This window comes from Pelobates fuscus, chromosome 4, assembly GCF_036172605.1.
Source record: "Pelobates fuscus isolate aPelFus1 chromosome 4, aPelFus1.pri, whole genome shotgun sequence".
Lineage (NCBI taxonomy): Eukaryota > Metazoa > Chordata > Amphibia > Anura > Pelobatidae > Pelobates > Pelobates fuscus.
The window spans coordinates 36,462,171-36,606,349 of record NC_086320.1 but is presented as its reverse complement, the minus strand read 5'-3'; the positions used below and the strand labels follow the sequence as shown (position 1 = coordinate 36,606,349).

Sequence of the window (144,179 nt, the reverse complement as noted above, 5' to 3'; positions counted from 1 at the left end):
AATAGTGAATTATTTTAAAGTGAAATATGACTTTGCAAAATTTAGGCCATTTTCGGGAACAAAATCCAATTCACAGTTAAGTTATTGTTTCCTATATTTGGCTTATTTTTGTGAATTTAGTTTTCAATACACTGTAATTCCCCATTTATGAAATATACCACAGAGAGGACTGTTTAACGCGTTTGGGGAGAATTGTTCAGCCGCTATCCTGAGTTTCACTCGTCTGTCAGTAATATTATGAATGATATTTAGTAGAAAAGATATAACATCTAGATTGTAAGTTTCTGTGGAAATTGAGCCCTAAACCCCTCCTATATTTGTTTACCAAATTTTGTGTTCTTTGTTAAATTTATTGTGCCCATATCTTTTTACTTGTACCATTTGTACCCATGGGCAGCACTGCAAAATGGGTTCACACTGCAAAATAAAGTATAAAACTGTTTGAGGACCAACATATAAGGAAAGCTCAGCTATGGATTTATTTTCCCAGCAAGTGAAGAGTTTGCATGATGCCAGGAAAATAACTGGCATAACTGGTCTATTGTCATGTAGTCTACATATGTCCACTATTTACCAGTAGAGACATAGTGAATGGCCTTCCATGCAGTCGGTTGAGGGATCCATAAGTGTGTGGAGACCTGATATGTTGTCCCTAACCCCTTCCTCCAACCTATGTGGGAAGTGGTGAAGGTTAATAAAATAGTGTTGGGCTAGGGGACCCGAAGACTTTTAGCCTCATAATAGTGAGACCGAGGGAGGTTCGACCACTTCCTTACCCCACAAAATATGGCCGAAACATTTTCTCTGTATAAAAACATCCACTAAATCCTACCTTAATAACCTTGCATCTACTACATTAAACATAACCAGAGTCCAATTTAAAGGAAACTATAGTGTCAGGAGCACAAACTAGTACCCCTTGTCACTATAGGGCAGGAATCACTGTTCAGGTTCCCGGTCCCCTTTTTCGTGGAGATTAAAGTTTTTAATCTCACCTATTCTCCCACACCGCGTCGGTCTCGCCAAGCCTGGCTCTGCCTGGTCCCACCTCCATTGCTCAGATCATCATTACTACATTTAAATGAAGCATTTAAATTAAATTAAATCTTTCAGCACATTTTTGCCCGAAATATGTGATTTTCTTGTCAGCTGACCACATTCCAAGTTTAGTGAAGAAAATCTGATGGTATTCCTTATATTCTCAAAACACACATTGTAAAATGTTTTAGTGCTATTCAGCAAAGTGCAAATTGTTGGGATTTTAAAGCGAATTTGAAATTTTAGCCCCAAATCATAGCTTATTTGTACAATTGTTCCAATTAATTCTGAATGCAAATAATATTAATTTCCTCTTTTCAAAACTTAATCAAACATGGAATTTTTATATAAATATTCATTTTATCTGTGGTGACACACTGTTGGCAAGCATGACAATTTATTAAGTGTTCTTGCAACCACTTAATGTTATCTCACACATATATTATTCTTATTATTATTATTATAGCCAAATTTACCACCCTAACTCCTCCCACAGTTTTTACACTACATAGACAGAAATATACCGAAACGTGCAGATTGTTCCCGATTGGTGTACTATTACTTTGTGGAACGTTTCGCCGAATGGTTCACGGAATATCGTCGTTTCTGTGGCGAAATTGGTCCTGTAGGAATGAATGGCAAAATGTTCAAAACTAGAGTGGGAGCTGGCAAAAGCTGAAAAATCAGGACATGATTTTCCCCTCACAACTCCCTCATTTTCAAGCCCTCCTACACAAATCTTATATCAAAACGTTCAGCTGTCCCTGCTGCCACTAAAAAATGTCCACGGCTAAGCCATAGTCCTGATAGTTTTCACAATATGAGCATTTGTTTGCAACTCACGCTGTCGATTGACATTCATTGAAACTCATTGAAAGCTCAAACTTAAAGGGCAATTTCTAAACTGCGACTGTGCCTTCATTTTTAATACTTCAGAGACATACTGCATCAAAATATAGGTCTGGGTCTTGTGATTCTCACAATATAAAGTTCTTCGCTGTAGGGTTTATAGTTTTTAAAATACGACCATTTGAAGATGGCAACCACCAATGAAGTGAGCAATTTGAAGCAGTTTGTTTTTAACCGCTCTTCTCTGCCCTATTTGAAATCTATTAGTTCCTGTTGGTAGTTGGTGGAATGTTCGAGGGATTTGAAACCCTGTGTAAGAAGGCTGCAATATGAAGATGCTGTTATATATGTTTTAATAGAGTGAGTACTTCGTTATACAGGAATTATTGACTGATTTGTACAAAACATCACAATGGCAGCTGGGATAGCTGAACATTTTGATATAAATTGGTACATTTATATCCCTACATGGCAAGACCACTTACTATTATCTCACATATATATTATTATTCTGATTGAGCAATTTGGAGCAGTTTGTTTTTAACCGCTCTTCTCTGCTCTATTTGAAATCTATTAGTTCCTGTTGGCAGTTGGTGGAATGTTCGAGGGATTTGAAACCCTGTGTAAGAAGGCTGCAATATGAAGATGCTGTTATATATGTATTAATAAAGTGAGTAATTCGTTATACAGGAATTATTGACTGATTTGTACAAAACATCACACTGGCAGCAGGGATAGCTGAACATTTTGATATAAATTGGTACATTTATATTCCTCCATGGCAAGACCACTTACTATTATCTCACATATATATTATTATTCTGATTGAGCAATTTGGAGCAGTTTGTTTTTAACCGCTCTTCTCTGCCCTATTTGAAATCTATTAGTTCCTGTTGGCAGTTGGTGGAATGTTCGAGGGATTTGAAAGATTTGAAAGTTCTTCTCTGCCCTATTTGAAATCTATTAGTTCCTGTTGGCAGTTGGTGGAATGTTCAAAGGATTTGAAAGATTTGAAAGCTCTTCTCTGCCCTTGCTGTAGAGTGAGTGAACCACACTCCAACCTTTCCACAGTTACTCCAGTCACTCCAACCACACAACAGTTCCTCAAGCCACTCCACCCAGTTACTCCGCCCACTCCAGTCGTAGACTACTGGTGGAGGCAAGAACACTTCACACAATTTCCCCAGAAATTGTATCTTTTCTAGTTTGTAATATTTTGCTAGGAGATATAGGAAATGTTTCATTAAACGTTATGCTCACCTTCTAAGGGGATTTAATTAAACATCGCTTTAAACCATCAAACGGGTGAACACATGTCTGACTGTTAATAAACGCAAAGCAACATTTGGCAACAGACAAAATATTTGGAAGAATTATGGACAATTCCAATCATAATCTCTCAATCCCCTTAGACGTGAAATGAAATGTGTTTTTGTACAGTGTGTATTAATATAAAATGCTCGTGGCTGAGATTATTACATGACTGTGGCCTGTGATAAATATTGGGACAGTGGCGTACGTACCGCGGTCGCAGGGGTCGCAGCTGCGACCGGGCCCGGCACTCCAGGGGGCCCGGCCGCCCTGCGGCCCCCCGCGACCGGGTAGCAGCTGCCATGCTTTGCGGCCCCGGCCCATGCGGCAAACCGCCGGGGCCGCATGTCAAGGGGTCCATCGGGTGGCCCATGCTGTCAGGGCCACCCGATGGACATGGATTTTAAGGGGGCCCGGTCTGCGCTGAGCGCTTTAAGTGCTCAACCGGGCCCCCTGTGATGAGATCATCACACACTGGGAGGAAGTGACCGCACGTCACTCCTCCCAGCATACTGAGAGCCCGCGCGGGAGGAGACAGAAAGGAGGAGGGAGTCAGAGTGAGAACTCTGACTCCCATCAGGCTGAGCCACCACTGACCCCCACACATGGTAGGAAACATTTTGTGTATTTGTGTCTCTGTGTTTGTGTCTCTGTATGTGTGTATGTTTGTGTCTCTGTATGTGTGTATGTATGTCTGTGTCTGTGTTTCTGTATGTGTGTATGTATGTCTGTCTCTGTATGTGTGTATGTCTGTGTCTGTATCTGTGTGTATGTGTGTGTGTATCTGTATGTATGTCTGTGTCTCTGTGTTTGTGTCTCTGTATGTGTGTATGTTTGTGTCTCTGTATGTGTGTATGTGTGTATGTATGTATGTGTCTGTGTGTATGTATGTCTGTGTCTGTGTGTATGTATGTCTGTGTCTGTGTCTCTGTATGTGTGTATGTATGTCTGTGTCTGTGTTTCTGTATGTGTGTATGTATGTCTGTCTCTGTATGTGTGTATGTCTGTGTCTGTATCTGTGTGTATGTGTGTGTGTATCTGTATGTATGTCTGTGTCTCTGTGTGTGTGTATCCATATGTATGTCTGTGTCTCTGTGTGTGTGTGTGTGTGTCTGTGTCTCTGTGTGTATGTATGTCTGTGTCTGTGTCTTTGTCTCTGTGTGTGTGTGTGTATCTGTATGTATGTCTGTGTATGTATGTGTCAGGATCGGGACAGGGATCCAACACGCAGAGTACAAAGAGAGGAAAGGTACGTATACCGGGCCTTAGAATGGCCGGACTAACGTACCGAGAGTAATAGAGAATAGTCAGAGACAAGCCGAGGTCGAGGGAACGAGAAGACAGATAAGCGAGAGACAAGCCGGGTCAAGGGATAACAGAGAAGCAGGGTAGTACAACGAGCCGAGTCAAAACCAATAGAGCAAACAAGAATACCAGAGCGCTGAGTGACTAGACAAGCTAGAACCACGACAGGGCAATGAGCTGAAGTGAGAAGTAAGCTTAAATACCCTGGCTCTGGATGGTAATCACGCCTCTGACAAGTACCGATTGGATATCGGACACTTGAGTGACAGGTCGCTCGTGATAGCGTCATGACGTCACGTATTGAGCGTCCTGCTAGAAAAGGACGTGGATTCCTCGCGGCCGGTGTTTAAGTGACTGGATGAACCGCGAGGAACGGAGGAAACAGCTCGCCTGGACGGATAAACCACCAAGTCTCTACCTCCCTTAGAGGTAGAGGCCTCAGGTACCCTGACAGTACCCCCCCTCTCAGATACGCCCACCGGGCGGAATGAACCGGGGCGAGATGGGAAGCGGAGGTGAAATGCTCTGCGAAGGCGAGAAGCATGAACGTCCTCCTGAGGTACCCAACTCCTCTCCTCAGGACCATATCCCCTCCAGTTGACCAGATATTGCAATTTTCCCCTTGAAATTCTGGAGTCAATGATGGAGCTGACCTCGTACTCCTCCCGACCCTCCACCTGAACAGGACGAGGTGAGGAGACCTTAGAGGAGAATTTGTTGCAAATAAGAGGTTTCAACAAGGAGACATGAAAGGAGTTAGGAATGCGTAAGGCAGGTGGCAGAGCAAGGCGATACGCAACCGGATTGATACGAGTGAGAACCCTGTAAGGGCCTATGTAGCGAGGAGCAAATTTCATAGATGGAACTTTTAGGCGAATATTCTTGGTACTCAACCATACCCTATCCCCAGGAACAAAAACAGGAGCCGCTCTTCTATGCTTGTCAGCGTGTTTCTTGAACAGCGAGGAACTATGTAATAGAATTTGCCGAGTCTGATCCCATAATTTCTTCAGGTTGGCGACATGATCATCAACCGACGGTATCCCCTGAGAAGAGGAAACCGAAGGAAAAATCGAAGGATGAAAGCCATAGTTCATGAAGAAAGGGCTAGAGCGAGTTGAATCGCAAACAAGGTTATTGTGTGCGAACTCTGCCCAAGGAATCAGACCGACCCAATCGTCCTGGTGTTCGGAAACAAAGCAACGTAGATACTGTTCGATCTTTTGATTAGTACGTTCAGCAGCTCCGTTAGACTGAGGGTGATAGGCAGAGGAGAAGTTCAATTTGATGCCCATTTGAGAACAAAAGGATCTCCAGAAACGTGAGACAAATTGAGAACCTCTATCAGAAACAATCTCTGAAGGAATCCCATGTAGGCGAAAAACCTCTCTCGCAAAAATCTCCGCCAATTCAGGAGAAGTCGGAAGTTTAGGTAATGGCACGAAATGGGCCATCTTAGTAAATCTATCCACCACCGTGAGAATAACAGTCTGTCTCTTGGAAGCAGGCAAATCAACGATAAAGTCTATGGACAAACAGGACCAAGGTTTCACAGGAATGTCCAAGGGGTGTAACAGGCCACATGGAGATGCATGAGGTAGTTTAGTCGTGGCACAAGTCTCACAAGCTGCGACGAACTCCTCAATATCTTTTCGAAGTGAAGGCCACCAGAAATCCTTGGATATCAGAGAGTATGTCTTGCGAATACCAGGATGACCAGCTAATTTACTTTCGTGAAAGCATTGTAAGAGCTCCAGTTGAAATTCAGGAGGAACAAAGTTTCTTCCCTCAGGAGTGTTTCCAGGAGCTAGATGTTGTGACTTCAAGATCTGGTCAAGTAGCGGAGAATGAATTTTGAGACTGGTATTAGCAATAATATTGCATTTGGGTACAATGGAGGACAACAGTGGTTCAACTGAGGCAGAGGGCTCATATTGGCGAGATAGCGCATCGGCTTTAGAATTCTTTGACCCAGGTCTGTAAGTCAGAACGTAATTGAAATGGGTAAGAAACAATGACCAACGAGCCTGCCTGGAGGACAGACGCTTGGCCTCTCCGATATAAGACAAGTTTTTGTGGTCTGTCAGAATGGTAACAGGATGTAAAGTACCTTCCAATAAATGTCTCCACTCTTTCAAAGCCTTGATAACCGCTAGTAATTCTCTGTCACCAATGTCATACCTGCTCTCAGTACCGGTCAATTTTTTAGAGAAAAATCCACATGGATGTAATGGTTTATCAACACCCAACCTTTGAGATAGGACAGCACCTAAACCAGTCTCTGATGCGTCTACCTCAAGTAGAAAAGGCAGAGAAGTGTCGGGGTGAACTAAAATTGGAGCGGAAGCGAAAAGCTCCTTGAGAGTTTTGAACGCCAGAAGAGCTTCAGTAGTCCAATTCTTAGTATCAGCCCCCTGTTTGGTCATGTTAGTGATAGGTGCGATAATGGAAGAATAGCCCTTAATAAAGCGCCTATAATAATTAGAAAAACCAATAAATCTCTGTACGGCTTTAAGACCTTTGGGTAAAGGCCACTCTAGAATGGATTGGAGCTTATCCGGATCCATCTTAAATCCCTCCCCCGAGATCACATAGCCGAGAAAGGTTACCTGGGTTTGATCAAAGCTACATTTCTCCAACTTGCAGTACAAGCCATGCTGGAGAAGCTTGTGCAAAACCCTCCTGACTTGCTTGTGATGAATCTCAATATCACTAGAATGAATGAGTATATCATCTAGGTATACAATGACGCAATCTTGCTGAAATTCCCTAAGAACCTCATTTATCAGATCCTGGAATACAGCTGGTGCATTGCATAACCCAAAAGGCATAACAGTATATTCATAGTGACCATATCGAGTATTGAATGCCGTCATCCACTCATGTCCCTGCTGGATTCTCACCAAGTTATATGCCCCTCTGAGGTCTAACTTGGTGAAAATTGTAGAGCCCTTCAAACGATCGAAGAGTTCGGTAATCAAGGGGATTGGGTAGGCATTTTTAATGGTTATCTTATTTAGGCCTCGATAATCAATACAAGGTCTCAAAGAACCATCCTTCTTTTTAACAAAAAAAAATCCAGCCCCGGCAGGGGAGGAGGACCTTCTAATGAATCCCTTGTCTAAATTTTCGTGAATATACTCCTCTAGAACTGAGTTCTCTTTCGTAGATAACGGGTATACATGACCTCTGGGCGGCATGGTACCAGGGAGTAGGTTAATTTTGCAATCAAAGGACCTGTGTGGGGGTAAGGTATCGGCTTTCTTTTTGTCAAATACAGCCTTTAAATCTAGATACTGAGACGGAATTTGTGTCTCTGTAGGATTATCAGAGTTAGCCGCTGTATTGGTTAAGCCGAGAGGTGAGACTTTCCGCAAGCATTTCTCTTGACAATTCTGTCCCCACGAAACTATCTCCCCTGATTCCCAATTAATAATAGGGTTATGTCTCCTCAACCAGGAGTACCCCAGCACTATGGGAATAGACGGAGAAGAAATGAGCAGTAAGGATATGTCTTCTCTATGTAGGATGCCAACAGTTAAGTTAATCGGTATGGTCTCATGGAAAATAACAGGCTCAAGTAACGGTCTACCATCGATGGCCTCAACGGCCAGTGGTGTCTCCTTTAACTGGGATGGAATAGCATGCTTGGCAGCAAAACCCTGATCTATAAAGCTCTCAGCAGCTCCAGAATCGATTAGTGCCATAGTCTTAACTACTCCCTTCTCCCACTTTAAAGAAACGGGTAACAGAAGCCTGAGCTCTTTGTAGTTGTGAATAGAGGACAAAGTAGAAACACCCAAGGCCTGTCCTCTAGAGGAACTTAGGTGCGAGCGTTTCCCGAACGATTGGGACAGTTTAGGCGTAAATGACCCCTGACTCCACAATACATACATAAGCCCTCCCTTCTCCTGTACTGTCTCTCACTCTCTGTGAGATGAGTACTGCCTATCTGCATAGGTTCAGGAATACGTAAGTCCTCGAACTCAGAAATTTGAAAAGTAGGCGCTAGTTTAAAGGAGGGTCTACGGGTCCTATCTCGAGTGTTCAGCCTCTCTCTTAAGCGTTCATCAATACGAGATATAAAAGAAATTAAATCCTCCAAATTTTCAGGGAGTTCTCTAGTAGCGACCTCGTCAAGGATTACATCTGATAACCCATTCAGAAACACATCTATATAAGCCTGTTCGTTCCACTTAACTTCTGCCGCCAAGGACCTGAACTCTAGTGCATAATCCACAAGTGTTCGATTGTCTTGTCTAAGGCGCAACAGTAATCTAGCTGCATTGACCTTCCTACCAGGGGGGTCAAAAGTTCTTCTAAACGCAGCTACAAAGGCATTATAATTATAGACTAGTGGGTTATCATTCTCCCATAAAGGATTGGCCCATCTCAAAGCTTTTTCAATGAGTAGAGTGATAATAAATCCAACCTTCGCTCTATCAGTAGGGTAAGAGCGGGGTTGTAATTCGAAATGGATGCTAATCTGGTTTAGAAAGCCACGACACTTTTCCGGTGACCCGCCATAACGTACTGGTGGGGTAATACGGGAAGAAGCACCTACAGTGGCTACCTCTAGACCTGAGACTGCAGGAGAAATAGAAGGAGTACGTGTCTCCTCAGGTGGATTACTAGCACGAGACAAAAGTGCCTGTAGTGCTAAAGCCATCTGATCCATCCTATGCTCCATGGCGTCAAACCTGGGATCCGAAGAACCAAGCTGACTGTTTGTACCTGCAGGATCCATTGGCCCTGTCGTAATGTCAGGATCGGGACAGGGATCCAACACGCAGAGTACAAAGAGAGGAAAGGTACGTATACCGGGCCTTAGAATGGCCGGACTAACGTACCGAGAGTAATAGAGAATAGTCAGAGACAAGCCGAGGTCGAGGGAACGAGAAGACAGATAAGCGAGAGACAAGCCGGGTCAAGGGATAACAGAGAAGCAGGGTAGTACAACGAGCCGAGTCAAAACCAATAGAGCAAACAAGAATACCAGAGCGCTGAGTGACTAGACAAGCTAGAACCACGACAGGGCAATGAGCTGAAGTGAGAAGTAAGCTTAAATACCCTGGCTCTGGATGGTAATCACGCCTCTGACAAGTACCGATTGGATATCGGACACTTGAGTGACAGGTCGCTCGTGATAGCGTCATGACGTCACGTATTGAGCGTCCTGCTAGAAAAGGACGTGGATTCCTCGCGGCCGGTGTTTAAGTGACTGGATGAACCGCGAGGAACGGAGGAAACAGCTCGCCTGGACGGATAAACCACCAAGTCTCTACCTCCCTTAGAGGTAGAGGCCTCAGGTACCCTGACAGTATGTTTGTGTCTGTCTCTGTATGTGTGTATGATTGTGTGTGTCTGTATGTGTGTATCTGTATGTCTGTGTATGTATGTGTGTGTGTCTTTGTATGTGTGTATGTATGTGTGTGTCTGTGTCTCTGTATGTATGTGTCTGTGTGTGTCTCTGTATGTATGTGTTTGTGTGTGTCTCTGTATGTATGTGTCTGCGTGTGTGTCTCTGTATGTATGTGTCTGCGTGTGTGTCTCTGTATGTATGTGTCTGCGTGTGTGTCTCTGTATGTATGTGTCTGTCGGGGGTGTGTGTATGTGTTTGTGTCTGTATGTATGTGTCGGGGGGGAGGGGCCCACAGTCAGGGGGGAGAGGTTCACGGTAGGGGGGGCCCACGGATCAGTTTCGCACCGGGGCCCCATGGAGTGTGTGTACGCCACTGTATTGGGAAGCTTATTTTTTTTAGTTACACTAACGTCCTTTTGACACCCAGATTAATTCTCAGTAATAGCAGTTATTAAAGTGTAACAGTACTTCAAAATTGGACTCCAATAAAATACACCCATTGAACTGATTATATTTACATACAGGGAATCGACAGCTGAACCTTAAATATTTCCAGAGAGAGAATAGATTTAATGTTATTTGATAGTAAAAAGTCATCACATCCAAGCCATCATATCTCTTTGAAGCTTCAAAGAGACAAAACCAAGGAACAGAAACAATCATGTATAATGCGTTTTTTGATTCCATTCTTCTATCAGGAGATGTGAGAGGGGGTTAAAGGAATATAGCTTCATGCGTTTTGTCATGGGCACAATCATCATGGATGTGGCACAGACCTGTCCAGTATTATTATTTTTTTTTTAAATTGTATTCTCTTTTTATTGAGTTGCAATATGGTGAACAATTTACAGTATTCAAAAGGCACATCTGCAGTGAACATATAGATCCTTAACATCTATGTCAAGATGCATATAGTATAATATAAAAAGACTATGGAGGCTGAGAACCCCTGTTAGACTGGGGGTATTTGTCGAGTGCAAGGCCATACTAGAATATGACAAAGAATATTGACCATTAATACTTATTACCTCAACACCACCATCAATAATTTAGATGGGTAATTAAATAAAACCATTAAATTCTTTAAAGGAACACTCCAAGCTTGTTGTGGTTATGGTGCCAGGAATGCTCTGGTGCCCTACCATTGTAAGGAGTCATACTATATTTGAATGGTTTGACTTTTTAGCTAGGGTCTGCATTAGAAGAACCTCCGTTCCCTGCAATGTAGTGTTTAGCTCATTGGCTGAGAGTGATCTGGTGACGTGTCAGCTAATGAGCTAATTCTCTGTAGTGGAGTTGGGGAGCAGCACCGCCATACCCCAGGTGAAGTAAGAAGTCAAACTATTTTACAGTTCGATTCCTGGTAGCGAGCTGTCCCTCATATTTAAACAGACCCAGTATCACAGATTAAGATATTCATTTTGTGTTCCAGTTACACATGTTAAACTGTACATTTAATGTGTTGTTAACAGTAATAATTCAGTTGTAAAAGGTTTAAAATTCTTTACAGCATATAAGGATTTCAGATTGTAAACCAGATTGTGAATGTGTCAATCAGCAGATGTCTGTTTCTCTGGGTTCATAATGAAAGATGTCTCACCTGACAGCTACCGACAGATGGAGAATAATGCCATTCTCTCTTTCGTAATCAATTCTCATTATATTGCCCGTCAGCCATACCTTGGACTTTTTATTACATTAAGAATTTTAATTGATATTAAAGCCATATAAAGTGAATAGACAAAAATAAAAATTGTTACACTGCCTGGTATATGTATCCCTTCGACTTTGGACGTTCCCAGATTCTGCATTCTTAAAGTTTGGGATTTAAACTCCTCTTTATTGGGTTTTTGTCTTTTGTTTTACGCAAAATACCTAATACTTTGCAGAGGCTGTTTTCTTACTGTGACACAGAAGCCAGTTAAAAAACAAAAAACAAAAAAAAAACATAAAAAATATATATATATATATATATTTTTATTTATTTTTTATTTAATTTTTTTTACCTACTTAGCATTTCTAGATCCTACCGTTTTAGACCATTCTTCTTGGCAAAATTGCTTGTGCTCTGTCACGTTGGAGAGGATCAGTGATGAGCAGCAACTATTTTCAAGTCTTTCCGCAAATTCTATATCGGAGGTCTGAGCTTTGACCGGGCATTTCTAAGACGTTTAATTTCTTGGTTTACAGTCAATCCACTGAACCTCTTAAATTCATCGAGTAAAACTAGCAAGTGGTTTCACAAATGTTTTTCATATCTCTTGCATGTCAAAGGGGATTTTTTAAGCAAATTCTTCTTTCATAGAAACATAGAATGTGACGGCAGATAAGAATCATTCGGACCGTCTAGTCTGTCCAATTTTCTACATACGGTACTTTCATCAGTCCCTGGCTTTATCTTTATCTTATATCTATGATAGCCTCATGCCTATCCCACACATGCTTAAACTCATTTACTGTGTTAACTTCTACCACTTCAGCTGGAAGGCTATTCCATGCATCCACTACCCTCTCAGTAAAGTAATACTTCCTGGTATTTTAAAACCTCTGCCCCTCTAATTTAAGACTATGTCCTTGTCACGCCACTCCTTAGCTGATTTGCCCTCGTGCAGTACTCATACTCACCACTGTTTCTGTTTCTGGCACTGTTCCTCATTTCTTTTCATTTAGCACTTCACCTGGTCCTTGTTTAGCACCTATTTAGTTTGGGTTCTCCCCTCACTCCTGGCCAGATCATTGTTTCTTGTCTCCTGTTTCCTGGTTTCCCGTGATTCTGGCTCCTGCCTCCTGGCTCCTTGATCCTGCATACTGTTCTTTGTTCCTGTGTTCTCCTGGTCTTCATCCTGTGTCCTCCTGGTCCTTCGTTGCTGTGCCCTCCGATCCTGTGTCCTGGTTCCGTGATCTCTGCTTTATTTCCAGTGATCCTGACCCTGCAGCCTGGTTCATTTATTTTGCCTCTGGTCTTGCTTCCTGGTATATCTGCCTTGTGATCTTTGGATCTGTGTCCTACCTATTACTAGTGGTGCCTGCACAATCCTGCCTTCGTACCAAAGGACTATTTAAGTATTCCCTGCCAACACTATTTATGCTTATCCTATATCGTTCTATACATTTTGTTCTGTGACTTTGTATATATTTATTATGTTGTTTTGTTATCTTTTTGTACTTTGATTCTCTTTAATATATATTTCTTTATTTGCACTATTCATTGTGTCTTTTGCATTTATTCTTTGCTAAATTGGTTCCTACATTTAACCCCTTAAGGACACATGACATGTGACATGTCATGATTCCCTTTTATTCCAGAAGTTTGGTCCTTAAGGGGTTAAAGGGATAGTGCTGTCTCTGGGCAGCACCCCTTCATGCCCATGATAGTCCTCTTGTTGTGGTAGTTTTTCTTCTTTTAAATATACTTTGCTTATTTCAGCCCAGGTTAGTGGCGTGTCCAGGTTATAATTGTCTTTTGGATGGTTTTCTCATTTTAGCTGCCAATCTCTCCCACTCCTTTTTGCTAAGCAAGGGAAAAATACTTAAAGCAAAGTAATCCATACTTTGCCTCATGTATTTTGGAAAAAAAATACAAGACAAAAGAAGACCGGAATGAAAAGCAGGATGAAATAAAATAGGATAGTGGTATGGCGCTAAACACAAAAGTAGTGCAGTTATATCACCCGTGAATCAATCACCAAAAGAAATCACAATAATACATCTAAATACAAGAATAGCAAAGAGAGTGAAAGCACACACAAAGTGAAACAATATATAATAGATATTGCCCCATCCTTGCTATGGGTAATTTGAATGTACACCTGGAATTATTTAGAGATCCAGCAATATCGGCTCTGTTTGATAGCAGTGGGTTGGCAGTATTTCAATTGACCATCAATATGTGGAAGTGAGCAGTATTCCTATCCGTAAGTGTATTCTGAATTTTCCTCAATATTCCAATGTGGGTTATGAGGTGAGACACTAGAAAAGGAACAGATTGGCGACTCAAGTTGACCAAGTTACCAGTAGACCTCCCAGGTGAGGTCAACGGCTTAACCCTCAAATACTAAAAGAAAAATCTTGCAAACTCTCTAGTCAAAACTAGGAGATGCTACCTGAGGATCAGGTACAGTAGTAACAAACCTATGGATCACTGCACAAATAAGCTAGTGAAAAATTCAATAAAATGATTAACATACCAAAAAAGTATAGAAGGAAAAAACACACATAATTATATACAAATACTGTCTACATTCCCTATAGAGCAAAAAATCTAATATGAGGGAAGGTATATACATACTAACAGGCTTTATAAAGTAAAATGCCCATAACTCCCGTCCAACATTTAATATAAAGTTACAAAAAAAGGGGGTAAACACATAATAAAGGGGGATACAAATGCCTCTATACATATAGCCAAATTATGATCCTATAGTAGCAATAGCAATAGATGGCTTAATAAAAAAAATCAAAAAAAGATAATAAAAAAAAGGGTATCAAAGTATTAACAGGGAGGGAATCCTGCAATCTTATAACTTGCCTAAAGTATGTGCTATACAGTGCTCAGCACCTAGGAAAAGGTATACAGAATTCCTCTCTCCCTTATAAGCTTACTAGACAGGAAAGGTAAAGTATACAAAACAACAGAGAGTGTTCAGTGCGTTATGTGTTAGAAATGTGCCCAGTGTTCAAAGAAATGTGTATGACAAACGCCGAACCCGCGTTTCGGTACAAATAACATGAGGCGAGACACAGAAAAATATCCTATAACGGATTTATAACATGTCAATAGCAAATGGCCATTGGACTGATTCCCAAAAAACTCCAATTATTTAAATGTGCATAGGAATGTGGGATAGTGTGCAGGTACCTTTTTTGTTTGTTTGTTTTTATTCTACATATTGGTTTACTATAGTCATTGCTGCCGCCCAGGAGTAGCGGGAGTTTGAACTCAGGTTTTAATTTTGTATGTTTGTATTTGTTTTTGTATTACACAGCCATGTCACAGTGCTGCCACCCACCACTAGTGTTCCCTATTTAGGATTACTAAGTGTGTAGTGGTTCAGAAATTACCCCTCTCTGTCTAGACATTTGACCTTTTAAGCTGAAAGTAGCAAGGTGAATTGTTAGTGTAGGACTCACCTAAGAAGTTTTGCCTTGATGTGTCAGGAGAGCTTACACTTCAAAGACCATTGGAGTGGTACAAAACAAAACTACAGTTATTTAAATGTGAGAGTGATTTGGGATAGTGCGCAGGTAACTTTTTTCTTCGTTTATTTATTGTATGTATTGGCGCTGATTGGTACTATAGTCATTGCTGCCGCCCAGGAGTAGTGGGAGTTTGAGCGCAGGGCTTTGTTTGTATTCAGATAAAGAAACTGAATTGATGACAGATACTTCACTGTTAGAGATTAAACAGCTATCACATGTTAATAAACTGATTTCAAATTTTGTTCATTTATTAACCTTACCATCTTGTATCTCACTCCCTCTTGCAAGAAAAAACTAAACCATTTAACCCTTGTGTGTCTCTAAAGCTCTTAGACGCAAAACTTTCATCTCAGGTCCGCCTTGTGATCTGCTAATCAGTCTTCACAGACACCAGATGGTATCACAGAAAGCCACATGCCGTTAATCTGGCATGTTCATTCACAACATAACACTGTATTACGTTCAGTTGAATCAGAGTAATGAGAGACGCCTGGAAGTCTTATATACAGATAAAACCTGAATCAAATTTACTTTTATATTTCCAGAAAATAATACTTTGCTTTGATTCTTCTAATGCGTATAAAGTTGCAGTGGGTGTTTTGTAAATCTCGGTTTAGGAATGTAGGGTAGCTACAGATAGATTCTTTAAAAAAAATCAGTGAATTGTTTAAATCGGAACTATTACGTGCACAATTCAATAACTAACTAAAGGTTTACCTGAGAAGATGCTTTTTTTTTAATTTTTTTTTTTTTTTATTCTCTATTTTTGTTGTGCGTAAGCTTATAACATTCGCTTGTGAGGTACCCCAAAGGCAATCCTCCAGCGCATTAAAACCGTGGAACATACACACAGAGGTACATGGTAGAACAAGCACATTTGTGGGCTATAAACAGTATGGTTTTACGTTGCTTAGGTATTGTCATGATACGACATAAAATTGTTATAAGGTTAACCATCAGATTTGACAACGTGTTAATGTTTGAACAGGCTTAGACACTTTGGGAATAAGTTTAAAGTTAAACTGGCTTAAACTTGCGTTTCGTTCGGGTTCGTTATAATAAACAATGTAAAAAAGTGTTGATCCACGCCAATGCGTATCATGTCGCTTAACAAGAAAATATTTAGTCTGGCTAAGACATTCTATATGGTCTGACATTAACTTAGTCGATTATAATGATACAAAATAAAGTAACACGCTAAACTGTGATTATTGGTTCGGAAGGATAGCCGCTTATGTTCGATGTGGGCGCATAAACTAATGGTTGCACTGGTATGCCCATCTCCGCTAGGATACATTTGCAGCAGCAGGGAGGGTGTCAGTTAAATAGGCTGGTATGCCCTCAGAGGTGCACCGCCCGGGGAAGGAGCTTGCATGCTCCCTATGTTATACTACATGCTAGGCAAATTGTGAGTTTAACGTTCATATATATGAGCAGACTTATCTAGTTCACCGATTATAGAGCATGTTAGGCAGATTAACAGTGGTTGAGGTTCATGAGAGTTCGTTTGGGGCATTGGAGGCTGAGTGACAGTGGTTACTATGCACAGGGCCGGATTAACATAGGGGCTGATGGAGCTGCAGCTCCAGGCCCAGGCCCAGGCCCAGGCCCATGGAATAGGCCCATTAAAAAAAAAAAAAAAAAAACTTTTTTTTACACACTACTCTTAGGTTTGCCACCTGACTGGTATTTTAAGGCACAGCCGGTATTTGAGGCTGCCTGGCCGTGACGGTATTGCAGTAATACCGCCAATACAAATGCTGATATTTTTCACAGTATAAACGGAGATTATTCTGCAATACCAGCACCGGGCCAGTAGGGGTCACTGTGTATGGAGAGATGCAGGGATAGGAAGTTACAACATATCCCTCCCTGCCTCTCTCTACTCACTGATCCACGGGGGAGTAGCTACACAGCACAGAGGATCCAGACAGCAGCTCCCAGCCTGCAGACAGACTACAGCTCAGGTATGTGAAGGATGGGGGGAAAGGCAGCAGGGAGACCTGGGGACACTGAGACACTAGGGGACACATGGGGGCACTGGTAGACATGCTGTGAGACATAGTGGATGCTGTGAGACATAGGGAGACACATTGGGAAACAGAAACGCTAGGGACACAGTGTCCACATGTCTCCCAGCCAGTGTCCCTATGGCTCCCAGTGTCCCTATGGCTCCCAGTGTCTCCTAGTCTCCCAGTGTCTGTGTCCCCATGTCTCTCAGTGTCCCCATGTCGATGTCCACAAGTGCTCCCATGTCTCCCAGTGTCCCCACATATCTGTGTACCCATGCCTCCCAGCCAGTCCCTAGTGTCTGTGTCCCCATGTCTCTAAGTGTCCCCATGTCTCAGTGTCCCCAAATGTCTGTATTCCCATGTCCCCCAGTGTCCACATGTCTCCCAGCCAGCGTCTGTGTCCCCATGTCTCCTAGTGTCCCTATGTCTCTCAACCAGTGTCCCTAGTGTCTCAGTGTCCCCATGTCTCTCAGTGTATGTGTCCCCATGTCTCTGTGTCCCTAGTGTCCCAATGTCTTCCAGTGTCCCCATGTCTATGTCCAGAAGTGCTCCCATGTCTCCCAGTGTCCCCACGTGTCTGTGTCCCCATGTCTCCCAGTGTCCCCTGGTCTCCCAGTGTCTGTGTTCCCATGTCTCTCAGTGTCCCTAGTGTCTTAGTTTCATCAAATGTCTGTGTCCCCAGGTCTCCCAGTGTCTGTGACCCCATTTCTCCCAGTGTCCCCAAATGTCTCAGTGTCCCCATGTCTTAGTTTCACCAAATGTCTGTGTCCCCATGTCTCCCAGTGTCTGTGTCCCTAGTGTCTGTGACCCCATTTCTCCCAGTGTCCCCAAATGTCTGTGTCCCCATGTCTCCCAGTGTCCCCATGTGTATATCCACAAGTGCCCCCATGTCTCCCAGTGTCCCCATGTGTCTCAGTGTCCCCATGTCTTTCAGTGTCCCCTAGTATCCTAGTGACACGGGACACACTGAGACATGGAGACACTGAGAGAAATGGGGACACAGAGAATGGGAGACTAGGGGACTAGGGGACTGGGCGATATGACGACACGGACACTGATACCAGGCTGGCCTTCCAATAGGGACCCTGATACCAGGCTGGCCTTCCAATTCTTTGGACAGACATGCCCCCTTTTTGGGCATGTTGCCCTTTTGGCAGTTCTGGTCATGTGATTTGGGTCAGTGGCCCACCCTTTTACCCCGCCCATTGACTTCCTGCTTCACTAGACACTGCTAGTTACGGGGTATGGATTTACTTGAAAGATGAAAGCATAAATTAGGCAGGTTTCAACTTTGGGGGCTTCCCGCCCGGGAAGGCAGTCGTGGAGCCGGGCTTGATCCGTGGGTGGGTAAGCAGGGGCTTTTCAGAGGGTCCGACGCTTGTCTGTAGGTTCGGGCTCTGTGGCCCATGGTGTATGCTGCTTGTGGTCCTGTGGGCAAAGCTGCTTGCAGGTAGATGCAGATGCAATTCTCGGCTTCAGTCGCGTCTCCGCCATTTTGGCACCCAAGCGTGGGGTGCGCATTGCCAGGCGGGCTCGGAGGGTCAGAATTAGGCGGTGGTTCCCTCCAGTGAGGACCGGGATAACCCCCCCCAGTCCATGGGGGGGGGGGAGTAGGGACCCGTGAGACACATCACTGGGTTGTCGTCCACAACGCTCTCCACCCGCATTGGCTGCAGACCCCGAAGCCTCACATCTCCCCCTGGGGCTGCAAAGCTCCCGATCTCGGGGGCTACAGTGTTACCAGCAACCACCCGGACATGAAAGGTGGCCTCTTGGCTTTGAGTCAGGCTTTAAGCTTGGGATTTTCTCCCAAATTAGGCCGATTCCTGCAGGAGCCTCTCCAGCCCGCGAACCGGTCAGCATGGCGGTCGGGCGCCACCCCCAAGAAGATGCTTTTTTAAAGTTCAAATTAGGTTTTTATTCTTTCATATCTATTCCTGTTTGTCCTCTCACAGGCAGGAAGTACAATTTTATTAAGTTATACAACGTAATAATTTTCAAATCTCTGCCATTTGTGTTGGTCTGTTTACATTGTACAGCGCTGCGGAATAGGTTGGTGCTTTATAAATGTCAGTAATAAATAAGTCTAACCACAGCAGTGCGGTACATGCGGTGTATGCAGTCTCATATGGAATTTCTCTGTAGAGGCCCGAGCATCCCAGATGATGCCATGATGTCACCCTGTCACCCATGATGTCACACCTGCATACAGAAGGGCAGTCGGTGCAGGTGTGTTTGTAACTTACCTCAGCTGCTCATCTCACCTCAGTAACTCTTCAATAAAATGTACTGGGGCAAGGAAACTCTCACATCCCAGGAAGTGTCACTGCTCTTTAAACTTCACTGATCTTTTTGAATAAAACATAGAATATTACATATACTTGTGATAACCTTTGTTTCATGTGTGCTTCATTTTCTTAGAATTTATATTGAAAATGTAGCAGTTGACATCACACTTCAGTTCAGTAAAGGCACAGCCGGAGCACACAATGTGTTGGAAAAGGCACAACAGACATATCGCTGCCTATAATTATAGCATTGAGCACGCCTCTGGCAGCCAAAATGTTAACCAGCAGAACTCAGAAACAACATGACTCACGGCAGAGTATTGTGTGTTTGTTCGTGTTGTAGAACTATCAATCTGAATGTCTCTGGAGATGCTGTTTAGAGTATGGCAGCTAGGCAGCCTTAGAGCTCACACAGCTCCACGTGGAATTTCACAGCAGATGGTGACAACTCCTTCTTTACAAAACGCTTCGTCCAAAATTCTTCGGTTGGTTTTGGATGTTTGTACAGTGATGCAGAATACACATTATAAGAAAATGTAGGAAGCTCGGGTTCTATGTCATGCAGGTCATGTTTGAGGTTAACGCAGTGAGGGAGTTTAATCATGCGTGGGATAGGCATAAGGCTATCCTAGACTTAAGATAACGCCAGGGACTAATGAAGGTATTTAGAAAATTGGGCAGACTAGATGGGCCGAATGGTTCTTATCTGCCGTCACATTCTATGTCTCTATGTTTTCTGTAGAATTCCACGCAGCCTAATATTACCGTAATGATGTGGATGCTTGTTCCATCTTGTAAAGGCCATAGATTACAGTTATGATCTCAGTTAGTCTGGGAATAAAGAAGGTCAATCTCATGGAAATACATAAACCATATAGAGAGAACACAGATACATAGCAGAAACAAACAGACAGCCAGACAGGCTGATACAGGAAATGTGCTGTGGACGTTTCTTTCCTATTCCCAGCAACATGAATGTTCTACATGTTATGTTGCAAATGGACAAACCGAAGGTAGATGAGTCACTGAATCCTAAACTATTAGATGGTACTGCAATAGTACTTAACCCGTGAGCTGAGACCCAAACTTGGAACCCCATGCTATTTTAGTGTCTACAGTTATTTTGCAGAATATAAAGTATATGTTGTCGGCTATTGCCATGTGCATGATTTAGGTCCCTATAAAAAAAGGTCCCTAGAAAAAATAAAAAACATTGAAAAACCCTGCTACAGCCAAGCATCACCCCTTGAGAAGAACCTCAACCCCATCTCAAGATAACTACAGTTGTTTATTTGAAGGTAGTCAGGAGTGAACATTGGTGTTTGATGACGTTTGATGTCTGAGGTAGCATTTAGAATCGTAAGACTGGCATAGAGTGGTATAGTGCATTAGATTAATTATTACTGTTCTAGGGCATGACAATGTACTTAAGTGGCATTTATCCATCTCATTCTCCCAACTAGAGGAGGCAAATCAAGACAATGCAGGAAACAGGCAACTCAAAAAGGGAACTGCAGTCACCTTATACCCAACTACATTATTACCGCTTACAATTTTACATCTATCTATATTAGATCAATAACCGTTCGTTAGTATTGTATATCTTTGAAAGTACAAATACAATATCTGAATTCACACTCTCCACATCTGATTACTTCAACCACAACAGTTCTATGCCCATACAGCTCTGTGGAGTTGACTCAAACCCACCCACCCCACCTTGCCCTAAAAACCAATGGGACTTTCTAAACAGGCAACTGGTTTGGTGCAAATCGACTACCTTTCACAACACAAACAAAACATATGCATAAAAATATCAAAATTACCTTTGGTAAAATAACTAGCTAAACATACAAAAAACTGGATTTTTTTACTCTTTTTAAAAAAATTTTTTATTGATTAGACATGTGCAATTCGTTTCGGTCCGAATAGGAATTCGGATGAATTTCTGAAAATTCGGACATTCGGGTACTTCCGAATGTCCGAATTGCCAAAGTCCCAAATTGCCGAGGTCCCGAAGTTCCGAAATTACCGAATTTCCGAAGTGTCGAAATGCCGAAATGCCGAAGTGCCGAAGTTCCGAAGTGCTGAAGTGACGAAGTTCCGAAGTTGCCGAAGTTCCGAAGTGTCAAAGTGCCGAAGTTCCGAAGTACAGTATTGCCTAAGTACTAATATACTTACCCAGTGAAAGAAGAAGAATGTTACATTGCATACAATTTTAAATAAAAAGTATACAAACATAGCCAGGATTCAGCTGTAAGCATTTGCAACACTTACAACAATCAAGTAACATACATTCATATAAAATGTAAGTTACTTGGCCAGTCAATGTAATGACAGGAATGAATAAGTAGATAACTCCCTAATTCCCACAGTATTAGGGAGTTATCTACTAAAGAGCTGAAAGACCTAAATTGGTCTTTCAGCCAAATTTACTGATACTAAGTAAAGATTACTTAGTATTAGTAAATTATGCCCCTACTCGCTATACCGCGAGTAGGGGCATGTCTATTAAACAGTGAGCAGACTGTGGCTGCTCACTGTAAAAAAATAAAAAATAAGGTCCCCCCTCCCGAGCCTCCTTTTGCGCATAAAACTAAGGGGGGGACCTATTGCCCCCGGCCCCCACCCCTGAGCGGCGGGTGGGGGCCCTAATGTAAAATAATGGGGGGGGGACCTATTGTCCTCCCCACGGCCCCCACCCCTGAGCGTTGGGTGGGGGCCCTAAATCAGAATAAGGGGGGGGACCTAATGTCCTCTCCCCTGGCCCCCACCCCTGAGCGGTGGGTGGGGCCCTAATGTAAAATAATGGGGGGGGACCTATTGTCCTCTCCCTGGGCCCCCACCCCTGCGCGGTGGGTGGGGGCCCTAAATCAGTATAAGGGGTGGGACCTAATGTCCTCTCCCCTGGCCCCCACCCCTGAGCAGTGGGTGGGGGCCCTAAATTATAATAAGGGGGGACCTAATGTCCTCCCCCCTGGCCCCCACCCCTGAACGGTGGGTGGGGGCCCTACATACTAATAAGGGGGAGGACCTAATGTCCTCCCCCTGGCCCCCACCCCTGAGTGGCGAGTGGGGGCCCTAAATTGTAATAAGGGGGGACCTAGTGTCCTCCCCCTGGCCCCTACAGCTCAGCGGCGGGTGGGGGCCCTAAATACTAATAAAGGGGAGGACCTAAGGTCCTTCCCCCTGGCCCCCACCCTTCAGTGGCGGGTGGGGGCCCTAAAAAAAATGTTCCCCCCCAGGTGACTAAGGGTCCCCAAACCCATAGTCACCCCCTCCCCCCAATACAACTTATCCCCCTACCTACCCCCCTCACGCTAAAAACTAATGAGGGGGGGACCTTTAACTAAGTACCTGTAAAAAAAATTTAAAAAAACTTACCATTCGATGTTTTCTTTCTTATAAAATCTTCTTTTTTCAGCCCCAAAAAAGGACAAATAAAAAACCATAATAACCGACGCAACTATAAAAAAAAAAATAAAAAAACGAGCGCAAAAAATAATAATCCATCTTTACCCAATGAGGACTCCGCGCAGACTGAGCTCTGCAGGGCGGGGGAAGGCTTATAAAGCCTTACCCCACCCTGCAATTAGGCTAAGAACACTCTGATTGGCTGGTTTAAGCCAATCAGAGTGCTCTTTGTCATTTTACACAGCGTGGGAAAATTCTAAAGAACTTTCCCAAGCTGTGTAAAATGACACAGAGCACTCTGATTGGTTAGATTCCAAGCCCACCAATCAGAGTGCTCTTTGTCATTTTACACAGCGTGGGAAAATTACAAATAACTTTCCCACGCTGTGTAAAATGACACAGAGCACTTTGATTGTTTAGATTCCAAGCCCACCAATCAGAGTGCTCTTTGTCATTTTACACAGCATGGGAAAATTCCAAAGAACTGGGGGCAGGGGGAGGACAGTATTGTCCCCCCCATTGTGATTTATGGCCCCCACCCACCGCGTAGGGGTGGGGGCCGGGTGGGAGGACAGTAGGTCCCCCCCTCATTATTTTTATGGCCCCCACCCACCGTGCAGGGGAGGGGGCCAGGGTGGAGGACAGTAGGTCCCCCCCTCATTATTTTCATGGCCCCCACCCACCGCGCAGGGGTGGGGGCCAGGGGGGAGGACAGTAGGTCCCCCCCTCATTATTTTTATGGCCCCCACCCACCGCGCAGGGGTGGGGGCGGGGGGGAGGACAGTAGGTGCCCCCCATTGTGATTTATGGTCCCCACCCACCGTGCAGGGGTGGGGGCCGGGGGGAGGACAGTAGGTCCCCCCATTGTGATTTATGGCCCCCACCCACCGCGCAGGGGTGGGGGCCGGGGGGGAGGACAGTAGGTCCCCCCCTCATTATTTTCTATGGCCCCCACCCACCGTGCCGGGGTGGGGGCGGGGTGGAAGACAGGTCACCCCCCCAATGTGTATCAGGGTCCCTGAGGACAGGTGTCAATCCATATTTGCCAAGTGACCCTATGTAGGGGGAACAGTCCCTATTCTGCTCTGTGTCAGTGTGTATCAGGGATCCTTAGTATAGGTGTCAATCCATATCTGCCAAGTGACCCTATGTAGGGGGAACAGTGTCTGGAGGGAGTATCTGCAGTAACACAGAGTGTCTGGAGGGAGTATCTGCAGTAACACAGAGTGTCTGGGGGGAGTATCTGCAGTAATACAGAGTGTCTGGGGGGAGTATCTGCTTGTAACATTTATATGCACTGAAAAAAAAATCATAATAAATTGAAAAAAAAAATGAATGCCGCTTCCGAATGAATCTTAAATGGATGCTGTCCAGGAGGTGTGAGGGTCTGGAAGGGAGGGTCTGCTGCTAATTGGCTGGAATGTGTCTGCTGAATGTGAGGTAGAGGGTCAAAGTTTACTCAAAAGCAGACTGATGTTCTAGCCCTAAAAAGGGCTTTTTGGGGTGCTGTCCTTACAGCAGAGATCAGATGAGTCCTTCAGGACTGTAGTGGACACTGAATACACTAGCCTAGCTATCGATTTCCCTATTAAATCAGCAGCAGCTACACTGTCCCTCCTCTCACTAAGAATGCAGCTTCCGGGGGGCGGGGCCTAGCTGTCATGGAGGAAAGACGCACTTTGTGTGAGCTCCCTCAATATTTCACTTTAAGCAGCTATCAACAAGCGAATTTCACCCCAGAAGGGGATGACCCAGCAATGTTGCTCCTACCTGACCGACCCGACATGCTTAATAGCGGTCAGCAACTCGACAGAGTCTTACTTACCTCTGCGTGGCAAGTGTGGCCTGGTGCTCACCGGGCGGGAGAGGCGGCCGATCTCCCAATCCTGGGATGGCCAGGAGCAGCTACTTCCCGGCAGGAGCTCCATTACCCCCCCCCCCCCCTCGGTCCGGTGGGGGTTATCCCGGTCCACCCTTGAGAGGCTGTCTGGAGCTAATGGACGCACAGAGCACAACCGCCCAGGCTGACATACTCATCTGTGATATGGCGGCAGCCGCGTGTCCTCCTGGTACCAGCAAAGCATGGCAGGATATTGAGTCTAAGCTGGACAGACTCTTTAATCAATTTTGGAAGCAAATAACAAGCAGGAAGCCCCAACAAGCTCCACCACAGCCCCAACAAGCTCCACCACAGCTAAGCGAAGCAGTCCCCATTAAAATCCACCAACGCAAAAGGCGTCGAAGACGGGACCGGAGGCACAAACAGAAATGCAGAGCCGGCCCCACGTCAAGCACTCACCTCCACCTTAAGCCACCACAATCCCGCACCGGACGTGAAGCACCACCGGGACAGATCCGACCACCCGACAAAACAAGCTTCCACCACCTCAAGCCGCAAACCCGGCACTCAGCCAGAGACTTGCCTTTGTTGTTCCAGGTATCAGGGACTCCCAGGGTCTGCACCTGGTGCCCAGAAGGGATCGGATGAGCACAAGCAGTAAACAGCAGCCTGCCAAGCATGTCCCACTATAGCCGATCCTGCACACCATGCCTTTGATCACATGAACTGTTCTCTGCACATTAACTAATCGTAAAGTAGCAAGCATTTAAACATGTCATTATTTCACCTCCTAAAGAGTTTATTGTCGTAGTTCCTTACATGCCTTTACCTTAACCGTTCATGTATTATGTTATTCACTAGTCTCATCTCATGGGGCGACTCACACTCAGGGCCGGACTGGCCCACCGGGATACCGGGAAATTTCCCGGTGGGCCGTCGGCACCTGGGGCCGGGGAGACATGTGGATGTCCTGCGGCCGCATGGAGAGCTTGGATGGCGGCCGCAGGGGAAGCTCTCCTTGCGGCCGCAGGGGAAGCTCGTCTGGCGGCCGCTGGGGGAGCAGGCTGTTCTGTCTCTGCTCCCCCTCCCTCGCGCGCTAGAAAGAGACCGGCGCCGGAATATGACGTCATATTCCGGCCCCGGTCTCATTAAGCTGCGCGCGAGGGAGGGGGAGCAGAGACAGAACAGCCTGCTCCCCCAGCGGCCGCCAGACGAGCTTCCCCTGCGGCCGCAAGAAGAGCTTCAGGAAGGCTGGCTGGGCTGGATGGTGAGCACAGGAGGGGTGGGGGGGGGAAGTAACAAAGGTCACAGGAAGGGGAGGGTGGGGGGGTAACAAAGAGCACAGGAGGGGAGGGGAAGGGGGTGGTAACAAAGGGCACAGGAAGGGGAGGGTGGGGGGTAACAAAGAGCACAGGAGGGGATGGGGGGGTAACAAAGAGCACAGGAGGGGAGGGGGGGTAACAAAGGGCACAGGAGGGGAGGGGGGGTAACAAAGGGCACATGAGGGGAGGGGGGGTAACAAAGGGCACAGGAGGGGAGGGGGGGTAACAAATGGCACAGGAGGGGAGGGGGGGTAACAAATGGCACAGGAGGGGAGGGGGCTAAGAGGTCACAGGAAGGGGAGGGTGGGGGGTAACAAAGGGCACAGGAGGGGAGGGGGGGTAACAAAGGGCACAGGAGGGGGGCTAAGAGGTCACAGGAAGGGGAGGGTGGGGGGTAACAAAGGGCACAGGAGGGGAGGGGGGTAACAAAGGGCACAGGAGGGGAGGGGGCTAAGAGGTCACAGGAAGGGGAGGGGGGTAACAAATGGCACAGGAGGGGAGGGGGCTAAGAGGTCACAGGAAGGGGAGGGGGGTAGCAAAGGGCACAGGAGGGGAGGGGGCTAAGAGGTCACAGGAGGGGAGGGGGGTAACAAAGGGCACAGGAGGGGAGGGGGCTAAGAGGTCACAGGAAGGGGAGGGTGGGGGGTAACAAAGGGCACAGGAGGGGAGGGGGGGTAACAAAGGGCACAGGAGGGGGGGGGCTAAGAGGTCACAGGAAGGGGAGGGTGGGGGGTAACAAAGGGCACAGGAGGGGAGGGGGGTAACAAAGGGCACAGGAGGGGAGGGGGCTAAGAGGTCACAGGAAGGGGAGGGGGGTAACAAATGGCACAGGAGGGGAGGGGGCTAAGAGGTCACAGGAAGGGGAGGGGGGTAGCAAAGGGCACAGGAGGGGAGGGGGCTAAGAGGTCACAGGAGGGGAGGGGGGGTAACAAAGGGCACAGGAGGGGAGGGGGCTAAGAGGTCACAGGAAGGGGAGAGGGGCCAAAAGATGAGCACAAAAGGGGCTGAAGAGGGTACAAGTCGGAAGGGGGGCTAAAGAGGGCACGGGATGGGGCTAAAGAGGGCACAGGAAAGGAGGTGGCTAAAGAGGGCACAGGAAGGGAGGGTGCTACATAAGGGCACAGGAGGGGAAGGGGCTAAAAAGCACACAGGGGGCAAAAGAGGGCACAGAAGGGGAGGGGGGCACCTATCAGTCTGCCCACCCACCCACACAGGTAGCAACAAGTATGTATGTCAGTGGGAGTGTGTCTGTCTGTGTCATGCTGTGTGTGTTTCTGTGTCATGCTGTGTCTGTGTCATGCAGTGTGTGTGTCTGTCTGTGTCACGCTGTGTGTGTTTCTGTGTCATGCTGTGTGTGTGTCTGTCTGTGTCACGCTGTGTGTGTTTCTGTGTCATGCTGTGTGTGTGTCATGCTGTGTCTGTGTCTGTGTCATGCTGTGTGTGTGTCTGTGTCATGCTGTGTGTGTCATGCTGTGTGTGTGTCTGTATCATGGTGTGTGTGTGTGTGTCTGTCTGTGTCATGGTGTGTGTATGTCTGTCATGGTGTGTGTGTGTCAGTCGTAGTGTCTGTGTGTGTTTGTAAAAATAATGTTTTACTCACTTTTTTTTTCCAACGTCATGCTGGTCTCTGCCTCTATGACTGAGATCATCAAGCTTGATGATCTCAGCCAATCCGCACTGACACAGGAAGCGCCTCTAGTGACCGTCTGAGTGTCTGTCACTAGAGGTGTCACTAGGAAGCAATGTAAACACTGCCTTTTCTCTGAAAAGTCAGTGTTTACATTCAAAAGCCTGCAGGGACAGGCTATAGACACCAGAACCACTACATTAAGCTGTGTGTGTGTGTGCGCCTGCTAGTGAGTTTGCTTGCTTGCATGTGTGTGTGTGTCTGCTAGTGAGTGAGCTTGTATTTTTATGTCAATGAGCTTATGTATATTAGTGAAATTGTTTGTCTATGAGGCTGTGTATCAATGAGCTTGTGTGTGTCAGTGAGATTGTCTGTGTCTGCATGTGAGTATGCTTACTGTATAATTAAATGTTTTACTCTGAAAGGACCAATATATTATATTAGAAAAAGCTATATATATATATATATATATATATATATATATAATTACTCAATCATCTGGGGTGGCAAGACATAGCCTTACATATTACATGCGACAATATATGGCGCAATGACTTATGGGGCTGGCATAGATTTTTTTTCCCAGGGCTGCTTTGTATCCCCAGTCCGGCCCTGCTCACACTTGATTTATAACTAGCGGTGGAGCTGCTGATATAAATACACAGTTGATAACGTGCAAGCTACACCCTAAACATGACAGCCATCTTTCACAACAATGTACTGCTATATACTCATACCCTCAGTGCAACTAGCCATGATATACGCATGTTCAGCCTAGCATGCTCAAATATAACACACTTCTGTCTAAAAAAACGGATGCTGTCCAGGAGGTGGGAGGGTCTGGGAGGGAGGGTCTGCTGCTGATTGGCTGGAATGTGTCTGCTGACTGTGAGGTACAGGGTCAAAGTTTACTCAATGATGACGAATAGGGGGCGAACCGAACATCGCATATGTTCGCTGTCCATGGCGAACGCGAACAAGCTATGTTCGCCAGGAACTATTCGCCAGCGAACATCTCTATTCCTGACATTTATTATAATGTGCTGCCCTACAAGCCGCTGTACATTTTGTACAATAAATAATGCATTGTTGTGTATTTTACACAATTATCTAAATATACCGTGAATTAATTTATAAAATACACAACAATATATTAGTTGAGACATTATGGGTTTAATGATTTGAAATACGAAACCTGATTACGGCACATAAATCTTAATGGATATGAAAATAGCCACAATACTTTTAAGAATTATTTGGATTTTTTAGCTTATGTAGATATTAATACAATTATATGAAAATAAGAGACTACCTATTGCATATAATTACATGATTTTCCTATTACATGACGTAAAGTCATGATTTTATTAAAGACACGGAGGCGAGTATTGCAGAATCCTTTCTTTACTGTCCACCAATAGCAGCAAAGAATACAAAACATTAATCTACATCCAATAACAAACAACAGCCCATCCCAAAACTCTAAACCGGTATAATCAAAACTAAACCTCATAAATACAATGCCCCACTTACCATACCAACGAATCCAATCACCTATAACAAACAATACGGGTGGGAAAAACAGAAAACAAAACCGAGAAATTGCTTCATAACGGGTGGGACAATACTCGCCTCCGTGTCTTTAATAAAATCATGACTTTGCGTCATGTAATAGGAAAATCATGTAATTTTATTACAAGACACGGAGACTCATATTGCAAGTTTAAAGCTGATCAACCACCACAGAAAACACATGAGTAATAGGTCAAAAATAAAATTCACGAAACGTTGATTGCCGCGACCAATCGGTCATCCTCATAAGGTCCTCCAAACATGCGCCCGATGCCATAATCAATGAGGCTGAGGCTCCCCTAACAGAACGCGCTCCAAAAACAGAAACGTCGATACCAGCTTGGTCCAGGATCCACTTCAACCATCGGGACAACGCAGCGCTCGTAACTGGGGCAAAAGGGGGATAAAAAGACAAGAATAGTTGAGGCCTGGTACGATCTTCATATTCGCTTAAACACGCTACCGGGTAGAAAGCCGGCGTCGAAGGGAAAGTTGAATACGATACCGACTTAATAGTTGATGACAGGGTGCATTTGCCCACCTTTCTTTTCCACTAGGAATATATTGCTTAAGACCCCTTTGGGGTCCAGAGGGGCCAGCTTGATTGCCACCTTGTTGCGGTTGGCAGACAATTCCTCGTCGATCAACCTGCGATCTCTGAGTCAGAAACAGATCGGCCGAGGAGTTGGAATATCGCAATGGGTTCTCACGAGTTCTATATGAAAACCTCAAACCGTGTCGAGTACCACCACCCCCCCCCCTTTTACCCTAACCACTTCTAGCATTTTGTGTAGAATATTACTATGTTCCTATTTATATTCAAAGTAGGTGTGGATGTCTAATAATGGGTTAAAAAGAACAGATAGTACTTTGCTATGCTGTACCATGAGAACTCTGGAATGTGATAATTGAGGGTCCTTATCTGCCTAGGGTTATATTCAGATGTCATTATGGTTATATCTATATAGGATAGTGAGCAAAGGACCACAAGGTTCTTCTTGTCCGGCTGTCCTCTATGTAGAGTCTAACTCTCCCTTCAGGAGTCCAGAAATTACCATCTGCTGTTGAACATCCATTATCCTGTAACATCCTTTGTTGTTTTCTTATGTATCAGTAACTGCAAGAATAAACCTGAAGAAACCGTAAGTCAGATTGCGTATTAGTATTTTTGGTTAATACAGTCATATATCAACCTGGCGAGCCTTTAACCTCTGAACACATAACTCAACTTGGAAAACACACAGAGAAAAATAAATGTATTACTTTGCATAAATTTACACAGCTGCACACACTCACTATACTCACTTTTAAACACAACACAATTAGAAACATGCACATATATGCCGTTGTCAAAGATGAATTCATATTTTGTCTTCATCACTGCAATGTCCAGTTAATAAATACATTTTTGCTTTATCAACCATTTATTAAGGGGGACGGGGACATATGAATCCAGTTCTGACAGGTTCGGCAATAGAGGAGAGAACATCTGTGCTTCAGCGTGATCCAAACATTTCATTAGGAAAACAATTCATCACGCAGATGTAAGGAATGCAGGAATGATACACTGTATTGAGACGGCTGGCATAGGCAGAATAGGCATCTCTCCCACTGGCATTGGTGATACATAATGTCAAAACACAGACGTCTGACATTTCAAAAGGTTACAAGATTGGCTGAAGTTCTAGACTTATATTGTTTTGAATATTGTGTTCTAGCAGGTATTATTCTGCTTTATTCTGTTATGTTAGATTCACTTTCAGAAAACTTTATTCTATGCAGTGTTTGAGAAAAAAAGTAGATGAATAAGCTAGGTGTTAATTTAGAAAAATATCTAGAACACACAATCTAATATAGTCTATATCTCGATCTCTAGATTTGCAGAATTAACAGCAGTTACTAATTAGGGATCAACCAATATAATTTTTACAGAGCCGATGCCAATACAGAGATCCCAGCTCCCTTCCCCCCTAGCTCCTCCATGTGTCTCATTCCCTCCCCCGAGCCCCTCCATGTGTTTTGCTCCCTACCCTAATGGATGGGCTTGGGGGGGAGGATGATATACATGGAGGGGCTAGGGAAGAATGAGACAGATGGAGGGGCTGGGTGGAGAATCAGATACATAGGGGGGCTGGAGGGGATGGAATGAGACACATTATGGAGCTGGGGGGAGGATCAGAAAAATGGAGGGGCTGGGAGGAATAGAATGAGACACCTGGAGGAGCTAGGGGAGATCAGACACATGGAGGGGTTGGGTGGAGGGAATGAGACACATAAGGGGCTTGGGATGATCATTCACATGGAGGGGCTGGGGGGGAGGGCATGAGACACATGGTGAAATGGGGCCAGGGCAATCTTCGGACACAGGGCCCCAGTGGTTTCTAGTTATGCCTCAGTCTGAAGTACACTCAATTTGATTAAATCAGTTCTAAATGAACCCACATGTGAATTAAAGGGACATGCAGGGATCGTAGATTTAAATGACATTTCTGTAGGATATGGTACAAAGAGCTAATGCTCTTCCATATTTTCCTTATAACTGTAGTGACTTGCAGAAATTGCTATTCCTAAAAGCAGCAATTCTACACCTCCCTGTTACAGTACATGGAGTGTGCACATCATGCCAGACCCCACTGCCTTTTACAGACTCACTTATACATGTCTAAATAATATAACAGGAGCAGCATGCCAGCGTTTATAAGTTTGCAAAACAGTTTAATTATGCTCTTTTCTCATGGGCTTATGCAATATGTCCAACACTCCTACAGGTTTGTCTGAGATGTGTCCAACCTTTACTGGTTCCTGGGGAACTCACTGCAGGAGCTGCATGTACTGTGGATTTGCAGAAAATGCACATCCTTCAATTACTTTACAAACACACAAACTCCCACTACCCTTGGACATCAGCAATGGCTACAGTATCCATCAGCCCAAAACATATAGAAAAAATAATAATTATTACTTGCATACTACCTCAAATTAGGGATGTGCATGGGCAAAATATTTAGTTCGGTTCGGAAATTCGGGTAAGTAAACAAATTTGTCTGCTTCAGCTATTTGGACCAATGGCATTCGGGTCAGTTCGGCACTGCCGAACATCGTCACTTCGGATATTCATAAGCAAGCGAATGCCCGAATGGCATGAAATTCGTACGAATGTACATTCACAACGAAACGAATTGCACATGTCTACGTCACATGAATGCAAGCCAACACCCTGAGACAAAAAAAGGTATAGGATCAGCGCTGAGTGATCTAGAGGAAAATAAAGAGCTGCAACCTATGGGTATGAGGTTCCCTCTAACGTCCTCAGAAAAGAAATAGCAAAAAAACAATGATGGCGTGGGTGGTATAGTCCCCACCTAGGATTCTTTGGATTATTGTCTGCTCAAAAAATGATGTATGACCAGGTTAAAACAATATAAATAAATAAATAGAAATAATAAAAATAGAGAAAAAGGTATATAGCAAATAAATGGTAAAAAAGCCAATATTCCTTTATTAATACAATAAAAATATATAGAAGAATAGCCAAAACGCGTTTCGCCACACAGGGCTTTATCAACTGGCAATAATAAAATTTAACCTGGTACAAAGAAGCTTCATCAACTAGCTTTATCAACTGGCAATAATAAAATTTAACCTGCATAAGCAGACAATCATCCAAAGAATCCTAGGTGGGGACTATACCACCCACGCCATCATATTGAGCAGTATATCCTGCTCATCCAAATGTGAGTACGCCCTCTACTTTTCAGACTTACTTTTATGAATACAGTGAGCACTATATTTTGTCTCTATTTTTCTTTTATATCGAGGAATTACCTGCACCTATATCCCGACAGTGGGGGGACAACGCCACTGAATGATAATCACACTTGAGCAAGTACATGCTCTTGAATAGGTGAGTGAAACATCTCCCTAAACACATACCTTATTCCATCTACTCAGACACAGTTTGCACTATTGGAGTCTTTCTGTTTTCTTCATTCACATGTCCGCCATTGAGTCAAGATTGCCTAAGCTATAGAAGATCCAGCCTCTCATTGACGACACCATCAAGTCGCTATTAGCCTATTGAAACCCACAAGAAGTTCACTATATATTGGGACTATTATGCACATATCTATTTTTATTCTCTGTTTGTCTTTTTATCATATGTGAGTAAATTATTTATTTTTATCTATTTATTGTAATATTTCCTGTACAGCGCGACCTATTATTGTGTTTTTTAACACCCTGAGACAGCCTGATTTATGTACTATCCCACCTTAATGACTCTGTGTGCCTTCATTGGCCAAGTGTCAGTGACAAAATCACCATTAATTGGCTGTCCTCTAACATCAATCACAAAAAATTTCTAATTTCATTGGACAAGGAATAGTGAAACCAGATTGAGCAAGCAAGCATTACATTGCACCAAAGGCATTCGCTTGCTGGTCAAGATTCCGGTCATCATTCGCATCATTTTCCCTCCCTCTCTCTTGTTTTGCCACTTTTTAGAAATCCAAATCACTTCAGAGCTTCGCCACTTCCGAACTTCGCCACTTCGGAGATTCGCAAGCATCCGAATGGCATGAAATTTGTACAAATGTACATTCGGAACTAAACGAATCGCACATGTCTACATCAAATCCCTCTGCACATTTAAATAAATTTAGTTTTTTTTCAGTAACACTACAGTGGCCATTAAAGTGTAAGCTCACCTGCCACATCAAGGACTCTTAGGTGAGTCCTACAATATCAATTCACCATGCTGTTTTTAGCTAAAAAGAAAAATGTCTAATGAGAGACAATTTTTTTTTCTTTTATATTTTGTATCAAGTTATGTATGTTATTCTGCTCTTCCTTCAGTCTCGAGAGTCCTTTTACCATCATTTTACGGTCAGCATTTCTTTAACTGGATCATATTTCCTTAGCTGTGTTTGTGTAGATAGCTTAAGGTGCTCAAATGATCTGGATACCCCGGGCCTTCTTTCAACTTCTACAGATTGTCTCTACAGATTCCATAGCAACCAGTATATTTCATAGCAGCATGAAACAAGATCAACACTTCATAAGTAAGAAAAAAAAATGAATCTGAAAATAAAAATGTGAAAGACAAAATGCTAGGCTGACCTAAAACAAATTTAATTCATCTTCCTATCTGGTATTATTGGTTTTTGTTAATGTTAGCAAGGATGTTGCTAGGGTCAATAAACACCCGAGGCTTGAGGCCAAAAAATGTATTTTGCCAATACTGTGGTAACCCCTTCCTGAAGCCCCATGCTGGCCCCTACCCTATTCCACCCCTTTGTATAACCCTCAACACACTAACAGTTACTTACAGATACACACAGACACAAATACAGACATACACAGACAAGCACATAGTCTAAAAATCTGCAGGTAAAATTGACCCGGTATTGGTTTAGGTTGCAGCTGTCCAAGTTGGTGCTGCCGCAGATTTTTTGCGATCAGCTACAGCAATCACTGGGGGCAAAGGGTAAGTGATTCATGTGTACATTGTATTGAATAATTATGTTTGTTATTTAACAATGGTCATGGTACCTGTACCTTATTCTGACAAAAGTTCCGACAAGGAACTGAAACGTTGATTCACTATGGCATTTGCTGAATAAAAAGCTAAGTTAATTTAACCTTACTACAAAGTCCTTTGAGTGCTATTTGTTTATAGACTGACCACTCTATGGCCTTTACCAAAGACAATAAAACCAACACATCTTTACAAATGGCTGGGTATAATTTTTATATTTACGTCAAATTCTGGAATTTGATTGGAAAGAATTACGATTTAAGAATACCGATAAATACTAGCAGCGCCGATCACAAAAGAGGAAATCGACTCAGCCATCTCCTCTCTTAAAAGCAACAAAGCCCCCGGCCCTGACGGTTTTGAGGGCAGCTATTATAAGACGTTCAGGGAAACCCTCGTCCCACATCTAGAATCCTTGTTCAGGGACCTAATGACGGGAACTCCGCCAGATAGAGACATGACTAGGGCAAACATTATCCTCCTGCCGAAACCAGGCAAGGACCACACACAGCCAGAAGCATACCGACCTATCTCACTCATAAACCACGATAGCAAAATTTTCGCCAAGATCTTAGCGGGTCGGCTGAACCCATACTTGACAAGTCTAATCCACGCAGACCAAGTGGGGTTCATACCCGGACGCCAGTTGTTCGAGAACACGAGACGCAACATCGACTTGATAGGGATGCTAGCTGACACAAAAACACCATCCTTAGCGCTTTCTCTCGACGCAGAGAAAGCCTTCGACCGTGTGAAATGGCCCTACATGTTTACCCTATTGGAACACCTAGGCATGCCCCATACATACATAACAGCCATTCGCGCATTATACACCTCCGTTTCAGCGCAAATAAAGATTACGGGGACGACCTGCCCGTCCTTCACAATTACCAACGGCACCCGACAGGGATGCCCCCTGTCCCCTCTACTCTTTGTACTGACACTCGAACCGCTTCTCCAAGCCGTTCGGGAACATCCACAAATCAAAGGGGTCACGGTTGACAACCAGGAGTACCTGGTTTCGGGGTATGCAGATGATATCCTGCTGACCATCACTGAACCCACCCACACGCTACAGGCCCTACTACCACTCCTGGGTGAATATGGGACGATCTCGGGATACAAAGTCAACGTAGACAAATCTAGCGCACTCCCAATTAATCTCACGCAGACGGACATACTCGGAATCACATCAGACTACCACATACGTGTTACGCCAACATACCTTACCTATCTGGGCATAAAATTACCAGCAGACACCACCGCACTCCATAGCCTGAATTATACTCCCATGATAGAAAAACTCATCTCGGACATGGAGACCTGGGCGGACAAACCCATATCCTGGATAGGGAGAATACATTCAATTAAGATGAATGTTCTACCCCGAATCTTATTCCTTTTTCAAGCTCTACCCATCCCCATCGCGAAACATAACCTCATCCCCTTACAACGAGCAATAGATAGATTCATATGGCAAAACAAGAGACACAGGGTAGCCCGTAACATACTGTATCGCCCCAGAATGCAAGGAGGTCTGGGGTTGCCCCACCTGCACTTTTATTACATAGCCGCACAAATGGCACAAATAGCCCTATGGCACACCCCCCCAGAGACTAGACGATGGGTAGATCTAGAATCAGCACTAATGAAATCGGATCTCCCACAATTCTATATCTGGACACCGAGGGAGCACAGAGCACTCCCGAGAACGGCGTGCCCAGCTATTACTAACTCAATCCAGTTATGGGACACCTACGCCATCAAACACGGACTCACCACCACATCCTCCCCCCTCACTCCATTATACCGTAATAAGGCATTCACACCAGGCATGAGACCCTGGGACTTTAAAGGCCTAGAGCATGCCGGACTCCAGAGGGTCTTCCAACTTTATGACGGAGACACGATAATCACCTTCCCCGACCTACAAGCCAAAGCAACCCTAAAGCCAGCCGACTTCTTTAGATACCTACAACTTAAGCATTACGCGACCCAAGCGACAGTGAAAGCAGCCGCCAAAGCCAACCCAACCTTCTTTGAGCGCATCTGCCTCACAGAACGATATCAGAGAGGCCTAATCACCCAATTGTACTCCCACCTCTGTTCCACCACACGGGAATGGGGGACCTTACATTACACGGAGAAATGGGAAACAGACTTGGGGGAAACCCTAGAGGGTATAGACTGGCAGGATATTTGGGAAGCCAATTCCAAAACCTCCATCTGTGTAACGATGCAAGAACAGGCATATAAGACGATGATGAGGTGGTACATTACTCCGGTCCAACTTTATCATATGAAAAGAACACCCACAGATCTCTGTTGGCATAACTGCGGAGAAAAAGGGACTTATGCACACATGTGGTGGTTCTGTCCCACAATCAAAATATTCTGGAAAAATATCCAGCAGCTTATATCAGGGATCCTACACAGACCGATAGGCCTAAACCCTTGGACCTTCCTCCTGGCCAGACCCCTAGACGACTTACCCAGATCAGAACAACAACTACTCAACAAGATTGCCTTAGCTGCCAGAAAGGCTCTAGCCCAAACTTGGCTGCAGCCTACTCCCCCCCCATTATCCACAGTGCTCAACAAAATCAAAGAGTGCCATCTCATGGACAAACTAACGGCCCAATTGAGAGGCACTATGACAACATTCACGAAGATATGGGAACCATGGGATAACTACACTGACGACTGATTGGCCACAGGTAACGTCCAGGACCATCCCCCCCCCCCCCCCCCCCTCCTCTCTACACCCAGTTTTCCGCTACCCCCTTTCCTTGATTATAGGCCGAGCTTACCGGTAACCCGGCCTATAGGTTCGACACACTAAAACCAAGGCAACTAAACGACAACTTTGTCATTTGATTTAAAGTTACGTATTTTGTTATATATGTTTCTAAGTGTTGATCTTTTCACTTTATTGAAAAACGATGACAGACCGATAGCCTATACAATGGATGTAAACGGCTTGTTATGCAATTCTCTAATACTTCACTTGGGCTTCTGCGCAAGCCATGTAACTGCACTATTCATTTCTGTCTGTCATTGCAAAATAAAGAATTATAAAAAAAAAAAGAATACCGATAAATGCACACACAGAATTAAATGGATCATTTTTAAATGGATCATTTTTTCCCTTCGTAGTTTTGTTTTAGTTGCATCCAGCAGCACGGATCCCATTAAAGTATTCAATAAAACGCCACTGAGGAAGCGTTCGTTTTTATTTATAGACCTTGTGGTAATCGAAACACAGACAAATGTGGTGCATGCAACGTACAAAATGTTATTCATTCTAAGTCTTTGCGCATTCGTCCGATGAATAAATGTGAAGAATCGTGACAGTTTCATGGTTTGAATAGTAATTTTTTTTCCTGTTGTCTGTGTTTATGCAATGCTGAAAAAGTTCAATATGTTACCACATTGTCAGTGAATTTATTAGAATCATAGTCGGATTCTAGAACTAACAATACAGGATGAAGCCAGGTTTTTTTGTTGTTTTTTTTTTTTAAAGTAAAGGAATATAATATAAGTTAAGGAATATAAAGCTGTAGTCCTAGCACTATAGCTCAGTCTGCCTCCCCGTTCCCTCTTGTCTCCCCCTCCCTTCCAAGAAAGGGTTAAAAGTCCTTTAATATACTTAGGACAGTATTGACTCAATTCTTTCCTATGAGGATTTAAGGGACGCTGGATGTCCCGATGCAAAGAGTTGGGACGTCAAGTGTCAGGCGATCAAAAGTCACCTAGCAAGCAGGAAGTCCCCTTAGTGGCTGTCTTAGTGTTGCAATGTAAACATGTTTTACATTGCAGGACAAAGGCAATAAGCACACTGCACCCACACCACTTCAATGAGCTGAAGTGGTGTGGGTGCCTATAGTGTCCATTTACTTTTCCAGGGATAAAACAGTGCATTGGGTTCCAACATAAGCACTAGAGTCCTAAATCTGTATTTATTTGTATCTTGATATTGATATTTCGATGCATGCAGCAAAAGAGAGAAGGGAGGAGTGAGGGGGTGTACTACATTTACAGCTCCAAGTAAACTTTGTAAAAACTTATTTTTTTACTATATTTTTACCACCAAGTGTGGACACTTTACAGATGCCAGGGGGCTGCATTACTGTACGCTCATTAGTACATTTTTTGGTCATTGAGCATGACTTCAAATCCTGGTTGGATTACGATTGCTTGAAAGTTCCCAGATGCCAAACAGAACACAACGTATCAGTTTCTCATACCTCCCAAGTGTCAATATGTAGGAGGGACAGACCATATTTGGGGCACAAATGCCTCTGACCATTATTTGTTTCATAATGTCACTCTTTTCTAGGAGATTCATATTGTTGGTGTGTCTGAGTGTATAAAAGCTTCACAGCAATAATACTACCAGTAATGTCTCTTTAAACTACAATAAATGTGTATATAAGATACACTGTTCTTGTTCTAAATTACATTTTAGTTGCATAAATTGTTATTAGTAAGTCACCTAAACAGTCTCATAAAAGCCCCGCCTTCAGCCACAACCCCACTCACACCCCTAAAATGAGTGTCCCTTTTTGTCCATTTGAAATGTTGGGAGGTATGGGTTATTACATTACCTTAGCCATGTTTTATAAAAGCAAAACTTATTGCAGCTGGTCCAATGAAGCACCAAGTTTCTCAATACACTAGACAGAGGCTTCTGTAAGGTCTAGCAAGCTATTAACAGAGAAAGATAAGAAATTCTAAATTGAATAGAATTTGCAATAAAGGAAGTGTAAACATTAGATGACTCTTTCCAGGAAATGTTTATGAACGCTGTGTAAGTCACATGCAGGGAGGCATGACTAGGGAGCATAAACAAAGTGATTTAACTCCTAAATGGCAGGGAATTGGACAGTGAGACTGCAGGGGCATGTTCTATCCATCAACACTGCTTCATTAAGCTAAAGCTGTTTTGGTGGCTATAGTGTCCCTTTAAGGCACTGCAGAACTTTTACCGTGAAAGATGTAGGATAAAAGTTAAAAAAGACTTACAATGTCACACAATGCAGACTGTTGATATGTACATTTTTAATAAAAATTCATTCAACTAACAAGGCTGTTGATATAACAATTTACTAATTCTGGGCGACAAAAAAAAAATGAAAAAAAATGTGCGCTTCTTGTACATTTGTTCATTTGAGACTGTATTTAATGAAGCCTCAGATATTAATTGGTTTACAGCATTTATCTGTCCAAAAGCCAATACAGTAAAACACAAAAAAATAAATTCTGTAAACAGAATGCAGAAGCCAAGCAACATTAATAGATTGTAATTACATATTTTGTAAGGAAAAAACAAATAACAAAAACAGTTCATTAGCCGTAAGCACCCAAGTGGAATACCATTGCTTCAAACTTCAATTTACTTCATTTTGTACAATATGAAATATTGGGGATTCATATCACTAACACTATATTTGGGCCTGACATCACGCCAACCTGAATCTGTAATTATAGACAATTCCCATGATGCCCTTTGGCTTGGTAGTTCCGCCAAACATGCAGTCTGTTTAAGTTACTTACTAGTGCACTACAACATTGTATTAAATATGGACTTACACGTGACTTTACAGTGTTCTCATAAAACGAACACATTTGTACTTTATTTTTTATTATTTTTATGTTTTGAAATAAATGTACTTTTCCCAGCAATATTTTTAAAAGTCACTGGGGAAAAAAAATTATATATATATATATATATATATATATATATATTGTGAAATATTCTCAGAATTCAAAATGACAAGAGGGTTCTGAAAATTAAAAAGCAAACAGAGTATCTACAAAGAGTATAGACAAAGTTTATGGAAGCTTGGGGTTAAACGAAAAATCACATCATTGCCAACCAGGATATGTTTCCTGAAACCTGAATGCTGCCCTTGTGATTTCTTTCACCCCGATGTATAGATTGTGAGTCGGTTGGGAAAGAGGGGAAATTAGCGTAGTTTGTTAGACCTTCTGTGTTTAAGTGATTTAAATAAGATTTGCAATCATGCACGTATAGTTAAAAAAAAAAACTATTTGGGGAGAATTTGGAATTTTTAGATCAACATTTTTGAGATGAAAAATTCTCCAACACAGATTTGTTTCCATTTCAGCTTTTTGGCCTAAAATGTCTAGTGTTTGTGTACATTTGTCAAATGTATTAATTTAGTGAATAAACCTCCCAAACACAAATGCAATACAATGCCATTAGCAGAACATTAAATCATCATTCGCAAAACTTTCTGGGCTTTTACTCTCTTGTCACAAGACAAACCCCAAAATAAACTCCTGCTTATTCACTTAAGTCATTTCAGGGGTAACTGAGCTGAAGAAAGGGGGTGCAGGGAAGCAGAACATTTTCACTGGTTCCTTGTTAATTGAATGGAGAATATCCCTTCAAATTTAGTGGAGACTTAACATATTTATCAATTGCTTGTCCTAACAGTTAACACGAGATGTGTGAATTACATCCGAGAATTACTACTTACTAAAACTCAGAGCTTAATGAATTTGGAGGTTAAAGAGTTCAGATCGGACAGGCCAGAGAGGCATGACTCCAGTTTATTGGTGGATCACAATAATTTTCACTTGTTAATGAAAACACCCAAAATTATTTCCTGCTTTGGAAGATACTAACTAGATAAACGCTTGACCCTGAACACTCCAAAGAAAAAAATCTGTTAACTGGTTGTAGAAAAGTTTTACTCTTCATGTACACATAAAAAGTAAAATGGAAGCCAGGGTTAACAGTCACATGATCAGATAATGAGTCCTCAGCATGCTCGATGCGGTTTGTTCCGTGTGGAAGTCCTCTGCTGAATGTAAATATGGCGGCTGCATAATGGATTGAGGTATGGTTTCCTTAGGCTACAAAAGGTCAGTTTTTCTTTTCAACTTTTGTTTTTTCTTCATCATCCCACGAGAAGAGAAGCAGGGGGAACATACCTAAAATACAGCCAATGGCCACTCCTATTGCTTTACCCTGTTGAAATGAAAGAGAAAAAGAGAAAATCTGACTTTAAAATATATTTAAAATGCGAGATATTAGTCGAGGTTCATGGAAATAGAAGTGGCTGATTTACATAATTTTTACATATTTTTTTTTTTTATAAAACACCAATATTTTCTGCCTCGAGTTTAGCTCCACTGAGCTAACCAAACCAGGAAGTAACATGACCAGTTGTTTGATTGACAGCCAGGGGCCGTAACAAGGTTAATTTATAAAGGTGCCCATTTCTATTGAAATCTGTGTTTTTTTGTAAAAGAGGACACACACTTCACACAAAAAGCAAGCTAATATGCTTTAGGGGTCTGGAGTGTCCTTTTAAGATGGCTGCTGCCAATAATAGGCAGACATCATACCCAGTGAGTCTATATTCTGAAACGCCCAGATACCTATGCTCTGTCTCTAACCCCTTGATATACATTATCATTTGTCTTAGTAATCTCACTTGGATTCTACATAAAAAATCTTGCAAGATGATCAGATGCCGTCTTTGGTGGGGGGCGATGAGGTAATCACGACATTTGATTGTTGACATTTAACAGTGATAAGACAGCAGTTTTTTTAATTGTAAAAATTTGATGAGCCTAGCAGGTATTATGAATTCATTATCAGACACACAACAAATATAAGAGTATACATTTCTAAATCATAGCATTTCTGATCACAAACACATGGGATTTTAAATGGGAAATTCTAAATATTAAGCCGACTACTACCTGATTGACATTAGTTGATGTATGATTAATATGGAGCGACTGTAAAATCAAATCTATTTACTGTTCTGTTAATATGCCAATTTAGTACATGATCTCCCTGTCATTTCGATGGACACATCTTGTTTTCAAATCCCATATTGCACAGTAAATAGTTACACTGTGCAATAAAACCGTATGTCACCGTATCCTCTATCTATGCAGATCCTATATACAGAAAAAGAACATTTCATTTTAGCGAGGAAGATCTCAAGTTAATTATTTATACTCCAGTTCAGGAACATTCTGAGACGACATGAAATATTTTTCCTTTCCATCTGACAATTTACTGAGCCAGAATAGCGTACACAATCCTTTTTATAATGCGGCTTCTATCAAATCTTTCAGCTTACAGACTGCAACACCCACTAATTTAGCCGCCCTCCATGAAGAACCCAGCTGGCCTAGACGCTTTGGGCGACTTCTGGACAAAATGATAAACTAATAGGACTAATCAGCTCTTCTTAACTATAACTCCCATAATTCATAGCCAGCGATCCAACAACAGCTGGAATGCCAACTGCTAGGCATCCCTGCCATGTATGCACTGCTAAAAAAGATCCCATAATGCAGTCCAATCACTATATCTTGAATATGGGGATTCCTTAAATTCTTGCAGAGATTCTTAACTTTAGGAAGCACACTGTTATGTTTAGACACAAAACTCAGCAAAAAAAATTCAAATCTATGCATTTAGCACCTTAATGACACCACTGATGCCATAAATGCCATAAATGCATAAACAAGAATTTTTTATTTTTTTTTTGAAGGGAGATCCTGAGATTCTAATCCAGTGATGGCTAACTCTCTTACACTCTAGACATTGTGAAATATCGCAGGAAAAACAGGATTGACAGCAAACGTGCTACACGGTAGCCGTGATGGAAATGATATGCAATCAACTGAATGGAAAGAATAAACTGAACATACACTATTTTCTGGGAGGACATGAAAACCTGGCCTGATGGCCAAATTCCTAAAGCACTTAAATTCCGGGCATTATGTCATTATGCTTTTTAAATAGTATTTATAGGAAATTGACATACCAGGTGCGCACTGACTCGTGTCTGCCACATGTCAGCCTGTTTAGGAGTCAGGTCTGGGATCGGTAAACCTAATCTTGAGGATATTGCCTCAACATAACCTGCAAGGCTGGGGGAGAAAAAGACAGAACCATATCATTCATGCAGAGTAAAATATTTCATACATATATAGATATATCGGCAAAGAGTACAGAGTTACACACAGTACAATGCAGAACTGTACAGCACAGTACATGGAAAAAGTAACCTTTATTGAATTCAATTACAGAAATATATGCCAAAAGTTATATTTGAAAAATCTAATTTTTCTTCAACACAAAAAGCAAACAGGCACAATAAATATTACTTACGACTGATGAGCTAAAGGCTCACTGTATCAAACCCTACTTCAATGTTTCTGCAAGTAGTTCTTTAGAACATTGTATGTTTACATTGTAGGTTTAAATCCACCTATAATGGCTGTGTGTGTCATGGAAGCTCATAAAAAAGTACTGAATTCAATGCTTTCTTATGCAAAGTAGGAGGGTGGAGTATTAGTATCCTCTGAACTCCTCATGCAGAACAGGGTCTGCTGTATATAGATGAAGTACCTCTAATACATAAGAGGTTAAACAGCACACCAATGTGGTTGCAATAGTTAATAGAAAAGAGGCAGAGAATACCTGTAAATAGGGAGATATAGGAGGCAGTAGCAAGCTAGGATAAGATGCAATGATAAATAGAGATGTAGACAGGAGGAGTTCAGAGGATACTAATACTCCACCCTCCTATCTTGAATTCAGTTACATTGTTTATAGCAAGTGGCTTAACTTTTTACTATTAAAGTATCTCTTTGTATTTACACCTCTCTTGCTAGCAAGCGTCAGGATTACCTATAGTCTCTATATTTCTACTGACCATTATATCTAACCTAGCTTGCAACTGTCTCCTATACCTCCCTATCTTACAGGTATTCCCTGCCTCTTCTCTATTAACCATTTGCAACCACCTGGTGTGCTGTTTAATCCCTTGTGCACTAAAGGCATTTCATCTATATTCAACCGAGCCTGTTCTGCAGGAGGAGTTTAGAGGATACTAGTATCCCACTTTCCTATCTAGAATTCAGTTACATTGTTCATAGCAAGTAGTTCAACTTTACACCAATAAGGATTTCTTTGAAGCAACACTTCTCTTGCTATTGGTTCTATTTGAGGTTTAATACCCCAACTAGTTTATAGGACATATTATTGTGTAGCCTTGTGCTTTTTGTTTTGTTTTTATCTTTTCTATTTTTAAATTTTAATATATCCATTAAAAGTTATTTTTGTATGCTCATTTCATTGTGACTATATTTACCAAAATGTTGAGACACTTTATGGTAGTTTTTTTCTTTTCTGTATTCATATAAATTCACCATTTAGGGGTTACCCCCCATTTTTGTCTACCTATATTCGTGCCTCATATTTATATCTAGGCTCTCCTTTCTTTTTCTTTTTGAGTTATTTAAAATTGGAAATATCTTTAAATTGGGTCATTTGCCTTCTTTTGGATCAACAGCAGAAACAAATGTGGCTGAACTTGGTGGAGGCAAGGCTTTTTCTGGCTATGCAAGTTTTTTACTGAATCTTTGGGATGGAGCAGAGTATCAGCTTATAAATTCTAAGGGATATCTATCTCACTTGTTTGGCTTTTGTAGTGAATTACAATTTGATTTGTGTATTAAATGATGGTGTATATTTTTAGATTTGCTCAGCGGGCACTCTTTACCGTTCGCAAGGAGTACCAGAATACATTCATCAGATACAGGCAGTGGTTTGTCTACTAATAACTGTATCTCATTGCCAAGTGATACATGTATATAATGTGAACAATACGATACCCAGAAAACCTGATACATTCATTACTATGGTTCTAGAATGCCCGTTTCTGTTGTGTAAAAGATATTCTTTCAACTCAAATCATCAGCCACTTTAGTTTAAACAAAATCTATTTTTGTAGCAGTCCAAGGCATATGAATCTTAACTGGTTAATGTACTGCTCTATTGCAGAGCAAATTAGATTTATTCTGACATTCACCACTCTTCCAGGAGAATTTTATATTCGGAATTTACATTGTGAAAATATGCAATGATTCACACGGAAGCGTGTACCCGAGTCAGCAAGTCGTAAAGATGTATTAGCAAGCGGCATTAGCTTCTGGGGAGATACTGGGAGAAAAGACTTAACTGCTGCACAGGTCACAAAGATATCCTTATAAACTGAAAGGGAGTGGGAGAAATACCTTATCAGAACATGACATATTGGCAGTAAATGTTCCCAGCAGACTGATGTACAATTTTTATTTATGTTATTTGTAGCTTGCACTTTATTTAGTAGGTGTACTGTGTAGTAAAACAATGTACATACAAAGAACACATGTAGTACAGTTCAAAAAGTATAGTTTAATATTCAGAAAGAATAACTAAAACGTGGAACTAATAAATTCATAAAATAACCTCCACCATCGTTATAGTCAAACCTAATTTTTTTTCTAAAATAAATACACCCCTCATTAAAATTTTACAGACTTGTTAAAGTTATGTTTTTTTGGATAAGCATGTACATACATAATACTGAAGGATTTACTTTTATAATATTTATTGCATCTACTTTGAAAGGAAGGAAAGGACGTATGATGAGCAGAACCGGTCATTCGAGATTAATCAATCAGATTCTGCAGATAGTACACTAACCAAACGCGCTATCTGGACATAAATGAATAGAAAAAGATTGTCAAAGAAAATGCTAAATCGCAATACTATTTAGCATTTTATTTATCAAAGAAAAGGGAAAAATAAGTCAATAAAAACAGTTGTGTTAAGAACAAGTGAAAGATAATGCATCAGTACAGATCATTTTAAAGAATTTTAGGTATATACAATTCCCCCAAAAAAAATCAGCAGTGAACCCCGTCTTTAACAAAAGCCATTTAGCGTTTTCATACAGCGTATGAATCTTATTTATAGTTAAGTTAATGCATATTATGCGGTTCCCTGTGGTAGTGGTGTGTGCCATTTGGTTTTTGCATTCCAAGAATGTTCCAAGTATTACTTACCCAAGTCCAGCTAAGTCAGACACAAGGTTTCCTAAGGCAGCAGCTGCAAAAAAAAAAAAAGATACTATTTAAGCCTTAAGTGTACTTTTACTGCAAATAGTCACAAAAATTCCAGAATGTTACAATTAAAGGTTTACAATCGAGTTTACCTGAAACTATAGTCACCAGAACAACTACAGCTTTTTTTACTGCAAAAAGCCAGAATCAGTCACTTCAGGCTTTTTGCAGTAAACACTATTTTCAGAGAAAATGCAGTGTTTACATTACAGTCTAGGGATACCTCCACTGGTCTCTCCTCAGATGGCTGCTAGAGGTGCTTCCTGGTGCAGTGCTGCACAATGCATTTCTATGAGGAGATGCTGACTGGCCAGGGCTGTGTTTGGCTTGTGCTGGCTCTGCCCCGATCTGCTTTCTTGACTTTTTCAGCCAATCTAATGGCTGAGATTAATCACTTCTAATGGTGTCAGTCAAGCAGGCAGATCAGAGGCAGAGCCAGCAGCAGCAGGCTGCAATAAAGGTAAGGTGTTGCTATATTTAGAGGGGCAAAGAGGGTCGGGGGTGGGTGGGGGGGGGGTGTTTTTAACACTATAGAGTCAGGAATATATGTCTGTGTTCCTGACCCTATAGTGCTCCTTTATGAACCACTCTGGAGATGTCAAGGTTTGCCAATCATACTGGGAGTAAACTTTGAGCTGGATATTCGATTTCAAGGTTTACGGCTGAAATGTTTGGGAACTCTCTGGGATTTATTCGCTAAAAACTTTGAGATAATGGACAGAAGAAGCATGGGAAAATGTTCCAATTTTACTGAAAAGGAGTTTAGCTTTGTTTGTTAGGTTTTCTTCTCTTTAAATTTGGCTGTTTAATCCTAAATGTTTTAGGTTTGTTCGCTCAGCAAACTGCATGGTTTAGCCCACATGCCCCCTGGACTGTAATATTAACGTACATAATAATTAATTGTGTTCTTCTAAAGAGCATTAAATCATATTTCTGTAATTTCCCCTACATTTAATCTGTTATTGCTCTTGCCAGTGCTGAAATGATCCAGATTCTGCAGAGGTATTTTCTTATAGCTTATATTGCATTGATAACATAATTTCTACAATACCATGCTGTCAGAGAAAGCCTTTAAAATTTTTTTTAAAAAAATAGAACTATAAATCAGAGGACAAAAGGGTCAGAGAAGCCCTTTTTTTGAAAAAGAAAATGTAAAATAATAGAACTATAATTCAGAGGACAAAGGAATCAATTTAATAAACAAAAAAAGAATTGCGTTCCAAATGGTTTATCGACAGAAATCAGAACATTTTGTAGATAAATGATTTATAAAGTTTTTCTAATTGTGTTCAATCATTTGAAAAGCTTATTAAATCAAGTCTTAAAGGGAATCTCCAGTGCCAGGAAAACAATCTGTTTTCCTGGCACTGGAGGTTCCCTCTCCCTCCCACCCCCCAATCCCCAGTTGCTGAAGGGGTGAAAGCCCCTTCAGTCACTTACCTGAGGCAGCGGCGATGTCCCTCGTCGCTGTCTCCTCCTCCGCGCCGCTCCTCCTCTGCATTGCGTCGGCCGGTGGGCGAGACTGATCCCACCCACCGGCCGAGGAGACCTAATGCGCATGTGCAGCAATGCCGCGCATGCGCATTAGCGCTCCCCATAGGAAAGCATTGAAAAATTATTTCAATGCTTTCCTATGGGGAAATGAGCGACGCTGGAGGTCCTCACACAGCGTGAGGATGTCCAGTGACGCTCTAGCACAGGTTTCCTGTGCTATGAAGGAGGAAGTGCCCTCTAGTGGCTGTCTAGTAGACAGCCACTAGAGGTGGAGTTAACCCTGCAACGTAAGTATTGTAGTTTATAAAAAAACTGCAATAATTACACTTGCATGGTTCGGAGTAGTGCGAGTTGGCACCCAGACCACTCCAATGGGCAGAAGTGGTCTGGGTGCCTGGAGTGTCCCTTTAACCCCTTAAGGACACATGACATGTGTGACATGTCATGATTCCCTTTTATTCCAGAAGTTTGGTCCTTAAGGGGTTAAAGCAGCACCGTCACCCAAAAATTTTTATTTCATTAAATACTGATATTGACTGTGCTGGAATTTTCACTCTTTTGAGAGAGTTCAGAGAAGGGCTACTAAACTGGTTCATGGATTATAGGACTAAACTTACAAGGAGGGTTAAAGCAGCACTGTCATTGCTGAATCCAGTTGTTTTTTGGGGGGGGGGGGGGGTTACGCCCCCTCCCGACTCAAATACATCTAATTGCCCCCCTAGTTAATCCCAAATGCCCCATAGCCTATAAATTACCTATTTTTGCATCTTTATTTTGTGCCCAGACTGGGCGCCACCATCTTTGTGTGGGTAGATAAAGGCCCAGTGGGAAAAGTCATCTGCTCACATGAGGTCCCCCGCCGTATTGTAATTTAGGGCCCCCACCTACCACTCAGGGGTGGGGGCCAGAGGGAGGACAATAGGTCCCCCCCCATTTTCATTTAAGGCCCCCACCCGCCGCTCATCGGTGGGGGCCGGTGGTAGGAAAATAGGTGTGTCCCCCCATTTTTATTTAGGGTCCCCACACGCAGCTCATGTGTGGGGGCCAGGGGGGAGGACAATAGGTCCCCAACCTTATTGTAATTTAGGACACCCACCAACCGCTCAGGGGTGGGGGTCAAGGGGGACCCTATGTCCCCCGTTTACTTGAATAGTCCCCACTCGCGGGGCACAGGCTAGTTAAAAGATGCCCCACCATGGGCTGCTGTTTACTAGACATGCCCCTACTTGCGGTATAGCGAGTAGAGGCAGATTAATTACTAATACCAAGTAATTTTCACTTAGTATTAGTAAAGTTGGCTGAATGACCAATCTTGGTCTTTCTGCCTTTTGGTAGATAGGTCCCTGATACCGTGGGAATTAGGGAGCTATCTAGTAAGCGGCTGCAAGATGCAGCCGCGATCGGATCGGAATTTCATTAATTCGAATTTGCTGGCGTTTGGGAGGCATCGCGAGAACACGGAGGAAAGGTTTGAATTGTGGGGAAATTGCTTTGACCACAGAAAACGGAGCACACTTTGTTCCTCCGCTGGTCAAGCGTAGGAAACCTCCATAAGACAAAGTAGTTCCTACTTTGTCTTATGTTTTAAAGAAAACTAGAACAGACAGGAAGAAATTAAGAACAGATCCTGACAGAGGGAGAGAAGAGGAAGCGATTAAAGAAAGGTAAGCTCGGCATGACAGTGCCACTTTAAAGGATCTTATCATGTATAGCTTGGAGGAGAAACATTTAAATACATAAAGGGAATCAACACAGTAAAGGAGGAGACTATATTTAAAGAAGAAGAAATACCATAACAATAGGACAGTCTTAAATTAGAGGGGCAAAGGATTAAAAATAATATCACTTTACTGAGAGGGTAGTGGATGCATGGAATCGCCTTCCAGGTGACGTGGTAGAGGTTAACATGGTGAGGGAGTTTAAGCATGCGTGGGATAGGCATAAGGCTATCCTAGCGATAAGATAAGGCCAGGGACTAATGAAAGTATTTAAAGAAAATTGGGCAGACCAATAGATGGGCCAAATGGATCTTATCTGCTGTCACATTCTATGTTTATAAATTTCAACCCAGTCAAAAGAGATACTGCGACAAAGTAGGGACTACAAGGTTCTTTCTTGACATTCCATTCTGATCTTATTTTAATTTCTGCATTTCCCTCTTTCATTTACATGACACTTTGTAAAAAACCTGAGCCATGGTCACATACATGAAAAACATCTAACAGCTCCTCTTACAAACTGTGAAAGAAGCTTTTGGCAAGCTGATCATCTAAAGCAGTATATTCCTTTTTCATGCTCTGCTGAAAATAATGGGAGAAGCCAGTCACTTCCTGTTTTGTGCCGAGTTCACTGCAGATGCTGTAAAGCCTGGGGATTTACAGCAAGTATCGTCGTTATATATTTTTTGCATATTTTTAATTAATTAAATATGTAGCTAACCCCCCAGACTGCACGGATACACATTTACAGGGTTACCAAACTGTTTCCAATTAGGCTATTCTGGTCTTAAATTTGAAACTCACTTTGAATTCTGACTTTAGAATAACCATGTTAAAACGTTCCCCTTGCTACACAGCTATTTTAAAAAGAGCTGGTTACCTGCAGAGAGGTTTTAAAAATCCTGCATGTTAATTTTTTTTTTTTTTAATGCTTCAACTATATTTTAATAATAAATTAAAATGAAATGAACTAAAGTAGAACACTATTCTTATAAATAACATTTTAGCCTTTACCTAATTGTTTCTCGTTGAAACCTTTAACCATCATTTAATGACTAAAACAGGGGCCCAGTGAGATCAGGTCTTTCCTGACAGGGCGCCAACCAGGGATTAATTAGATTTGTACCGTCCATGGCCATAGCATGTCGAGATCAAAGTAAAGGAAAGAGCTAAGATGAAATGGGGCAGGCGAGTACCATTATAGGAAACACCAAAAAGAACAGCGGTGAATGAAATACTTAAACTGCAGACCTTGTCACAAGGGAGACAATAAACACATCAAAATCCAGGATTATTGATCTGAATGGTTCCTGACGTGGAAATCCCCAGATAAATTTATATTTAGAAAACAATGGCAAAGGTGAAATGAATGAGCTTCTTTTGAGCAGACCCCTTAATCTATTACCCAGGGCAGATAAACGGAGATTAAACTATATCAATGTAACAAGAGAGAGATAGAATAAGAGCACAATGCACTATTTGCGTTGTCCTCATTATCAAAGCTGGCTATAAGACTACAAAGGAGTGAAGTTAGATTAGTACACATTCAGCTGTTACAAATTGTTATAGAAAGAGCCCTAAACTACCAATACAAACCGATTTTGTATTGTTTTAAAATTAAATAATTGTCCCATAGCAGATCTACAAAATAATTGCTGGAAGAATATTCATGATTATTAAAAATATTTTAAACCACATATTTGAAAGGTTCCCTTTGATTTTGACACAGGTTGGTGCAACAAGTATATCAGCGGTTTAATTATTCCCCTAATAAGCAAGCCCGATATTGTCAGGTATTGTACGCAACTTGACTGCAATACAGTATAAGTAGGTACAGTAGTAAAATCCAAGCATTTTCTAGCAATTATTCTGGTGAAACATATTGTTAGAATTGGCAGAATCAGCACCAGATGATGAGACTGGACTAATGTTTATCATGATAATGGAGTTCATTAAGATAAGAACATTTCAAGAATTTTGCAGGGAAATCAAAGGAGAAAGGAATGTACTTACCTGCCATGGTAGAAATTCCTAAAATGACACCGATGGACAATTCTATTTGTGTTCCCTGTAAATAAAAAAAAAAAAAAAAAAAAAAAAAAGAGGAAAATTGTGAATGGATTTCTGCCAACCAATCTATAGCAATCCAGTACAGTATCGGGTTTTACAATCTGGGAGCAATACAGGTTTTTATGACATTTATGAGATTTCTAGATAAAGTTTGCTTTAAAATATGGTCTTCCTGTCTGCTCTAGTTTTCTTTAAAATATAAGACAAATTGGTCTATTGGTCTTATGGAGGTTTCCTACGCCTGACCATCTCTGACCAGAGGAGGAGCAAAGTGTGCTCCGTTTCCTGTGGTCAGAGATATTTCCCCACAATTCCTACCTTTGATCCGTGATCTCGCGATTCTTCCTGTCAGTATTCTGGAACGTCCTGTCACTTAGACAGAATGCCGGAGAAACTACAGAATTACGTCCTAACAGAATGAGAACAGTTTCTCCATTCATATTAGGACACAATTCGGGACTTTGTTCGGATCGGAATTTCATTTGAATGAATGAAACTCCGATCCTATTCGTGCTGGGGCTGCATCTTGCAGCCACTTAGTAGATAACTCCCTAATTCCCACGGTATTAGGGAGCTATCTACCAAAAGGCTGAAAGACCTAAATTGGTCTATCAGCCAAATGTACTAATACCCAGTAAAGATTACTTAGCTATATTGCGAGTAGGGGCATGTCTACTAACAGGCTGCTCACTGTTAAAAGAACAAACAAAAAACCTAGAGTCCCCCCTCCCGAGCACCCAACCGTGCCGCGTGATCAGGGGCTATTAAACTGAATGGGGGACCTATTGCGCCGCCCTCGACCCCCACCCCTGAGCGGCAGGCACTAAATGAAAATGTGGGGGTACCTATTGTTGTCCTCCCCCCGGCTCCCCACCACTGAGTGGCGGGTGGGGGCCCTAAATTGCAATAAGGGAGGTGGAACCTATTGTCCTCCCCCCAGGCCCCCAACCGTGGGTGGCAGGTGAGGGGCCCTAAATTACATTAAGGGGGGGGACCTATTGTCCTACCGTGGGAATTAGGGAACTATCTACTAAGCAGCTGCAGCACAAATAGGATTGGAGTTTCAATCATTCTAATGCAATTCCAATCCGAACAAAGTCCCGAATTGCGTCCTAACATGAATGGAGAAATTGTTCTCTTTTAGATAAACTGTGATTTAACAGATGCCATGCTTTCAATGCCAGACCCCAGCTTAGAATAGGAAACCGTCAAGAATCAAGTTATTCGTTTTTAATAGAAAATAACAGCCAAAAATTTGATTCAATGTTTGCTTGGGGAAAAGATTTAAAAGAAGAATTGAATATTACAGACTGATTTAGAGTCACACTACAAAATCATTCATCGTATGTATCTCACCCCCTCTAGATTAAATACATTAAAATTAACTCATTTGGATAAATGTTGGAGGGGGTGTGGGCAAATAGGCTCATGGTGTCACATACTGTGGACGTGTTCCAAGGTGGGCTCATATTGGAATTCAGTCCACAAATTAATATATACAATCACAGATTCAATCCCCCAGTTGACCCCTGAACTTTGTCTATTTAAAAGAATTCAAAATCACCTTCCAAAACACCAAAAAATAATGCTAGGTCATATTTTAATTGCAGCAACTACAACCATAACCGCGCATACTCGGAATATATTATTATATTAAGACAACAATGGGGAAAAAAATGTCCAAAGCAAATACAAATTAGTAATAGGATACCCATTTAACCAAAGTATGTAAATATATACTGTTAATATTGTAACAACTTTCTGTCATTTTGGAAATAGGATAGATTAAATAACTAAAAAAAAAATATTTTTAAGGATGATTTTACAAATTTTTTACAAAATATTTTATTGTTTTGTTTCTTTTCATTATTTTTCCCACAATTTTTAATTTTTCTATTTTATTTTATTTCTTTTTGAATTTTGAATTTGTTAATTTTTCTTTTTTTATTATATTGTTGGTAACTTTGTAGACTCATTGTTGTTAAAACTCATGTATTACCAATGTGTATTGTCGATATGTTTATGGTTATCACATTAAATGTATATATATTTAAAAAACTCAATACAAATATTTGAAACAGATCCCAGCTTAGCCCATGGAAACTCCCCGGTATTTTATAATGTGTTTATCCAGTATAACGCATAGTGTGCAGTACATTACCCAGTGGAAGCATGCTTGTCTAAATGCCTGAAATGCCTGTTTGTTGAAATATACCAGGTCTCCCTTGGGGTTCTTCCACTGCTGCTCGAGAGTAATGGGAGAAGTAATTTAAGAGCAACTGGACGGCTGCTAAATTATTGATTTTTGTTGCAAACATGAACTTATTCATTAGTATTTATAGTTCTGTCTAAAGTGTGTGTCTCCCCTGTACTGCAAACATGCAAGAAAAACAGAAAAGAGGGGAGAATTTCCCATAATTATTGATTGCAGAGTTTTATTTAAAAAATGTTTGAAGATTGCAGTGAAATCTCCTTAAATTGCTCCAAAGTCTTTACTCTTCTGTCAAGAGATGCTAACTCTATCCTGCAAAATTGCTGTAATCACTAACAGACTATACAAAAATGTAAATCTGTAAGGATGTAAGAAAAGTTAAACATACTTTATTACATTGGAACATTTAGAATGTTGGGAGTAAATTTAGAACGCAAGGGGCATATTGGCTATTACAGGATGGATTGTTTTAAAAATCATTCACACATGGGGACAAAACCTGTACACTTAGTGAAAACGTCACATATAATAAGAACCCAACACACAATACTAACGGGAAGTGAAGTTCAGAGACTGTCCTACAGTGTGAGAATATTCTTTGCCAAGAACAACGCCATAATCTTTGTTAACAATTTTGGTACTGTATTAGTGAAAATGAAATCATTTTTTCTTCTGCCGACATACAGCCCACTTTCAGAGCACAGTACACCAGGATCTCGAAGGAAAGTTTTAAAGGCCTTACTTAATCATTTGTGGCATTATGTCCCTTCGTCCTAACACGACCTTGTGGAGAAAGTCATTTGTGTTGCTAAAAAAAGGATGCAAGACATAGCAAGAGACAGATCTCACTCAGCCTTCAGCTGCTTGTAGCTACATACCATCAGCCACTTACTGGCTCACATTGTAAACATCACTCAGAATGTAACAATTACAGCATACACTGGCATCAGACACTTAAAGTGCACCTGTTACGAGTGGGCCGCACTTTAAAGGGACAGCAAGTGGCTTATGGGAGAAGCTAAAATACCCATTTAGGAATAATACATGGAATGCAAAATATGCTTGCCAAAAAAACAACAATATATAATTTATAGAATTACGTTTTCTGTGCATACAAGTGAATCTTGTTTTGGTTCAAGCGGGGAGGTTTAATTTATTTTTCTGGAATAAAGCATGCCATCTTTATATAACCAGATTTCAACATGATCATTGAAAGAAAGAAAATGACTATCCACACTGGGGATTTACCAAAATTCATGAATTATAGAGAGAGTTAATAAAAAAAAAAAAAAAATTCAAAACTCAGATTTTTTTTTCTGGAATATCTTTGTTAACATAAAAATAACGCATAACATAGAACAGTGAAATACAAGTAGAATGTCTTGCATTTAAGAGGTTCAAATGGTCCTATATTAAAATTGGATGTATAAATCTAATCAATAAAATGTCCTCACAACTTAGTGGTAGTTTCTGCTTAGTTACACGGCGGATACAACATATGTGTTAATAATATAACATATGGATTGGATAGGTCACAATGTACTCATCAGATGAACTCATCCTACTGAACTTGGTGTGAAAATTGCCAGATATCCCTTTAGATTCCAACACTCTTGGTCTGAACAACTTGTTAGAGTTTATTAGGGTATTGATCCTTACATGATAACGGTCTTCTAACTCTTTACAAATATGACAGAATTCTATGAGACAGAGATCCTGATACTTTCTATACATTGTACTAGCAAATGGCTACCAAATGTATATATTATTATAATTTATTTTTATTTATTTTTTTACAAGTTATTTTGCATGAAGTCTTTTCCTTTGCACTTCAACTGAGGGTAGTTGATGCATGGAATAGCCTTCCAGCTGAAGTGGTAGAGGTTAACACAGTAAAGGAGTTTAAGCATGCATGGGATAGGCATAAGGCCATCCTAGCTATAAGATAAGGCCAGGGACTAATGAAAGTATTTAGAAAATTGGGCAGACTAGATGGGCCGAATGGTTCTTATCTGCCGTCACATTCGATGTTTCTATAACTGCTGAGTTGCCAAAAGTCGAAGACTAACGAGATTATTTACTAAAGTCAGAATACAAAGTGAATATCCAATTTAAGGCCAAAGAAGCCATAGTTCAACTATATTGACCTTAAATTAAAATTAAATTTACCCTCTAAATAACTGGCTACAGTTGGTTGAAATCACATAACCATAGAGGCTGTTACTTGTGACATGTTTGGGTGGGGTGGGAATCATAAATAAATCAGACAGTGAATAAATTGACATTTTATAATACGCTTGGTTTAACCTGCATATTTTTTTTTCTTTTAAAGATTCCCAGGGTATGAGGTATGAGGACGAGGACGGCAACGGGGACGAGTAAGGATTTTGTTCAGATTATAATTCTATTTTTCATTATTCGTTTAACACTTTTCTACTATCAGCGCCATTTTGTTTTGCTTTAACTCTTTACAATCTTTGAGTTACTTTCTTAAAAATGGTTGATTTCACCTTAGTAAAGCTGAAAACCCATTTATATATCTAACTATTCAAGAGTTTATTGTGCGTAAAGGCCACATTGTATCGCAAGTGGAAACAGTCTTGTGGATTTTGAATTGATGTTTGTACTTTTTGTAAAATACATACAAGCAACAACTGTTTATTCAGTTTATTCCCAGAAGTGCCGTCAACATATTCTTTAACACTCAATGTTCTAAAAAATAAAATCGGAACTTACCGCAGCAATCATGATCGCATTGTCCAAGAAGCCGAAACCTACAAATGGTAGTGCATTGTGGATGAATACTGGAAAAACAAGAAAAATTCCATAAATTATAACCAATAAAAGGGAAACACAAAGGGCGTTTATGTCCTGTAACATATATATTAATTATCTAAAAAATATTCTTCATGTATATGGATAGTATCATATTACTGCCCCTTGTCTAATATTAAATTATTTAAACAAGAATGATACATTGTGTTCTCTTATGCTTTCCAATATGTGTTACTTGATATAGACGTTATCACCTCTGAAGGATGGAATCCTGTGTTAACTCTACTAGGCAGATCATGTTAGCTTAAAATAGCTTCTACAGTTAATACATTAAAAAGACTCTATAGGCACTAAAACAACTTTAGTTCAATGAAGCAGTTTTGATGTAAAGATCATGCCCCTGCACTCTCACTGCTCAATTCTCTGCCATTCAGGAGTTAAATCACTTTGTTTATGCAGCTCTGCACGTGACTTGTACAGCCTTCCTAACCATTTCCTGAAAAATAACAGATATGCTAGGTTCCTGTACTGCACAGTCTGTTTAATCTAGAATTTCTTATCTCCTGCTCCGTTAATTGTCGTAGACCCTACAGGAGCCTCCTGTGTGTAATTAAAGTTCGATTTACAGAGCAAGAGATAATAACCTCTAAAACAAGTCAACATCTGATTGAAAATGAAACAGTTTTTTCAAGGGGCTGTGTGAGTCACAGCGAGGGGAGGTGTGGCTAGGGCTGCAGTAACAGAAACAAAAGTGATTTAAACTCCTAGTGGCAGTGATATATACTAGGTACACTGTTCGTTATTGAGGGGCTAAGACAACAGGCACAAACCATGAACAAATTGTAGGTACAGGTTCGTTTGTTTTTGTAAACTACACCGTTCTATAATTTATAGATGTTATACTTATTTTTTGGCATCACAAGAGATATGAAAAGGAAAATCCAATATGAAAACTGCCCGTCTATATCTCTTTTAGCAAATATTCTCAAACTGTCAATCATTGCATTGCATTGCAGTAGAATGAAGGTCTGTGTCAAACTGTGATTTCATATTGTGTGTGGCAGCCACACTCCACTGGTAATCTTAAAATAGCCAGCATACAAAATACAGAAATACAGAGAGACTACAAAAGAAAAAATACACTAAAATGCATCACATTGTGCATTACCACATGATTTTAACCTAATAATATAGTTGCTATACATTAGTCGTTGTTCACATTGCAAAAAATAATATGTAAAATGAGGGTGTATAATTTTTTAGATTTGTAAAATATGGCTGGAGGAGATTTGCTCCTTGGATAAAAGCTCAAATTATACCCGCTGAGGACAAGCAAGCGGTGTGCCCTACTTTCTACTGCCAAGATACGTAATTACTATTATCCCTTCCTTCACATCAAGAGATTTAGAATCTTTCCATCCCAACACGTTAAATACAGCAATACTCTGTAATCTATAAGTGCTCTCGGGTGTGATCTTAATAATAGACGAGGGAACAGATAAAATAAAACGTGCAACGGGACTGCGACAAGTTAAAAATTTCAATCCGCATTAATTTAGCTTGCGGCAATAAAAATTATAAATTGCAGGCAAATATATAAAATATATATATATATATATATCTTAATATCATCGTGATATTTTCAGCGGGCTGACCTTTACACAAATTAGTTTTCAAACAGTTTTGTGTGTTTGTACTCCAAGATTTATTTTCAATGTATCCCAAACCCATCAGGCATTCATGATTCCATTGTTTTTAATCTATGCCTGGTTTAATGGGAAGATAGGTTGGACAAGTTAAGAGATAAAATGATACAGAGTAGCATAAAGTAGCACATCAGGAAAGTCTGCATCAAGTTCACAAACCCATTTAGAAATAGGCTAAAATGGTGCATAAAGAGATTGTCTTAATTGGAAGGTTAGCTGGAGCTGAGTAGTGCACTATCTGCGGTGTTTGGTAACGTTAAAACATGTTCGGCCTCCAGTTTATTCTCAAGTAGATCAACTCAGCCTCTAATCTTTCCAGAGTTAAAAGGAGTATCAGTGGGTGACAATTACAGATCCTAAATTATAGGTTGTAGTTGAAAACTACAGAAAGCTAACTCGAGAAAGCTCTTCATGATTAAACACTTTCAGAGTTATTCACCGAGTAACGCAAGTGAGAATTGTTGGGATTTTAACGTGAATTTAAAATTTATGGTCAAAATGGCCAAATTCGAAGCATAGCAGAATTGGTTTTTTGTTTTTTTTTCATTTGGGCTATTTTGGCCTTAAACGTGAGACTCACTTTGAATTCCCAAACACTTTAGACAATAACCCACTTTGATAATGGTTGTAGAATTGTAAAAACTAAAAAACACATTTAATTCAAACTAGCTTTGCAAGTGGATGGACCTTCTAACATGAGCTTGGTGACAATAGAATGTTAGACTTGTTGAGCCTTTTAAGTCAAATCATGTGAATCACTCCACCTATTGTCACACTCTGTTCTACCACTCCTTCACAAATCACACAGTTGAGTTTAGGATCATGTCAATGAGGACTGATAACCCTAAAGCTTTATTCTTATTTCTTTGCAATAAATGTCTCTCTCTTAAAATAAATAAAAAATACTGGACACCTCATTAGCTAGACAGATTGCTTCTATGAAAAAGATACACACAGTGTAATAACCTGGTGTGAGGGTCAATAAAAATTAATTCAAACAAAATGTAAACTGACAAAAAAGTAGGACAAGATATTTCAGACTAACATGATTTGCATACTGCAAATGTGGCTTCTGGAAATCAGAACTGCCTATAGAGATGGAACTACCGATAAACAGGTGGCTTCTTGGAAAAAGGACATCCTTGGCAACATTGAAGTTTGTTGCAATTGATCACATACCAGAACTAAGAAGGGGTGGTGATCGTGGGACAATGCTCCTCAACAGAGAAACGTAATGGATTTTGATATTGGACACTGTTGCCCCCAAGGGTTTAAACAAAACGTTATCTTACCATTCTTTTCTTTAAATAGAACCTGCTTGTTATTTGTTTTTACTAATGTGATATATGTAGATTTGTGAGCATGCATAACATCTGTCAACACTAAGAAATAGGGCTATATATAAGATTAAGAAAAGAATATGTGGCCAAACAATGCCTTGCAACCTTTGGAAATTATGGTACGGTTGTCCATCTGGTATAATAAGTTTAAAGTTTATATCTCAGATGTTGGGCATTAGCACATTATTTTAAGTTAGACGTATATGTATATAGCATAGTATCTATGTATTTTTAAAACACAAATGTTAAGCATGTGTTTCACTTATTTTGCACACTTAGTTCGTCCACTGGTTTAGTAATTTATGCACTAATATACCAACTTGTAACTTGCTACATTTTAAATATTGGATTAATGCACTTTATAAAGTGTTGGGCACTTTGGAATACTTTAGACACTTTAATATTTAGACACTTTACAATTAATGCACTTTATAAAATAGTGCACTTTAAAAATAATATGCACTTTTAAGAATTTCTTGCACTTTTTTCTTTTAAAATAATCAGGTGCACTTTAAAAAATGATGGCACTTCAAAAGTATAAACAGTTTATATCCAAGTGCACTATATGCACTTTTATACTGTACAATTAAGAGACTTTAAAATAGGTTTGCCTGGGGTATTATAGACACCCAAAAATGTATATATGTACCTAGTTACAGGCTATCATATCACTTTGCTAATCCAATATAAATCTACTTTATCACTTGTTCTTATAATATATAAACTCATTAGAAGTTAACTTACTACATGTTAATGGTTTTAGTCACTCTTTGCATGCTTTCGGCCTTAGGACTGCATGTGGGTCACTACATGAAGGATTATAAATGCGGTAACCACGGAGATGATTGCCGCGTCGCCATGACAACGGTGGCGCGTGACGACATCACAGTAGAGGCGTGGCCACACGGGAGCATGCGCAGTCCGCACACAGGGATGCCGAGAGCAACACGTCGATTTAAGGATTATCATGTTTGAATAAAGGAACTTTTCTATTGAAGACCGTGAGTGCAGCCAATATTTATACTTTCACATTATATATATATATATATATATATATATATACACATATATATATATATATATATATATATATACACACACATATATATATATATACACACATATATATATATACACACATATATATATATATACACACATATATATACACACACATGCATACAGTATCTCACAAAAGGGAGTACACCCCTCATTTTATTTTTTTTATTTATTTTTTTTTATTTCAGACAGTACCTGCCGATAATTTTCTGCTGCCGTTCATGTAGTTCGGACCATGGTACTTAAGTCATCATTAATATTTTCCGTTATCAAAAACAAAAACGTAAAGACAATACAATACAAACACATAGATGGTGACAAAGGTCCTCAGTAATGTTCCCATAGTAATAATTAGAGTAACTAGCTGATTATCTTAACATTTATTCTTACTTTTCTTTTTTTTTCCTAATTTCTTTATCAAATTAGAATACGCACAACTTATTTAGCCATTTATCTATATCCATCTTTTTTTTTTTTTCAGGTTTATATTTAAGCCTCCTTCCATTTTTAGCTGAAAGGTTAACTGATTTTTTATGGTTTCCCAATTCGGTATACTATTAGTTCTCCATCTTCTAGCTATAGAGATCTTTGCCGCTATTAGCGCATGAGTAAGAAAGTATTGAAAATCCATATTATATTGGCTAAGATTTAAGTGTAGTATGAATAATTCTGGAGACAAGGGTATTTTAGTACCGATTATTTCTTGGATTTTACCTATAAACATTTTCCAAAATTCTATTATCAGGGGACAGCTCCACCAGATATGTAACATGTCTCCCGTCGCTCTATCACACCTCCAGCAAGTAGCTGATATGTTATGATCCATTTTATTCATGCGACTAGGGACCAGATAAAGTCTATTTATAATCTTAAAATGTAACTCAACTAAATTTAAGCATTTAATGTGTTTAGCCACAGACACCCGAGCTTTTTTCCAATCGCTTTTTTCCAATTTTTTCTTTATTTTCAAATCTTTCTCCCATTTCTCAATGGCCGGAAAAATAAGATCTTCTTCCCCAAGTCTTAGTATCGAATTACACTTTTTAAATAGATTTTTCATGTCATTCGCTTTCAACAAATGACATAATTTACATTTAACTTCTGAATGTTCTTTATCTAGTGCTTTGCTTAAGTAGCTATTAATCCTTATGAAGTTATATTTTTCTTTTTCTGGAAGAGTGAATTCTGTACTTAATTGTTCAAATGATTTAAGATTTGATCCTATCATTAGGTCTTCTATATTTTGAATGCCTGCTTTGGCCCAATTTTTTTAATTTAGATCTTCTATATTGTTTTCCAAAATTAGAATTGGTAAAATGTTAATGATACGATTATTAAGACCCATATTTTTTCTTATTTTATTCCATGCTTCTCCAATATTTTGTAACACTATGCTTGTTCTGAAAGCATAGTGTTACAAAAAAGAAAGATAACTGCCAACCATGTTCTGAAAGCACCCCTCATTTTTGTTAATATATTATATCTTTTCATGTGACAACACTGAAGAAATTACACTTTGCTACAATGTAAAGTAGTAAGTGTACAGCCTGTATAACAGTGTAGATATTCTGTCCCCTCAAAATAACAACACACAGCCATTAATGTCTAAACCGTTGGCAACAAAAGTGAGTACACCCCTAAGTGGAAATGTCCAAATTGGGTCCAAAGTGTTAATATTTTGTGTGGCCAACATTATTTTCCAGCACTGCCTTAACCCTCATGGGCATAGAGTTCACCAGAGCTACACAGGTATCCACTGGAGTCCTCTTCCACTCCTCCATGACGACATCACAGAGCTAGTGGATGTTAGAGACCTTGTGCTCCCCCACCTTCAGTTTGAGGATGCCCCACATATGCTCAATAGGGTTTGGGTCTGGAGACATGCTTTGCCAGTCCATCACATTTACCTTCAGCTTCTTTAGTAAGGCAGTGGTTGTCTTGGAGTTGTGTTTGAGGTCGTTATGTTGGAATACTGCCCTGTGGCCAGTCTCCGAAGGGAGGGGATCATGCTCTGCTTCAGTATGTCACAATATATGTTGGCATTCATGGTTACCCCAATGAACTGTAGCTCCCTACTCCCAGCAGCTCTCATGCAGGCCCAGACCATGACACTCCCACCATCATGCTTGACTGTAGGCAAGGCACACTTGTCTTTGTACTCCTCACCTGGTTGCCGGCACACACGCTTGACACCATCTGAACCAAATAAGTTTATCTTGGTCTCATCGGACCACAGGACATGCTTCCAGTAATCCATGTCCTTAGTCTACTTGTCTTCAGCAAACTGTTTGCAGGCTTTCTTGTGTATCATCTTTAGAAGAATCTTCCTTCTGGGACGACAGACTTGCAGACCAATTTGATGCAGTGTGTGGCATACGGTCTGAGCACTGACCCCCCCCAACCCTTCAAACTCTGCAACAAGGCTGGCAGCACTCATACGTCTGTTTCCCAAAGACAACCTCTGGATATAACGCTGAGCACGTGCACTCAACTTCTTTGGTCGACCACGGCGAGGCCTGTTCTGAGTGGAACCTGTTCTGTGAAACCGCTGTATGATCTTGCCCCCCAAGCTGCAGCTCAGTTTCAGGGTCTTAGCAATCTTCTTATAGCCTAGGCCATCTTTATGTAGAGAACAAATTCTTTTTTTTTCAGATCCTCAGTGGTCTTGCCATGAGATGCCATGTTGAACTTCCAGTGACCAGTATGAGAGAGTGAGAGAGCAATAACACCAAATTTAACAAACCTGCTCCCAATTAACACCTGAGACCTTGTAAGACTAATGAGTCACATGACACCGGGTAGGGGAAATGGCTAATTGAACTCACTTTTGTTGCCAATGGTTTAGACATTAATGGCTGTGTGTTGAGTTATTTTGAGGGGACAGCACATTTACACTGTTATACAGGCTGTACACTTACTACTTAACATTGTAGCAGAGTGTCATTTATTCAGTGTTGTCACATGAAAAGATAATAAAATATTTACAAAAATGTGAGGGGTGTACTCACTTTTGTGAGATACTGTACATCTTCCTGAGTTGTGTTTCAAAGCTGTTGTATACAGCAGACACATACTCTAAGGAATTCATGTATAAAGTGGAATTATGAGGCAAAAATGTGGTTCTTTGTTGAGCTCATTTGCATACACCTACCCAGAATCCCTTGCAGTAGTGAGAGCACTGTGAAAGTGAGATTTATGTGGGAAAAGCAAGTGTTTCTCTCTCTCTCTCTCTCTAGATATAGATATATATCTATATATCTATAGAGAGAGAGAGATATACACACACACACACGCACACTTTCTCTCTACAAACTTGCCAGAACTGTATCTTAATTTTAGATTCACCATTGGGATTATATTCACTGCCAGGATAAAACCTGGTAATAAAAACAAACGACTTGTGTCTTGAACTGCATTTGCATTTAGATGCTGAAATATCTGGGTGGAATATGAAATAGGGCGCAGTCACTCACCGTGTTTTAGTTGTTGTGTTGTCGGTGGATCGACTTCGAGCTTCTCTATTAGAAAGAAATAAAATAGGACAAATTAGTGCACATTCATTCAGCACGGCCTCTTACTTAATCACAAACGCCAAGTTAATTGTGGCAGAGCGCACAGAGCTTCGGGTGCAGACTTGCCATATAATTATAGATGGCATTTAACGTTTATACAAAAGATTCTGCCTTTTTACAGGAATGAAAGGCGAGGTAACATTCACTAAACAGTTAATTGTAGTGAGCTGAAACAAAATACTGAATACTACAGCCATGCTGTGACTATAGCGGAGCTGGGACATGTTTTAAAATCAGCTGCTTTCAAATGACTGCAATCCCCTGGTTGGGGAACTCTCCCTTCTGTGCTGATCATGCTTGTTTGTATTCAGCTTATAATGAGAAAAAAATCAATATCTAAGTAATCAAAAGCACTCCAACATGTCCGCAGCATGAAACTATAGAATGGATTCATCGCCACATTGTTTAAACCTTATCGTCCAGATTCCACAGAGAGCTTTGCCCGTACAGGCACATGTTGGCAACCCCCGGCACTGAAGTTTGTTATTAATGTGGGTTTGTCACTTTCGCAAAGACCACCCAAAAGAGACAGATCCGGTTAGGTTCCAGTGGGTCCTGTGAGGTGCAGGGGAAGATAGGTTTATGTGTCAGAAGCTAACCATTGTGACCGCCATCATCTTCATCCTGATGGTCTTCCTCAGCTAGTGTTTAATGTGCAAGTAGCCATGCGGTTAATGCTGTACATGCATGAGAGATCACTTGAGTCTCCATAGATCAATGCCTCAATCCTACAGCCATCACTTTTGATGGCTGCTGGAACTTATCAAAAGTTGACGGCGGAGCTCCGTCTTTTCAACCTCAGGCTTGTCCATAAGACCAATAGTCCCTGCTTTGTCACTCAGACAGCCAATAAGGTTTGCTATTCCGCTTCCATTGGCTCTACAGAGCTAGTGCATTTCCCATTCAGGCCCTCCACCCCACCATTTGAAAGCTGCGTATGTGCGCATGACTCTAGCACAGAGGCCTATGTCTAGCAAATTCCATGGCACAGACTTTCACAGAGGGAAGGATTTGCAGAGGCTACAGACAGCAGGTTTGCAACTAAAACATTCAATGCAGTGTTCCTTTTAAAAATATAAAATAGAAAAATAATTATATGGGGATGAAGAACAACGCAATTATGTTTGTCTGCTTTTACAGAAAATGCATTTATCTTTTACTATCAATATTAAGAAAACAATACACGTTATTAAAATATTGTCTGGGAATAACTAATGGTATTGTATAAGAACAAGACCAGAATAGCATGATCAGGAAAGTATTAAATTATATACTTTCCTGGATATATACTGGTTTGGACGGAGAACTAGATTCTTTGCACCCTTGTGTGGTTGGTTGGTGCTGTTCTCATTTCTTATTTCAGAATAAAACAATGGCAAACAGCAGATAAATTATATATTCAGTTTCACTCACAATCCATTATCCCAGGGGTCACCAACCTATGGCACATGTGCCATGCACGGCACTCAAGGATGCCAGAGACAAGCAGGCCCATCAGGAGTCTCAGTTGCATTTCAGATATCTACTAGTGAAAACCGTGCTGAGATTGCAGGTGGTGAGGGACAATACTACTGTTATGCAGAGCAGCACTTAATCCCAACACTTGTGAACAGTAATCTGCACTGGAATAGAGCAGCCCGCTTCTGCCCTTGACCTGGTCTGTCCGGCCCCCACTGGACCCCAGGTAAGCCACCCACAGTGCTCTATATACATAGATCTGCAGAATAAACCTCCCCCTCAAACATATAATACAAACAGCCCACACACAAACACAGTCCCCACAAACAACACCACTGACAATCCACATACACGCACACAACCCCACAAGCAGTCGCTCACATGCAATACCACAAGCAGCCCCATCCATACACAATCTGACATATCATTAACATTCACAATTCTACATATTCAGCCCACATTAATAGATATACACAATACCACAAACTACTCATGAACTTATACAATATAACAGACCACATTCACATAAATACAATGTTACAAAGCAACAGCAGTAGCTGTACATAACACAAGCAGAATACGACAGCATACACACCTCAGTTTATAAAAATAGGACCAGCACGCCAAGGGACTTTAAGATCATATTTGGTACAGTACTACTAAAAGGTTGCCTACCCTTGCACAGATTGAAACAAAGAATGTGACAGCAGATAAGAACCATTCGGCCCATCTAGTCTGCCCAATTTTCTAAATACTTTCATTAGTCCTTGGTCTTATCTTAGATCTAGGATAGCCTAATGCCTATCCCACGCATGCTTAAACTCCTTCACTGTGTTAAAGGGATACTGTAGTTCCAGGAAAACAAAGCTGTATTCCTGACAACCGATCCCTCTGCCTCCCCCTCCTACCCAGTAAAAGGGTTAAAAACCCTTTATTTACTTACCTTATCCCAGCGCTGATGTCCCTTGGTGCTGGGTCAAAGCTCCGCCCCGTCCTCTGTCCCGTGACAAATGCCGCGCGAGCATTAGACCTCCCCAAAGGAAAGCATTGAATCAATGCTTGAGGTCCTCATGTAGAGCGTGAGGACATCCAGCTTTAGATAACGGACCAAAAGTCCATTACGATTCCAGAAGTTCTCTAGTGGCTGTCTGATAGACAGCCACAGAGGGCAGAATTAGAGCTGCAATGCAAACAATGTAGCACTAGGTGCAAAAGGGACACAGTAGCCAGACCACTTCAATGAGCTGAAGTGGTCTGGGTGCCTACAGTGTCCCTTTATCCTCCACCGCTTCAGCTGGAAGGATATTCCGTGCATCCACTACCCTCTATGTCAAGTAATACTTCCCGATATTATTTTGGACTATGTTGTGGTAGTTTTTCTTCTTTTAGGAAAATTGACACTATTATTCAGAATATCATCATTCCTCTTATTTTATAGCAAACAAAATATCCAATAAACTAATTTTCTTCCAACACTAAGTAAATTACTTTAACAGAACAAATGCCAAAATATTTTTGCAATGCTGATAAGCTTCAAGAAACTATAAAGGCGGGGTGAAATTCAGGAAATGTTAAAATATTTGGCACATACTTTAAAAAAAAAAAAAAAAAAAAAAAAACCTTTTTCAATGTTATTCAAAATGGCAAAATAGCTTAACTTTTAATATTAATTACATCCAGTCATTTTCTGGGGTGGCAGTGGGATACATGTGGGGCACCAACAAATGAGCATTAAATGTAAGTAATTCCTTCCCCCTAATGATTGTTTCATTAATGGTGTGAATTGCTGTAATTGTTCAGTTATTTGAAATATTTTGCAGCACAAAGTGAAGACAAGGCATAGTTATGCTTACCAGGCCAGCAGAAGCAGATATATATTGATATTATACAGAAACAGAGCAAGTTAGCAATTTAAACTCTCTGTGAACTTCTCTATTACAAGGCAATGCACTCAATTTAGGGTAATGCGGAGAGTGCACATCAACTGAATGGAGCAGATATTATTTTGAATGATAAAAAGATAAAAAAAAAAAAAAGATAGTGTAATAGAAGATGAAACCGTTCAGGCCTATGAAATCCCCATAGGTGCATAAAGAGGATCCTTTATATTAGTAAGAGCTCTGCAGAGATCCCTCTGTTATCGCTTAACAGACAATGTCTAATGTACTTGAAAGCCATCCAGCCCAATATTGGAGCCGCCCTGGCTTGATGTACAGTTGTTTTAATGTATCTAATGCTGGGTGACTGGAGGAAATTCAGCTGTAATTAGAATTGCGGGAACAGTCTTCATTAACCCTCTGATCCCCAGGATACACACTGTACAAAGTGTTACACACTACGCTGATACTGTATCAATCACAGCATTCCAAAATGGCAGACCCCCAGCTGTTTATGGCAGCATTAAGCCTGGCAAAGCATCATGGGAATTTTAAATCGGCCACAGCTAGGCACTTACCTTTCTGTCCACCTCTGGTACGGATGAAGAATAATCCGAATAATAATAAGAGAAGAGACTTTTCACATCATAGACAGAACAAAATTTACTTACTGACCCTTTCATATAATCTTTTCTCTCTCCTTCACTAAACAGCTTTCCTAGACCCTACAATGGCAGTATCTCAGAATGATAGAAAACACTGCAGGCTAAGCTTAGTATCTTAGTATCAGCAGCTGGCTTTACGCTAAGGGATCGTCCAAGCACCAAAACGACTATAAGAAAGCTGAATTTGTAAATGTGTTTTTTTTTTTTTTTTTAAATTAAATCCTTTGTAACATTCTGCAACTTAACCCTACCTCCTCTATTCCACTTCCTCCTCTGGAAAATATTCCCTTCATGTAGGTTATTGTATCTTCATACATCTCCCATTATTTCCCTTCTTTCCTCCCTCCAAACTTGTAGGGTCCAATATCACAGTTCTACTACCATCATAAGCACACAGCAGGTAACTGGACTACAAGTCCCAGATATGCTGGTTCTGATTAGAAAAAAGACTGTGCACAATACACTTTGAAGACTGATAATCAGATCCTCCCCACACACGTAAAGCGATACTCTAGTGCCAGGAAATCAAATCCGTTTTTCTGGCACTATATAGGTCCCTATAGACCCTCCCTCCCTTGCGCCCCCGCTCCCATGCAGCTGAAGGGGTTAAAACCCCTTCAGTCACAAACCTAAATCCAGCGCCTATGTCCCTCGGCGCTGGGTCAGGTTCCGCCCCATCTCCTCCCCCGCTGATGGCACTCGCATTAGGATTTCCCCATAGTAAAGCATTATTCAATGATTTCCTTTAGGGATTCCAATGACGCTGGAAGTCTTCATGCAGAGCGTGAGGATGTCCAGCATCATTTAGACGACCAAAAGTCATCTAAGCAACCGGAAGTCCCTCTAGTGGCTGTCTTGTAGACAGCCACTAGAGGAGGACTTAACCCTGCAATGTAAGTATTGCAGTTTCTGTAGGGTTAAGTGACATGGGAGATTGCACCCAGACCACTTCAATGAGCTGAAGTGGTCTGGGTGCCTACAGTGTTTCTTTACTATTACACAAACAGGTGGTGTGATGGATTTATAGGTATTATTTATAGGGTGCCCAGGCCTCCCAGCCATCCAGTTCTCAGATGGACAGTCCTGATTTTTGGGTCCTGTCCCATCATCCCAACTTTGTTCCCTAGTGTCCACTCAGGGCACTAGGAGCCTGCTGTGAGCACTGACACAGGACCCTCTGCATGGTCTGTCCTCAGTGTGGACGGCTTGATTGATTAGCAGGCAGTTATGCACGCCAAAGAATAAATATAATTTGAAGAAGAAAAAAAGATATTCCTTACCAATAATAAATTGTTACAGTTAGACCATAAGATAAAAGCATTTACATCATCTCACCCAGGCTCAGATGTGCGTATTACTTAGAACATTCCAGAACTGATTAGAAAGCCTTTGTATTTCTATGCATTAAATCAGATAATTTTTTCTTTTTGCCGAAATCATGCATTTGGCATTAGACAAAAAAAAAAGAATCAGGATGACTGTAGCTTATAATAGCAAGACTGTATGTATCTCAACCAGCCTATTTGTGGAGAAAGTGTTAGCCCAACAACCGCAGTCTAAATTGTGAATGCAATAAGCTTTAAACTGGATCCAAGTCATTAGGTCGTAAAATCATGCACACTGGGTATACCACATGCCAAACAAAAAGCAGAGCGGTCATAGAATAAATATATTAGCTAATAGCCACAGAGGTGCCACACTCCAACACACACATTGCCATACCAATGTCTTCATGAGCAGCCTCCGCCTGAGACTTCTTGACTGCAAAAGGCTGGGTCTTAGGATATCGGGAAGCTAGAGAGAGTCAGTGGAGATTTTTTTTTATGCTGGTTAAAATTAGCATCAAATAGTAAGCCATCAGAGTATGGCATACATTAACCCATAACTGTAGAAGAGGACAGGACACTCAAACACCGGAAGAGTCCATGGATATAGCAAATGTATTCAATAGATATTATGAAGGATGGGCCACTTCCCTGATCAATAAACTAGGATTAAAATGGACACTCCACTGTCCAAATAAAATAAAAAGTAAGAGTTAATATTACAATTAAAGGGACACTCCAGGCACCCAGACAACTTCTGCCCATTGGAGTGGTCTGGGTGCCAACTCCCACTACCCTTAACCCTGCAAGTGTAGTTATTGCAGTTTTTATAAACTGCAATAATTACCTTGCAGGGTTAAGTCCTTCTCTAGTGGCTGTCTATCAGACAGACACTAGAGGGACTTTTGTGTTCTTAGAACACGAAAAGTGTGTTATACGACGCTGGACGTCCTCACGCTATATGAGGACCTCCAGCATCACCTAAATCCCCGTAGGAAAGCATTATTCAATGTTGAATAATGCTTTCCTATGGGAAGGTCTAATGCTCGTGCGCGCGCATGCACATTAGGTCTCCCCTGCCGGCTGACGGCAGGGGAGGAGAGTAGGTGGAGCCTGACCCAGCACCAAGGGACATCGGCGCTGGACTCCGGTAAGTCACTGAAGGGGTTTTACCCCTTCAGAAACTTGGGATGGGGGGTGGGAGGGAGAGGGGCACTATAGGGTCCTGCAATGCCAGGAAAACTAGTATGTTTTCCTGTCACTGGAGAATCCCTTTAAGTAGGCATCAAATTTAACTATGCATTCTTCATTTGGTTTATGTCTCTGATCTCTTTGCAAACCCTCCCCTTCTAACCCCGCCTAAACTTTCTGTGGCTGTCCAATCACAGACTTCCTAATGCAGTTCAGTGAGAAATCTTTTCAGGGCAGGTGCTCCACTGAGCTAAACAAAGCATGAAGAAATAGGATCAATTGTCTTATTGACAGCCAGGGAGGTGTAACAAGGTTAATTTATAAAAGTGCCAATTTCTATGGAAATCTGCAGTTTTTGTAAAATTAAAATTGAAAGAAATAGCACACTCTCAACACATAAAGCATCTTTATGGGTCATGAGAGTCCATTTAAGACTGCACATAAAAACATAAATGTTACACCATTTCAGCAACACTGCTTCATCATAATTATTGTCAGTCCAAATTACATTCTAATCTCTCTTGAATTAACTTTTACAAATGCGTCATCAAAAATGTATCGCTTGACTAGCTTTCAGGAATGGGGAAAAAGGTAGTTCCTCACATCCTCACTACATCTCCGGGAGTTGATATATTTTGCCAAGAATGATAGGTCGGTGCATTGAAGGCATTCGTTTATGATGAAATGTAGAAGCGATGCACCGGCACGGTATTTCAGGAAAATGATTTTGGAAACAACCTTTTGCTGGTACTAGTTAATTAAGAAAAATTCAACATGGTTGCAATTAATAGACCAAATTACAGCGCATGAACACCAACTATTATTAACATTAATAATATTAATATAATTAACATTATTTACATATCTCAAGGAAGAACCAAGAAAAGACAGACGTCAGACGCATATCTGCAGATTCATACACAAACTATATTTATAGAATGAACTACATGTATTAGACATTCATAACCGAATTCTTTATTTTAAGCCATTCGGGCAGTTGTTGTTAATAGAAGAACAGGAACACAAGGAAAAAATTTTGTAAGATTGATAAATGTATTATTCCACGCAATTTCATATTAACAATTCATCCAGTTTTTCTCTACTTCCTGAAATCAGAATGTTTCACACACTGACTATTCTAAATCGAATTAACCCGACTGTGTGAAATCTCAAATGGCTCCATGCGAAGCTTCACTTATATAGTAAATGAACCATGATAATAGAACAATGGAATGATCACAATGACATATTTTGCATTATGTTATGTTCATATTAGGAGACATCCATTTAATTTTACAAAAAGAATAAAGCAGAATTTAGCTATTCATTTTTAACTACAATCTAAACACCGACAGCATATTAGACATTAGTTTTGTTTGGAATTTTGAAAGGTTGATAACCCATTATTGTTAGAATTTGAGAGCCTGATTTGATGGCATTATAGCAGTTTTACTGTTCAAATAACCCCACAAAGGCTCCAGGGTATCTCATATGTATACATTGCGCCTTAACATGCTTCCTTTTTTTAATCACCGGCAAATATTTTTTACATTTTTTTTTACATACACATATATTAACCAATATTTTTCAAATTTGACATGCGCCACTATGATCAAACCCACAAATTATGCTCATCAAAATCTTCTGAATAAAACAATACATTCAATGTAAGCCTTTGGTACTATCTTGCAAAGTTACAGTGCCATATAGGAGACCAGACTTTTTCTGCTTTTACAGTTAGAATTTTGATAGATTAATTTGATGGGTCTATTCCGTATTTTGGGTCATGGCAGCAGTTTGACAGGAAAAATTACTCTATAAAACACATACCATTTGTAAAAGTAGACATCACAGGGTATATCATATGGTATATTTTGAGCCTTACTATACAGTCATATTAGCACAAATTTCTTTCAAAGTTTCAAAGTTTATAGTATTATATTTTCACATTTTTTTGCATGCACATTGCAATTTAGCAGTATATTTTGTAAACTTGATATGTGCTACTTTATTAAAAACCACTAAATTGTGCTTAACTATATCTCCTGAGTACAGAATGACCTCCTTCGTATACCCTTGTCAAGTTTTTAGTGAAAATACAGAGCTGAATTTCTAACATCCCCACTGTAGGCTTTTTTTTTTAGTGTTTTGTTTTTATCTCAAATTGAAGATGGGTTTATGATGTATTTTGGGGGCATTTTAGTAGTAATGCATTTAGTAATATTTTGAAAAGTAGAAAAAATGGGGTCTATCACATGATATAGTTTGAGCTTTTTTGATATGCCATTTTCTCACCATTTTGTGCTCCAAAGTTTGTGGCATTCATTTTTATGGTTTAATTTTCAAATTTTTTACATACCGTTGCAAAGTAATTTTAAAGTGGGTATGCCAGAGCTGGGTATGCCAGAGATTCAATATTATTACTCCTCCATTCTATCCCACATAGAAGCCTTCTTCAGCCCAAAGGAACAACCTCTGTTGGCATAACTTGAAAATACCTATGTTGCACATTACGACCGTAGCCAACATTTATGGATTTTAAACAACAAATGCCCTACTCTCCAGGAAGCTCTGGTACTAACCCACCACACACAGTCTTGGATACTCTGGTTGCCTACATTTTTGTCTCACACCCAAGGACAACAAGGGGACTAGCACGCATCCATCATCTTCTGACTCCAAGGGTGGTACTCCCTTTCGAAGAACTTCTCACTCCAATCTAACTCCTTCATTGACTTGAAAGCCAAACACATCCTACAAACATACAAAACGATGACACCCCATCCATCTCAGATATCTACGCCCATTTATAAATTCTGTTGCTGCTCTCATACATGTTGTAAACCTCTATCCACATGCTAACACACAATCTTACAACAATTCATTTCAGGCAAAGCAATGTGCGCCCTACAGTGGAAACGGAATCTCCATCAACAAATACAGTGGTCTTAAGCAGCACTCTAAATGAATAACATCCCAAAATGTATATAACCCACTGGGAGGCAAGTAAAAAGCTGATTGTATTTAGTTCCAGCACGTATCGCACATATCTATCCAAGTTCCTTAAGTTGCTGCTGCACATGTCTACAGAACACCAATACTATGCTTCATACATTCTGTGATAGCAACCCGATATCCTCTTATTGGGTAAATGTAACTGATAAAATTAGAGATGCCGCACGAGTACAACTGCCTCGCTCCCCGCAATGTTTCCTCATAGATTTAACCTACCAGACAATGTAACGGGAGACCATAAAATGTTAATGCTCCACATCTTGATAGCAGCTAAAATTCTTATAGCAAAGGCTTACTCCAGGCCCTTCAAACAACAAGAAATGATGAAGAAATGGCCCACTGCCTAATGGATAGCAACAATACATTTTTCAAAATTTGGAGTCCCGGGAACAACTACTACCAAAGGAACAATTCAGACTCGCTCACGGCCCCTGTCAACACTTTCCAAACCCCTCCCATCACACCAGTGTGCAGGTTAGCCAGCCCCTATTGAGTAACTGGCTATTCGAATAGGTTACGAATGGCTGAACAATTAAAGTTTATGATGTATACTTTGTTAGAATTGTGATAGACCAAATTGTGATACCTGCACTTGCTTTTCTATAGATCTATAGATATATATGTAGATTTCAGAGATTCCTTGCACTCACGCTGAAATAGCGATGGCCGGGTGCTTGAAGTCAATAAAGAAACATTTTTTTAACTTCAAAAGTCCGTGAGTGCTGGTCACCTCCTTGCTTTGGATATGTGTATATAAAAAAGGGCTGGAGTAACAAATTTGATCATTCCTTTTTGAAGAATAGAAAATAAAAATCCTGAACAGCATTCAGGAAATAGAAAACGAAGAACACAGTAAAATATAAACACACGCCGAGTACTCATTGCAGGGCATCCATGCACGTTAATGTCATCTCCACTGGCAGCCTTAGAATACTAGCTGTATGTGGATTACACTGGAAACGGTGGGATAAGAGCAGTTTCTGAAGATGTATATAGGCTACGCAGCTTAAAATAGCCCACGGATGCACTACACAGTAACAGGGGTCCTGGTGTCAAATCAATACACATATTATATTCTCTGCAGATTAATTAGGAGTAACAAATTCTACACTTTCTTCATGCTGATTATGAACAATATGTGTAATAGATCTGTCTCTATTCATGATAAAATATTAACAGATAAAAGAAAAACCAAATATAAATTATATATCCAGCAGGAACATTCCCAAATAAATATAAATGTATTTTTTTTATCTGCTACTGATATTTGAGGATATTTTGCAGCTTTTAGCATTTCCCTTTTCATGTTATACAGTAGGCAATCATTTATTCCCTAAAATAGACACAATGAATCCTGTTTTTCTTTTCCTGTGCAGACAAGCTTTGGGTTTTATGGTCGAGCCATTATATAGATCTTTCCAGATCTGCTATTGTGGCAGTTAGATTTGTTTTGTATTTTGTTTTAAACAAGACAATTAAATGCTATATTTTAATATTAAAGGAACACCCTGGGAACCATAACAACTTAATCTGAATGAAGTTGCTATGCTGCCAGGAGGTCCTGACACCGGCTTACCTTTAGGCTTTAAACTGTTAAGGAATGTTTTAATCCCAAAGTCTGGAATCCAGCGTTAGTTAGCTCTGCCCTTGCCGGTCTGCTTTTATCTGATTTTTAAAGAAACACTATAGTGTTGGGAATACAAAACTATTCCTAACAGTATACTGTCCCTCTTCTCCGCACCCCTACCTCGGTAAATAAAAAGTGTTAAAAACATTTTCCTGATTCCAAAACCGAGGTCCCCCAGCACTAGATTACTCTCCACCACCTCTGGCATCAGCAATGGGGGCACCAAAGGTGCATGCACGGCGAGGGCCTAGAATGCATTAGGCTTTCCACATAGTAAAACATTGACTCAATTCTTTACTATAGGAATTTTCAAGATACTGGATGACCTCATGCAAAGCTTCCGAAGAATCAGAGAGAATTAGGACAGGGATAAAGTGAGCAAGAATTCGGGGTTAAACTGTTCATGGACCTTTCAACTCCTAAAGGTAAACTGACAGATACACCATAACAACTTAATTCCTTTTCTTTAAAAAGCTGAGAAAATTGAGTGGATAGGAAGGATACTATCTGCAGTATCTCTGAGCCACATTTTAGAAGGTGAAGTATTTTCTCCTTTCCAATAATGAAATGAGCATCATTAAGTTGGGTAGCAATATCTATACCTCGGGAAGTTCTTAAAATCTAGTAATTATTGAGGTCATTTTATATGGGGAACACTCTCCGGATTGTCAGACTGTAAAGGTGTCGCTTCAAGTTCCTTTCTATTCCTTCTCTGTCTAGTGCTAGGCCTACAATTATCAATTAAAAAAATATAAAAACACTAGCATTTATACAATTTCAATATTCTAAAATGATACAAAAGTAAACAACAAAGATGATTGACTGCCAAGCTCTGTGTGCAGAAGAAATAAGTTAAGACAGACTTTTCAGATTATTACACAGGGAGAGGTAGCCACAAGATGCTGGCTGGCTGCCCGCCACTCTGTGCCAGCCAACGTGTAGTTATTCATTGGGAGGAACACCTGACGACACGTTGGTCTATAGAATTTTAATGCAAGCATCAACTGACATAGTCCGGTTTTGTTACACTGTTAAATTGTAACCTCTCAATATACAGATTAATAGCCCCAGATGGTATAGCATAGTGTATGCACGAATATACAATAAACAACAATTTTGGAAAACAAGAATGAGCTATAAATACTAAAAAGTCTGAGATTTGTTTTGATATATTGTAGCGTTTATTAGAGTTAAAAAATTTTATAAAATTTGTGCTAGATAATTTACTTCCCTGATAAACAAATACAATGAGCTGCAAATGCTTTCATCTCATAACATTTCTCTAGATAAATGGTTTCACTCCTCAGATCCCTGTAGAAACCGATAAGAAAAGGTTTATCATTACAATAAGTCCTTAAAGTGCTAACACAGCCTTATTACATTGCCTTGCTACAGCAGCAAATCCTCTCGATCACATACACTCAAGGAACATGTAATATATTAACATATATAGAAAGAGGATACTTTGCAAAATGTCAGAGCTGGTTTCTAGAAGAGAACAGAAAAAAAATGAAAAAATAATGTAAAAAATAAATAAATGGCTAGCTAGATGACAGTCTGTAATACACAAATTACTCAGCATCGGTGATCAGGGATATGTGCAGAAAAAAATAAAAATATCAAAATAAAAATTCCCAAAGTTATACACCACAGTCCATTCAAGTTACTCCAATGTAGTAAACAGTTCTATAAAAAAGGGTATTAATTAAAAATAGGAATACATTAAAATTCAAATGCCATGTTCCTCTTAAATCAAATTCAAATGTGAATTTTAAGGGACGTTTTCCGCATTTTGGAACAGACCAGTGACTGGCACAGACTGGATATGATAGTGAAAGATATGGATGGACATTTGCTTTGTTAAGTGTTCACTGGAATAACAGAAATCAAGAAGATTTGCTGAATAAAAAGCTTCAGTCAGCACTTAGCAGCTCAGTGTGGCTACACAATCTAGAATGATGACTAATCTCAGCAATAAAGCCGCCATCATTTATCAGAAACCGCTGCATTGGATTTGATATACAATGAAGTGCCTTGCAACCAGGAATAGATTTGTTTGTTCTTATGTGAATGCCAAACTTGCTGAGCTGCTACAGTATCCGGAATACAATTATAGAAAGGGGCAAAAGAAGAATGACTGCTGGCAATACTGTTATTTTTATTAGCCAGTGTATTCTGCTGCACTGTATAGAGGGTTAGCACAGCAAGTTAAACGAACAGCAACCAGACAGAGCAAACAGGTTATCTCTTATTACCCCATGCCATGTGTGTTCAACAGCGTATTTTCAAAAATATTCCAAACGCTTCACATATACAACACCTTTAGGCCCCTGGAGACAGCTATCGATTGCAAATGGAAGGCAGTGATTATTATCCTGTGATAAAACTCTGATAGTTGTCAGTATTGCAGGGAATATAATGTATTACATTCTTCAAGCTTCCATTAAATCACACACCCTTCCGGTTCTTTAGGACAACTGACAATAGTTAGAATTATCAAATGTGTTGTGAAAAAGAGGTGGAAGGTTGTAAGTGGAGCAATCACCAATGGAATAAACATGCAGTTTCCATGGCAATTGCCCCGTTTTTAGAAAACAGAAAAAAAAAATCATATCAGAGTGCTTTCAATGAACGCCCCCAAATGAACTGCATTCACATATAACACAAAGTAGAGAGATTTATAAAAAGTGCCATTATCAGAAAAAGAAATGTGCTAAAAGTAGAACAATCACCAAGCAAACTAATGGAATCCATGGGTACGATCAATTTAGCAAGCGCAACACTTAAATATTTGTAGCACTTGATAGTGAGTGACACTTTTACAAATATGCAGCATGTATTGGGATCTTGGCACAGTCACATATTAACATGATCAGTAAATGTATCCCAAACTATCAACAGTTACATGTTGTATTAATACGTAGCAGGGGACGGAATACTTAGATTAATGAGGGGTTTATTATCTGAGCACCAAGTTACAGCGACTCAAACACTGAATTGAAAAATTCCAAATAAACTAAACATTCTGTACTTTAGTTGGAGACATTATTCCAACCCAGCACTTTAAACAAATATTTCAATTTGAATTTCAATTTACTACATATGGACAAATAAACCTCTTAGATGGATAAACAGACTATAATGAGTTATACCACTAGAATTCCAAATAAAATACAAATTAAAAGATATGTCACAGCAAATATAAACACAGAATAAGTAAAAAAAAAAAAAGATGCCAGTTGATAGAGTGTAGGTAGAACTACCATAAAATATATATGCTATTTTATCCTGATTTTTTAAATTTGTTCTACAATTAGATATGCCAGTGTAATGGATAAATTTCTTAACTTCATCATAACATATTCCAATAAATGAATGCAAGGACACTTGAAATTTGGAATGACAGTTCTACTCCCAATGGAGATGCTTTATCTCATTTTCATGACTATCACTGGGGCAGATACTGGCTGTGTGTCCAGCGGTGATTTTAGAAATATATAAAAAGATACAGGTAGTCTCCCCTAGGGCATATTGAATACAACTTGAAAAAGGTTTCAGAATAAAAACTTATCAAAAACAACATTGAGGTCACATCCAATGCTAGATCACAAAATCACTGAAAAATGTTTAATAAAAAACAATGGGTAACTATTGAGGAACATTACTGCAAACAACAAGACCTCGCAGCAATAATATGGGTACCTCAAGCTCTTCTGAAATTGCCCCATACCACTCTACCAACCACCCGCTTACTATTTCAATCCTGGAATGAACACAGATGGTTATCCACTACCACGCAACCAGGGTTTATGGCAACGCCTATCCGCTCGCTACAGATCTACAATGACACTTTCAATCACTGTAAATGGCACCAACATGGCATAACTCACATACATCAGCTATATTCGGAAAGAGTGCTTAAACCTTTTCCAGAACTACAAGAGACGCACTCGCTACCACAAACAGTAAAATTTCCATACCTACAATTGAAAACACTCCTAACACGAACCATAGAACACACTCAAGACCAAAAAGTGGATCTTAGACTAACTCCCTTTGAAAAGATGTGTATGAATATGATCCCACCTAGAAAGACCCCATCGATATGCTATAAACACATAACTACACACAAAACAGAGTGCACTGGGGGTTCATGAAAAACTGGCATGTAGACTTAGGTCATGAGTTAACCCAAGAAAATGGAATTAAATCTTCGCAGCACAGAAAGGCCTTACCACATGGAGGCATCCCGAAAGATTCTGTACCGATGGTACATGGTGCCGGCCAAACTGGCTAAAATATACCCGAATGTCAGCAATCAATACTGGAGATGCCACTCGCCTACACCAATGGAAACGATACTCCACGTGTGATGGACATGCCCAGAGGTAACGAACCTTTGGAAAAATATTGCAGCATTGATACAAGCAGCAACTGGTCTCACAAAAGAATGCAATATAGAGATCTTTTTACGAAAATTGCTTCCCATGAACATACCCAGTATTACCCAGACCTATTCAAAAGATAATATATCTGGTACTCAGCTCAACCTCCACTTTAATAGAAAAAAAATGGAAGTCCAACACCCTGCCATCCATCAAAGAAATACAGACGGTGACCACCACCCTAGAATATTAGGTGATGATGTGGCACCAGGCGAAAGTAGGAAAACGGAGCCACACTGCCCACCAAATATGGGCTACCTACAAGCAGGCCACTCCAAAACCATGATGTAGCACTATATTATACACTCTAGAGACGAGTGTCATAATGCCCTCTGGCTCTCACTTACAAAGGGGACTCTTTTGGTCGTACCTGCTGCAGACACCAAGCTTATGCCCTCTCACCCCCCTCTAATCACCCTTCCCTTACTGCACTTCTCACCTCGTACAAGGAGTTGGCAGCTCCGCACAGCCCCCAGCAAAGCCCCCAGGTACTGGTGATTCCTCGAGGAACATAGGTCACAACTAGTCCAGACTAGGAACGCCTATACAACCCGAAACCTGACCACCACTCCTACTTGCAGGTTGTACCTTCTCTGACATACAAAAGAAGGATAATTAAGCAAGGGTTCACCCGGTACCAAGCTTGCCTACAGACAGGGCAAACTATGAGTGGATGTTGTACTTTACATGAGATGTTTATAGGACCAATCATATGTTCTAATATATTGACAAAAAAAGAAAAAAAAAGAAGAAAGAATCATAGATTAACACTCTTGTTTCATAGGACCTCTGCCACCCCAAAGGATTCAGGCAGGCAGAGTCGCTGAGATTTCATTTTGCTCTGTATAATGCAAATCTGTCACCATGTAATAACACTCTTTGTGAACGAGAATGGACTGTCATGAATTTCCAAATGTACCATAAACCCCCCCTGCCCCGCTCCTTATTTAATTTCTGTACCCCTTCCGTATCTTGAAATGACAACAAACTTCAAGTTTAAATAAAAAAAAAAAAAAAAAAGAAAGTTAAATACTCATCATGCTGGATCAAATGCCATTAGACGTCTTGAGCCCGTAACATTAAAAGAGGATGATAGGTACTGTAGTTTATAGAGCAGGGTGATAGGAGTTGTAGAAAGGGGGGCTTTAAAAAAGAGAAAGTCTCTTTTCAAGGTTTTCCAAAAACTTACATGGAGCAGGGTCTGTTCTGGGAGCATCAGTTCCTCGTTTCCTCACTTCAGAAAGCACCAAAGAAGTGTTTGTCTACTGAGGAGAATAAGGCAGTGGATCACAGTGAAAAAGACATTGATTTCTGTGGCATTTTCATGTTCAAAGTGAGGTTGTTGCCCTATGTGCGTGGGTATCTACATGCCGTACAATCACAAGTTGAATCCGACACTGCTTTAATGGTTTCGTAAAGGCACATTGAGGTGAGGTGCCCATACAGCACTGCAGGAGTTAACTTAATATACTTGGCACCCAGAAATTCCTTGAACATTAAAATAAATAAATAAATAAAGGGAGAGAAAAGACAGCATGGACCTTCCAGAAGCATTAACAAAAAGCCTTCTTACTAGCCTCCCCCCCCCCCCAAAAAAAAAAATCAGGCTTCTTTGTACTACACATACCTATGTACATATACTGAAAAATATCAGACTCCAAATGCCTAAATCACAGCTAATGCCAAATTCTGCAACTTCTGTTAACGCCCTAATCAAGGGTGTTGCTAGGGCTGGGCTGACAGGTACTGGAGCCCAAAGTGGGGTCCTGAAAAGCTTGGGTCTTGGGGTTGAGAGAGAAAGAACATCTCCAATGATATCATTTATGTCCGTGCCTCTTTAATACACCACATTTGGAGTTCATTCTACAGAGCAGTCTGGGGGTATTGCTGTAGTTGCAGGGTTTTATTTCAGTGGGTTACAAGATTAATACAAACGGTGTGGAAATTTTACAGATAGGTACATGTAACGTCAAATCAATATGTAAAGGGGCCATTACATTATTCTTGAGCTGAAGCCTCTGCTCTTTTTTTTCACCTAGCAACACTCCTTTGCATGAACTAAGGATTTAACACAAACTAGCCCAGGATATAACAAATCAAGTTGCCCATTTCAAAAATAGAGAGACACAGTATAAAGAGGGCTGGAAAATTCCTACATAGTTCATTATTTATGACATTAATTATTGTCAAATTGAAGTGTAAAATCAGCAGTTTATCCTTGTAACTATGGTTTCATTTCATATCCTACATGCTACATAACACATCAAAACATGTGTGTCCCGGGCCAAACAGTTATGAGATACTCTGTATCACTGCATTCAACCCTTGGATACTAGCGGAGTCTGCAGAGTAATCAATGGGTTAAACGAATACAGCTGCAAGGAAATATGTCGTCCCTCGACCAGGATTTTCTCGTCATGCATTTCTAATTCTAGCAATTATTCTTCCAGCAGTCTAACAGACTATGTTCTGTTGCATCTGCCAAAGCATCTCGGCAACAAACAATTTCATATAAATGACCACATTTACTGGGCTAAAAATACATCTGGAGACTTGCAGCCGATCGCTTTCCTCATTGCAGCATTGTTAGATTATTTCAAAGTAAGAAAAATAATTAAAATAAATACGTTTTGCAGGCTTTGCGTCATATAAACCATGTGTAAACCACATATAAATGTAAACAAAGATATTTTAGCTGCTTTAAAAGTACAATACTGCTGATGGGAGGAAATAAGAATATTATGGAGAACCGTTATACAGCAACATATCAAATTTAAGGGGAAACATGGATTTTTCAGATTTATATCCTTAAGAGAACACTTTAAGCACCAAATCATTACAGCCACAAGTTTGAGATAAAAAACAAAAAAACAAAAACAAGACTCTATGTGCAGATGGACCATAGCCTGCACCATCTTCAGTTGTTAATACTGATTGATAATAAGTGTCCCGGGCCAAACAGTTATGAGATACTCTGTATCACTGCATTTAACCCTTGGATACCAGGACCCTGTCATATACTAAAAGGAGGTTTGATTTTTTTTCTCATATTTATTTTTTTATATACACTCATTTAACAAGCAATCCGCTGCCTTTCAAAACTTAGTTAGGTAAGTTTGTTGCAAACAGAGTAAGTCGGTAAATCGTTAGCTCGAGGGAAGAAATAAAGCACTGACAGCAACACAGGTTTAACTGTTAAGCGGAATGTTAAGCAACATAACTAAAGACAGGAAGTCACCATGATCTGGAGCGATACAAAGCTTTATTGGTACTTACAAGACAGCCAGATAGCACTGCATCATAAGGGGAGCCAAAGCAGAAACCCAACATCCTTACTCACAGGACCATAAGCACCATAACTACTACATGCAAGTGAATTGGTTATGGGTTTTGAGGCTTTGGGTGATATGCTCTCCTTTTTGGGGGAGGGAGGCTTCAATTATTTTTTGTGTGGTTTACCAAAAATAAAACAGATTTTCCTTACACACAAATCCCAGCTCCTCAGATGCCAATGTCATAAAGCAAAGGGTTAATTTTTGCACACTGGACAGCACCAATAGGCTGTATGCCCATGTACCTAGGCAACACATGTGAGGAAGATGTGTATAATAAGTGCATGCATGCATTTACCTCAGTTATAGAAACCAGGAGCATCAAGTAGAGTTAAAGTGGCTCTACCTACACTCCCCCAATAACATTGGGGGAGGGGGGGGGGGGTAGTGTAGAGCAGAATCAAACGATACAACACAAAGGAACAACTGTGTCTGATGTATTTTCCCTACGTCTGACAAAACTTGACAAAAGCCAGGTGTGGGGAAATATATTAATTATCATCCATATTCATCAGTGTTGTACTCACACGCATACACTCACATGGGCTCCTGGTGGATGAAGTGCCAGGAGCTTAAGAGGCTCCACACGATGGATACTGAGATGGCTGCTTCCCCTGCATTGCATGCGTTCGTCACCAAAATATGCCCTCATCTTGCCAACACTGGAAAATAAGGTACCATTGTGTCCAGAAATGTTACTATTTTTAACAGAATAAAATATCTATCTAACCTTGGATACAGAATATGAGAGTTCAAAGAAAGCCTCTCTTCTAACCCGCACAGAGGGAAGCTGGTAGCTAGGGCACAAATCACAGATTTTGATTGGCTGCCGAGATCACACAGGCTCTGCACGAGTGTTTTCTTTTGCTTCTCAAATACAATTATAGAACTTTGTGATAGAAATTCCAAAAATAGATCCACTCTAAAACACAGTTATACACTGTACATGTTTTACATACATTTACACAGATATTCTGTGATTTTCAAGATGGAATTAGCAGTAATCATTTGAAATAACAGTTTTAAAATGTATTCATGGAGAGAACATTTTAGTGACAGCGGTCCTTTAAGACCTGACATTTTCTATTTTCAGACAATGCCAATTATCAATACCCACAGCAGACCTGAAACATTTTTTTTTGTACACTCACAATGATAATTCTAAATGATTAGAAGTAGACCAGCAAGTCCCTCTTGCATTCGCTCACGGTTACTTTGTTTCTGGTGCATCTGTCATTTATGATGAAGGTAGCTTTTACCAGCTACTCTCAAAAGACTTAGGAATGACGCAACATATATCAATAACCTGGCTACTGATGCTTTCAGAGTCCGCAGATAAAGTCTCTATCCCAAGGTTATAAAGACGGCCAGTGTCTGCTTCCAATATTTCAACGCCAATCTTAAAGGCGATTCTATTGTGACATTTAACCCTGCAGGTAAGATACAGACAGCATGGATTTGGTGCTTTTTACAGAAGGCTATAACATCCGCTCCTGCTCAGCCGGCTGCTTTCAGCTCCAAGAAAAGGAACTACATTTGTGTACCGTCTGTTCCAAGCAATTAAACAGACACTCCTCTCTCCCATGGGACCGAACCAGTCTACCTTGTTCTTGACCTACAATTATTATGTTATTATTATTATGTTATTATTTATATAGCGCCAACAAATTCCGCAGCGCTTTACATTGGGTAAGGATAGTATTAGACTAGTGACAGTTGCAAGAGAGGAATCAGTCGGGAGCTATTAACAGTTTAATTGATACGCTTTTATGAAGAAGTGGGTTTTTACTGATTGTTTTTTTTTTTAAGGAGTGGAGACTGGGTGAGCATCTAACGGAGGAGGGAAGTGAGTTCCACAGGAACGGTGCAGCCCTCGAGAAGTCTTGAATACACACAGCTCACTCAAGAACAATAAAGGGGAAAAAAAGGAAATCTAACAGGGTCATAAAAAAAAAAATATATAGAAAGTAAAAAGCATCATTGATGATTTCAAAAGTGAAATAGGAAAAGAAAGTATTACATTCCTGTTTTCTTCTCTTCAAATAATGCTAGTGCATTAAAGAGAGACACCGTCAGCATCATAAACACGACAACCCTTTATTAATGGTTATGCTGTCAACAGGCTAAGTTTTAAGTACTTTGATACAGAGTATCACAGGAAAAAGCGGCCTAGCCTCAGCTTCCCATTTTGCTCATTTAAAACTTTCTAAACTGGATGAATTTGACATTAGAATACGGTGAGAGAGGGGCCAGAGACCAAGCTACTGGGGCACCCACAGTTTGCTTCAAAACACTCAAGAAAACAGTCAGAGTGCTATAATCAGGCTGTAGTGTTGAAAGTGCCTTTTTATTGTCATTATTACACATTTATCAAGCTTTTACCCTAATAGTCTTCACTGTGTGCTAGTAATGGATTCAGAAAGCCAAGTGTAATTTATGTGTCTCAGTCGGACAATCTGACACAATAAGTGCAGTTAAAAGTATATGGCTGTAGAGCGTGAGTGCCAACAAAAACATTGTCCATGTCTGAAGTCACATTAGCATTTCTCATATTAGTCACCAGAAGGAAGAATGAAAAACCTAAACAGGATTCTAAGGTTTTCATTGAGAGCTTCATTGTTTTATCAGTAAACCATGGGCAACCCCTGAAATGTAACATTCAAGATTTATTATTCAGAAAAAAGGTAATCTGTTCAGCATTATTTATATTGAAAAGCATGAATTTGATAAATTGATTAAAGGAATACTATAGGATCAGGAACACGAACATGTATTCTTGACCCTATAGTGTTAAAACCACCACCCTGGCCAACACAGAGCACATTTAGTATTTTCTCTCTTGTGTGTAATGTTCTGTATGACATGACCCAACATAAAATATCTCCTGCTGACTTGAACAACTTATAGTTTATAGAACCAGGCATTTGCCTGGCTTGCCCGATGGCCAGTCCGGTCCTGCTAACCACTGCTTTTTAATGTATGCCATTTCTTTGTCAACACAACAGATTTTGCATATTTTCCTCACTTTTTCACTTTTCTTTTTTGGTGCCATGCAAAATTTGCCAACCTTTTCAAAAATAAATATCACTGCAAAAAAAAAAAAAAAAAGTCAGAATTTAGGCCGAGAAAGACTGATTTAGACCACTTTGAAAAGAAAGTTAATAAATACAAAAAGATTAGAGACCGACTATAAAAGGCACTTTTCAGAATACTTTGATACATATCTACCCCGCTGTTATATGTCTGAACATGATAGGTTGGCAATTTCCAGGTTCTTAATAATCTCAAAGCATCTGTCGTATGTGGCTAAGCAATCCAAGAAAATGACATCTGCCTTAGGAATCAGGGGCGAGATACACTGATCGCGTGGCCGTGTTGTAATAGAACCAAACATGGGCTGCTGTTAATTCTTTTTATTTGGGGGGGGGGGGGGGGGGGGGATTCTTGAACGATTACAATGTATAACAAGAAGTACACTACTCACACTGACAGATAGGCTAATCACATTTCGTATAGATAAGCATGAACGGCAGACATTAAAGAAAGCTAAATGTGAGGCGGGTACCAGATCACATTACTACATGAAGGTGACGTGCTTATGTTTGCCGTGGAAGTAAAACGGACAGAATTAATTAGATGAGAGCATACAGGGACCGGAACCACTGGACACTGGAGTCTTAGGACTGCAACTCCCAAAATGCTGTGCCAACACAAGGCTGATATTATATATTTTAGGTTTTTAACAAAGTTTTTATTTATTATGCTTATATTTTTCTGTTGGTGTTATGATACAAATTGTGAATGTGTTATAATTTTATATATTTTATAGTTTATTTACTACACTGTGAATTGTAAAGATTGCAAAAACAAATTGTAAAATGTAGGCTGAAATAGATGCTTCGGAAAATGTTTAATTCAGCTTGGCTATTTTAGTTGACATTTAAATGAAAAAGTAAACACGAAGAATCATCAACAAGAGGTATAAAAACCATCTTGAAACAATTCATAGCGGTTTTTGTTTTCCCTTGGAATCACAAAACCGGATGCAAAATTTAAATACAAAACTGGATAGATTGAGGACAAAAACAATATGTTGAATTTTGAATTTATAAGAGGTCTGTGTCTGATAGACCGTAGTTGCAAGTTCAAAACCTCGAGCAGCAGAGGTAATCAAGTAATGAGCTCCTCAGTATCTCTAGATTCCATCAAAATACAATTTCAGATAATGACAGCAAGACTTAGAGATGGCAGCTTGACATCTAAACATGTACTGGGAGAAAAGGAACCATACAGCCAAAATAACCACCATTTACAGCAAATCACTGATAATGAGACGTTAATGGTTTCAGTATTGGAGAGACACAAACATACCCATAATGATGGCCATATTTTACCATTCGTTTTAACACTATATACATCCTAAATTATTATGACATGTTTTTTAGACATGTATAATCATTTTGAATGCTTCTGTTAGCAAATTCATGTATCTCTCTTCTCTCCCCAAATTCAGTATTTACAGTCTTGACCCATAGGAAAACACAGAGGCATAATCAAGCACTGTTCTGGAGGACCAATCACCATGGAAACCAGTAGAATGTATCTTAACATTTAGAATTTTGCACCCAAAATAGCACCTGCTCTGCCTTGATAAATCTTCCCTATTCTATGCAGCATTTAAAGAGACACTTCAAGCACCATGACAACGTATGCAGTATTCAGTGGCATACACATGACCCATGGGGCCCCGGTGCGAAAATTGATCTGTGGGCCCCCCCCTCCTCGCGCTTACTCTGCGCGGGCCGGGGCAGCAACACATGGCGGCGGGCACCTGGTCGCAGGGGTTGCAGGGCTGCGACGGCGGAATGTACGCCAGTGCATGCAGATGCACACACACTTAAAGGACCGCTACAGACTCCCAGATCACATCAGCTTGATGAAGTGGTCTGGGTGTCAGGTCCCTCTAGTTTTAACCCTGCAGCTGAAAGCATAGCAGTTTCAGAGAAACTGCTATGTTTCACTGAGGTTTAATCCAGCCTCTAGTGGCTGTCTCACTGAGGAAGTGGCTGCTAGAGGCGCTTCCGCCATTTTAAGACACTGAACGTCCATAGGAAAGCATTGAGTAATGCTTTCCTATGGGCGGTTTGAATGCGTGCACGGCTCTTGCCGTGCATGCGCATTCGGAGCTGAGAGGCGGAGGGATCCCCAGCGCCATGGGAGTCCGGCGCTGGAGGAAGGTAAGTGCTGAAGACACACACACTCTCACGAACAAATGCATACACACTAGCTAACAGACACACACATTTACTGACAGAGACACACTCAGCGGCAGACATACATACACACTCACTTACAAAACACACTCACTGACAAACACACACTCACTAACAGACATCAAACAGACTCACTAACACTCACTAACAGACATCAAACAGACTCACTAACACTCACTAGCAGACACAAACACCAACACACACCCACACCCACACACACACTCCCTCACACACACACACTCCCTCACACACACACACTCCCTCACACACACACACTCCCTCACACACACACACTCCCTCACACACACACACACTCCCCCACACACTCCCCCACACACTCCCCCACACACTCCCCCACACACTCCCCCACACACTCCCCCACACACTCCCCCACACACTCACACACTCCCCCACACTCCCCCACACACTCACACTCCCCCACACACTCACACTCCCCCACACACACTCACACACTCCCCCACACACTCACACACTCCCCCACACACTCACACACTCCCCCACACACTCACACACTCCCCCACACACTCACACACTCCCCCACACACTCACACACTCCCCCCCACACACTTACACACTCCCCCCCCACACTCACACTCCCCCCCACACTCACACTCCCCCCCCACGCTCACACTCCCCCCCACGCTCACACTCCCCCCCCACGCTCACACTCCCCCCCCACACTCACACTCCCCCCCCACACTCACACTCCCCCCCCACACTCACACTCCCCCCCCACACTCACACTCCCCCCCCACACTCACACTCCCCCCCCACTCACACTCCCCCCCCACACTCACACTCCCCCCCACACTCACACTCCCCCCCACACACTCACACTCCCCCCCACACACTCACACTCCCCCCCACACACTCACACTCCCCCCCACACACTCACACTCCCCCCCACACACTCACACTCCCCCCCACACACTCACACTCCCCCCCACACACTCACACTCCCCCCACACACTCACACTCCCCCCACACACTCACACTCCCCCCACACACTCACACTCCCCCCCACACACTCACACTCCCCCCACACACTCACACTCCCCCCACACACTCACACTCCCCCCACACTCACACTCCCCCCACACTCACACTCCCCCCACACTTACACTCCCCCACACTAACACTCACACACACTAACACTCACACACACTAACACTCACACACACTAACACTCACACACACTTACACTCACACACACTTACACTCACACACACTTACACATTTTTTTTTATTTAATCCCCCCAGCCTCCCTACCTTTGGGAGTGCTGAGGGGATTCCCTGGGTTCCAGTGGTGCTGCTGTGCTCCTAGGCGGCCGGTCAGGCTGGTGCGCGAGGGAGCACTCTCCCCTGAGTGCTTCCTCTTCAGCTCCCTCGCGCGCCGCGTAGGGATACCGGCGCCGGAAGATGACGTCATCTTCTGGTTCCAGTATCAGTGCGGTGCGCGAGGGAGCTGAAGAGGAAGCACTCAGGGGAGAGTGCTCCCTCGCGCACCAGCCTGACCGGCCGCCGGGTGTAAGCAGGGCCAGCCTCGGGGGGCCCGGAGGTGGCCGGCTCCTGGGGCCCCCAGGAGAAGAGGCTGGCCCAGTGGCGTTCATACAGGGTCGCAGGGGCGGCCAGGCCCCCTGGTGGGCCGCGCCCGGTCGCAGCCGCGACCCCTGCGACCCTGGTATGTACGCCACTGGCAGTATTTAGTACTGGGAACTCTATACAGCTCTGGAGTAATTAAATCTAGTATGGCTTAAAGAGGAATGGTCACTTCTCTGACGTTTAAGTCATCAAATAAAACACTGAAAATCACTTATTACTTGTGTAAACCATTTCTCATGGGAGCACAATTTTCTTTTAAAGGAGCACTATAAGGTCAGGAACACAAACATGTATTCCTGACCCTATAGGGTTAAAACCACCATATAGCCCCCCTGGCCCCCTCAATATAATAAAATCTTACTTGTATTCAAGTCGGGAGCTGCTTACTTTGCCACGGTTTCCTTTAGACCAAGACATCATCAGAAGTGGTGGCCTGATCCAATCACAGTGCTTCCCCATAGGATTAGCGGAGACTGACAAAGAGGCAGATCAGGGGCAGAGCCAGCACAATTCAAACAGTCCTGGCCAATCAGCATCTCCTCATAGAGATGAATTGAATCAATGAATCTCTATGAGGAAAGTTCAGTGTCTGCATGCAGAGGGCGGAGATTCTGAATGTTTGGATGCATTTTAGGCAGCCATGACCCAGGAAGGATCTCTAACAGCCATCTAAGGAGTGGTCAGTGAAGTTATCACTAGGCTGTAATGTAAACACTGCATTTTCTCTGAAAAGACAGTGTTTACAGCAAAAAGCCTGATGGTAATGATTTTACTCACCAGAACAAATTCAATAAGATGTAGTTGTTCTAGTGACTATAGTGACCCTTTAATATCTATATTAAAGATTTACAAAATGACATCAAAAATCCACTCTGTCCAGGCACAGCCAGGACACACAATGCAAATGAGGAGTATTAGAAGCATTGTTTTGTTTCTCCTCTGTATGCTTTCTCTTTGATGGCTGCCAGGAGCAAAGGACAGAGCTTATAACAATGACAGACAGGGAGCCAAGATGGAGACGCCTAATTGTAGGATAGTGAAGTTTCGATTTCTACATTTAAATTTTATTTTTCACACCTCAAATACACATGCGTGTATAATACAATACAATGTATGTGTATAATACACATACAATTCTATTGATAATCATAATTGAAAAAAAAATTCTGGGAAAAAAAAAAATGCAAGACTGTCAGTGACGATAAGGAGTTGTATCTGTTTTGCACTCTCCTATCAGCTGTGTTTTCTTTTTTCGACACTGCAAACCTTGATCAATTATTTAAAAAAAAAAAAGTGACACAGAAGGTGATATCAGAAGACCAAGTCCAATTTTCATGATTGGAGTTTAAAGATTTTTCAAAAACACACTGTGTGCTGGCACTCAATTACGCAAGGTGCAGGTATTCGAGGCTTAACCCCACAACAACCTCCTAATCATAATCATAAACAAATATGAATACCGCACTCAAAAAGACCTTTGGGCAATAAAGCTTATTGCTAATCACGCTTTTAATTCAAAATATTTATTGTGTAAGTTTTAAATAAATTCATAAAGGTAATAGTATATCCTCATAGTGACACTCATTTCAAACTATTTACATATATACACACACACAGGACCCTCCTTCGTCTGTAATAAAGTTCATAGTATATACACGTCAATGTACAATAGGTAATGATCCAAAAAAACTAAGAAAAAATATAAGAAAAAATTATGAAAATGATGAATAATAAAAAAGGAGAAACAAAATGAAAAAATGAAAAAATAGAAAAAATCTAAAAAGTAGAAAAAAATAGAAAAAAGTAGTGATGAAACGAAAAATTGATGAAACAATCAAAATAGAGAAAAAAATAGAAAAAAATAGAAAAAATAATGCAGTCCTAACAAGATAGTAGTCCAGAATATAGTGCACTATATATATCACTTTATAATGGATGGATCTCACCAATGTGTCAGTAGCTGTATGGTGTCCGTGGTAGGAGGATGCTGTAGATTGCAGATAGTAATGTCCTGAAAGGGGACGGAGAGAACAGGGGCCATCGAAGGGACACGTACGTCCCGAGCGCGTAGCCCATTCAAACCCATCCACAGGATTACCCGCCCATTCAAAGATTACCCAGTGACCTGCCTATCTGACCGGATCACACAGCAGTACATTCAAAGGAGTACCTAGTGACCTGACTGGCTGACCACTGATGCCGGAGTGATTACTGTGCATCGAACAGGAAACTTTCAACACCTTTTTTTCATCCCCTTTCAGGACATTACTATCTGCAATCTACAGCATCCTCCTACCACGGACACCATACAGCTACTGACACATTGGTGAGATCCATCCATTATAAAGTGATATATATAGTGCACTATATTCTGGACTACTATCTTGTTAGGACTGCATTATTTTTTCTATTTTTTTCTATTTTTTTCTCTATTTTGATTGTTTCATCAATTTTTCGTTTCATCACTACTTTTTTCTATTTTTTTCTACTTTTTAGATTTTTTCTATTTTTTCATTTTTTCATTTTGTTTCTCCTTTTTTATTATTCATCATTTTCATAATTTTTTCTTATATTTTTTCTTAGTTTTTTTGGATCATTACCTATTGTACATTGACGTGTATATACTATGAACTTTATTACAGACGAAGGAGGGTCCTGTGTGTGTGTATATATGTAAATAGTTTGAAATGAGTGTCACTATGAGGATATACTATTACCTTTATGAATTTATTTAAAACTTACACAATAAATATTTTGAATTAAAAGCGTGATTAGCAATAAGCTTTATTGCCCAAAGGTCTTTTTGAGTGCGGTATTCATATTTGTTTAAAGATTTTTCCACAAACAATTCTGTCAGTTAGTAGGCAGTAAAGAATATGCTGACATCCTATATAATCAACTGTAATCAGTCAGTCATACGGCTTGGGAACTCTGAATCATTCCATACACTTCTGTACTTCTCCCTTGATCACATGCCATCTCCTCCCTTACTGCTGCCGCACAGGCCAAAACCAGAACTGGAAACAATGAACACAAGCCATATGACAGCACACCCAGATCTCAGATTTCAGAACATGATCAAACTATTCCTCTGCTACAGGACCGAGACTTCCTTTACCAACTAGGGATGCAAGCCTCTAGAACAGAGAGCTCTACGGATTCAGTCCCATGGTGCTTAGCACTCCTCTTAAACGAGCATCACTGCGGATGGCTGAGAATATTGGGAGTGGCAGCTGCATAAAAAGCACAGAACAACAAACTGCCTTTAGTAAATTTATACAAAACGAGAGTAATGTAAGTTTGCAACTCTGATGCCAGAAATGAAGAATATAAATAGCACTTAGGACTGAAAGAGGATACGTTAAAGGTTTATCTCACAAGTCAAGATCTAGAGCCAGAAGATAACCGCAATGACTGCATAGTGAGAAACAAAATGTAAATGTCTTGTTTAATGATAGTCAGAAATAGGAGATGACAAGAGTCAACGACGAGCTACAACTGCTGTGACCATTTTCCATAACTGGAGGAGCAGCAAGGAAATTGCATCAAGAATGATCACCAGACCTGAGAAATCTCTCCAACCTACCTTACAGGGACCCTCAATGACCTGAAGACTTCCCATTGAGGCTCACTCAGCAATACTTTGGATGTTATTCAACCTAGGCTGATCTCAAGGGGACATGAGAAGGTGGACACATAGCAAGGACTGAAAGAGGAGTTATAAAGGACGTGGATAGTGAAGGCAGTAGTAGTCCCAAGCTGTGATAGGAGCACTCGGGGCTGTAAACCTCAAAGTGGGAGAGTGACTTCAGTAGATTCCAGGTGGGATATCGGAGATCATTCAGAAGAGTGCCCTTCTAGGAACAGCTAAGATACTGTGCAGTACCCTCAAACTTCCATCCCCCTGGTAGAGGACCCAAAAATGAGGAACACATATAATACCAACTCTAGGGGTAAGAAAATAATAAATATATTTACAGACACGCACACATAGCATTCACAGAGAATGGTATGGAAGTATACAATTTTTCTTCAGGGTCTGGAAAACAGGCAAAATCAAGATCTTACAGTGGATTTACTTTGAATTCAGCATAATGCGAGAAGGACCCACAGTTAAAAGATTGCAGGTACCAGAGATTTGCTACTCACATGACCGTCTGTGCCAATTTAATGACGTGGATGGATAGTTTAAGATTTCTGCTTTAGATACCAGCTCTCCCAAAGCCTTATTAAAATGACTGATTTCAGGTAGCCGGGAATGGATAGAGACTTAAAAAAAAAAAAAGGAAATGAAAAGGAAAAAGCTGTTCAGCACTAAACAATAGTGATATTTGACCTTTTTTTATGCAAGGTGTTCAACGTCTGACGAATGTCTGTATTTTTTTATTACCTAAATTAAATATTAACAGATTTGTCAAAAATGATCAGGAATAGCATTATCGGTAAAAAGCCATTCTAGGGCAACATTCTAATCGTGCAGTAATCACTATAGAAACCAATGACCTGTTTCAGCTGGAAGTGCCACCTTTACAGTCTTGACCCATAGGAAAACACACAGTCATAATCAGACACTGTTCTGGAGGACCAATCACCATGGAAACCACTAGAGTGTATCTTAACATTTAGAATGTTGCACCCAAAATAGCACCTGCTCTGCCTTGATAAATATGTCCTATGTATTGAGAGGAAAAACCACGAACAGCATTTAACTGGTCATATCATCTCATTTGGACACCTATACCTCAATTAAACATTTAATCTCATTTAATGATCTTCACCTTCATGTAAAACTAATAATCAGCAGGGGGGGCGTGGCCAGCAGAGTAAACGACCAGACGTGTCTATGCTGAGCTCCTGCCGCATGGACCTGGAAAATAGCCAAAAAGCCACGAAAACGAGCAGAAATAGTGTTGATCCGCAACCCATACCTCCAACATAAAGATGGGGCGCAAACACCGCAAATTAGCCTACGCAGAGGACCTCCATCAGACCGATATCCGCAGGTCTTTCGACGGGCCGCGGCCTCAGGCCCAGACCAAGATGGCCCCCAGCAGATCACGAGGCTCAAGTACCTCAGGCGGCTCAGAGGGGGAGGAAGACGCGGTGGCCTCGCAGACACACAGCAGCATACACCAAAAAGCGGACTCAGACACTGACACATCCCCATCCACCAAAGGGGACATTAAACGTCTGCTTCTGGACCTGCGGACGGTGTGGAAAGCTGACCTTGCAGGGATACAAACGGAGGTCGGCACCCTGACACACCGCTTAGATGAAGCTGAATCCCGAGAAGGTGAATGAGAGGGCCGACTAGCTGAGACCCAAACACAAGTGACCAATATGTCTCTACAGATTGAGAGACTATCGAAAACGGTCGCCTCCTTGGAAGCCAGGCACCGTAGGAGAAATATCAGACTCCGAGGTATAACGGATTCAGTGAATCAAGCTGCCCTGATGGATTTTGCCACTAAAGTGGCGGGAACACTAGGGGTACGGGCAGAAAAGGGAGAGCAGCCTTTGTTGTCGGTGTTTCGGGTCCGAAAGGCCCCTACTGCTCCTGCGGACGCCCCACGAGATGCCATTGTGGTTACACGGGACATCTCCGTCAAAACAGCCCTCCTATCTCGCTCCAGAAACCAGGCCGCTGTAACCGTGGAGAATCACCACATAAAACTATTTGATGACTTACCTTTTACGGTTCTGGTAGAAAGGCGCAGATTCCAACCGATCACCAGGGCCCTGAGAGATCACAACATCCGGTACAGATGGGGAGCCTCTGGCACACTGGTGGTGCCCCACGGAGACTCAGTGCTGGCCCTTTCGGCAGGAGAGGACCCAACCCGGCTCCTCAACACGCTGGGGCTGCCTGCAAACACACTGCACCCCGGGAATACAACGGATCCCAGCCGGACCGGAGCACCATCAAGCAACACCCAAGACCCTCCATAGACGCACAGCTGAGGACTGTTCAGGCCACCCACTACGTGGTATTAACACCATTTACCAAAAACTTGAACTGCATTGACACTAGAGAATACATGTCCACAGTGCATTGATGCAAAGACGACATATCTGTATATAGTCGGCTGGGTATTTATGGCAATGTTATTGTGATATTGGTTATAATGTTTGTTTTTTCACCAGTTATTGGGTACCTCATCAGAGACGTTGCGACCCATTATCGCTGTGTCTCTGACTCGGTGGCCGCAGTTAATGCACTCAATGTACACTTCAACCACCCCTTTACCCTCACACGCCAAAAAAGCAACAGCTAAGCATTGGGAAGCACTTTACATAGGTTGAACTGCTCACGGTGAGCTATACTGCGTGTATAGGGGGGGCGTAAAAGTCAAAGTAAAAGTACCCTATTAACTATGTCACTGCAAATTTGGTCCCTAAGCAAAACGCTGACGCTAGCAGAGACGTTGGCCCCTGCCTTTCTTGGTCTCCTAATCAGACAACTAAACTTCATGCTGCGTCCTGTTGACCATCAACCACCCAATTACACTTAGAGCCTCGCTAACTCAGCTTACAGCGCTTGACAAACACATCCCAGGGGTACCTAGATAAACGTTATTCCCAAGAGGCATAGCCAACAACCACAATATGTGGCCCTAGCGCACACAAACTGTACGTACCCACTTGCGCTGATACAAAAATTGTGCTTCACTACTCCCAGCCGCAATCACTAAGTGTCATTAGACGTAAAATGGCGCTAATCCTTACTATACAGAGCCACCCTGTTTAATTGCAGTTATCTTACTGTACAATTTTGTTTGCTATATCTTCGAAGTTAACGAAATGTCAGTACAAGCAAAGTTGTATCACCTACTATGCCTACTCGTGCACAGACTGTGCTAGTGAACCACAAGCCATGCCACCAAATGGCACAACATGGCACTAATCCTTACTATACAGAGCCACCCTGTTTAATTGCAGAGTTATCCTACCGTACAATTTTATTTGCTATATCTTCGATGTTAACGAAATATCAGTACTAGCAAAGTTGTATCACCTACTACACCTTACTCGCGCGCAGACTGTGCTAGTAAACCACAAGCCATACCACTAGCCTGAGGAGCCAAAGTCGGCCCGCCTAGGAGTACTTACACGACACTGTCAGCCAGGCTGGCACTATGCAGCCAACACAGACAAAATCAGACATCAGGACACCTGAGCTGAACAGAAAAATACCTAAAGTCTCTAGAATAGCCAACATGTGTACCCCTTGAGACTGTCACTCCTGTTTATACTGTGTTACTAAGCACCTGCAGAGTTCTAATGGCAGAGCTAATGTTTTGTTTCTGTTTTTATTTTTCCTTTTCTTATTTAATCTCATATTATTGTCCACTCGTATACATTCTGTTCACAAAAATGTGCAACCATATCTTGTCATAATGATGTTGGAATTAATCCGCCTGTACCTGCTATCGTTAAAAAAAAAAAAACTAATAATCAGCTAAAAGTGTTTTATTTTTTTGAGAGCTCGTTCTGTACGTTTCAGAAACAACTGTAGAAGGTCTCTATGTCTTCACATTAATTAGCGGATTGGCGGCAGGTTCTTTCCTGCAAGACTAGCCCTGCTCAAAATGTCTTCACACCATTTTTTGGAAAAAGAAAGCTATTTAATGTGAAACGTTACAACACGGAGTGAATGGAGAAAGAGTTTTCAGGGCTTGTACCCTTACAACACAGGAAGCCAGGGCTTTTAATATATCTCACTGCTGACTGCCTAAATATTGTGACTATATTTTATAGAGAATTCTAAAGCTAAATCACAATTGCTGCTAAATATCCCTAAGATGCTTCTAAATTCAACAACTATTTCCAATCGTTGTATTTTCTTGACACATTTTTCTTAAGTCACCAGAGGACATACATCATTGCCGGACTTACAAATGGTGTAAAGCATATCGCCAGCATAGTTCCAACGCAATTTAGGGACAGATTACTCCACAGCGCCAATGTGTTGAGTTCAAAATCACATACTATTAACCCTGGGAGGCCCCCGGGGAAATTACAAAAAGGCCAGAACACAAACACTGGATCACTACTGCGGTATATAACTAAATATTCAGTGTATATATTTGTACTTGAGTGGTATTCAGTTGAAAAATACACAGTGGATTTTCTACAAAAGTGTCACACTCACTTTCTCAAAGTATTCCTTACTGTAACTCTTCCATCCTTTTATTTTTCAATTCAATTTTGTTTTGGATTTGGTTTTTTTTGGCAGGGGGCACGCCAACGGGTGAGGGGGCACGCCAACGGGTGAGGGGGGCACTATAGGCTAAGAATACAATTTTGTACTCCTAGCCTATAGTTTCCATTTAAAGAATAAAGAAAATCCTTGAAATTGTGAATGTTACTTATTTTTCCTAGTATTATTACTGATTTTAATTATTCTCTAATAAATGGTTAAACCATTAAAAAAAATCTCCAACAGAGCAGAAAAATGGATCATTTCAGAATATAACAGAGTACATTTTATACATCAAAAAATAGTGCACAGAACTGGCATAAACATTAAAGTGAACAATTTTGACTAAATTCCAAACGTCTGGATGTTTATGTTTGCACTGAATGGAGATAGTTAAATGAACGGAATTTATTTTAATCACCGTCTGTAAGAGCAAGTTTTAGGTTTTTATTTTGGATCCCAAACATAGCACACTTAATTTACCAAACTCGCATTCTCTCTATATCTATTTATAGTATGAGACAATCACAAGCAAACACGGGATTATGTATAGATCACAATACTGGAAAGATCATGATACAAGTATGTGTGCCCCGAATTGCTGACACTGAATTTCAGATTTCCTGCAACCATGTATCACCATAACAGTCTGTTAGATGTATTTTCCTTCCCTTGGGAACTCTGCGGGAAGTTGGTAGTGAGAAATTCACACCTCGTTGTACACAAAATAATAATAATAAAGTATTTAACCACGAAAGGTACATTCAGATTACTCTGGTATTCAAGTATGTCCTGGGGATGTTACCTTAGCCCAACATCCAGGGGTTGTTACTATTACCCAATTTAATGGTACTCATTTTATCTACCACGAAAGGATGAAGGGCTAAGTCAACGCTTCCGGGATTCGAACCTGCGACCCAAGAGTTGAACAGATTCTACTGATGATGCATTAGCCCAAAGCATTCTGGGACACATTACAGAAAATGCCAGGACAGGCATACAAAATGACATTATAGCCCCTTAAGGACACAACTCCCGAATAAAAGGGAATCATGACGGAATATTTCCGTCATGTGTCCTTAAGGGGATAACCAGAGCTTTTTGCAATAAAAAAATATTTTAAAATGTTTGCCAACCTCTACATATAAAACAAAAACCTGCTTGCCTACCTTTACATATGTTAGCCAACGAAGGTGCACTCTACACACCCACACAAGCAAATACGATTTGTACATCATAGGTGCACTATAGGCATCAGAACCACAACAACTTGGGCAGAGACCCTGTCCCTGCAGGCTTAGTGTAAACGCTGCCTTTCCTGGGAAAAGGTAATGTTTACATTGCCTCCTAACACCACCTTTTGTGACTGTGACTTCGACATCCACTATAGAGGATTTTAGGGTTCAGTCCTACAAACAGTGTAGGACTGACCTTCAGCATCTCCATGCTTTATATGGAGATGCTTAACACTCCTCATGGAGCTGAATTGATTCAGTGCATCTCTATGATGAGATGCTGATTGGCATAGCCGGGAATGTGCACTAGCCTCCCAATGAAGCATTTGATTGGCTGAGATAATCAGGACTGATTATCTAAGCCAGCAGAGGCGGAGCAACCAGAGCAAGAACTGGACACCTGGGTTAGGCATCTAGTACCAACTTTGAAGCTTTATCACCCAAAATTTTTTATATATCAGAATAATAAAAATACAAGTACGGCAGTACTTAAAAGACATGCTAGCTCTATCAAGAAATGTATCTGTAATTTACAAAAAGAAAAAGGAAGTAAATTAAAATGCATTAAAACATTACCATTTTTAAGAACAGAGGCTTCCAGGCTATTAGTATAAAATATTCCAGGGGATACAATTCCTATGATGATTTGTCAGCCTGCAGAATATATGTAAGGTACAGACGAGAACATATTGACTTACTTTACTTAACTTTGATTTGTGGAGAATTTACAAGGGAACTGCAAACTTCAGCCCAGATTGGAAATATTTTTCAACTTACTGTGGCCAACAATTTTTAAACAATTGCGTTGCTCAAAAACTCTGTTTATGTATGTTAGAAGCAAAGAAATTGCAAATAAAACCAGAAGCAAATACAAAAAAAAAAAAAAGATCTTTAACCCCTTAAGGACCAAACTTCTGGAATAAAAGGGAATCATGACATGTCATGTGTCCTTAAGGGTTTAAAGAAAAATAAAAAAAGGGGGTGGCTATGCCAAGAAACTCAGGACACCTGACAGTTTAGCAATTTTCCGCTTACCTTGTGCAATTGCTATGGACTCAAATCTGTGCAGCTCCCTTAGAAGACAACTCCTCTCGGTGGCATGAAGACTATAGATAAAGTCTTTGGCACCCTGTGGGGTGTTGAGGGATTCCATGGGTTCTTTTCTGGGATGTGTGCCCAATAGCCTACAGCTTGGCATTGGCGAGCGCTTGGTACACCAACATCTGCTTTGCCAAAGCCAGTTCCATGGCTTCACACACGATGGGCGAAGAGCAGTCCGGCTTAACAAAGGCAGCATAGACATTGTCCCTTGCAATGTGAAATGTCAGCTAGTAGTGTTTTCAAATGTCAGTGTCTGTTATAGTGCAATAGTCAAACGTTCTGTGTATGTCTGAGCAATGAATGATAATCTGCACACATACACTAGCACACACTATATATGTTGCCCTTAACTAACATGCATAGATATGTTTAAACACTAGCAGCAAAAGAATTAATGTTTATGCCAATTGTAAAGGGATACTGTTTTTAACTAAACTGAGCTGATGGAAGCACAATGATTTTCACTTAGAATGTAGTGTTTAGGGTTTATTGAAAACAACAAATAAGACAACAATGTAAATATAAATATTATAGATTAAAACTGTGAAAATAGAAACTAAACAAAAAATACCACTAGAAAAACACTTAAGGGAAAATAAACACCAGGAAATCTATAAACCTGATTTGTTACAGCTGTCACTATACACTGTAAGGGAATACAACTCACAGAGGGTAAGGAAAGGGAAGCTATAACAGATCAGTGGGTCAGCTGCCAAATATTGTTAGAGCTGCAGAGTTTAAAGACTCCAGGGCTGGGTGACTCTCTCTCACTGTGTATATAGACAGTATTACACATAAACACACATACTGGAGTCACAAGGTTAGGGGAAGCACTGTGGTCCTATCTGTATACACTGATCGTATAAAAGGTTATGGGAGGTGGATGTGTGTATGATGTACTGAATGAGGACTGTAGTAAGATTATTAGCATTCACTAGGGCTGATGATACAAGGTTGCAATGGGTTGTGCTCACTAGGACTGGGTGACACAAAGTTGCAATGCTTTATGTACATTCACCAGGGTTTGATCGCATACTGATACAATGTTATTTGTGATCAGTGACTTCAGTAATTGAAATCAATGTAGCAGACAGGGCGACTATTCTATAAATAGAGATATATAGACTTGGAAAGCTACACGCATACAATATATTAATATATAGCGAGAGAGAATATAACAAGTGTAGAATAAGACTATTGAGTGTGCCTAGGAATATTATGTATAGAGCCTGTATACAGTGTATCAATGTCCAATTAGAGCCTGTATACAGTGTATCAATGTCCTATTACAGCCAGTATATAGTGTACTGGGTGTATGAGTGCCAGGGATATGATGGATAGAGCCTGTATACAGTGTATCAATGTCCTATTACAGCCTGTATACAGTGTAGCAATGTCCTATTACAGCCTGTATATACTGTACAGGGTGTATGAGTGCCAGGGATATGATGGATAGAGCCTGTATACAGTGTATCGATGTCCTATTAGAGCCTGTATACAGTGTATCAATGTATGTATATAGTGTACAGGGTGTATGAGTGCCTGTGATATGATGAATAGAGCCTGTATACAGTGTATCAATGTCCTATTAGAGCCTGTATATAGTGTACTGGGTGTATGAGTGCCAGGGATATGATGTATACAGCCTGTATACAGTGTATCAATGTCCTATTACAGCCTGTATACAGTGTATCAATGTCAGTATATAGTGTGCAGGGTGTATGAGTGCCCTATAGTGAGTTGCCCTATAGTGAGTGCCCTATTGTGAGTGCCTGGGATGCTGTGTGTCTGAGCTCTCCATACAGCCAGTCCCCGGTGCCGGGATGGTCCGTGTTGGTCCGGGAAGGCTGCCCGGTCCAGTGCTAGATGTCTGCTGTCCCGGTCCCGGGAGCTGGGCTGGCTGCTTTGCCGGATGCTGGGAGGTTCGCTGTCCCTGTGCCGGAGGGTGAGAGGCCGAGGGCTCGGTGCTGGCGGCTGCCCTGTGCCTGGGTGAGAGGCGGAGAGTCCGCACCTCTCTCTGTCCCAGCGCTGTCAGACACTGCGCATGCGCCGAGTAGCCAGGCGCGCTCACTCCGTGACAGGCGCGCCCATTGAGTCAGGCGAACACACGGTGACTGGCGCGTGCGCAGAGCGAGCAGTGTCTGGCAAGGTGTATTTGGGGGTCACTGGGACAGGCCCTTATCCAGACCAGGGGTTATTCCTTAAACAATGACTTGCAGTGCATTGAGCATGGAATGATGGGATTTTAGAGTCAAATATATCAGCAGTGATTCTAGCGGAATTGTTTTCCAAATCATCACTTTTTGTCTAAATGTTCCAATTTGGTTTTTAATTTACTCCAATTTGGTGTTTAGTGAATGAACCCTCTGGATAAAGCTGGTACTGGGTGCTTTCTGTATCACAGCTACAGGCCTTCTAACATGTCCAGGCCCAATGTTGTACAGCCATCCTAGGTTGGTTCATTCTTATCCTGATATTGAGGACACCAGGGAATTGTCCCCAGAAAACCAATGTGAGGACATTATTGTACTGAATGGTCAGGGCACTAGGACAATAGACCAAGCATTCGGCATTACTTTGTGCATGGTGTGTCCTGAGTGGGGCTTTCTGGGATGTTGTCACTCACACTAGGTTGACCCTTTGTTTGGGCAACCCACCCTCTGTATATGTACTGACATCACTGGCATGCCCCCATGGGCACTTCCTCCCCGCGTTCCAGATTTTAAAAGCCGGATGTTGGTATGTAAGCAGCTACGTCAGAGCCAGGCTGGGGTATGGTTAAGGAGATTAGCAGTTGTGACCTCATGCAGGGAGTAGTTTTTTTTAAAGGTTGGAAACAAACATGGAATTTTAGCCAGTGTTAATTGTGAGAAAACAACACCTTACGTTTCAATCAGTATTTGAGTGATGCTATAATTGTGCTGTGGATCATTTTTTATTGTCACTGCTAGAGTTTAAAATTAATTAAAGAGGTGGGCGTGGCCCGGAAAACATGGTGGATAGACAAACCCTGACTTTCAGCCCTGAATTTACTTTCAGACGCAAATCTATCGAGCATTTACCTATTCCAGAAATGAATGGTACTCATGTGAGGGTGTCTGCAGCTATTCTAAACTACCTGTGGCCTAGATGCTAAGGGTGATCCCTGGAGGGGAGAAACCGCCAATCTCCCGGCCTAATCGCATTGGCGTCTGACACAAGTTGTTACCCTGTTGCTCGGTGGGGAATATCCCGGTCCCCACCAAGAACTGCTTATCTCTAACACGAAGCACAGAGACTCTGAGGGCTCTTACCTGCCACACCTTGTAGCATAGCTAAGATGGCCACAAGAGCCTATGACATCCTTCTGAAATCCAGATTTATCGCAGCCATCAACATGCTCTTTGCAGCCTTTTGGGATCAGATTGAATTCCGACAGAGGCAGCAATCACTTATTCTTTTTGGTCCCAACGCCCTTCTCGTCTTCTTGGTTGAGAGCCAAGATGGACGCTATGACCATCAGCTCTCCACAACCCTGTGGGTATACTACTGATGCCCTGCAAGACTTTAGCCCTACCTCTGGAGATGGAGAGCTTCTTGGAGTAAAGGCATCAGGAGCGGAGAAGTTGGAGCATCGACGTATCATTCCTTATACCTTGGGTGCTTTACATGCGTGGCCCCGGAGGCTGTGGTAGACCAGATTGTAGAGTTGGCTCCCACCAAAACCACAATCGTGGTATCGGCTGAAGGCTGGATACTGACTGTCCTCAGTACTCTTGTGTAGTGATGTACCGAACTGTCCGCCGGCGGACAGTTCCCGGCGAAATTAGCTTGTTCGCGTTCGCCGCGGCGGGCGGACACATGCGCAGTTCGATCCGCCCCCTATTCGTCATCATTGGGCAAACTTTGACCCTGTGCCTCTCGGTCAGCAGACACATTACAGCCAATCAGCAGCACTCCCTCCCTTCCACACCCTCCAACCTCCCTCCCAGCATCCATTTTCGATTCATTCGGAAAATGCATGCTTAGTGAGAGGAGGGAAAGTTTAGCTGCTGCTGATTACATAGGGAAATTGATAGCTAGGCTAGGGTCTTCAGTGTCCACTACAATCCTGAAGGACTCATCTGATCTCTGCTGTAAGGACAGCACCCCAAAAAGCCCTTTTTAGGGCTATAACATCAGGCTGCTTTTTTTTTTTTTTTTTTTCCTGTGTAATGTAATTGCAGGTGCCTGCCTGCCATCCTGTGTGTCAGGCTCACAGCATATACTGTGCCCACTTGCCCAGTGCCACCACTCATATCTGTTTTAACAATCGGTTAAGCTTTACATTTAACCCCTTAACCCCTTAAGGACACATGACATGTGTGACATGTCATGATTCCCTTTTATTCCAGAAGTTTGGTCCTTAAGGGGTTAAGGACCAAACTTTTGGAATAAAAGGGAATCATGACGTGTCACACACGTCATGTGTCCTTAAGGGGTTAAAATAAATATTTTTTTTCACTGTAATAGAAGAGCAGTTGCCTGCCTGCCAGCTTCTGTGTGAGGTTGGATGCCTTGCCCATTTGCACAGTCAGTGCCACCACTCATATCTGTTTTAACAATTGGTTAAGCTTTCGATTTAAAATAAATAATTTTTTTTCACTGTAATAGAAGAGCAGTTGCCTGCCTGCCAGCTTCTGTGTGAGGTTGGATGCCTTGCCCATTTGCACAGTCAGTGCCACCACTCATATCTGTTTTAACAATCGGTTAAGCTTTAGATTTAAAATAAATATTTTTTTTTCACTGTAATAGAAGAGCAGTTGCCTGCCTGCCAGCTCTGTGTGAGGTTGGATGCCTTGCCCATTTGCACAGTCAGTGCCACCACTCATATCTGTTTTAACAATTGGTTAAGCTTTCGATTTAAAATAAATAATTTTTTTTCACTGTAATAGAAGAGCAGTTGCCTGAATGGGCGTAGGAACCCCAAAAAATCTGGGGGGGGATAGCATTTTTACTCGCCGGGTATATTCTTATTCCGTAAACTAGGAGTTGTTTATCCCATTGTACAGCACTACGGAATTTGCAGTCGCTATATAAATGATTAAATAATAACATTAAAGGGTCACTACAGGGAAGGGGTTTTACTTACCCGGATACAGCGCCGGGATCCTCCTGATTAGAACCACCCCTACCCTTCCCATGAATATTAGAACCAGCCCTACCCCTTCCATGCACAAAAGAAACCCCACCTACCCCTTCCACGCATATTAACCCCCTACCCCTTCCATGCATATTAGTACCCCCCTAACCACTTCCATGCATATTAGTACCCCCTAACCCCTTCCATGCATATTAGAACCCACCCTACCTCTTCCATTCATATTAGTACCCCCTAACCCCTTCCATGCATATTAGAACCCACCCTACCTCTTCCATTCATATTAGTACTCCCCTAACCCCTTCCAATAGTTTTTCTACCTCCCCCCTCCTCCCATCCATATTAGTAGCCCCCCTAAACCCTTCCAATTATTTTTCTACCTACCCCTCTCCCCCTATCCTTATTAGTAGCCCCCCTAACCCTTTCCAATTATTTTTCTGCCATGTTAACTAACGCCAGTGCTGGAGTGCCGCCGTGTTTACATTAAAAGGCCTGCAGGGACAGGCTATAGACACCAGAACCACTACATTAAGCTGCAGTGGTTCTGGGGACTATAGTGTTTCTTTAATGTGAGGTAAATTAGAGATTAGTGCCACGAATAATATGCTAGATTGCCTACTTACAACCAGATGAGGATGATGATGGGCTCTAGCTGCAGTCTGGCTCCACTGGTCTGGTGTAGAACAGGCTCTCTGGAGGCTGTTTGTAACTGTGGTCCCAAAAATCAATGTTCTGTGAGAACGGGAAGCAGCTCCATTTTTTGGGGGCCCTTTACACAGCTCAAGGTCTGGGTCCCATGGTCCACCTTCACGTTCCACCAATGAGTTTGTTCACAGGGGGTGGAGTGTGTAGGGGATGTCCTGATATGTGTGTAAGGAATGCATTGTGTGAATCTGTGTTTGTATGTGTAAGGGCTGCAAGGTGTGATTCTGTGTATGTACGGGATGCAGTGTGTGCGTCTGTAAGGGGTGCATTGAGTGTGTGTACGGGGTGCATCCTGTCAGAAAGGACCTTCAGTGCAGCAGGAGGTATTGTCACTGAGAAGAGAAGTCGCCTAGGTCAAAAAAGTCTAGATTACCTCACCTTTATTAAGATGAATGAGGGATGGATCCCGAAGGGACTGACACTGGGCGATACATTCGATTAAAAAAGGCCTGATGAGATGAGCTGCCTTGGGCTAAAAATGGTCCACACGCTGCTGTATTTTAGCTCTGACTGACGTTTGACTTGCGTGACTTATCCGCCACCAACTAGGGTTCAAGCCGCCATGTTTTAGGGCACTTTCTGCCTGTGAAACAAACATCAATTTTTCTGGACGCTGCTACAGCAGCGGCTGCAACAATACCAAATTTTTCAGGCATGTGTACATGCCTAATTTTTAGGCCCACTGGTGCAAGTGGACTGATTACAATTACAGGGCCTCTAAAGAGTCCTGTATTGTTATTTGTCGTCACTACCTTCCCGCGTCGGGAGTGGGTCATTTGCGCCCCTGCTGCCTTCCTTGCATGTGGTAGCTGTTTGTCAGGGATTTGTCAATCCATATCTGCCAAGTGACCCTATGTAGGGGGAACAGCCCCTATTCTGCTCTGTGTCAGTGTGTATCAGAGGCTTTGAAGACAGGTGTCAATCCATATCTGCCAAGTGACCCTATGTAGGGGGAACAGTCCCTATTCTGCTCTGTGTCAGTGTGTATCAGGGATCATTAGGACAGGTGTCAATCCATATCTGCCAAGTGACCCTATGTAGGGGGAACAGTCTCTATTCTGCTCTGTGTCAGTGTGTATCAGGGATCATTAGGATAGGTGTCAATCCATATCTGCCAAGTGACCCTATGTAGGGGGAACAGTCTCTATTCTGCTCTGTGTCAGTGTGTATCAGGGATCATTAGGACAGGTGTCAATCCATATCTGCCAAGTGACCCTATGTAGGAGGAACAGTCTCTATTCTGCTCTGTGTCAGTGTGTATCAGGGATCATTAGGATAGGTGTCAATCCATATCTGCCAAGTGACCCTATGTAGGAGGAACAGTCCCTATTCTGCTCTGTGTCAGTGTGTATCAGGGATCATTAGGACAGGTGTCAATCCATATCTGCCAAGTGACCCTATGTAGGAGGAACAGTCTCTATTCTGCTCTGTGTCAGTGTGTATCAGGGATCATTAGGATAGGTGTCAATCCATATCTGCCAAGTGACCCTATGTAGGAGGAACAGTCCCTATTCTGCTCTGTGTCAGTGTGTATCAGGGATCATTAGGACAGGTGTCCTAATGCGGAAGTTCGCGTTCGCCGTTCGCGAACCGAAAATTCCGGGTTCGCGACAACACTACTCTTGTGCATAGCTTTAATTCGTTAATATTATTAAGGAACCATTGCCTTAGTTTTATTTCTGAAACCTCAGTTTTAATTGTTTTCTTTTGGCAACTTTGTTTCCGTTATTAACTCATGTACAGAGTCTGATGTCTAATGTGTTTACATAATTTTGTGATGCATTGCCTTTAATTTGCAAATAGATACCATGCTAGTGAAAGGGCAATTTTGATGTAAACATGGTGGTCTTCATCATATCGTTTACTTCTTTTTACTTCTCCATAGATCACGCATACTATTTCAGCTATATAATTTTGTCTACTTATATCGTCAGTTAACCCCTTCAGGACGGAGTCAATAGTACACGTTCTGATCAAAACAAAATGTAAACAAAAACTGGAATTTGTGCTCTATGTCTGTTCAGCCGTAATTCACCTCTTTCATATTAAATGCACCCACACTTATTATCAGGGCCACCATCAGAAATTTTAGGGCCCCTGACAAATCACAAGGTCTGGGCCCCCTCATCCCCCTCCCTCCCGGGCCCGCCCACACCCTACCTGGTCAGCTGACAATGATGCAGGACTGAATGTGGTGTGTGTATAGTGGAAGTGAATTAGAATGTGTGTAATGGATGTAGTGTTTGTGTGTATTCGATACCGTTTGTGCAGTGAATGCAGAGTGTGTGTTTGTGTAGCGGATGCAGTGTGTATATTGAACGCAGAGTGTGTTTGTGTAGTGGATGTAGTATGTGTACAGTGATGTAGTGTGTGTTTGTGTAGTGGATGTAGTGTTTGTACTAGATGAAATGTGTATAGTGAATGCAGAGTGTTTCAATGTGTGGTGGATGTAGTGTGTGTACTGTAAATACAGGATGTTTGTGTAGTGGATGCTGTGTGTACAGTTAATGCAGAGTGTATGTTAGTGTAGTGAATGCAGAGTGTGTGTCAGTATAGTGAATCCAGAGTGTGTGCATAGTTTAGTGAATGTAGAGTGTGTGTTAGTGTGTAATGAATGCAGAGTGTGTCAGTGTAATGAATGTAGTGTGTGTGTTAGTGCAGTGAATGCAGAGTGTGTGTAATTGTGTAGTGAATGCAGAGTGTGTGTTAGTGTGTAGCGGATGCAAAGTGTGTGTTAGTGTAGTGAATGCATAATGTGTTAATGTGTAGTGAATGCAGAGAGTGTGTTAGTGTAATGTGTAGTGGATGCAGAGAGTGTGTTAGTGTGTAGAGAATGCAGAGTGTGTCAGTGTAATGCATGTAGTGTGTGTGTTAGTGCAGTGAATGCAGAGTGTGTGTGTAAATGTGTAGTGAATGCAGAGTGTGTGTTAGTGTGTAGCAGATGCAGAGTGTGTGTTAGTGTAATGTGTAGTGGATGCAGAGTGTGTGTTAGTGTAGTGAATGCAGAGTGTGTTAATGTGTAGCGAATGCAGAGTGTGTGTCAGTGTAGTGGATGCAGTGAGTGTGTTAGTGTGCAGTGTATGCAGAGTGTATGTTGTATTAGTGTATGCAGTGTGTGTATTGTATTAGTGTATGCAGTGTGTGTGTTGTGTTAGTGTATGCAGTGTGAGTGTTGGATTAGTGTATGCAGAGTGTGTGTGTTAGTGTATGCAGTGTGTGTGTTAGTGTATGCAGTGTGTGTTGTGTTAGTGTATGCAGTGTGTGTGTTAGTGTATGCAGTGTGTGTTAGTGTATGCAGTGTGTGTGTGTTGTCAGTGTATGCAGTGTGTGTGTCAGTGTATGCAGTGTGTGTGTTAGTGGATCTCACCTCCTGGGGGCTCAAGCCGTTACGGCGTTAAGGGGTTAACATAGCTTGAATTCTATCATTGTTTATTGCTGTCATATTCTTCTTGCCCATTTTATATTATACATTTGTGCATGTTTTCGTTACTGCTCTATAACACACCTCTTATATGACCTAATATGCTTGTTACTTGCTGTTGGGGCATAACAAGCCTGACTTTATGCACTGCAAAAATATTTTTACAAAAATTAAAACCTAACTAAAAAGGAGTGATTAAAAGTGCAGTCTAAGTACCATAACCACTAGATGCCAATTAGGATGTGAGCATCACCCCCCTGTTCTTGAGTATACCATTTTTAAACAGTTTTATCAGAACTGGTGTTCCCCAAAGCACCCACAGTTCAGCCCCACATATTTTATTGCTAATGTGTAAGTTCCACATACTCACAACTGTGCTAGACAATTCCAGGGAATATTCATTTTTGTTCATATACTCCTTTTCCACATACTCCTTTTGTTCATAGAAGGGCATTTCTGTAGTATTCAGCGGGCTTGTCACCATGGCACACATGCACAAATTGATTACATTTTGTTTATAATTATGAGTATTGACATTTACACTGATGAGCCACAACTTTAAAACCTCTGACAGGTGAAGTGAATAACATTAATTATATTGTGTTGCATTTCAAGTGTAGGAAGCATAAAAACTGGGCAAGCGAAAAGATCTGAGTGACTTTGACAAGGACCAAATAGTGATGGCTAGATAACTGGTTCAAAGCATCTCCAAAATGGCAAGTCTTGTACGCTGTTCCTCATAAATCGCTGCAGAACTAGTGGGCACTATATAAATATCAATAATAAAGGAGCACTATAGGGTCAGGAACACAAACATGTATTCCTGACCCTATAGGGTTAAAACCACCATCTAGCCCCCCTGGTCTCCTCATGCTTCCCTAAATATAGTAAAATATTACTTGTATTCATGTCTGGAGCTGCTTGCTTTTTCATTGTTTCCTTTTGACCTGCCCATGCTGACATCATCAGAAATGGTAGTCTGAGCCAATCACAGTGCTTCCCCATAGGATTGGCTGAGACTGACAAAGAGGCAGATCAGGGGCAGAGCCAGCATGATTCAAACACAGCCCTGGCCAATCAGCATCTCCTCATAGAGATTAATTGAATCAATGAATCTCTATGAGGAAAGTTCAGTGTCTGCATGCAGAGGGAGGAGATACTGAATGTTTGGATGCATTTTAGGCAGCCATGACCCAGGAAGGATCTCTAACAGCCATCTGAGAAGTGGCCAGTGAAGTTATCACTAGGCTGTAATGTAAACACTGCATTTTCTCTGAAAAGACAGTGTTTACAGCAAAAAGCCTGAAGGTAATGATTCTACTCACCAGAACAAATTCAATAAGCTGTAGTTGTTCTGGTGACTATAGTGTCCCTTTAAGTGGTTAGTACCTACCAAAAGTAGAAGGAAGGACAAATGGTGAGCACAAGGCTCACTGATACATGTGGAGAGCGAAGGCTAGCCCATTTGGGTTGATCACACAAAAGAGTTACTGTATCTAAAATTGCTGAAGTGCATCCCAGTGTGCTGCACATGGGGCTGTGTAGTTGCAAACTGGTCAGAGTGCCCATGATGACAACTGTCCTGGCATTCATGTGGATGTTACTTTGACACTTACCACCTACCTAGAGATTGTTGCAGACTTGTAGAGTCCATGTCTCAATGCATCAGACTTCTTTTTGGCAGCATGAGGGGTACCTACACGATATTAGGCAGCTGGTTTTAATGTTGTGGCTGATCAGTGCATCTTGGGTCAACGGCCTGTCCCCACAGCAGCCACTGTTGCGTCCTTTTCCATTTTAAAACATCTAAACTATCAGTAGGTATTTGATGAAATGCCTTAAGTTCCCTTAGGTCCATCAGCTCAAGGCATTTCATCGATAGTGTTAGAAATACAAACCTGTATTAATAATGCTATAGTGCCCCTGTCCCTAGTTCTATAAAGGTCCCCCCCCCCTCACCCTCATCCTTTAACCCCTTAAGGACCAAACTTCTGGAATAAAAGGGAATCATGACATGTCACACATGTCATGTGTCCTTAAGGGGTTAAAATTCAGAGCTTGACAGTCACTAGACGTGGATTTAACTTCATAGAGTAAACATTGCTGTTTCTAAAAAACTGCAGAGGTAAAAGGACAGGGGCACTGCACTCAGACCACTTTAATGAGACTCAAAATTGAAATTGAGAATTAAACGAATGAAAATCAAACACTTACAATACATACTTTTTGAAGGCCCAACATATCCTCTGATTCTGAATGTGTATATCACAGAGTTCCACAGCGGTAATACTAACAGTAAAAGTCAATAGAAAGAATAGAAATGCAAAACACTTGCCCGTATAAAAGATCTTGAAAAATAATTGGAAAGCATAAAAAAAATTAAAAAAAAAAACCTCTGTGCAAAATGTATTGGATTATGTTTGTCTAAAGCCTGAAGATCAAAATGTGTTCATGCTGGCCCAGCATTAAAGGTCTGCATACAAACCAGTCTCAAAACACTAGCCGAACTCACTGCTTCTGAATGGGAGATATCCTGAAAAAAAAGACTTTCTCAAAGAATACTTTGTTACAGGATGTCGGTCAGATGTCTGCATTTCATACATAGTTCTGAGCTGAATTACTTTGCTGTAGTGGAATATGTCTGGCACTTACAAATTGCACATAACCACTTAAACTGTGAATGCTTAGAATTGCTTTCCTAGACTTGTTTTCCGATGAAATGAGTGGTTCTGTTCTTTCATGTCAGTAAATGATATTTATAAAAGCATCCGTGTCATGATTTTTTTTTTCTTTTGGTCTTCATTTCCCCATGTTCCTTTAAAAAACAACTTTATTTTAATGAACTGTTTTGGTGTATAGATCATGCCCCTGCAGTCTCATTGCTAAATAAACTGCCATTTTGAAATTAAATCACGTTTGTTTCTGTTTATGCAGCCCTAACCACACCTCCCCTGATTGCCACACAGAACCTGCATGAAAAAAAAAATGGTTTCATTGTCAATCAGATGTTAACTTGCTTTAGAAGTTTTTATCTTCTGCTCTGTAAATTGAACTTTTATTACACACAGGAAGCTCCTGCAACGACTAGCAGGCTAAAGAGAACGTCAGTACATTTTAAATTAAGTGTAAACATTAGATCTCACTTTAGAGGAAGTATAGGAAGGCTGTCCAAGTCACATGCAGGGAGGTGTGACCAGGGCTGTATAAAAAAGTGAAATTTAATGTTGAAAACTGAAATTCAATGTTAAAAAATGCAAAGTTATGCACTTCGGCGTAAAGAATACACAAGCAACGTATACCCTTAATGGAATCGAATTAGGGATAACAACACACGAAAAGGACTTGGGAATTGTTATAGACAACAAACTATGCAACAATGTGCAATGTCAATCAGCAGTGGCCAAGGCCAGTAAGGTATTGTCATGAATGAAAAAGGGCATTCATTCTCGGGACGAGAATATCATTTTGCCTCTTTATAAATCACTGGTAAGACCACATATTGAATATGCTGTGCAATTTTGGGCACCTATTTTAAAGAAGGATATTATGGCACTAGAAAAAGTGCAGAGGTGGGCTACAAAATTAATAAAAGGAATGGAACATATCAGCTATGAAGAAAGGTTAACAAATTGAAACCTACTTAGTTTAGAAAAACGTCGCCTGAGAGTGGATATGATAACATTATACAAATATATTCGGGGCCAATACAAACTATTGTGTGGAAATCTATTCACAAACAGGACTTTACATAGGACACGAGGTCATGCGTTTAGACTGCTTTTAGACTGGAAGAAAGAAGATTTCGTCTAAGGCAAAGGAAAGGTTTTTTACTGTAAGAAAAATAAGGATGTGGAATTCTCTGCCTGAAGAGGTGGTTTTATCAGAGTCCATACAGATGTTCAAACAGCTAATAGAAAAAACAGAATATTCAAGGATTTAATCTTTCAATGTAGGGTAATAACTGCTTGATCCAAGGATAAATCTGACTGCCATTCTGGGGTCAAGATGGAATTTTTTTCCCAGCTTGTTGCAAAATTGTGCTTCAAACTGGGTTTTTTGCCTTCTTTTGGATCAACAGCAAAAAACAAATGTGAGGAAGGCTGAACTTGATGGACGTAAGTCTCTTTTCAGCTATGTAACTATGTAACTATGTAACTCCTAAATGGCAGAAAATTGAGCATTGAGACTGTCGGGGCTTGATCTATAAACCAAAACTGCTTCAATAAGCTACAGTTGTTTTTGTGACTGTTTAATGATTTTACTTCTCTCCTTGACATTTTTTCTTTTTTTATATTTGTTATCTCTCCTTTGTGGTGTATTTTAATATCTGGGTGCAGCCATTTTGTTCTTGTCTGCCACAATTTCTGCTGTTTGCCCTTCCGTGTAAATTAACGCTACTGATGTATTGAGGGTACACTCGAATGGCAACAGAAAGAGAACCTTGCTTTAAGCTCCGTCCGTTATGAAGATTCGTCAGCTTGACGACTATATAGTTTCTACTTTTCTTTATGTATTTTATGAAAACAAAAGCACTCTGGGGAAAAAACAGATTTAGACATAGGGAAATGTATAGAAGCAGATAAGATTGAGTTTATTTTTGGTGATACAGCAACTTTGAAGTTTAGCAATTAAAGGGGTGTTCATGATAAGTGTGATTTCCATCTGGAGAACATCGAGAGATCTGTACATTCCACAACACAGGGGCACAGGGATTCTGGAAATGTTCGTGTCACTATCCATGTGCCTTTAAATGGCAGTGCAGACACGTGATGCATGGTAACACTGTGCGAAATGTGCAGGTAGGCAGCCAACTACTCTGCCTTCTGGTAAATCCAGTTCGTACCATAAAATATATACTGTCACAACATGTGATGAGGTTTTGTTGCATAGTTGTCAATGCCAATGACTCTTAATGTCTGCTGTCTGTCAGTGTTATGAATATTAGTGACAATTATACAAGAATACAATTCTGATTAAATAACAATAGCTGAAAAGGGGCCCAGTCAGGCACTGCGGCCCTTTAAGAGCACAGCAGGGTCCCTTTCTTATCGTCGATGGTTTGTGGAAGTGAGTTCGGGTCACTTCCTCCATGATACAAGAACAGCCACGTGGGAGGGGGATGTACGAAACTTCACAGCAGGAGAAGTACGAAAGGGGAGGAGAGGGGGAGAAGCAAGGAGAGAACCAGCTGTTGGGATGTACGTAAATACACAAACACTGCCACATATATACATAAACAGATAAACATACACATTTACATACACACAGATACACACAAATAAGCACACTAACACATACACACACACACTCAGAAACATCCTGACACACACATAGATACATACACTTTGACACATACAAACAACTTGACACATACACACACTGATACATACAAAGATCCTGACACACACTCCAATCATCCTCAGCCAGCAGCCAGTATGTTAACAGGAGGGTGTTTAAAAATATAAAAATTCTGACATATATGTGTGTGTATCTATGTGTGTGTGTCTTTGTGTCAGTGTGTCAGGATCTTTGTATGTATCAGTGTGTGTATGTGTCAAGTTGTTTGTATGTGTCAAAGTGTATGTATGTGTGTGTCAGGATGTTTCTGAGTGTGTGTGTGTATGTGTTAGTGTGCTTATTTGTGTGTATCTGTGTGTATGTAAATGTGTATGTGTATCTGTTTATGTATATATGTGGCAGTGTTTGTGTATTTACGTACATCCCAACAATCAATCACCAACACAACATGCAAACATACCCCTGCTAATGCAAACATTACATACAAACAAAGTCGTATACAAACACCCCTTCATTCACATACAAACACTACACACAAATATAGACAACAATGTGCAATGTACACCTGCATTTAAAAGCCTACACTACTTACAAACACACCCCTCCATTCAAATACAAATACTACATACAAGCACACCACTGCATGCCAATGGCAACAGTACATACAAATACACCTCTACATGCGCACACTTACTCTAAACAAAAACATGCTTACATTCAAACCCTCAAACACTGCTCACAACTACAACCCTGCAAGGATGGACAAATGGTAGATTTCCAGCTGGCATAGCATCGTTGTCATACTACCCGTGGGCATCTAACTTGCCATACTACCCATGCACTAGAGGGGGGCCCAAAACTATTTCTTGCACCATTCCACCACTCTACATTAGTTCCGCCACTGGTCTGAATTGTCGTTATTGTCGTTGCATCCTGGACCACAAAATGCGATCATGGAGTTTTACCTAGATACACATCATAAAGCCCTTAGGAAATACACTCTGAGCCAATTAGCACTAACGAGAGGTACTCTGCAGGGTTTTTTCTACAGGAAAGCAGGGAAGGAAAATAAGGAGTCACTGTAAGCACTAGACTTGTCTACTGCGGAAATTTTTGTTTTGTCCAAATTAAATACAGTACATTTTGTCTGAAAGGAATTTTGTCCAATAGTCAATTAGTTTCGGTTGAAATTCAACAAAAATTTTCATTTGGAATTTCCATCTGGACGAATTGAATTCTATTATCGTCGGCAAATCTTTTAGTGGTTTAGAAAGTTGATAAGTCCCTCCTTTGGAACCCTATATGGAATTGTCATATTTTAAGCTACGAAATTAGGGAGGAAGCTGTGTTTAGTAGATAGTACAATATTTTGGTATTCTTAAATATGTAAATCCCACATCAGGATACTAATGCACACAGCCCGCATAAAATATGGTTTCAGTTTCAATCAGATGTATCTTACTTTAAAAGTTTTTATCTCTGCTCTGTAAATTGAACTTTAATCACACATGGGAGGCTCCTGCAGGCTCAAGCAAGCTATTAACAGAGCAGAAGATAAAAAATCCTAACTTAAAGGACCACTATAGTGCCACGAAAACATACTTGTTTTCCTGGCACTATAGTGCCCTGAGGGTGCCCCCACCCTCAGGGTCCCCCTCCCGTCGGGCTCTAGGGGGAGGAAGGGGTTAAATTTACCTCTTTCTCCAGCGCCGGGCGGGGAGCTCTCCTCCTCCTCTCCGCCTCCTCTCCTCCTCTTCGGCTGAAAGCGCATGCACGGCAGGAGCCGCTCGCGCATTCAGCCAGTCCATAGGAAAGCATACACAATGCTTTCCTATGGACGCTGGCGTCTTCTCACTGTGAAAATCACAGTGAGAAGCGCGGAAGCCCTCTAGCGGCTGTCAGTGAGACAGCCACTAGAGGCTGGATTAACCCATTTAGAAACATAGCAGTTTCTCTGAAACTGCTATGTTTATAGAAAAAAGGGTTAAACTTAGCTGGACCAGGCACCCAGACCACTTCATTAAGCTGAAGTGGTCTGGGTGCCTATAGTGGTCCTTTAAACAGAATAAGCAATAAAGGAATGGTAAACATTAGATGACTCTTTACAGGAAGTGTTTAGGAAGGCTGTGCAAGTCACATGCAGGGAGGTGTGACTAGGGCTGCATAAACAAAATTATTTAACTCCTAAATTGCGGAGAATTGAGCAGTGAGACTGCAGGGACATGAGCTATACACCAAACCTGCTTCATTAAGCTAAAGTTGTTTTGGTGACTATAGTGTCCCTTTAAAGTCACTCCAAGCACTATGACCTCTTCAGTGATTTGAAGTGTTTATGGTGATTGAAGTCTATTTATGCATCATTTTACCATGAGACGCTGCACATACAGGTATATTTATTGATGTTCACAAGAAGCAGTGCCTATGAGTTACTGGAATGGGTTGACATGGAAACCATGAAGTGTAATTCCCAACTCTCTGACTGCCGGGCTTGTAGACAAAGCTACAAACTCTACTTTCATGGCCTAATTTGTTTGTTTTACCGTGGCGCTATATCCACTTTGTCAAGATGAAGTGGTGATAGTCCTTAAAGTTCGCTTTAATAGTGGTGCTATTGTACAAACCAAAACATATCCAGAACATATGGAAAAAGTGCCCTTAAAGGGACTTTCACTCCTAAAAAAACAAAACATAATGAAGTAGTTATGGTACCTGGAGTGTCCTTTTAAATACATTTTGATTCTTAAAATGACAGTTTTACCTAACTAGCTTTAGGGAGCAAAGAAATTAATTGCAGTTTCAATGAAGAGGGAAGATTATTCAACAAGCACTTAAATTTATGCAAAATTTTAGTATAACACACACTAGACACACAGCTTAGAAAGCGATAAAATGACTCAAAGAGTTATTAAAACAACAAGCTGACCCAAAAGTTTTACAGAGTAAATTACGATCCTTTAAGTGAAAATTGAAGAGCTTTATAATTTATTAATATGCTCTTAAATAATTTGTGAACGCTGGGATATTGAGAGAAATTATACTTTTCTTGCAGCTAACAATATCATTTTTACCAATTTATACAGAACTGAACATGCTAATTTATTATCACAATATTTGATGATCCAGTGGGCCTTATGGGAGGGGAGACATGATTTGGAATTTAAAGCTAAATATATTGAATGAAAATGGTAAACGCGGTAGAACGTTTTTATTATGAATATTTTATTTGGGTTAATTATATCTGAATTCAACCTTTTTTTTCCAAATTGGCTATTTTGACATTGATTGTTGAGTCACCATTATTTACTGTTAAAGAACCGCTTTTTGTTTTATTTTATTTTAAAACATTTTTAATGGAGGCAAAAGTTAGAAAAAAATAATGGGGAGGCTTGATTAAAAAAAGGTGCAAATATGTAAAATTAAAGTACTTGCTGAATTCCTTTGTTTTCTGTGGTGTTCCGTAACTTTTCCAACACTTTTGCCATATACAACCTCCCCCAGACAGGGTTACTTATCAAACCGAAATGCAGAGAATTAAATTCAAATAGAGAAATCAGGCTAAAATAGCCGATCTCCTACTCAGCTTTAGTTACAGTTTGGCTTTTATGCCTAAATGTTGCCATCTATATTTTAATTAACTAAAATGTGTTGATTAGTGAATAATAATGAAAGAGTCTCCATCTTGGAACTTTAACCTTCCACACACCCTTTTCTGCTGTTGATCAAAACGAAAAGAAACCTTGATTTTAAGTGATTTTCTACAAAGATTTGAAAAATTATGAATCAGATTTCACAACAAGCTACATTACCACACATTTGCTCTATGATAGCTTTGAATATTCTATGTCAAATGTACTAAAAGATTCTACAGAATGTCAGGCCCCTGCGCCACTCACGACTTACCCCGCGCTCCCTCACGGTGTCTCTCCCTTGTCAACTGAGGGCACTGTGTTGGCATGCGTTGGGGCCTGCTGGTATGGAGCGGCCCTCCTTAGAAGCACGGTGCTCAACATCTTCTCGTGCGCCTGGAGCGATCAAGAGACATCTGTGTTGATGCCTCAACTCGCAAACCGACCCAAGCAGCGTTCACTGCAACTGAACATGACTACTGATCACTACTGCCTCGGTTCCCTAGGTGCTTGTGCAGGGTTGTGAGCTTCATAAAGGGGAAGGAAATGGGATATGCCTGTCAATTGCAACACACTGGGTTCCTTCTGCTAAACCTGACACCCCCATTGGAAGTAATTAACTATTTCAAAATGGTTTCCATTCTCAGTAAAGGAGGCAGGGAGTGGAGATCTATAGACCCCACGTAAAAAGTCAAATTGTTCTAAAGTAATGTGACTACTTACATTGGGGGCACTAGGGCACAAGCTGTATCGGTTATAGTACTTGGAGTGTCCCTTTCATTATTTTTTTCAGACTTCATAAAAACATATTTTTTAGATAAGCTGAAGAGATATCTCAGTAGTTAAATCATCTACGTGTTGAATCTCAGAGTCACAGATATGGTTCCCAACAAGCCTTTCACCCTTTCAATGTCATTAAATGAAAGTCATTATGTTGGGTAATAATACATTTTCACCCCTGGGACTGTCGACAAGCCTAATGTACCTTTCCTAATTATGTACTTTGATATTATTATTATTATTATTATTGTTATTATTGTTATTATTATTCTTAAAACAGGGGAGAAGTAAAAATTATTTTTAAAATCCTGAAAACTGACAGGTACCTTTTAAAAACCAGCACAACTTTTACACTATTAAAGCCTTCTCTGTCTTATTGTTAGGACTTTCTAATTTAGCAGAAAGGTCAGCTGTCCCGTATTGATATTATTCCATGCCTGTCTGTCTCTGTCTGTCTAACAGGGGGATTATATTTCCAATAATCTCAGCAACCTTCATTCACAACAAAGGCCTCTAAATCCAAATTAAATATCTCCTATAACCTCACAGTTGCATTCTAAATAAACAGCGGCTCTATCTCACTTGCTGCTGGTAAGAGTTGGAGAGAAAGTATACCTAATATTAAAGGGACACTATAGTCACCTGAACAACTATAGCTTAATGAAGCAGTTTTGGTGTATAGAACATGCCCCTGCAGCCTCACTGCTCAATCCTCTGCCATTTAGGAGTTAAATCCCTTTGTTTATGAACCCTAGTCACACCTCCCTGCATGTGACTTGCACAGCCTTCCATAAACACTTCCTGTAAAGAGAGCCCTATTTAGGCTTTCTTTATTGCAAGTTCTGTTTAATTAAGATTTTCTTATCCCCTGCTATGTTAATAGATTGCTAGACCCTGCAAGAGCGTCCTGTATGTGATTCCCAAAACATTTTGCATTATCTGTGTGTGCTTCAGTAGCTTGATAAAGACCCTTGGGGGTTGAAACGTCGCTTTGTAGCTGCTGGTTCCAATAAATTGCCTTTTTCTTGGAATTCATTTGGAGTGCCTGGATTCATTTTCTATTTTTACTATTCTTTTTATTCCAGACATTTATTTAACTGTATGTTTATTTTGTGTAGGGTATACATTGTCTGATCATATAAATGCTTCTAAATTTCATTTTATTTTACCTTTTGACATGCAGTATGGACAAATCAGGATAATGCTGACCTACATATAAACACACAGACAATGTAAACGAATATAACATGAGGAAGGGCCCAGCTTTCAAAGCAATGTGGACATTGTGCAATATTTCAGGATCTACTTTCGGCCACCCTTACTCTTTGAGGGCCCCAAAATCTTCTTGCACCAGGGCCCTCCTTTTTAGTTTAGCCAGTGTCAAAAGTGATATAGAATTGTACTGATATTTCTTTATGACTAATTAACCATCCTGTGAACCAAGTGATAGCAACTATATAGTGTTTAGTAAATATGGTTACAATAAGATGCTTTGTGACATATTTAACCCCTTAAAGACCAAACTTCTGGAATAAAAGGGAATCATGACATGTCACACATGTCATGTGTCCTTAAGGGGTTAAGGGACACTATAGCCACCAGAACAACTTCAGCTTAATGTTGTTGTTCTGGTGTCTATAGCCTGTCCCTGCAGGCCTTTTAATGCAAGCATTGCCTAGTAACACTTCCAGTGGCTGTCACTTAGAAGGCGACTACCTTTTTTAACCCCTTAAGGACCAAACTTCTGGAATAAAAGGGAATTATGACATGTCACACATGTCATGTGTCCTTAAGGGGTTAAAGGAGGCATGACACCTAAACAGTGCATGTACAACTATAGTTTCAGGAATACACATTTGTATTCGTGACATTATAGTGTAAATATTAAAAACTGATTTTTCCTGATTCGTATGTCCAGTGTTCCCTTACCTTTCATTCTGCACTAGCTCACTACTATGGGGAGCTGGATGGCATTGGGAATAGAGATATTTCTGGATAAAAATATATTTATTTAGATAAATGATAAATAATGCTATTGCGTCATTAATAAATGTATAATTGCCACACAGTTTAAAAGGGCTGAAAAACTGGCTGTATTGCTCCACCCATGTTTAACAGCCACCCTTTTAGATGCTGACTGTAGGATTGACATGATTTATTTAAATCGCAGATAATAGCTGGGTGTACCCATTACAGTTTTGCACACTAGTGGGTTTATTCACTAAACAGTTCCTATTTCCTATAGGAGGCACAAACGTATTGATTTCACAGACAAAATGACATGTGATTCTTCCATAACCTTGTAGTGGCTGGGGTTTTTTTTTTTTTAAGATAATATGTATTCATGACTCAGGCTGGTTTGGCACTTTTCCCATTTGTTTGTTCCAACGTAATTTCCCACCTTCCCATATATAGTACATAACATATATTTATAACTTAAATACTTACTCCAACCATCATAACCACTACGCTTTACTCAGTACCTGTAATAGGGCAAACAACTGGACGCCGGGTCTCCTGGGCAGGCTTGCAAAATCCAGCTTCTGTAGAGCTGCCGAAACCGAGTGTGATCCTACCAATCATTCATTCACTGGGCATCAGCTAATCATTCTTAGAAATATGCACAGAATTGACTTTAGCCAGCCGGGAACTCTTGTTATGATGCTGGAGGTGGAGTTACACTTCCCTCAGCAAAAGGGGTAAGCTCAGTACGTGCCACATTTCAAGCAAAAAGGTACACATACAGACTCCAGGCACCAAAAGCACTTCAAATTGCTGAAGTAGTTATGGTTTTTGGAGAAACCCTTTATCTAACCATTTTGGTACTTTTGATTTAATCACATTATCTACCCAAACTGTTACGGTAATTATAAGTATCTCTTGTGATTATCATACACATTAAACTTTTGTGGGAATTTCATTATGCTTGTGTGTCCCATTACTATACAGTAGAAGTAGTAACAAAACCCCACATGTAAAACATTTGGCAGATATTTGGGAAATTATAGGGTCAAATAGCAAATATGCCATGTTCAGACATGGAAATTTTACTGAATAATTTATTGGCCCTTATCAGTACTTTACTACCCCATCATGGCATATCCTTTCCAGCCGATTATTTTTATACGGGGTATTTCGATTCTTTGCACCTGATTGTCTCATTACCAATTTCTGTTAAAAATGAACTAGAGTTTGTATTTTTCACATACATATTGAAATTTAATTAAGAATTTCACATGCGTTGTGCGTCCTACTACGTCCAAAGACCCCAGAGTTGTATTCTGCAGCAACACCTCACATGTATGCCTTCATTTTGGTGAGCTTATATATTTAAATTACAGAAATTTCCTGTTTGATAAGTCTGTTTGCTCACTTCCCAGAGACTCTGGTTAGTGAAGTATCGGGTTAACTATAATCACCGGCATCAAACTTTTATGCTTCGTCTAACCCTAACTAACCTTTGAAAGCTCTAACCCTAGCTCACGCTACCTAATCAAACCCCCTGCTAATTCTTACTCACACTAACTCATCCAGGCTAACCCTAACCCAAGCTAACCCAACTAGGCCTAACCCATCCCCTTGCTCACCTTAACCAAAACTAACTCTAACTAAACCTAACCTTACTCCTAAATGACCCTAGAACCTGCTACACCAAGCTAACCCTAGCTAATCCCAACCCTCACTAACTCTAGTCTTGCTAAGCTTAACTTACCCTAGCTCTATATATTAATAATATTTGTAACAGTATTTGTTTAAAATATAGACGAAGAGGAAGTGGTAATTACAGTAGAGAACTGGGATAATGTGGAATGGGAAGGAAGTTAATTGATTAGTCTGCATGCCTTCTTAAAGAATCTGGTTTTAAGGATTTCTTGAAATATTGAAAAGCAGAGAAGACTATGTGACCATAAAAGAAGGTTCCATAAGAAACATGCAGTCATGGCCAATTAGGTAAATGAGCCTGGTAGCATCGTTTATTATGGACAAGAGTGAGACCTATCAGGAGCTGGCTGCGTTAGTCAAGGTTAATAAAAGCAGAGACACGGTTTGTTAAAAAAAAAACATTTTAAGTGAAATAGTCATTTGGAGATTGAATAGATGTGGGAAGTGAAACAGACACCGGTGTAAAAATAGAAATTGAATGAGGAAAGACAAGAAGGTCTGGGGATTTTTTTTTTTTTTTAATTTTGAAAGAGAGTTTTACAAAGTATACAGTAATTCAGTACACATATTCTCCATAATAAAACATCTAATATTAAATAGTAAGTGAAGATTTTTTTTTTTAGAGAAGCCCAGCGTGTGATATTATAAAAAAAATAATAGTCTCGTTAAGTAAAAAGGTAACACTTTGTTCACAGCACTATCTATCTCTGGTCTAGTTAAATATCAGATTTGGGCTGAGTATTCCACTGGAGTGAGAAAGATGAAGTGCTAATGGCTGAGCTAATCAGGCTACAATGGAATCTAATATAGATAAATAGCGCCATCTAGTGGTAAGGATGTGATTTCGTAAATAGATTAAAAAGCTCTTAATTCCAGTTTCAGCCATAAAGTGTTGGAAACTTATTAGTAAGTAAACATATAATCAGACTTTTCAGCTGTAATTGGCAGTGATAAAGTTCTTATTCATGTCATTAACTCGTCCTATATGAGAACATATTGATGACAAAAAGTCTGTTTAAGAGGCACTCTAGACTTGTAAAGTACTTTATGTATGAATAGTGTATCCTCTATTTTCATTTGACAAAAAGTGAAGATTTCAATAGAAACTGGCACTTTTATAAATTTGGTTAAACCCCCCTGGCTGTCTATCAGACAACTGCTCCTGTTACTTCCTGGTTTGTTTTGCTCAGTGGAGCTAAACTCAAGAGGCAGCAATTGCCCAGAGCACCTGCCTTGCAAAGACTTCTAATTGAGCTGCATTTGGAAGTCTGTGATTGGACAGCCACAGACAGTCTGGGCGGGGTTAGAAGGGGAGGGCTTGCATAGGTTGCAGACAAGAGATCTGCAACTTTTGCAAGTTGTTTTTACATATATACAGTATCTCACAAAGCTGAGTACACCCCTCACATTGTTTTCAATATTTTATTATATCTTTTCATGTGACAACACTGAAGAAATGGCACTCAGCTACAATGTAAAGTAATACGTGTACAGCCTGGATAACAGGGTAAATTTGCTGTCCCCTCAAAATAACTCAACACACAGCCATTAATGTCTAAACCGTTGGCAACAAAAGTGAGTAAATGTAAAAATTGGGCCCAATTAGCCATTTCCCTCCCCGGTGTCATGTGACTCATTAGTCTTCCAAGGTCTCAGGTGTGAATGGGGAGCAGGTGTGTTAGATTTGGTGTTATTGCTCTCTCGCTCTCTCATACTGGTCACTGGGAGTTCAACATGGCACCTCATGGCAAAGAACTCTCTGAGGAAGGGTTGCTCTACATAAAGATGGCCCAGGCTATAAGAAGATTGCCAAGCCCTGAAACTGAGCTGCAGCACGGTGGGCAAGACCACATTTATATACAGAGGGCACACACAAACATTTATATACAGAGGGCACACACAAACACACAAACACACACACAAACATTTATATACAGAGGGCACACACAAACATTTATATACAGAGGACACTAACACACACACACAAACACACACACAAACATTTATATACAGAGGACACACACAAACATTTATATACAGAGGACACACACAAACATTTATATACAGAGGACACTAACACACACACACACACACACACACACACACATTTACACACAGAGGACACTGACACACATACACATTTCCACACAGAGAGGACACTGACAGACACACACACACACACACACACAGAGGACATTGACACACACACACATTTACACACAGAGAGGACACTGACAGACACACACACACACACACACAGAGGACATTGACACACACACACACACACACACACATTTACACACAGAGAGGACACTGACACACACACACACACACATTTACCCACAGAAGACATTGACACACACACATGCACATTCACACAGAGGACATTGGAAGCATAGCTGACATAGAGAATGTTTCCAGTTGAGCTACTTTTACCTTAAATCCGAAATTCAGTTTGATATTTCACTTTCGTAGTGAATAAACCTGTCACTATCTCTGTGTAGGCTACTTCCTGGAGGAATATGTATGCCACCTTGTGGTGACCTAACAGAATACCATTTTTTTTATTTGTTGAAGCAGTCTGATTTATTTTCAGGCCTTTTCCCTGGTGAAATGCATGTTCCTTTTCTCATATTAGACAAGTTAAGGGAGAATGATTGCATTGTTTTTGTGAATTTTGTAGCCTTTGAGTCCTGACCATTTAGAAAGTAAATCCATCCCTATCAGTCCCCCTATCAGGTCAGACTTGTCAAAAAATATTGTTACGTATGTTAGGTATGAGTTGTTCATGTCTTCTAGTAACGTCTATCATACCTGAAGGGAACCATGGTGGCCGATATTGAAGGGCCTGTAAACTGACAGTGTTTATGTTAAAAGCTTACTCCAACCACCATGACCACAGCAGTTATTTGAAGTGGTCATGACGGTAGGAGTACGTATGCGCAGTGTTTCTACTTGTCACACGTGACATTGGCAGCCCAGGTGCTCCCATTCTATTTAATATATACTGTATCAGGCACCAATATCAAGTCTGTGCATATTTTGCTGTAGTCAGCGCACACAGCACACTGAGATCAGACGTAGAAATCTTCTCCGTTGCAGGCAGAGCGCTTAATAGGGGACTTTACATCCCCCTCCCTCCACCCACTGTGTGCTACCTCCCTCCATTGCCCTCAGAATATTTAAATTAAATTAAATTTTTTTTTAGAAAATCCCTCCCGCTCTACTCCCTTCCTCTCCCTCACAGCCCAGAGTGCGCTCATGCACTATGATCCTACAAACAGACAAATGACAGGTGTCTCTATGAGAATCCTGTAATTGGACCCTGTGAAGCCCCTATGAAGTCAAAGGGGGCATGGAAGATCAGTCCTGGAAGCTTTTATTTGCACATTGTACTGCAAACCAAAGGAGGAGGTCTTCTCCATAGTGCCCAACAGGGCGTTTTACATAAAAGAAGGTGTTCCCCCTAAAAGGGTTTTAACTTTTTCATTTAGGGATTTAACATTGTATTATATATTAGCCTTCTGCATTTATTCTTGGATGAAAATTGTCCAATTTTTGGCAGTGTGAGGTCCTACCACCCTTCCCTGCAAGACTGGGTTAAAGCTGATCCCCTGAGAGCTATTTCTAGATCCAGGCCAAGTTATCCATTAAATATCTGCTGTCCCTTTCCTTTACCACAGCTTCAATCATGAAGAGCTTAACTTCCCCTCATATGATTAACGTCTTTCTTTACTATGGAGTAAAAAAAACTGTTTGCTACTGTGCTTTGATAACATCATCAGTGTTCCATCAACGTCAGGTTGCCCTTGTGATGTCACTAAGAAAGTCCATTCCACAGCCAGCACAGCTGAGGTCATTGCCAGTCCTGCCTAGGCTTTGACAAAGCAAGGAAGCAGGAGGACAGGGCTCAGGAACAGGGAGGGATGAGGCATTTCTGTCAAAGATTTGCCCAGACTGGAAGCAAGGAGAAGGCAGGAGTGGGTTTTCAAGCTATGGCCAACATCGACGAGGTAGTAAAGAAGAAAAGAATATTACTTTTCATGTCACAGAACTGTTTTTCTCTTCTCCGATCACTGTTTTTACTTAAGAAATGAAATATATATAGATATATTTTTTACTCCATCGGTTATCCCATTTACCGCCGGCTATGGCGGCGATAAATGTAGATCATTGACATAACCCATATCCCATTTCTCTCTTTGGGCTGAGTTGTCCGGTCACAGTTCAGGTTGTCCAGGTGCAGGCCAGGTTGTTCAGGTGCAGGCCAAGTAGTCCACTTTAAAAATTGCAGAGGATCCCAACATTTCCAGGATAAGTTGTCTCGGCCAAGAGCAAGTGGTCCAGTTTAAAAATTGCACAAATTCTCTATAACAGACACAGGGTGCCTGGTCCTTTCTTTGGATCCAGACCTGAACTTGCTAATGCATCCATCCCTTCTATATGCCACAAGGGATCTCCAGGAGTTACTGCAGCAACATGGGAGCTCTGGTGGAAGACAGGGCTGGATCATCCTGAGCCCCATCCACTTAAGGTTGGTATGATGTGGGAAATGCTGTTTCAAGTAGGCCACCACCTGCGATGAAAAGAGCCAGGCAGCATGCCCTGAGTTCCTTCCTTACATACGGTCATAAAACCGATCTGGGGAGACCGCTTGCTTACCTTCTGCCGGGTCTCCCTTTGCTCTCCATGCTACACGGCCAGGAATCATGCTGGGGTTCTCAAGAAAGCCGGCCGCTTCCAACTGACGCAATTTAAAGGCACAGCCTCTGTTTTTTGGTGCTGGTGACGCAGATTTGCGTGTGTCATTATGTCATCGACATGCAAGCACGTTTTGGCGTCGACAGGTCACAGTAACCAATTAGAACCCTATCTGTGCTATTTAAACTCCTTGGTCCATTTGTTTGATGCACTGTCGTGATTTCCATTCATTTGGTTTATCCGAGAGCGCTTTATATATTTCCTTGTATTTCTGGCATTTTGACCTTGGCTTGTTGTTGACTATTCTCCTTTCTATTGTCCTTGACCTTTGGCTATTCTTGTCTTGTACTACTCTTGTTGCGTTTAATCCTGCCATTCTAAGGTCCGGTATTAGGTTTACTATCTTTTTCTTATTTGCTGTCCTTGTCTTTGCTTGTTGGATCCTATCTGTCCGTGACATTACGACAGGGCCATTATGGATCCTGCAAATATAAGCCAGCAAATAACTACCTACTAGACCAAAGTAGAGGAGCTTGATCATAGGATGGATCAGTTTGCTCACTTCACTTCAGACTGTTATGACTTAACAGCCCTCAGTGTCTGAGACTTCCTACTATAAAAGACCTTCTGTTAGACCTTCTAATATATAAAAGATCTTTTATTAACTTGACACCTCCTCCTAGGTTTAGTGGTGACCCCCTCGAATGTCGAGGATTCTTAAATCAGATTGAGTATCACTTTGAGGCTTTACCTAGGTCTTTTCCTTCTGACTGAGCTAAGATTGGTTATTTCAGGAACCAATTGACCAGTAAGGCTTTAGTTTGGGCTAACCTTTTGTGGGAAAGTGAGAGATCTATTGCTTATAATTATAAGGAATTTGACACCGAGTTTAAGCTGTCTTTCGAACCTTTAGGGAAAGAAAAATCCGCTGCTAAGGCTTTGATGCGCATAAAGCAGGGTAATCATTCAGTCTCCGACTATGCCATCGAATTTCGTACTTTAGCTCACGAAGTCGACTGGACTAATAGTGGCTTGGTTACAGCATTCACAGAGGGACTGTCTGACACCTTATTAGACTAAACCGCCACTAAAGATTTACCAGAGAAGTTTAAACAAATATATAACTTACATGATGCATATCGATAACAGGCTCAGAGAAAGAGAAGAGACAAAGAGCAAACCTATGCGTTTGTCTATTTCTTTGGCTCCTCGGTTTTCTCCCTCTCCTGCTGCTTCCCAACCTGATCCTGAACCTATGCAGTTAGGTGTAACTAAGCTATCAGAGGCTGAAAAGCAATACAGAAGAGGTGAGGGTTTGTGTTTATATTGTGGCAAACAAGGTCATCTACGTTTAACATGCCCTATCCGTCCGGAAAACTTACACACCTAAGTACCATTAGGGGACTGGTCTTAGGTGTTATGTACATGCCCCCTACTATGCATCACAATAGATCCCTGCTTCCTATTTTGCTATCTTGGGGTGGTGCAGTTTTTAACACCAAAGCTCTTATAGATTCTGGAGCAGCAGAGAATTTCATAGATGCTGAATATGCTCTCTTACATTAATTGCCCCTAAGAAGCAGAGCAACACCTTGGGCCATTGAGGCCATAGATGGTAGACCTCTACAGAATACTTTGATTACCCAAGAGACATGTTCCATAAATCTATCTATAGGTTATATCCTCTCCATCTTGTCCAGTTGTCTTGGGCTTCCCTGGCTTTCTTTACACAACCCTCATATTTAGTGGATTCAGGGTGAAGTATTATCTTGGGGTGATTCATGCAGGGAAAGATGCATACCACGTGTCAAACCTATCAACACTATTAATGAATCTACTGCCACACCTTTATCTACGGAAATACCTTCCCAATATATGTCTGTTAGATGTTCAACAAAAGTCATGCCGAAACTTGGCCACCACACACACGTTACAACTGTGCCATTGATTTATTGCCTGGTACTATGCCTCCTAGAGGTCGTGTGTATCCACTATCCCCACAGGAAAGTGTGATAATGGAGGAATACTGCTAAGACCTGCAGTGGTTATGGTACTGCGGCCTTCTATTCCTTTCCCAACAGCTGAGCATAAGTGATTATAGCTGCAGCAGGGAGCAGAGGAATAGTAGAGATGAATACAGCTTCCAAGACGATTCTTCGCAGCAAATAGAATATCCCCAAAACATGAGCCTAGACTTCATGAAGGGTGTAACAGGAATGATCTTTATTGAAAATAGTCTGGCTTTTATGAGAAATTCTCCTGCAAGAGGACCTCCCATAGCAAACAAATACATTAACCAATCATTATACAGTATTTCACTAATATACGCCTTCCCTCTGCCTGGGAGATACTGAGATAAGTTAAGGAATAAATCAATTATCTCCAGGCAAAGGGCACACATTTTCCCCAAAAGCTAGAACACCCCTTTCCCCACAAGGTATCCCCACAAAATACATATCCCCTGATAGCCCCGATCTGGGGGACAAACATATCCAAATTTCGCCCAGATCAGTTTAGGGGTTCTTGAAAAGTGTGGAAGTCATATTTTACCGACCACTCACGAGGCTCCTGCCCAAAACAGTTCCATGAATTCAGCGTGTGCGGTCGGTCAATGAGGAAAAAGGTGAAAAGCGAGCAAAATACAGAATAGATCCTCCTGGCTCATAGCAGCGATTGTTCCCCTTGTCTGCACGAACATAACTACCGAATGCCACTCTTCTGGCTGTTCGGTAAGTGGTAGTTTCAGCGGTGGTTCGTGAGGTCGAGTGTGTGCGATTTAAGTTCCAGACACTCGACGACCAAGTCCCGCTGACTCCCCTCGTACGAACAAGATGGGCGCCGTTTTGGCCACACAGGGAACACTTAATCGACGGTGCTTTTGAACTTAACAAGCCAGGAGGGTGGTCGGTGTTCGGTAGTTTCAAACTGCCGAACTAATAACCAATATTTATACAGCAAATGGAGAAAACACACGAATACAGAAGAAAATGTCGAAATAAAGTCCATTTTCTTCACAATACAAGACCCTGCCGGGTTGGCTAGGGGATGTCCGGGTAGTATACTTAAACGTCCAAGTCAGTCTGGCGGGAAAGCCCATCCGCATTACCGTTCTGTTTGCCCGGGCGGTACTGCAGTGTAAAATTATAGGGCTGCAGCGCTAAACTCCAGCGCAGCAACCTGGGGTTGTCTTCAGATACTCGGTTGAGCCAAATGAGGGGGTTGTGGTCAGTAAGAAGGGTAAAAGCACGGCCATAAAGGTACGGTTGGAGTTTCTTTAAGGCCCATACTAGCGCCAGGCATTCTTTTTCCACGGTGGCATAGCTGACCTCCCGAGGTAGTAACTTACGGCTGAGGTATGCCACCGGGTGTTCTATGCCATCTTCCCCCACTTGGCTCAGCACGGCTCCCAGCCCAAACATAGAGGCATCTGTATGGACGAGAAATGTCTTATTAGGGTCTGGGGCCGCCAATACTGGAGCTACACTTAAAGCTGTTTTAAGGCTCTGGAACGCTGTTGCACACTCCGGGGACCACGTTACCTGCTTGGGTAGGGACATTTTGGTTAGGTCGGTGAGGGGTTTCGCTAGGGCGCTATACTCAGGGCCGAACTTGCGGTAATACCCTGCTGTGCCTAGGAAGGCCAATACCTGCGCCTTAGTGCGGGGCTGGGGCCAATTGGCTATGGCCTCTACCTTGGCTGGCTCGGGACGCTGCTTACCAGACCCTACTCTATGCCCTAAGTACTGGACCTCTGCCATACCCACATGGCATTTATTGGGTTTCAGGGTAAGGCCGGCTTCTTGTAACTTGCTAAATACCGAGGCTAAGTGCAACAGGTGAGCTTCCCATGTGCCACTGTAGATGGCAATGTCATCCAAATAGGCACATGCGAAGTCCTGCATTCCTTCCAGAAGTCGGTCCGCCATCCTTTGAAACGTAGCCGGGGCATTCTTCATCCCAAACGGCATAACCCGAAATTGGTACAGCCCGAATGGGGTGACGAATGCCGACTTAGGGATGGCGGCCGGGTCTAGCGGAATTTGCGGAATATCCTTTGCACAGGTCCAGGGTAGTTAGGAAGTGCCCACTGGCCATGCGATCGAGCAATTCGTTGATCCGTGGCGTAGGGTAGGCATCCGTGATCGTCCGGTCGTTCAGTTTCCGGAAATCAATACAGAAGCGAGTCGTACCATCTCGCTTCGGTACTAGAACCACCGGAGACGCCCAGGGACTTTGTGAAGCCTCAATAACCCCTAATTCTTGCATTTCTTGGATCTCCTTCCACATGCTAGTTCGTACTGCTGCCGGAATACGATATGGCTGCTGTCTCAATGGGGTCTCCCCCTGTGTTTGTACCCGGTGCACTGCGGCAGAGGTGTACCCGGTTAGAACTGAGAATAGCCCACTGTATTCCTGCAGCAGGTGTTTAGCATCTGCCTGCTAAGTGGGATCTAGTTCTTCCCCCAACCCGACCTGTTCTAAGGTCCCTTGGTTAGCTGCTAGCAGGTCGGGTAAAGGGAGCCCCTCACTATCATCCGTGGACGGGGCACATAAAGCAGCCACGTCCTCCGAGCGCTTGTGATATGGATAGCGCTTGTCACATGAAAAGCTCGTCTGATCCTTTCATCTGAACATTTGGCTACAATGTAGGTGGTGTCGCTAATTCTTTCTACCACTTTAAATAGCCCCTGCCAAGCTGCCTGGAGCTTGTCCTTTTTGGAAGGTCTGAGGGCTAGTACTTTTTGCCCTACTTCCAGGTTCCTATCTCTTGCCCCTCGGTCATACCATTGTTTCTGGCGTTTCTGGGCTGCCTGCAGGTTCTCCCGAACTGACTCGGTTGGGCCGGCAAGCGGTCCCGGAACTCCAGCACGTATGACAGAACTGGGACTCCTTCCTCTCCTGTGTTGCCCTCCCAGTGCTCCCGTATGAGGTCCAGGGGTCCCCGGACTTTTCTCCTGTATAGGAGTTCGAAGGGGGAGAACCAAGTGGACGCCTGAGGCACTTCCCGGAAAGCAAACTGGAGATGAGGTAGAAATTTCTCCCATTGACCGTAGGACTCTGTGAACGCTGTGAGCATTTGTTTAAGCGTGCCGTTAAACCGTTCACAGAGACCGTTAGTCTGGGGGTGGTAGGGGGAGCTGAATAATGGTTTCACCCCGCAGCTCTGCCACAACTGTTGAGTTACAGTTGACGTAAACTGGGTTCCCTGGTCTGAAAGTATTTCCCGGGGAAACCCTACTCGGGAAAAGATCTTGACTAGAGCCTCTGCTACCGTCTCCACCTCAATGTTGGAGAGTGCCACAGCCTCCGGGTACCTGGTGGTGTAGTCCACCACCGTGAGGATGTAGCGCTTACCGGAGGAGCTGGGTTTGCTAGAGGCCCTACCAGGTCTACTACCACTCTGTAGAATGGCTCTTCTATTATAGGTAGGGATCGTAGCTTGGCCTTAGGATGATCCCCCCTTTTCCCTATCCTTTGACATGTGTCACATGTCCTGCAGTAGGACTGCAAATCTTTTGATATCCCTGGCCAGAAGAACGTCTGGGTTAGGCGGTCCTTAGTCTTCTTGATACCCATATGCCCTGCTAGCGGGATATCATGGCTGAGCCTTAGAAGCTCTGCCCTGTATTTCCGAGGGACTACTAACTGCCTTTTTATAACGTGGGCTGCCCCGTTCCCCACTCCCCCTGTGACCCTATACAGCAACCCCTTGTCCCAGTGGAAGCTCTCGTGGGCATTACCTTTCTTGGGGGTACCTACTGCCTTCCTGTAACCTGCTAAGGTGGGGTCTGCCTGCTGTGCTTGGCCAAAGTCTTGGGGAGTGCCCCAGAAGGGGATAGGGGTAGGGCATACTAGGGGATTTCAGTTCCTACCTGTGGTTCCTCGGAGTGTGTCGGTCCAGCTTGGTGGGCCTGCGCCCTGGTAGTCACGGTGCAGGCTCCAGCAGGATCGGATTGCACCAGCTGTGAAGTCAGGCACCCCAAATCATTCCCCAACAAAACTTCCGCAGGTAGTCCAGCCATAATGCCCACTTCCATCGGCTTTGCTCCACTGCCCCAATTTAACTGCACCCGGGCTGTGGGTAGCTTGTGGATGGCACCTCCGGCCACTCGTACTGCTACAGTCCTGTTGGTGGGGGCCTTTGCAGATACGGTGTGAGGCTGCACCAAAGTAAGGGTGGCCCCAGAGTCTCGTAGCGTCTCTGCCTCTTTTCCGTCTATGGTGACCGACTGTCTGTGGTCATGTAGCACGGCCCATTGTTCTGAATCTGGAGTGTGCTCTTCCAAAGGTGCATGCTGATAGTGGTGAGCGGCAGCCCTCGGTGGTTGTGGTGGCCGCTCCCAGCTGTTTCTGCTCCGCTGAGGGCAATGTATTTTGTAGTGCCCTGGCTGATTGCACTGATGACATACCAATGGAGGTCTCCGGGTAAAACTAGGCTGTGTCGTGGGTGGTACCGTGTTTGGTATGGGGTTGGCCACAGGAACTGGCAGTGGAGCGCTGGACCTTACCAGAGGACAGTTCCCACTAGCCTCTCCTTTTCTTCCCTCATGATGCTCATCTGCCAGCTTGCCCGCTTCCTCGACTGTGGCCAGCTTTCTGTCCCTGACCCAGTCCCTGGTGTCTGCAGGGGTGTGATCAAAAAATTGTTCGAGCAAGAGGAGTTGCAGCACCTCCTCCAGCGTTGTGGCCTGGCAGCCCTGTATCCAGTTTTGGGCTGCCCAATACGTCCTAAAGGCCCATTCGGTGTAGGAGTCTCGGCCCCCTTTCCGTAATGCCCGAAACTTTTTCCTGTAAGTCTCTGGGGTCACGGCATACCTGGCCAGCAGAATGTCCTTTACCCTGGCGTAGTCATGTATGGCTGTATCAGGAACTGCTCGGTATGCCTCTGCTGCTCGGCCTGTGAGCTTGCTGCTTAAAATCGCTGCCCATTGCTCCGATTCCAGACCCTCCAAAGCGCATTGATGCTCAAAATCTTGCAAACATGCGCCAATTTCCATCTCTCCGTCCAAAAAACTTTTAAATGCAGCATAATTAATTTTTCTCCGCTGTCCTCCATTTATAGATCCCGTTAAGGAAGCCGTGTCTCCTTGGTTCAAGCTTGCCTGTTATGCTCTGCGTTCTTCGTTCACTTGTGCCAGGACTTGCGTCACCATCTCAGGTGTGGGATTTGGCCCATATAGATTTAGCCTCCACATCACCTTCTGTTGGAATTCTGCTTCCTCCCGGCTGACATTCGCCATGCTGCTGGTTTGGTCGCCCTCAATCAGTTCCGCTATGAGGGTAGCTCTCTTTTTGTTGCTTGCCACCTGACCTCGGGCTTCCAGTAGATCCTTTAGCGTAGTCCTTTTTAGTTTCTCGTACTGCTGGGCCATTCACCAGTTGTCTTTCCGTGTTCCATTCAATCCCGTCGCTTGCCACCAGTTGTTAAGACATGCAGTGGTTATGGTACTACGGCCTTCTATTCCTTTCCCAACAGCTGAGCATAAGTGATTATAGCTGCAGCAGGGAGTAGAGGAATAGTAGAGATGAATACAGCTTCCAAGACGATTCTTCCCAGCAAATAGAATATCCCCCAAACATGAGCCTAGACTTCATGAAGGGTGTAACAGGAATGATCTTTATTGAAAACAGGTTGGCTTTTATGAGAAATCCTCCTGCAAGAGGACCTCCCATAGCAAACAAATACATTAACCAATCATTATACAGTATTTCACTAATACACGCCTTCCCTCTGCCTGGGAGATATTAAGATAAGTTAAGGAATAAATCAGTTATCTCCAGGCAAAGGGCACACATTTTCCCCAAAAGTTAGAACACCCCTTTCCCCACAAGGTACCCCCACAAAATACATATCCCCTGATAGCCCCGATCTTGGGGACAAACATATCCAAATTTCGCCCAGATCGGTTCAGGGGTTCTTGAAAAGTGTGGAAGTCATGTTTTACCGACCACACACGAGGCTCCTGCCCAAAACAGTTCAACAAATTCAGCGTGTGCGGTCGGTCAATGAGGAAAAAGGTGAAAAGCGAGCAAAATACAGAATAGATCCTCCTGGCTCATAGCAGCGATTGTTCCCCTTGTCTGCACGAACATAACTACCGAATGCCGCTCTTCTGGCTGTTCGGTAAGTGGGAGAAGCTGGTGTTCGGTAGTTTCAGCGGTGGTTCATGAGGTCGAGTGTCCGATTTTAGTTCCAGACACTCGACGACCAAGTCCCGCTGACTCCCCTCATGCGAACAAGATGGCCACCGTTTTTTTTTCCACGTAGCGTTCGGCTATACGAACAGCGGCCACCCAGGGAACACTTAATCAACGGTGCTTTTGAACTTAACAAGCCACGAGGGTGGTCGGTGTTCAGTAGTTTCAAACTGCCGAACTAATAACCAATATTTATACAGCAAATGGAGAAAACACACAAATACAGAAGAAAATATCGAAATAAAGTCCATTTTCTTCACAAATCCAGGAATTTCTCTCTAAGGGTTTTATATGTCATTCCTCCTCTCCTGCTAGAGCAGGTTTTTTTTTACTTGTTTCTAAGAAGGAGGGTGATCTGAGGCCTTGTATTGACTACAGAGGTCTTAATAAAATAACCATAAAGAATGCATATCCTATACCTCTTATATCAGGGCTTAAAGAGGCTGTTGTTTTTACTAAACTAGATCTTCGTAGCGCTTATAATTTAGTAAGGATAAAGGAGGGACATATATGGAAGACAGCATTCAATACTAGGAGTGGGCACTATGAATATTTAGTCATGCCTTTTGGCTTGTGCAACGCCCCCGCTGTATTCCAAGACATGATCAATGATGTTTTGAGAGACTACATTCATTCAAATGTCTTGGTATATCTAGATGATATACTCATCTTCTCTCCCGACCTCCACACACATCACATTCATGTGAAGACAGTTCTACAGGCATTGTAAAGAATGGTTTATATTGCAAATTAGAAAAATGCCTCTTTGATCAGACTGAGGGTCATCTTTTGGGGTACGTAATTTCTTCTTCTGGTTTTTCTATGGATCCCAAAAATTAGAAGCCGTAATCAACTGGCCTTACCCAAAGGTCTAAAAGTCATTCAATAATTTGTGGGTTTTTCCAATTAGTACCGTAGACTTATCCAAGGGTTTTCATCTGTAATAGCTCCCATCACGAACCTAACAAAGAAAGGGGATAATACACAATCCTGGCCTCCCGATGCCTTGTCAGCATTCAATAGATTCAAATCTTTGTTTACTGTTGCACCTGTTCTATGACATCATGACACCTCCAAACCATTTGTTTTAGAGGTAGATGCTGTCATGATCATAACCGACCATAAGAACTTGGCATACATCAGCGAAGCCAAATGGTTATCATCCAGACAAGCCAGGTGGCCATTATTGGTGTCTAGATTCAACTATATCATAACATACAGACCAGGTGCCAGAAATACTAAGGCTGATGCCTTGTCTAGACAATTTGATACGGAAGATTATACTGAATAGGGTTATATCTCCTATCATACCCTCTGAGTGCATTGAAGCTACCACCGTTCTATCCTTGTCGTCTTGCTTGTTAGAAAAAATAAAGGCAGGACAGGCATTAGCTCCTCTCGAAAAGCCTCCCGATGTACTGTATGTACCTGATTCAGAAAGACCTAGTGTTCTTTCTTTATTTCATGACAACATCACAGCAGGACACCCTGGCATCCATAATACCATATCTCTAGGCAATTTTGGTGGCCTACATTAAATTTCGATACCCGAGAGTATATCTCTGCTTGCGTAACCTGTGCTAAAGTTAAGACCACTAGGAGTTTGCCTGTGGATTATTACAACCTTTGGATATCCCAGACGTACCGTGGTCGCATTTAGCAATGTGTTTTATAGTTGATTTACCGAAATCTAAGGGTCACACAACTATACTGACAGTTATAGATCGATTTGTCAGATAGAGGGAGTCAGTTCATTTCTAAGTTCTGAAAGAAGTTTTGCAGCGAGTTGGGTATCAAGATGTCTTATTGTTCTGCTTACCACCTACAGTCGAATGGTGCAGCTGAAAGAGCCAACCAGTCTCTCGAAAACTATTTGAGATGTTTTATTTTCCACAACCAAGACAACTGGTCTGATCTCCTTCCCTGGGCTGAGTTCGCACGCAATAACTCCACACAAGAATCCTCTCGGTTTAGCCCATTCTACATTAATCATGGACATCATCCCATTGTCCTTCCTGATTCCTTTTCTAAAAGTGGTATGCCTGTGTTAGATCAGCATCTAGATTCTCTTTAGAATACCTGGGTTTAGGTTAAAGCCTTTCTGTCCCATGCAGCTAAGCGTTTTGCAGACAGATGCAGGAGTGTTGGTCCTCCTACCTACATGGCTCTCTACACGTAATCTGCAACTAAAAGTTCAGTCAATGAAATTGGCACCACAGTTTGTGGGTCCCTTCCGCATTTTACGGAAGGTTAATCCTGTTTCCTATGCCCTGGAACTGCCTCGTACATGTTTTTCACATACCGAATGTTTTTCATGTATCCTTGCTAAAACTGTTCATTTGTAATCGATATACAAAAGCTATTGTTCCTTCCTCTCCTGTTACTGTGGAGGGTCAAAAAGAATACGAGGTTCATTCTATTGTCTATTCACGGTTCTCTCGAGGTTCCTTGCAATATCTGGTTCACTGGAAGGGGTATGGCACAGAGGAGAGGTCCTGGGTTCCCGCTTCCGATGTGCATGCTGCTCGTCTCATCCGGTCTTTTAGTGCCAGGTTTTCTTCTAAACTGGTCCTGTCAAGAGGGGGTACTGTCACAAAACCGATCCGGGGAGATCGCGTGCCTGCACCTGGTCGGCATGACAGCATGCCCGCGCTCGATCAGCACAGACACAATAAAAATAAAAATACAAATAGACTTACCTCCTGCTGGGTCTCCCTCTGCGCTCCATGCTACACGGCCGGTTATCGCACTGGCATTCTCATGAACGCAGGCCACTTCCAAGTGTCGCAATTTATAGGCACAGCCTCTGTTGTTGATGCTGGTGACGCAGATGTTTTGGCGTCAGCAGGTCACAGTAACCAAATAGAGCCCTATCTGGGCTATTTAAACTCCTTGGTCCATTTGTTTGATGCCCTGTCATGATTTCCATTCGTTTGGTTTATCCGAGAATGCTTTATATATTTCCTTGTTTTTCTGGCATTTTCCCCTTGGCTTGTTGTTGACTATTCTCCTTTCTATTGTCCTTTAACATGTTTTTTTACTTCTTTTGGATCAACAGCAAAAGCATATGTGAGGAAGGCTGAACTTGATGGACGCAAGTCTCTTTTCAGCTATGTAACTATGTAACTATATGTAACATTGGCTATTTTTAATGTTTATTCTGACTTCTGTATCCCTGACCTTGGCTTGTCTTGTACTACTCTTGTTGCGTTTAATCCTGACATTCTTAGGTCCGGTACTAGGTTTACTGTCTTTTCTTATTTGCTGTGCTTGTCTTGTTGGATTCTATCTGTCCGTGACACATACACACAAAGCTGGAGTGAAGTTATTCTCCAAGAGCTGTTTCCAGAAATGGCCCACTGGGTATGCCACCTGTAGGGAGAGACCTGTGCAGCAAGCCATACATCCTTGCCACACATCCGTGCAAGGCTGTAATGAAGCTTATTCCATGGATTGTGCTTTTACAATTTGGCCATTCGACCCTTGGGAGATGTTTCCAGAGTTTGGTCATCTCGTGGCTATCTCGTGCTATGGAGAGACCCAGACGGTGTCCCCCTGAGCCGAGCCCCTGCAACAATTTCCGACAAGGCTCAGGTGAAGCTGGTCCACTTGGTGCTGTTTCCATAGTTTGGCTAATGGAGGCACCACCTGCTGGGAGATACCCAGGAAGCAAGGGCTGCTGCCCTGACCGTATAAGATTATGGCTCTCCAGTAAGATTCAAGCTTTGTTCATATGAGGGGAAGTTAAGCACTTTACGACTGGAGCTATGGTAAAGGGAAGGGACAGGGAATTTGTTTCTGGACTACTTGGCCTGAATATAGAAACAGCTCTCAGGGGATCAGATTCACCCCAGCCTTGCAGGGAAGAGTAGTAGGTACTCATGACCACATGCAGGATAGCAATGCTCTCCCCCTGGATCTTCACCCCTGAAAGGGATGCCCCCTGGTGGCCAAACTCTGGTAACAGCACAAAGGCAATAAACTTCACCTCAGCCTTGCTAAAGAGTGTCAGGGGCTCTGGAGGATCCATCATGGGTCTCCAGCTCGCAAGGCAATACTCTGGAAACAGCCCCAAGGGACCAGGTTCACCCAAGCCATGTGTTGTTGAGTGGCAAGGACTGAGGGTTCACTTCCCATCTCTCCCCCCACAGGTGAAGCCACCTGCCAGCCAAAATGTATAATTCAGTCCAACTGACCCAGTTCCATCCAAACTCTAGAACAGGACCCAGGGGACCAGATTCACGCAAGTCAAACACTGGCAATAGTAGACCAGTGGGAAATGGTAGCAGGGACTTAGGGCTTGCTTCTGTTGGTTATGCATCTAAAAGAGACTCCTGCTGGTGGTGAACCCCGGGGACTAAACAATTGAAACAGCTCCAAGGGGACTAGCTTCACACCAGCCGCACAGGAAAGGGTGACAGGGACTCAGGATTGCTCCCTGGATCTACCCGCTGCAGGTGGTTCCCCTGATGGCCAAACTCTGGAAACAACAGCCAGGGGAGGACTTTCACCCCATCCCTGGGAGGATGAGTGTCAGGGGGACCCTACTATTTCCCCACCACCTAGATTGCACCTCAGTGGTGGAAATCAGTAACACAGGGCCAAACTAAAATCCAGCCCTGTAGGGGACTTTGCAAATTTCCTTTTAAATGCTGCACTTTTTTAAAACAAAAATCACCATTGCTTCAGGGCAAGCAAATTTCTTGCTCTGACCACTTGGGAGTACCACTTGTGAGGGGTTGACACTGAAGTGACCACCACAGACCCTGTCATGCAGAGCCTGAGCTAATGCTTGATCCCTAGGTTCTGTTTCCAGATTTTAGCCTCCAAAACTTCCCCTTGGGGGATGGAAAAAACAAGGACCAGTCCCCCTAACCCCTGCCACCCTTCCTTGAAAGGCTTGGGTGAAACTGGTCCTCTGGATGCTGTTTGGCCAATGGCGGCTACTGCGGAAGTGAAGAATGATACCATGGCCGATGGGGTTACATGTACCAATGAATCAACAAATTTTTGGCCAAAAACAAATGCACAAGTCTAATGATTTATAATGTGTGATTATGATAAAAGGTAAAATATTATCTCATGACAAAGAATTGTACTTTATTGAAAGCAAAACATGTTGTTAGGCATGTTATGTATGAGTTGTGTTTATGTTAACTATTAATGTTATTATATATTAGTCTTGTGCGTTTGTTTTTGGACGGAAATTGGACGGTTTGGTGTCCTGTCCAGGGACAAAGTATCCTGGAAATTTGCAATTTTCAAACTAGAACATTTGTCCACACTTGGACTTGGCATGGAAATGTTGTGAATTAATTCCATTTGTTAAACTAAACAATTTCTTCTGTGAAAACAGGGGACTAAATTTTGTAAAGATGTTAAATGCACCCTATTTTTGTACAAAATTCACTTACACGATTTTTGTTTGAACTGTGATTTTTTTTACTGCAAGATGTAAATAGGGCTAGCTGTTATAAAGTAAATAAAACTCCAAAGAGGTTTGTCCACCACACACTTTATTTCATTGTGGTGTATCAACAGCATAAATTGTAGCGTTTAGGCCAAAGCAAAGAATAAGCCCCGAAGTCAAAACAGCGAATTGTGGTGGGCTCTAAACGGAATTAAAAACTTTACGTCAAAAATGGCTCCATAGTTAAAATGTAACTCCATTTCAGCTCTCTTACTTGGCTCTTTTAGTCAAATTGTGCCATTTATTTTTCAAATCACCACGATTAGGTATAATATATAAATGATTTAGCTTTTCGCCATGCATGCCAATATTTAAACGAGTGAGATTTAATCAATATTATAAATAATGTAACCCACGGCTAGCTTTTATTTCCCTACTTGCTTTTTTACGGAAGTCTCAGTAATGACCGAGCCGCCATTTTGAGACATTGCGTGACCAAGCGGTGCCAGGATTGATACAGATGGCACTTTATAACAAGAATTTAGTCAAAAACGGTCCATTGTAGAATGAGAATTTTAACACAAGTTTGAGGTGATTTCATTGTTTTACTAAAAAGTGTAATTTGAAAAAAAATGATTGTTGCCCTTTAACCCCTTCAGGACGGGTGACGGACGAGGTCCGTCATCCTGGGGATACCCTTAACGACGGGTGACGGACCTCGTCCGTCACGCGGTAAAATTAACCCCAGATCGCCGCAATCGCGGCGATCGTGGGGTTAATGGTGCTCCGGTCTGCCTCTGTATTAGAGGCAGACCGGGAGCACCCAATAGTGCTGCCCCAGCACATGTGCCCGCTCTGACAGCATGTCAGAGCTAGCACATGTGCTCTGTATACTTACCTCCGCCTCCCTGCACTTCCGGGTTCAGTATTAACTTTTATTTAATTTTTTAACCCTCAGGGGTTAAATTTATTTAATTAACTAATTTAAATATTGTATAATTAAATATTTTGCTAGCTGGGGTGGGTGGGAGTTATGGGAAAATGGGGAATTTACTGTTAGTGCTGCTTACTGCTAGTTAGGGGTTAACGGTAAAAAAAAAGCTTAGAAGAATGTTAAATCTGTAAAAAAAAGTTTTACGAAAGTTTAGGAAACTTTAAAAAAGTTAAAAAGCAAAACAAAAGTTTAAAAAATAGTTTTAAAACGTAAGAAAAGTTTTAAAACGTAAAAAAATACATTTAATAATACACCTGGTACAAGCTAGCGGAAAAATTATCCCACGCTAAGGTTCAAAATATGCCTTTTGAAATACTCTGGGATGTCTTCTTTAAGAAATTGTATGGCTTTATGGGGTATTTGGATTATATAGCCTGGTAAAATACTCTAAAATGGGACATGGGCACAGCGTAAAAATTTAAAGTTTGAAAAAAAATGGAATGGCTGTGTCCCAAATGTGCCCCTCCGATGTCCACATATACCTGGCAAAGGTACATACGGGGGTATTTTTGTACTTAGCTGACATAGCTGAGCAACATTTTATATTATATTTTATATTTTATATTTTATATTATACAGTCGTAGCTCACATAAGGTTTGCAAAATATACTGTGCAAACTCACTTTGTGTGTCAAAAAGGCAGAAAAAACGCTTATTACCACTACACCTGGTACAAGCTAGCGGAAAAATTATCCCACGCTAAGGTTCAAAATATGCCTTTTGAAATACCCTGGGGTGTCTACTTTAAGAAATGGTAGGCCTTTGTGGGGTAGTTTGAATTTAAAACCTGCGAAGATGCTTGGAAATTGCACATAGGCCCAGCGTCAAAATTCAAAGTTCTGTAAAAACTGATTTGGCTTGGTCTCCAATATGGCACTATAGCTTCACAAAATAGTGCCAAAGACATTCATTGGGGATGTCTTTTTACTCAGAAGACTTAGCTGAGCATAATTTGGAAGTTTTGAACTTAGTGGCACATATAAAATATATAAAATGCCCTGCAAAAATGCAATCCGTATGTAAAAAAATGCCCCAAATTATTTTTTACCACATACTTTGGCATATATTGGTGAAAAAATGGGGGCATGCTAAGGCACAATATGCACCTTATGATATACCCTGGAGTGTCTACTTTTACAAATGGTAGGCCTTTGTGGGGGTTTTTTGAACAGTCAAACTGTTATAATACCCCAAATGGAAGCATAGGCTCATTAAAGCCGTCAAAATTCTACTGTGAATACTGAAAAGGACAGGTCTCCTATATGGCACTGTAGCTTCACAAAATAGTGCCAAAGACATACAATGGGGATGTCCTTTTACTCAGCA

General features: G+C 41.6%; 1 protein-coding gene across 2 annotated transcripts; it reads right to left on the bottom strand.

The window, feature by feature from the left end:
• Positions 1–40,424: 40,424 nt before the first annotated feature.
• Positions 40,425–101,507, bottom strand: TMEM65 (transmembrane protein 65). 2 transcript variants are annotated; one of them, XM_063451085.1, is made up of 8 exons: positions 100,872–101,507; positions 70,293–70,364; positions 64,472–64,516; positions 56,855–56,922; positions 51,850–51,904; positions 46,568–46,610; positions 43,498–43,603; positions 40,425–41,675 (listed from the first exon to the last, which is right to left on the bottom strand). In XM_063451085.1, exons 1-8 carry the CDS (start codon positions 101,137–101,139, stop codon positions 41,571–41,573), a joined length of 762 nt encoding a protein of 253 aa, XP_063307155.1. In that variant the 5' UTR covers positions 101,140–101,507; the 3' UTR covers positions 40,425–41,570. The 2 variants fall into 2 exon arrangements, with proteins under 2 accessions (XP_063307155.1, XP_063307156.1); XM_063451086.1 differs by lacking the exon at positions 70,293–70,364.
• Between the last annotated feature and the right edge of the window lie 42,672 nt (positions 101,508–144,179).

What these genes read in the sequence shown, in the direction of transcription:
- TMEM65 (XM_063451085.1), bottom strand. Translation starts at nt 101,139, where the DNA reads ATGTCTATGCTGCCTTTGTTAAGCCGGACTGCTCTTCGCCCATCGTGT. An exon ending in GGCTGCTCATGAAGACATTG is followed by an intron (nt 64,517 to 70,292) that starts GTATGGCAATGT and finishes TCTTTCTAATAG; the next exon opens with AGAAGCTCGAAGTCGATCCA. An exon ending in CACGAGTCAGTGCGCACCTG is followed by an intron (nt 41,676 to 43,497) that starts GTATGTCAATTT and finishes TCATTTCAACAG; the next exon opens with GGTAAAGCAATAGGAGTGGC.